Source organism: Heptranchias perlo, chromosome 13, assembly GCF_035084215.1.
Source record: "Heptranchias perlo isolate sHepPer1 chromosome 13, sHepPer1.hap1, whole genome shotgun sequence".
Lineage (NCBI taxonomy): Eukaryota > Metazoa > Chordata > Chondrichthyes > Hexanchiformes > Hexanchidae > Heptranchias > Heptranchias perlo.
Window position 1 is genome coordinate 29,190,452 of NC_090337.1, and position 144,179 is coordinate 29,334,630.

Consider the following 144,179-nt stretch of genomic DNA (forward strand, 5'->3'; position numbering starts at 1 on the left):
CATGGCTGATCTGATCCCAACCACAAATCTAAAGAACACAAGAAGTCGGAGCAGGACCCGGCCACATAGCCCCTGGGCCCTCTCCGCCACCCACAGGGCATTGACCGATCCGAACTCAGCTTCATGTCCAATTTCCTGCCCGCTCCCCATAACCCCTAATTCCCTTTACTTCGAGGAAACTGTCTATTTCTGTTTTAAATTTATCTAATGATGTAGCTTCCACAGCTTCCTGGGGCAGCATATTCCACAGACCTACCACCCTCTGAGTGAAGAAGTTTCTCCTCATCTCAGTTTTGAAAGAGCAGCCCCTTATTCTAAGATTATGCCCCCTAGTTCTAGTTTCACCCATCTTTGGGAACATCCTTACTGCATCCACCCGATCAAGACCCCTCACAATCTTATATGTTTCAATAAGATCGCCTCTCATTCTTCTGAACTCCAATGAGTAGAGTCCCAATCTACTCAACCTCTCCTCATATGTGCGCCCCCTCATCCCCGGGATTAACCGAGTGAACCTTCTTTGTACTGCCTCGAGAGCAAGTATGTCTTTTCTTAAGTATGGAGACCAAAACTGTATGCAGTATTCCAGGTGCGGTCTCACCAATACCTTATATAACTGCAGCAATACCTCCCTGTTTTTATATTCTATCCCCCTAGCAATAAAAGCCAACATTCCGTTGGCTTTCTTGATCACCTGCTGCACCTGCATACCAACTTTTTGATTTTCTTGCACTAGGACCCCCAGATCCCTTTGTACTGCAGTACTTTCCAGTCTCTCGCCATTAAGAAAATAACTTGCTCTCTGATTTTTCCTGCCAAAGTGCATAACCTCACATTTTCCAATATTATATTGCATCTGCCAAAACTCCGCCCACTCACCCAGCCTGTCTATATCCCCTTGCAGGTTTTTTATGTCCTCCTCACTCTCTACTTTCCCTCCCATCTTTGTATCATCTGCAAATTTTGATATGTTGCACTCGGTCCCCTCCTCCAAATCGTTAATATAGATTGTAAAGAGTTGGGGACCCAGCACCGACCCCTGTGGAACACCACTGGTTACTGGTTGCCAGTCCGAAAATGAACCATTTATCCCAACTCTCTGCTTCCTGTTCGATAACCAATCCTCCACCCATGCCAGAATATTACCCCCAATCCCGTGATTTTTTATCTTAAGTAATAATCTTTCATGTGGCACCTTGTCGAATGCCTTCTGGAAGTCTAAATACACTACGTCCACTGGTTCCCCTTTATCCACCCTATACGTTATATCCTCGAAGAACTCAAGCAAATTTGTCAGACATGACTTCCCCTTCATGAAGCCATGCTGACTTTGTCCTATTAAATTATGCTTATCTAAATGTTCCGTTACTGTCTCCTTAATAATAGACTCCAAAATTTTACCCACCACAGATGTTAAGCTAACTGGCCTATAATTTCCAGCCTTCTGCCTACTACCCTTTTTAAATAACGGTGTTACATTAGCAGTTTTCCAATCTGCCGGGACCTCTCCTGAGTCCAGGGAATTTTGGAAAACTATCACCAAAGCATCCACAATCCCTACTGCCACTTCCCTCAAGACCCTAGGATGGAAGCCATCAGGTCCAGGGGATTTATCCGCCTTGAGTCCCATTATTTTACTGAGTACCATCTCCTGAGTGATTTTAATCGTATTTAGCTCCTCCCCCCCGAGAGTCCCCTGTTTGTCCAGTGTTGGGATATTCTTAGTGTCCTCTACTGTAAAGACTGAAACAAAATATTTGTTCAGCATTTTTGCCATCTCCATGTTTCCCACCATTAATTTCCCGGTCTCATCCTCTAAGGGACCTATGTTTGCCTTAGCCACCCTTTTTCTTTTTATATAACTATAGAAACTCTTGCTATCTGTTTTTATATTTTTTGCTAATTTCTTTTCATAATCTAACTTCCCTTTCTTAATCAATCCTTTAGTTACTTTTTGCTGTCTTTTGAAGAATTCCCAATCTTCTATCCTCCCACTAAGTTTGGCTACCTTATATGTCCTTGTTTTTAGTCGGATACTATCCTTGATTTCTTTACTTAGCCACGGGTGGCTGTCATTTCTTTTACACCCTTTTTTCCTCAGTGGAATATATTTATTTTGAAAGTTGTAAAATAACTCCCTAAATGAACACCACTGCTCATGTACCGTCTTACCCTTTAATCTATTTTCCCAGTCCACTTTAATCAATTCCGCTCTCATACCATCATAGTCTCCTTTATTCAAGCTCAGTACGCTTGTTTGAGAATCAACCTTCTCACCCTCTAATTGGATATGGAATTCAACCATGTTGTGGTCGCTCGTTCCAAGGGGATCCTTAACTAGGACATTATTAATTAATCCTGACTCATTACACAGGACCAGGTCCAAGGTTGCCTGCCCCCTTGTAGGATCAGTTACATACTGCTCAAGAAATCCATCCCTGATGCACTCAATGAACTCGTCCTCAAGGCTGCTCTGCCCAATTTGATTTGTCCAGTTAATATGATAATTAAAATCCCCCATAATTATGGCTGTTCCCTTATTACATGCCCCGACTATCTCCTGATTAATACTTCTTCCAGCAGAGTTGCAACTATTAGGAGGCCTATATACTACGCCCACTAATGTTTTTTTTCCCTTATTATTCCTTATCTCCACCCAAACTGTTTCATTATCTTGATGCTTTGTCCCAATATCATTTCTCTGTATTACAGTGATTCCTTCCTTTATTAACATAGCCACCCCACCTCCCCTTCCTTCCTGCCTGTCCTTCCTGATTGTTAAATACCCTGGCATATTTAATTCCCAGTCGTTGTCACCCTGCAGCCATGTTTCTGTAATGGCCACAAGATCATACCCAAACGTAGTTATTTGTGCCGTTAACTCGTCCATTTTATTACGAATGCTACGTGCATTCAGATAAAGAACTTTCAAATCTGTTTTGTGACGCTTAGTTCCTGCTTTTTCCTTTTTTAACACTTTACCTATTACTCCATACCTTCTGTCCCTTCCTGTTACGCTTTCCTCTCTCTCCCTGCTCAGGTTCCCAACCCCCTGCCACTTTAGTTTAAACCCTCCCCAACAGCACTAGCAAACACTCCTCCTAGGACAGCAGTCCCGGCCCTGCCCAGGTGTAGACCATCCGGTTTGTACTGGTCCCACCTCCCCCAGAACCGTTTCCAGTGTCCCAGGAATTTGAATCCCTCCCCCTTGCACCATTCCTCTAGCCACGTATTCATTTGAAATATCCTCCTATTTCTACTCTGACTAGCACGTGGCACTGGCAGCAATCCTGAGATTACTACCTTTGAGGTCCTATTTTTTAATTTACCTCCTAACTCCCTATATTCTGCTTTTAGGACCTCATCCCCTTTTTTACCTATATCGTTGGTGCCTATGTGCACCACGACAGCTGGCTGTTCGCCCTCCCCCTCCAAAATGTTCTGTAGCCGCTCCGAGACATCCTTGATCCTTGCACCAGGGAGGCAACACACCATCCTGGAGTCTCGGTTGCGGCCGCAGAAACGCCTGTCTATTCCCCTTACAATTGAGTCCCCTATCACTATAGCTCTGCCACTCTTTTTCCTCCCAGCCTGTGCAGCAGAGCTACCCGTGGTGCCAGGAAGTTGGCTGCTGCTGCCTTCCCCTGATAAGTCATCCCCCCCAACAGCATCCAAAGTGGCATATCTGTTTGAGAGGGGGATGGCCACAGGGGACCCCTGCACTACCTGCCTGCATCTCTTACTCTTCCTGGTGGTCACCCATTCACTTCCTGCCTGTATACCCTTTACCTGCGGTGTGACCAACTCGCTAAACGTGCTATCCACGAGTTTCTCTGCATCGCGGATGCTCCACAGTGAGTCCACCCGCAGCTCCAGCTCCGAGATACGATCGGTCAGTAGCTGCAGGTGGACACACTTCCCGCACACATGGTCGGCAGGGACACTGGTAGTGTCCATGACTTCCCACATCTTGCAGGAGGAGCATATCACGGGTGCGAGGTCTGCTGCCATGACTTGCCTTAGCTGAGTTACCCCTTTTAAATTACGTTGAAATTAGAAAATGTTAACTATACTAGGGACCTAGGTTCACTAAAAAAAACACTATCTGCTATAAAACCTGCAGATCTTCCCTTTCTTATTACTTTACTTACAGTAAAATGGTAGAAATACTCACCTGAACCTACTCACCAATCAGCTGCCTCCCCTGTGCCGCGTCACTTTCTGACTGGTGACGTCACCCCGAACTGCCGCTGGTCTCAGAGTCTCGCTCTCAGAGTAAGCTCTGGTCTCGCTCTCTCCGCGCTGTTTATATCCCCGCTCTGGTCTCGCTCTCTCCCGCCGCTCACCGCTCTCAGGTCCACTACCGCTCTGCAAGAAAAGCAAGGCAAAGCAGCACCTCCTTCCCCCAACTCCCACACGTACCGAACTCTCAGCACACTGTGTAATATCCGCACACCGTGCAGTCCGCACTGACAGGCCCCTGTATTTCTACAGTTGAGACTCAGATGAGTCAGGCCTGCCCCACCTTCAGGGACCAATTGAATCTAGCTGACCAATTAACTTGCTACAGCAGCTCTCTGCTGAAGCCTGACAGAAACTTAGAAATTTAAACTTTTAAATTGACCTTAAACAGTTGAAGCAATATGCACTAGATTTAAAGAGATTAACCCTTCAACTCCCACACCTGACAGAAACTTAGAAATTTAAACTTTTAAATTGACCTTAAACAGTTGAAGCAATATGCACTAGATTTAAAGAGATTAACCCTTCAACTCCCACACCTGACAGAAACTTAGAAATTTAAACTTTTAAATTGACCTTAAACAGTTGAAGCAATATGCACTAGATTTAAAGAGATCAACCCTTCAACTCCCACACGTACCGAACTCTCAGCACACTGTGTAATATCCGCACACCGATTTTGAGCCCGATTTGGAATTAACGGCTGCTGTATGGGTTTACCAGGGTTCAGGAAACTTGGCAATTAAACCGAGGCAAGATTGACCAGCACTTTATTGGGGTGTTTATAAGTCAAGAGTCCGGATCTGAATAAAGGTTCAGTGCTCACAGCTGCTTTCTCAGTTCCCTTTGGGAAACAGTTTGGTGAGAGTACTTGTTGTGAGAGACTTATTTGTAGAGTTTGGAGGTGTTCACACAGAGAGCATCATGATGGGTGGTGCTTTCGCTGCTTTTGATTGGACTTCGGACGAGGATGACAATCAGCAGCAAGGGCGTGTTGTGGAGGGAGCTGCAAGTGGACAAGAGAGGGGTGCGAGAGAGGGGTCGAGGTCGCAGGAGGCACCACCCACTTAACAGGGTCTACAGACAGAGACTCAGCTTCCTTGATCTCTCAGAGGAGCAGTGCTTCAGGAGGCTGAGATTGTCATGTCGGGTGGTTGCAGACTTCTGCAGCCTCCTAAAAGAAGAGCTGCTCCCTACTGGACATGGTGACCACGCATTACTGGTGGCTGTGAAAGATACCACCGCCCTCAATTTCTTTGCCTCTGGTTTCTTCCAGCGCACAACCAGAGACATATCAAGGATCTCGCAGTCAGCTGCACATAAATGCATACGGCAGATAACGGGTGGATTGTTTGCCAGGGCTGGGAGATACGTAAACTTTCCCTGTGATTGTTAATTGTATATAAATAAATTACGTCGATTGATGAATGATTAAGCTCAGGTGCATGAGCAATTGGGAACTCTCTGGCTCCCATATATAAGGGAGTAGGCTTGGGGTTTGTGGGTTTTGGTGTGAGGGATATAGTGAGTATAATGTGAATCCCAACAAATAAAGTTTACAAGCAACTAAAATTATTCAGTCCTTCACTGTCTGGCTGTCCATTTAGAACATGGTAGCAGAGAACGGTTGCCTAAAAGTGGAGACTAGAAACTGGAAAAAAAATTTTGTTGGACATAGAACTTGAAAGCCAAGTGGCTGTTGAGAAGAATGGTGGAAAACAAGAGTAAGTTGGTGAGGTATGATTTCCCTCTGATGTTTTTGGAATTTGAACCATATGACCAATGGAAAAAAGAGGTTGATTCATGGATGCATGTTACTGCTCTGCTGAAGAGAAAGCAAGAGCTGGCCTTGGCATAATTGCTTCCTGAATGCAGTAAGATTAGGAGTAAAGTGTTTTTGGAGCTGGAGGTTGATTGTTTGGATGATGATGAAGGTTTTGGCTCCCTAATAAAATTCCTGGACAAAATATATAAAAAAGATGATCTGTTGAGTGCTTATGAGGACTGGTTGAATTTTGATTGATTTTGAAAAATGAATGGTCATTCCATGAAAGAATACATCATGGACTTCAACAAATTATACCAAAGGTTGATGAGATTCATGTTAGGAATCCATGAATTGGTCCTTGTGTTTAAATTATTGGACTATGCTAAAGTATCATATGGACAGGCAGCTTGTCTTAACTGCTTTCCAGTTCTTGGACAGAGAGACTCTTAGATCAGATGTCTGACTCTTTTATATATAAACAAATTCCTAGGGAACCATTCATTCCCTTTGGCCCTCATTGATTGTATGGGGCCTCCTGCTGTAACACACAGAATGGAAGATTCCATGGTGACCAGGTTTAGAGATGATGTGGACACTGAATGCAGGTGTGAAGCTGGATTTTGGAATTCTCAGGAGACTGGATGGAGATGTCAATGTGATGAATGAATTAGGGACAGGCAGATGTGGGATGAGTGCCAGCAAAGCAGATCTTGCTATATAGACAGATGGCAAATTGGGGACAGGAATTATAGATGACTGAATTCCAGGAATGGCGAAGGACAAATCAGGAGGTGCTTTTGTTGCAACTCTCTATCATTATGTGATGAATTGCCCAGAGTGCAAATGCAGGGTATTTGAGATGACTCATGTGGACAGTAGCTCTGATGCAAAGGATGAAGCTAATGATACATAAGAACAAATCATTCTGGTCATGAGGAGTTTTAATCTGGTGATGAAGGTGTTAGTTGAGGATTCTTTTAATTGTGTGGTACTAGATAGTGTGTGTAATTTGACAATTTGTGGGGTGGATTACCTTGACTGACTCAGCAGTGAAGATTGTTGTAAGGTTAAAGAGTATAAAAGTTTGGCCTGCTTTAGATTTGGCAATAACCACACCTTGCGGTCACTCAAGTGAATAGTCATACCATGTAAAATAGCTGGAGAAAGCCATTTTATAAGCACAGATGTAGTCTTGAGTGAGATACCCATGCTTTTGGGTAAACCTTCCATGCAAAGTGAAAATGAAACTGGACATGGAACATGATAAGGTGATTATGTTTGGAAAGTCAGTTTACCCAGTCAGGGCATTATTGTGTCACCTTAATGACTGTGATATTTTTCATCAGCATGTCAAACAGGCATTAAAGGCATTGGGTGTTCAGGATAGGTGAGAAAGACATTGTCCTGAAATTACATAGACAATTTGCCCATCCTACTGGCCAATGTTTAAAAATCCTGCTGAATCTACTCAGCTGACAGAAGAAATTAGTAACAATTGTATGACATTTGTAAAAAGTATAGATGGATGCCTCTGCGTCCTATTGTAAGCGTCCCTTTGGCACAGGACTTTAACATGGCCATGGATTTAAGAGTATGGGACAAAGCCAGAAATATTTTAATCCTACATTTTATTGACCTCTACAAGGTTTAATATTTCTTCCCTATAACATAGTAAGAAGAAGGTTATTCTCAATCAGATTTATGGAAAAATGGATATGGACTGGGCTTGAGACACCAGCCAAATTTTTGACTGATAAGAAGGGAATTTGCTATTAAGGAGTTCAGAGACATGTGTGAGAATGTGAATATACTTGTCATGACTACACTGGCTGAGAGCCCTTTTAGCAATAGCCTTTGTGAAATGTGTCATGCTGTGATTGGCTAGAATGTAAGTTATCGACTGCCCTAGCATGGCCTGTCCACGCAAAAAATTCTTTGCAGATGGTTGGAGGATATAGTCCTTACCAGCTAGTCTACGGGCGTAATCCCAAATTATCTTCTATTCTCAGTGATATTCCTCCTGCTCGAAAGTACTACAATTCGTGCTGTTTTTTTCTGAGATTTAAAATCTTTGCATGTGGGAAGACAGGCTTTTATCAAGGCTGAGGTATCAGAGAATGATAAGACAGTACTTGTCCAATACCTCAATCAAACTGTTAAAGTTCATTCCTCACATTTACTTGGAATGAATTATAGAGTTTTGGACTCTGAGCAGGTGATAGCAGTAAACGAGGCACCTTGTACCTCAAACGTTCATGATTTTTTTTGATGCGGGTCCTGAGTAACAGAATGAGGTAGATCCAGGGCTGGACAGCGATAATGTGGGTGGTCAAATACATGACAGCTGTCACATCCAAACTACAATTACACAAAGTGGGTACATGGGTGATGAATGGTGAGACGTGACAATTTTGGGACGTGCAGGAAAAGCTAGTAGGAAATTTAAATGTTCAGGATGATGGCCAAGAAGCGGTCTATGGACTGGCAGAATGTGGAGTGGAGAATCAGAAAGCACAGTACAAGTGGTAATAGGGGGTCTCACATCAGAAAATCATCACGTACTAAAAGAGCCTCAGATACTGCAAGAAGGAGGTCCAGCAGTAGTAGTCCCTACGGACATAGAAGTAGAGGCTAGAGCTTGATTAGATCAGACAATATAACGACAACCACTGAACCATCACATCATAGAAACATAGAAAATAGGAGCAAGAGTAGGCCATTCGGGCCTGCTCCACCATTCAAAATGATCATGGCTGATCGTCTAACTCAGTACCCTGTTCCCGCTTTTTCCCCATATCCCTTGATCCCTTTAGCATTAAGAAATATATCTATCTCCTTCTTGAATACATCTAATGACTTGCCTCCACTGCCTTCTGTGGTAGAGAATTCCACAGGTTCACCACCCTCTGAGTGAAGAAATTTCTCCTCATCTCGGTTCTAAATGGCATACCCTGCATCCTGAGACTGTGACCCCTGGTTCTGGACGCCCCAGCCATCGGGAACATCCTCCCTGTATCTAGTCTGTCTAGTCCTGTTAGAATTTTATATGTTTGGATGAGATCACCTCTCATTCTTCTAAACTCTAGTGAATATAGGCCTAGTCGACCCAATCTCTCCTCATACGTCAGTCCTGCCATCCCAGGAATCAGTCTGGTAAACCTTCGTTGCACTCCCTCCATGGCAAGGTCATCCTTCCTCAGATAAGGAGACCAAAACTGCACACAATACCCCAGATGTGGTTTCACCAATGCCCTGTATAACTGCAGTCATAAAACGAGAAGCAGAAGTCCTCGTGACCGTGAAGTTTTTGGTGGCTGCTAATAAACTTGAGGATAGAAGACTAAGGGAGGCGATGCAAAGGGAGTTAGAGAGAATTTGGTGTTTATTCTATGACCAGATAAGGGTCAACCAGCTTTTTTGCATAGATGGGTTTGTACTGAAAGTCCTTGCAGATGGGACTTATGGCTAAAGTGAGGTTGGTAACTAGGGGTTTTGAAGATCAATTGGGTGGTACAGATGTTAGAGTGGATTCTCCCACTGCTGGAAATGTAATCTTAACGAAAAATCTCTTCGGCTCTTTTGGCCACATTCTCGAGAGTGTAGATCAATTGACATAAAAGCCGCATTTCAGCAATAGTTTTTCTGAAACCATCTATAGAGGTAGCAGATGTGGAAGGAAAACTATGGAAGCTAAACAAAGGGCCTGAATGATGCTTCCAAGGTATGATATTTTTCAATTGTAAACAATTTTACAACACCAAGTTATAGTCCAGCAATTTTATTTTAAATTCACAAGCTTTCGGAGGCTACCTCCTTCCTCAGGTGAACGATGTGGAATCCACATCGTTCACCTGAGGAAGGAGGTAGCCTCCGAAAGCTTGTGAATTTAAAATAAAATTGCTGGACTATAACTTGGTGTTGTAAAATTGTTTACAATTGTCAACCCCAGTCCATCACCGGCATCTCCACATCATGATATTTTTCAGTGAGATCTGCTTTGCTAAAAATAGGTTGTGTTCAGTTAAAAGCAGATCCTGCCATGTTTTATTGGTATCATGAAGGCAAACATTCAAGCATCTTCATGGTGCATGTTGATTTCTTATGAGGAGGAATTTGAGAAATTTGTCATTGGTAAAATTAAAGTAGACTTTAAAATTGGGAGTCAGGCCTGGGGCTTTTAGATATCAAGCAAAGTAGGTCTAGCATAACTATAATTCAGCAGTCCTATTTAGAGAGTGTTACTCCCATCATGGTTAATTGTACTAGGTCATCAGAAAAAGATTATGTTTTATCGAAAGAGACAGAGAAATTACAAAGTTTGATTGGTCAGTTGAACTGGTTGTGCACTCAGACTTGACATGATGCTAGTTTTGATGTGTTGGAGTTAAGTACTTCAATGAAATATCCCATAGTAGAGAATGTTTTAAGAGTGAATAAAACATTACGGAAATTAAATTTTCATTTATGTATACTTAAGTTCCCATCCTTAGGTGACCTAAAGAAAATAAAGCTAGTTATCTTTAGCAATGCTTCACATGCTAATCTTCCTGATGGGTATTCTAGTGAAGCTGGTTTCATAGTGTTTCTTGTGGGTGAAAACGGGAAATGTTGTCCTTTAACTTGGGAAGCTAAGAAAATAAAAAGGGTGGCTAAAAGTACTCTAGCTGCTGAAACACTGGCTCTCGTAGACACAGTAGATATGGGGTTTTATTTAGCAAATACTTTGAGTGACGTCCTGTATAATGGGAGGACTGACAATTGTCTGCATAACATTCTATGGGTATACTATCAGTCATTAAGGGATAATGTACACTCTACTAAAAATGTAAGTGAAAAACATCTACGGATTGATCTTGCTGGTTTGAAACAGATGCTGGAGAGAAAGGAAATCTCCAAGATTAAATGATTAAATGGGTAGATTCAAGTCACCAACTATCGGATTGTTGTACAAAAAAGCTTATTGGGTTCCTGGAGAAGGGTTGGATCACAATGTAATGTTTTGAGTATAAAAATCACAATATAATGCTTTGTTGAGTGAAGAATTTTTTTTGCTTGTGTATATACATATTATTTTAAAAAGACAGAGAAATCTGTTAATTGTATATAAATGAATTACATCAATTGATGAATGATTGATTGATTAAGCTCAGGTGCATGAGCAATTGGGAACCCTCTGGCTCCCATATATAAGGCTTGGGGAGAGGTTGTGGGTTTTCATGTGAGGGATGCGTTGGGTGTAATGTGAATAAAGTTTACAAGCAACTAAAAGTATTCAGTCCTTCACTGTCCATTTAGAACAGTGATGAAAATAGCCAGAATGAGCGGGCACTCGGATTCGCGTTTCTGGCTGGTTTCCAACAGGTGCAGGGTGCTCAACTGCATACATGTGGTAATCCGAGCACCACCAGATCAACCAAGAGCATTCGTCAACCGCAAGGGATTTCATTCCTTCAATATGCAGCTGGTGTGCAAACACATGAAAAGGTTCACGCAGGTCTGCGCCCGATTCCCTGGGAGCTACCATGATGCTTTCATACTACGGCAATCCAACATCTCCGACCTGTTCAGACCTGGAATTAGCCTTAAAGGGTGGCTGCTAGGCGGCGAAGGATACCCCTTTCGAACCTGAGGAACCCCACCGATTAACATTAGGAGCGCAACAATGCCAGCCATATGACAACCAGATGTGTCATCGAGCAAGCCATCGGTATTAATAACTCGAAGATTCAGTTAGTCACTCACTGGACCAAAGTAACCATCACATCACTTTTTCCTTCCCCCCACCCCCCACCCCCCACCCCCCATTCTTACACAAGCAGTCCTGTAACCATCCATCCACTCATTGCACATGCACCAACTGGTCACAGTCAATTCCTGTCTTCACATTCAGCACCGAACAAATGAGAGCCTGAGATGGCACTCATCGTTCAAGAATGGGGAACACAAGAAAGTGGTGCAAAGTAATAAATTTAATGTGACTTAATAAATTAAAAATAGTAACACACTTTCATAAACACCCACGTGCATACCCTCGGTGAGCTTTTTCTTTAACACTCCAACGTGGTGCAACCCCTGTGACTTCAGCAGAGGTAGAGGCAGGCTGCTCTATTCCTTGCTCTGACTACATAGGAGGTCATCAGCCACGAGCACCAGTGTTGGAGCCTGTGAGGGCCCTGCCAAATACTGCTCCACCTGCACCTGTGCAAGGTCAAACTGGGCCAGTGGGAGAGGAGGCAGCATGTCTGGTGCTATTGGGGTGGGGGCAACGGGTGAAAAGTGCAAACGCTTTAAGAGGAGTTTCCACTTTCATCTCCCCTATCGCTATCGTCCCTCTCCTGGGCCAGCGGTATATCACTCCTGCCTTTCAAATAAAACTGTTGGACTATAACCTGGTGTTGTAAGATTCCTTACATTTGTCCACCCCAGTCCATCACCGGCATCTCCACATCATCTCTGCAGTAGAGCAGCTTGAAGCAGATCAGTGATGCCTTATAAGCCTATGGTTAATCTGTGTCGCATCCTATTTTTAAGGCGGTAGAAATGTTGGCATCCATAGTTTGCAGGGCCGCCGTCAGGGCCTGCGGGAACTCATTAGTGCTCCGCGATTTGAATTCCACAGAGGAAGCCGCTTTCTAAATGGAAGACATCTTCACAATGGCCTGCGACATCAATCCATAAATGTTTGAGCCGGACTGCTCCATCCTCTGTCATTGTGGAAAGTTTGTCTGGCAGGACTGCCAGTACCTCCCACATTTGCTGCTGACCTGCTATCATTCTCCTTTTCATTGATAGCCCCCCGGGTTCTTCATTTCTGCCCAGCTGAGTAGAGCTTGGAGAGGAGTGCACCCTCCGACGCGGACTCTCTGCTTGTGCTCACTTGTGCTGTGCGATTCACCAGGTAAGAACCAACCTAACTCTAACAGAGCCCACCAAAGTGCCTGTATCTGCACTGGTGCCTGGTAAGCATGTGTCCTGTGACGGTGCACCCTCAGCAGGAATGAACGCCTGAGGAATCCTTGTCATCTCTGGCAGGGGCTGCTGTTCTTTGTGTGATGGCCCTGGAGGAGAGAAGGGACAGATATGATTTAGTCATGGGAATGTAAAAATTTTGAAATGCACATGATTAAGGTGATCATATTTAATTAGGTTCTGAATTCAAGTCAAGATGATTTAGTCTTGTATGAGACGTGGGTCTGAGATTAATTCTGTCACCCTGCAGCAAAGAATTACCAGCCTCTCCATCTCCAATGTTCAGGGTGACTGATATAACGTTTTATGTCCAATCGGCATTGGTGAGCTCCACAATCTCCGGTCCTCTCCCTCTCCCTTCTATTACGTGCTCTCTTCTCCTGCAAGGGGGCACGATAGACCTGAATGGTTGTAAGGTGTGTGCGCATCTGATGGATGTGGTGCATTCGGTGAGGGTGACAATCAGGCAGATGCATCGTGAGTGACATTGGCATGCATTTGAAGAACATGTTGACAGTGCCATTTGAGGACATGTGCTGAGAATCAGGGGAGCTGACTGAGGTGGTATCATATTACATAAGGATTAGGGTAAGTGGCAGTGGTGGATGGAAGAATCATAGAAAGGCTGCAGCACAGAAGGAGGCCGGAAGGGGGAGGTGAGGAACTGCATTGAGATGGAACGATGGGTGCTGCTGAAACTTAAGTGGGTGTGAGGAGTGATGTGAATGGAGTATGCTTGATAAGACAGGGGGAGGACGACAGAGGTGCACGACAGGATATAGGTGAATCTGCAACTTTGCTCACCTTTCCTGACCTGGTTAGGTCATTAAAATGCTTCCTGCACTGGATCCAAGTCCTCATAATGACACTCTTGCTGCTCACCTCCAGCCACGCCTTCGTCACAGGTTTTTTTTGCCCCATTACTAGGAAACAGGACCCCCCCTTGCTGCATCCAGCTGTACATCCAGGAACAACTCATTGAAGCTGAGCGCAACCTTTGCCGTCCTTGATTCAATTTTTCACCTTTTACTTTACTGAGCACTAAGCACAGTCCACAGCACTACAAACCTCTTCCACCATTGCATCTTCGAAGTGGGCCTGTAAACAGTCAAGGTGAAATCGCACCATGCAGATCTGCGTCACGCCCGCTCACGCGCAGTGGAGTCGCGAAACCTGGAAGTAAAATGATAATGAGGCATAACTGTTGAAATCGGACATTTCCACACGTCCCTCGATCTTGCGCATTTGTCACCCGCTATTGCGCCCCCCCCCCCACACCCAGCTCTGATCCCGTCTCTGCTTTAATATCGATGCCGGAATCTCTCCAGTTAATTATCATTTAATGGCCTCTATTATATGATAAATTCTACAAAATATTTAGTGCATAAACCTGTAGAATAGCAAGTGTTGCACAAAGTGGCAATACAGATTTTTTTTTTCAATTGTATCATAAACTATCATAGCTTCACTTGGGCTACAATGCTAGTAATTTATAGGTCTTCCATTTAAAAAAAAAATCCTAGAATACACATTCAGTGGTGACAATATCCTGTATTTCTATTTGATTCATTAAAGAGGAAAGAAGAAATGGAAGCAGACACTAGTTTCACATTTATCTCCTACAGTTAATAAATACAATGACACCTCCATTATAAGGTAATAATTAGGAACTGCCACGTCCAAGCTTACTTTTATAAAATTAAGATTATTCACTCAATTACTGCATGGAAAGTTGGCAAAAGAATTCTCCAAGATCCTGAGTTTTGGCTTAACTCCTGAATTCTTTTTATTCCATGAAAGCATTGTTAGGCACAGTGGAGAGGAATTTCAACGGAAAGCAAATTTATTGTGGCTTAACATTAAAAAGATCCAGAACTAGAGCTAACATTAAAATGTATAAATTGTGACATTTATGTTCTTTTCTTCCTTTAGCAAATGAGGAAACATCCTAGGCTATATATCTTCTCCTGTTTGGCTGCTTCACAGACAGAATACAATATGATGTAATTCAATGTTTGCCAATTTTTCCTCTCCTGAGAACTCTTGTTGGGCTACAGTTTCACTGGTGCCTGCACTTCAGTACCTTGGAGTCACTAGGCCATTGGGGGAGCAATTTTCATGCAGGATAAATATTACTGCATTTCATGGAGACATCTGCAAATTAAAATTAATTGATTTCTGTATCCCAGGTTTCCTGCTTTTTCATTTTCTTTGATTCAAATATTAAGTAGGTCTATGTAAGATACTGTTAAAAAATTGTATTATGGACCAATATGGGAGGAAAGATTTCCTCAGCATAGTCATGTTTAGGCTTTCACTACAAATAGTTAAGAGGAAATTTTTTCTCCCACATTACTACCATAATACAATTTTAACAGTACCTTTAGAACAACACATCGTCTATAGAAAGAAATAACTCACTTTTATATATTGCCTTTCATGAACTCAGAACATTCCAAAGTGCTTCACGGCCAATTAAGTACTTTTAAAGTGTAGTCACTGTTGTAATGTAAGGTAAATGCAGCAGCCAATTTTCCCACAGCAAGGTTCCACAAACAACAATGAGATGAATAACCAGATAATTTTTTTTAAGAAGTGATCTTGGTTAAGGGTTATTTGTTAGCCAGGACACAAGGAGAATCCCCTTTTCTTCTTCAAAAAGTACTATAGGATCTTTCACATCCACCTGAATAGGTTAACAGGGCCTCGGTTTAACATCTCATCCCAAAGGCGATACCTCTGATCAGTGCTGCATTAAAGTATCAGCCCAGATTATGTGCTCAAGTCTCTGGATGAGGCTTAAACCCACACCATCTGACTAAGAGGTGAAAGTATTACCATTCAGCCAAATAGACATTTATTACTCCACAGCATGATTGTTATAAAATGCAGAGACATGAACTTTTTTTTATTCATTCATGGGATGTGGGCGTCGCTGGCAAGGCCAACATTTATTGCCCATCCCAAATTGCCCGCCTTCTTGAACCACTACAGTCCGTGTGATGAAGGTACTCCCACAGTGCTGTTAGGTAGGGAGTTCCAGGATTTTGACCCAGCGAGGATGAAGGAACGGCGATATATTTCCAAGTCAGGATGGTGTGTGACTTGGAGGGGAATGTGCAGGTGGTGGTGTTCCCATGCACCTGCTGCCCTTGTCCTTCTAGGGTAGAGGTCGCGGGTTTGGGAGGTGCTGTCGAAGAAGCCTTGGTGATTTGCTGCAGTACATCTTGTAGATGGTACACACTGCAGCCATGGTGCACCAATGGTGGATGAGGTGCCAATCAAGTGGGCTGCTTTGTCCTCCAAGGTTTTGAGCTTCTTGAGTGTTGTTGGAGCTGCACTCATCCAGGCAAGTGGAGAGTATTCCATCATACTCCTGACTTGTGCCTTGTAGATGGTGGAAAGGCTTTGGGGAGTCAGGAGGTGAGTCACTCACCGCAGAGCTGCTCTTGTAGCCACAATATTTATGTGACTCGCCCAGTTAAATTCCTGGCCAATGGTGATCCCCATGATGTTGATGGTGGGGGATTCAGCAATGGTAATACCATTGAATATCAAAGGAGGTAGTTAAACTCTCTTGTTGGAGATGGTCATTGCCTGGCATTTGTCAGGTGCAAATGTTACTTGCCACTTATCAGCCCAAGCCTGGATGTTGTCCAGGTCTTGCTGCATGCGGGCACGGACTGCTTCGTTATGAGGGGTTGCAAATGGAACTGAACACTGTAATCATCAGCGAACATCCCCATTTCTGACCTTATAATGGAGGGAAGGTCATTGATGAAGCAGCTGAAGATGGTTGGGCCTAGGACACTGCCCTGCAGGAACTCCTGCAGCGATGTCCTGGGGCTCTGGTGATTGGCCTCCAACAACCACTACCACCTTCCTTTGTGCTAGGTAAGACTCCAGCCACTGTAGAGTTTTCCCCCTGATTCCCATTGACTTCAATTTTACTAGGGCTCCTTGGTGCCACACTCGGTCAAATGTTGCCTTGACGTCAACGGCAGTCACTCTCACCTCACCTCTGGAATTCAGCTCTTTTGTCCATGTTTGGACCAAGGCTGTAATGAGATCTGGAGCCAAGTGGTCCAGGCGGAACCCAAACTGAGCATCGGTGAGCAAGTGTCGCTTGATAACACTGTCAACAACACCTTCCATCACTTTGCTGATGATTGAGAGAAGACTGATGGGGCCGTAATTGGCCAGATTGGATTTGTCCTGCTTTTTGTGGACAGGGCATACCTGGGCAATTTTCCACTTTGTCAGGTAAATGCCAGTTTGGGACGTTGGCTGAAAGGTATGATTCAGTGAGTATGGCCATGTCAGGCTGTTACTTGACTAGTCTATGGGACAGCTCCCAATTTTGACACAAGTCTCCAGATGTTAGTGAGGAGGGCTTTGCAGGGTCGACTGGGCTTCGTTTGCCTTTGTCGTGTCTGGTGCCTAGTAGTCCGTCCGGTTTTATTCTTGTGACTTTTTGTAGTGGGATTGTACAATTGAGTGGCTTGATAGACCAGTTAAGAATCAACCACATTGTTGTGGGTCTGGAGTCACATAGGCCAGACCAGGTAAGGACGGCAGGTTACCTTCCCTAAAGGGCATTAGTGAACCAAGATGGGTTTATACGACAATCCGATAGTTTTCATGGTCACCATTCTGATACTAGCTTTTTATTCCAGATTTTATTTTAAATAATTGAATTTAAATTCCCCAGCTGCTATGGCAGGATTTGGACTCATGTCTCCTGATTATTAGTCCAAGCCCCTGGATTACTAGTCCAGTAACGTAACCACTATGCTGCCATACCCTGTTTTGCCCAAAGTATTTTTTTAATGAGTGGGGGGGGAAAAAACTTTGATCTGTACATTTTACCCCCTTTACAGCTGATTCTGGTGGCTATACTCAGCTATCTTTAGTAAACAAATCTTAGATAATCTGTCACCATCATGGTTTCTCGGAAGTGGATCGGAAAAAAATCTAATGTTGTCTCAATGAGGACAGATGAAATAGTACTCATTAGACGTGGCCAAGCTTTACCAGAAATAATCAACTCAGTTTTATATCTTTTAAAAAAGATCAATCTATAAACTGTATGATAGGATGTAAAATTACATTGCAGAATCGCTTCAATCACTATGAGCATCACCTAACACCATGGATGGATTAAACAGTCCCCTGACTTCTGTCAAACACGATGGTGAATCACCATTATCAATGTGTGTCTCAACTGTCTGGAGTATTTTTACAACATAGAACAACATATTCTGATTACTCACATAAAATCGACATTATATTGAAAAAATAACTTGTGTTTATATAGCATTTTTCACATCCTCAGGCATCTCAAAGCACTCCAGAGCCATTACTTTAGAAGTATAGTTACTGTTGATTGGTGGGCAAACACAGCAAAGTTCCACAAATAGTAAATGAGATAAATGACCAATTACTTGATTTTGGTGATGGTGGTTGAGGGATCAACACTGGCCAGGACAGGAGAACTCTTTTTTTCAAATAGTAGCACGGGATCTTTTACATCCACTTGAACAGGCAGACTGGGGCCTGCTATTTAAAGTCTCATCCCTTAGTCTACAGTGAAAGTGTCAGCCTTGATTATATGCTTATGTTTTGGAGCAGGGCTCGAAACCGCAACTTTCTGACTCAAACGGTGAGAATGCTTCCATCGAGCCAAGCTGGCACAAGTATAGATGGAAATTACTGTCAGCGATGTTCGTATGACATTCCTCTGTTCACTGTTTGAAAATAAATGGGCAAACAATTGTTAAATCAGTTAGTCTGCTTTTTATCAGAGGTACTAAGAAATGTCATATAAGCACATTCAGCATCTGTCCACTTTGCCAAACAGCAATTTGTAGGCTCATTGGAGAAAGGAGTAAGTGAGATAAGCAACATGTCATGAACAGGGTAAAGTGAAGTTAATTGAAGTTTCTTAAAACAGCAACAAAACCATGACAAGCTACATAACCAGTGAAATTAAACACACTGCAAAATAAGGAATTTATATGGCTACCACCAGAGGAGAAACATCATGCCTCAGACAGTCAAAAGATCCAACGGACGAGTTCCACAGCTACTTGGCATTTCCAACAGAGCTTAAAGTTCACCATAAAGTGATGTCAGGAAAAAGGTCCTTAGCAACTACATATGTTATAATTAGGAAAAACAAAATACTTCAAAGTAGGATCAGGATAGTGTGTCTCTCCTATATTGAAGAGAACTATTGGAATTTGAATATGAAGTTAGAAATTGTTTGCCTGTGATAGCCTGAGAAACCAAAAGGATGTTTCCTTCCAAAACAGGAAACACTGCAACTTGTCAATAACAGAAGATATTATCATACTGAAAAAAAATGTACAAAGCAAATTTTAAGAAAAATATTTTAGCATATTAAATGTAGGTTAAATGACAACTATTTAATTAGTATATTTAATTTTTGAATTCATTTTCCATATTAAAAACTTTTTTAAAAATAGCTTCCTTCAGTAAACTTCAAAGTAGCTGAATCATACAGACCAGGTGGGTCCCAGTTCAATATCTGGTCTTTGCTGTTTCCTTGTCTCAGCTGGGGTAGTGGTTACCCTCTGCACCCCCAAGGCTGAGGAAGGGAAAATTGGCTATAGCTTTTGTCCCAGTCCCTATCTAGTGATCCCAGCTGGAGGTGCATGTTTGTGTACGTTGGTGAGGGCAGCATTAGGCTCAGCTGTGACCCCCGCCCCTCTACAAGTTGATTAACCTATCAACACTCACTGTCAAGAATCACACATGAACCATAGTCACTTAGGTGAGGGTGCTGGAATTGTATCGCAGCAAAGAGTCAATGGGCTTAGACTCAATTCCTCTTCAGTGCAATTTTGCCATTGGAGGTGTGTTGGGATGAGACTTCCATCCCTGGTCTGACCCCACTGTAACCCAACCCATTTCAGTGGGTCTGGGCTCATTTAAAATGCAGGCAGGTTCCACAAAGAGGGAGCCCACCGCAGCCATGGAGTGAAATAGGAGGGCACAGCATTAAACTGCGCAGAAGATTTTTAAAAGAAATTCAAGAAAAAGGTTTTGACCGAGCTATGGCCCCTTTCAGACCAGGATAGTGGCCAGAAGAGAGGGAAAGGTATCCATTATTGGGCCCACTCCCTCCAATAGGACCATCAGTGGACTATTGCCCAATCATGTACCGCCACCCCTGTTCAGCCAGTAATTGGGGTTGGTGGTACTTTATTCAGGAGGCAGGAAAGAAAATAAAACATGGCCAGTTTCCCAAGCCGGGTCCCCTCTCCCCATCGAGGCATGGCAGTCAAGTTCCCTGCTACCGGGGGTGGGGTTGGCAAGAAAAATTCACTAGCAGCCGTTTCAGGTGCAGGGTTCCAGCAGTAGTCCTCCCTATCCCATTTTCCCACCTTCTCCACTGCTATATTGCCCAATTTTGGGTAGTATAGCAGAGGAAAATCCAACAAAATGACTTCTGATGAGATGGCAAGGGGAGAAAATTAGCTAGAAAAGAAACTTAAGAACAGTAGATAGCGATTAAAGTAGAAAAATGAAAATTCAGAATACCAGTTTCAAAACACTGTTGGGAAAACAAACTGTTTATTATGTGTGGGAAAGGAACATGTCCATCAGCACTTCCAAGGGTACTTGTCCTGTGCTACTTAAACAAGGATATCCACTTAAAATGGATCCGGCGAGAATACCAATATGTTTCTAGAGATTCAGTGCTTATATATTATAAAAACAGATGGCAACAATAACTAAGGAAATGTTTCTTGTATAGACTAATTGTTTTCCCATGGTGATGCTTACAAAGAAAACCAAAAATATTTTCTCTGTTCCTGCAACTATCTCTCATTCTTTCATACCCTAGTTTTTTCTGTATTGTTTTTCTTTTGTCTTCCCCTCTCTCTCTCTCGCTTCAAATGCCTCCTACACAATTTTCTCATGGTGATGTCCTCTCTATTCCTCTCAAGTTTTTTTTTCACTCTTTTGGTCACTCCACGTTAGTCTCTCATTATTGTATCTCCTTTTTTTCTGTATGGAGCTCAAATCACATATGTTTCTGACCAATATACTCAATTTCTATTGCTTACCTTTTTTAAAAGCCCTGGGTATGCATCATGATAGCCAGCATGTACCAGCTCAGAGGTGTGTACTTGAATCAGGCAGAGACAGGCTGTCTGGGAGCTACTGGAACACAGACTTGGGTAAGAAAGAAAGTGGGGACTGGAGATTCAGGCTGGAAAGCAGTAAATATTGGCCAACAGGAGACTGAGTGCAACTGTGCTTGGAGTTAAAGGACAATCTGCAATGGGTTACCAAGAGAGCGAGAGTGATACCATGTAAAATAACATCTGAAAGGTTGCACATTTGCTAGGGTGGGGGGAAAGCAAGACTTTAAAGAGAAATAAGATTGCAGGCCCAGAAAACATGGGCCCAGATCCCAGAGCCAAAATCCCATATTATGGATACAAACTCCAGATGGCCTTCATGCTGTTACTCACTTTTCTCTGGAACACTGCTAGCTCTCCCTTCTATTTCTCTCCTTTCTCTTGCAACCCACCACTGTTCCTATGACTTACACCATTGCCCTCCTCCGCTCCTCCACTTTTCCCAGCCTTGCCCTGCTGCTCCCAAATAATAGTGTCTGTGATGTGTACCATATAATTTTCCTGTACTTTATCAAATATTCGAACTCAGCTGAGTCCGGGAGGGGAGCAGGGGGGAGTCAATCGGAAGGGGGGAAAGCGGTGGCCGGCAGTGGCCCACAGATTTAATGTGGAGCCAGCAACAGGACTCCAGCTCCTCCTGGTTCCACAATAAGGGAAGTAAAAAAGTTAAAACTTACCTTTTTGGTGGCAGCCACCAGTGGTCCCTTTAAGGGCTGTTGGTTTAGTTGCTGAGTGCCAATGGTCATTCATAATTAAATTTTGCAAAGAGGGCCTGAAACAGGCATTAAGCCCCTAATTTGCATATGCAACGGGCCTAACGTCTGTTTCAGGCATGTGCCCTGAACGCCAATGGAAAAGCCCTACCCAATATGGCAGGCACACTTCCCACGTGGAATGAGTATGTGCACGCCGTCGCCATATTAGACCCTTAGCCGCCCGTTTTATGCCTGTAAAACAGGTGCAGCACGATCCAATTTCTAGGACCCAGTGTCTCAGTTCAAAGTAATATGCAAGTAGCAACACACTACAAACTGGTCTATCTAGTTTTAATGCACATCTCTCTATCTTCTTGCTGCTGTGATAATTTTAAACCCCTGGTGATAGGATTTAATTTAAATGTAGTATTTTTAATATAAATCAAACAATTTTCCACTGAGAGGATATTGATCAAAAATCCTGAAATTTGAAGCTTTGTACTCTTTTACTATAACAGTACCTCATTAGCAAGGTAGACTTCATAATATTTCTAATGCTAAAACTGTGAACAGTTGTGATAAAATATACAGAAGAGTTTAGTTATAGATGATATTTACACTAAACTCTTCAAGGATTATGTGAATTGAGATTCATTTAAAATAAATTCTAAATTCACGGTATATTGCAGTGCAAAACTTACTACAGTGTAGGAGCAAAAAGGGGACATTTTAGCATGATATACAGTAGCCTGTTATAAATTTTCTTACCTTTCTGGCATTCCAAGCATCTTCTGAAGTAACCACATAGTCATCATTCAAAAACAAAGGTCTGCATGTCCTACACACAAAGTTGTCCGTTTTTTCACAAAAGAGTCTCCGGTTTTTGCTATGGTCCTTACACTGAGCCTGTGCTTTTTGTCGATCGACTTACTTCTGTAGAATCACGTTAACTGCAAGATAATCCAATAGACTCTTCCAGTCTGGGCTGGGAAGCTCCACATTGAATTTACAAATGGACCACTGGATTTCACAGACACCATTTGGCTTGGTAGATCTTACAGTGCAGCATTTTGTAATGTTTGATTCTGCTACTTCGACTGAGCAGCTTTGGCACATACTGTAAGAGCAAGGAAGAAAAATTGGAGTATCATAAATCTTCCTGCAAGAGGGACAGTGAATGTTTTCAATAAAGAAAATGTCCTTCTCTTCCTCATCTGTCATGACTAATTGATAAACTGCAAAATGAATAAAACAGAAGAGTACGGGAATTTTTAGTAAAAATTTCACAAGTTTTTGCTTCACCGTTGACGACAGAGCCTTCAGGTGCTCAGGTGCCTTTGTGATCATGTTTGGAAAGCCCTTTCTAAACCCCTCCACCTCTCTTCCACCTTTAAAAACCTTAAAATTAATTTCCTAATCTCTCCTGTTCCTTTTAATTAAATTATATTTTCTATGATTTGCATAATATATTATAATCTGTCCGTACACACTGATTGTGTACAAGCACATAGTAGTGAGTGTAATGACAATATCCAAAGCACTAAATATGCCTATGTACTTAAAATATTCTATCCACTCACTTTACAAAGGAAGGAGAACTCAATTCATCTGCAAAATTCACAGAAAGAACAGCACTCACCACACCACACCAGCCATCATCATCCATATTTGAAGCAAACACCAGTGTAGATTTAGACACAGCACAAATTAAATAGTGATGTGGCTGAAGAAGCACAGAGTGAAATACAGGACACAGATAATGAAGGGGTAGAAGCAGTGTGGATTGATGAGGTGCCGGCAGGTACAGGGAGGAGGTCCAATGTGAAGAGTGCCTTCTCCCCCAAGATATATGGCGATACAGATCTTAATGGGCCTCCTTCCTAATGGAGGTTGTTAGTGCATATTACCCATGTTGAACAGTTATTTGCATCTCTAAGGAATATTCTTACTGCTGCTGAGGAGACTTTGGAGTTGAAAATCCAAGATGCGGTCGTCGCTAGCTTCATCTCGTTTGGAGAACCCTTGCAATCAACCATGAGGGAGACATTCAGAGATTTCATGGATGCCAAGTGTTCTGTGCACACACATCAGTGGGTATCATGAAAGGACACCCTCCAACAGTGGCACGTGTAGAGTAGCCTGAAACCAGACATTGCCACTCAAATTAGTTGCCGTTCTGTGCCATCACATAGCAATACACAAGTAACAGTGGACTCCACTTCTGAAAACAGAGATCACAACAATTCCAGCAAAGATGCAGGAAATCAAGGATAGCCACAGCTACATGTAGTAGCATTCTGTATCCCCTGCAGCTGGCCAATTAACTATCCAGCTACCACCAGTGGTACTCCTTCAAAAATCAAGGAGCACAGAGTAACAGCGGACAGCAGCAACCAACAGGCAGAGGTCACGCTACATCAATGGAAAATACATCCACCAAACACATACACCACATGCACTGAAACACAAAGATAAATTTGTTCACTTTCATTATATCTTAGTCTGCCATTCTTCAATTGGGCAGAAAATAAAATGTCAGTTGCCCAAAAGTAAACCTAACAGAACATTTACAGTTCTCTGCAACCAACATATAGGTGAAGCAAATAGCCTTTCCATCATTGTAAATCTGCCTACGAGAAAATAATAGTGATCAATTGCAGTGCTCACTGGAATAACATGTTACATTTCCTGATGAAACAACCCCCATATCCCAGCAGAGAACAGCTGTAGCAAAACAAATGGGAGAATCATGTGTGCTAAATTTCCCTTTCACAACTCTGAACCTGTAGTCTCTCATTTTGCTGCCCTGGTATATCTGAAAGTATTTACCGTATGTGTGCCAAGCATTCCACCGTAGATTTAAATTTGGACACCCTTACAGATTGAAAAGAGGCTTGGAGTGAATTACAGGATTATTCTGCTTCCTGCTCTCCTCTATCATGGTCCAACTCTCAGCTGCTTTTTAAAGTTTATGGGACACTCCCTCACTTTCATAGCTTGCAGATACTCATCATCCGTAGTAAAACCTGCAGCCTGGTCCATAGCGATATAGTGCATTTTACCACTATAATTTTCTCTGGAACATATTGATATTTGGAATGCTAAAGTAACACATTCAAATGTCATCTTCATTGCACAAATATAATTGAGTATGTTACTTTAGCAATCCCAATATCTGCTCATTGATGGTCCTGATTGTCCCATGTGTCTCATTCTCCTCCAGGTGCAGGCCCAGTCTCACCCATTTTAGGGTCAGGTAAATTCCAGAGCAGTATTGTGAGGGCAGTGACCTGTTGCGATGGGTCTTCGTAGCCTCTATTTCCCCTTTGCTGCACCTGGGAACTGAAGAGCTATCCATGTTCCTTCTTCAAAGACATACAGCACACTCAATTGTCCTAATGGATATCATAGAATCATAGGTTACAGCACGGAAGGAGGCCATTCAGCCCATCGTGTCCGCACCGGATCTATGCACGAACAATCCAGCTAGTCCACTCTCCCGCCCTATTCCATAGCGCTACACATTTTTTCATTTCAAGTACTTATCCAGTTCCCTTTTGAAAGCCATGACTGAATCTGCCTCCCTCAGACAGTGCATTCCAGATCCCAACCACTCGCTGCGTAAAAAAGCTTTTCCTCATGTCACCTTTGGTTCTTTTGCCAATCACCTTAAATCTATGCCCTCTGGTTCTTGACCCTTCAACCAATGGGAATAGTTTCTCTCTATCTACTCTGTCTAGACCCTTCATGATTTTGAATACCCTCTATCAAATCTCCTTGCAACCATCTCTGTTCCAAGGAGAACAATCCCAGCTTCTCCAGTCTATCCACATAATTTAAGTCCCTCATCCCTGGAATCATTCTAGTAAATCTCCTCTGCAACCTCTCTCAGGCCTTCACATCCTTCCTAAAGTGCGGTGCCCTGAACTGGACACAATACTGCGGTTGTGGTCAAATCTGTGTTTTATAAAGGTTCATTATGACTTCTTTGTTTTTGTACTTTATACCTCTATTTCTAAAGCCTGGGACCCTGTATGCTTTTTTAACTGCTTTCTCAACCTGCCCTGCCACCTTCAATGATTTGTGTACATACACCCCCAAATTTCTCTATTCCTCTACCCCTTTTAGAATTGTGCCCTCTAGTTTATATTGGCTCTCCTCATTTTTCTTATCGAAATGCATCACCTCGCATTTTTCCACATTAAACTTCATCTGCCACTTGTCTGCCCATGCCACCAGCATGTCTATATCCTCTTGAAGTCTATCACTATTCTCCTCACTGTTCACTACACTTCCAAGTTTTGTATCATCTGCAAATTTTGAAATTGTGCCTGTACTCTCAAGTCCAAGTCATTAATGTATATCAAGAAAAGCAGTGCTCCCAGCACCAACCCCTGAGGAACACCACTGCACACCTCCCTCCAGTCCGAAAAACAACCATTCACCACTACTCTCTGTTTCCTGTCATTTAGCCAATTCTGTATCTATGTTGCTATTGCCGCCTTTATTCCATGGGCCGCAATCTTAATAGCAAGCCTACTATGTGGCACTTTATCAAACGCCTTTTGAAAATCCAGATACACCAGATCAACTGCATTGCCCTCATCTACCCTCTCTGTTACCTCATTAAGAAACTCTATCAAGTTGGTTGAACACAATTTGCCTTTAACAAATCCGTGCTGGCTTTCCCTAATCAATCCACACTCGTCTAAGTGACTGTTAATTCTGTCTCGGATTATCGTTTCTAAAAGTTTCCCCACCTTCGAGGTTATACTGACTGGCCTACAGTTGCTGGGTTTATCTTTACACCCTTTTTTGAACAAGTGTATAACATTTGCAATTCTCCTGTCCTCTGGCACCACCCCCGTATTTAAGGATGTCTGGAAGATTATGGCCAGTACCTCCACAATTTCCCCCCTTACTTCCCTCAGCATCCTAGGATGCATCTCATCCGGACCAGGTGACTTATCTATTTTAAGTACAGCTAACCTTTCTAGTGTGTGTATATATATATATATATATATATATATATATATATATATTTGCCATTCCCCTGAACTGCAAATTGAGATGCAGTATTTTTTGGAGAGGTCACATTATGTTTATGGAATCATAAGCCTTCCTATTTTGGTATGTGATTGATGGTAGGCACATGAATGACAATATGTATTCAGTCAATGATGCCCTGTGCCTTATGGTAATCAACTTTTGGTAAAACTTTAGCCATCTGTGCTGCTTCTCTTCCATGATGAAATTTTGGTAGCTGACTGCAAGGCAATACGTGATTCTGTTACCTCCTTAAATAGAGCGGTGCATTGGAAAGCAACTGACTCCTGAAATGGAAAAATTCTGCAGTATAAACGTTGAGGTCAATGGTACTAGAGAGTGGATAATGCTCTGCACCTGCATGTTCTCCTTAAATTAGACGGTACATCTTGATACTCAAAGGGGAATTGTAACCCCACTCAGTGGGAATGTTGTGGCTGGGGTGGGGGTTAAGATGCTGGTGGTTAATTCGCACCCCGTTCCCAAAGCATGCCCACCTCCAGCATCTTAACCAGCCTGAAATCAGGCACAGGAAGGCCTCCCACCCCAGGTGAGTGAGAGCTAAATTAAATTGCAAAGCAATGTTCTGAGGATGCCATTTTAACCACGGACCCAAGTAAGAGCTGCACGATCTCAAAACCACCCAGTGAAAGCTGGCGGCAGGCACCACCCAGGCCGGACAAGGCACAGGTAAGTGCTTTTTTTTTACTTTTCAAAGATTCCTTGTGGGCCAGGGAAAGCAGGAGTGTCGGGCCTCCCCTGCCCCAGGCTTGCCACCCTCCTCCGATCGCGGACATTCCCGATCCTCCCCATTCCTTACTTACTTTGCCGGACGTCATTTCCGTGTGTTCACGGCGGAGGCTTGACCCTCAGCAATTTCAACTCCCACCTGCCTTCGGTGATATCATTCCCGCTGACTTCAGGTGGGCATCAGTATTCAAATGAGGCCGGGGAGTTAAAATCTCAGGGGCTTCATGCTCCAGGGGTTCGGATGGTTCGCCGCCCGCTTCAACCCACAATTTCAATCCGACTTAAAATCAGGGCTTAAGTCACAACTCCTCCCTGCTGAGCCTGAGCATACTCATGCAATGTACCTCCATTATACCCAGGTAGCTAATTCTTCCAGTAATCCCACTGCTTAGTTTGATGAAAGCTGTAAGCCTATTGTCCTCTGCTGTCTTGTTAACCTCACTCTTTCTTCTTCTTCCGCACTGAATATGCTTATCGGTGGCTGCTATAACCACGTTCTGGGACAGAAAACACGTTTGTATTGCTCACTTTTGTCACTACTGTGATAGTATTTCAAAACCTTAATCTTCCTTATGCTCAGTGACACCGGGTCTCATCTGCAATGAAATAGTCTTTCTCTCACATTGTTAATTTTCCAAAATGTATTTTTAGACAGGATAAATCCTCAATGCAGCAGTAAACACAGATAAAAGTCCATCAGCACTTACAACTGGAAGTGCCCCATTATTTACATGCACCTATTACTTCCACTAACATTAATGAACAGAGAAAAAGGTGGCCCAATGTGTTTATAATACAAACTAAGTATTTCTATTATTTCAAAATTAAAGCTAGTCCACCATTGATAAATCATGCATCAATATATTTATTGAAATTATAGGTCATCTTCAAAACATTTTTGATTTTTCCTACAACTTGTAATAGAACAATAGCACAGACAAAACACATAGGAAAACAATTAATCTTAGAATAAGACAGACAAGCTTACTTCACATCTGGAATGTCTCCTGAAATATAGATAAGTCATGCCTAACTTCAACTATTCTGAATCTGCAGTAATATTGTAGAAAAGAATCATAAGTATCTTACCTTACTGGATATCTGTGCTTTTCCCATCAAAAAGGTACTGTTGTACAAAATAAATAAATAAATTATTCTAACAGACTTCAAAAAAGTAAATTCTTTAAAATCCACAAAGGTTTGTAAACCATGATCTATTACACTTTGTGCACCATTTTGAGCTAAAATAACAGTTAAAAACTTCTATTTTAGTTGTATGCTATTTGGTACCTTCTCTGTGGCAATTACCATCAACAGAACATCTGCACATGTATAACATGACAGAATGTTTATAACAATCTGAGAAGGTTTCCAAAGGAGAGAGGTTGCTGCAACTTACCTTAACCTAACCACCCCATTTACATTTCTAAAGTCCATTTTAATTGCAAACTACATTCAAGAAATACTCGGGTGAATCAGGAATAGTCACATTTTTACTGCTTGGATCTTAGCTATTTGGTTTCCATGAAGAAGCATTTTAATTTGGCGCATCACTAGTAAGATCATATAAACTTGTAATTTAAGTTGGACTCATAGATTTAAAGCCATGAAATAAACCTGTATATTCCAATGGATGTTGCATTTAATAACTGTATTTATGCCCATCAAAATAGGTGCGAATCCATGTGTAACGTTTATTAAAATCGTAAAAGAAACAAAGTCAAATAGATAAACTTAGTCTTTTCAGTAATTTTAGAGTCACAAAAGATGTAAGATTATTTTTACTGATTGTGCAATGCTACTGGGAGCAAAACTTGGCAACTGAAAAGCATATGCTCCAGACCCCAGGCTATTAAGTCCAACGCCACAGGAGATTAATTAATGTGTATGTAGAGAGAAAAATTAAGAGAAGCCTGCCCATGTAGAGCAAAAGACAGATAAGCACAGATCCACATTGTGAGAGCACAAAGACCCAAGATCCAAAATTGGCAATGTTTCATTTGTTTGGTTGTTAATATTTTGTATCATCCTGGCAGTGGTTCAGTTCCAGGGTTGCAAAGATGTTTGGTTGTAGCCAAAATAACTTAAAAAGCCTTCTTATTAAAACTAATCCATTTTAAGTTTATCTGAATGGGTCCACTAATTTTGGAGATCAGTTTTGCATTCAGCAGCTCGTTTCGTAGGTTTATTTAGTACATATGTTCTGTATTTTAACATTTTACCATAGTCTTTTATAAATCTGTATTTCCTAAACAATTATTTGTATAGCATAAGCTTCATCAAGTTAAATTGAAACTACAGCACAGAAACAGGCCATTCGGCCCAACTGGTCTATGCCGACGTTTATGCTCCACTCAAGCCTCCTCCATCCCTACTTTATCTAACCCTATCAGGATACCCTTCTATTCCTTTTTCCCTCATGTGCTTATCTAGTTTCCCCTTAAATGCATCAATGCTATTTGCCTCAACTACTGCTTGTGATAGACCGTTCCACATTCTTACCACTCTTTGGGTAAAGAAGTTTCTCCTGAATTCCCTATTGGATTCATTAGTGACTATCTTATATTTATGACCTCTAGTTTTGGACTCCCCCATAAGTGGAAACATTTTCTCTACCTCCATCCTATCAAACCCTTTCATTATCTTAAAGACCTCAATCAGGTTACCCCTCAGCCTTCTGTTTTCTAGAGAGAAGAGCCCCAGCCTGTTCAGCCTTTCTCGATAAGTACATCCTCTCAGTTCCGGTATCATCCTTATGAATCTTTTTTGCACCCTCTCCGATGCTCTATGGAGACCAGAACCATGCATAGTACTCCAAGTGTGGTCTAACCAAGACCTAGAGATAAGTGTGTAACTCTAAATTCAATTCTAGTTGAATGACTTTTGCCTGAAATTAAAGTTTTTGTTTATGAATAGGCCAGTATTTGGTTTGTGATAGGATAGATACAGAAACTTTTCCTCTGATGAGGGAATCTAGAACAAAGGGGCGTAATCTTAAAAATTAGAACTAGGCCATTTAGGAGTGAAATCAGGAAAAACGTTTTCACACAAAGGGTAATGGAAAACAGGACTTGCTTCCCCAAAAGGCTGTAGTGCAGGGTTAATTGAAATTTTCAAAACTAAGATCGATAGATTTTTGTTGGGTAAGGGTATTAAAGGATATGGGACAAAAGGCGGGTAAATAGAGTTGAGTAAACAGGTAAGCCATGAGCTAATTGAAAGGCAGAACAGTCTCGAGGGGCTGAATAGCCTGCTCCTGTTCTTACGTGAGAAATCATTTACATCAATTTAAACTGAATGTATTACTGCAGAAAATAAAATCCAATTATTCTTTCTCTATTAAAAACTAAGATCAATATCTTAGGGATCTATACTCTAACAGGTGTCACCAGTTCAGAAAAGCAGAAAATTGGAAGGAAAAGATAAAAGTTTTTTAAAAATTGAATCAAGCCACATGGTTGAAATCCAGGTACTGGGTTCAAACATCTTGGAAGAATTTTCACACAGCACAGAAGTTTGCCAAAAATAATGATGTCTATATTTTTAACATTCATTGTAACACGCATGCACATTAGTGTCTGTGAACTCCAAATTTCCTACCTGTACATTTGCTAGAAAAATCCTGGTATTGTCTTTTGATTATTCTTTTATAGGTAGAAAGAAAATACACTATTGTAACAGGGATGAAGTCATTTTCACTCCTTGTTCTAAAATCCTTTAAGTTTTTATAGGAGACCTATGTCTATCCAAGAAAATAATGCTTTAATCAAAATAGGGATGTTTGAAAGGAAGCCATTTTTGGTTAATTTTAAAATATATCTTATCTGTTTAGAAAACATTTGCCAGCCACATTTAAGCAAAACCACATCAATCGTACCGGGTTTATTCAGTTAAAATTAGAACCAAGTGCTCCGGATGAAAGACAGAAGGCCACACAAAAAAAAATACATTTTACACATGGTTAGTTTGAGATCACCAGTTGGGTCATTGATAAAGATTCTTCATAGTAAGAAGATTTTCCTTATATAGTACATTGAAACAAATGAGTATGTATTCCATCAGAGGATTAGTGCATTAACATACATATTTATTTATATATATATATATTTATTTATTTATTTATTCCCAGGAGCAATTTCTCCTCCATCACATCTCCTCCACTGTCTAGCTGCGATGGACTGCACGTATGGTTCCACTTCTACCTATTTGAATATAATGCTTTAATCAAAATAGGGATGTTTGAAAGGAAGCCATTTTTGGTTAATTTTAAAATATATCTTATCTGTTTAGAAAACATTTGCCAGCCACATTTAAGCAAAACCACATCAATCGTACCGGGCGACAACGGATGAACGAACACCGCGCAACAATCGCCAAACAGGAGGGTTCCCTCCCAGTCGGGGAACACTTCAGCAGTCAAGGACATTCAGCCACCGACCTTCGGGTAAGCGTACTCCAAGGCGGCCTTCGAGACACACGACAACGCAAAATCGTCGAGCAGAAATTGATAGCCAAGTTCCGCACCCATGAGGACGGCCTCAACCGGGATCTTGGGTTCATGTCACGCTACACGTTACCCCACCAGCGAACAAATGTTATCTGTTTTTAATATAACGGGTCAGTTGCTGTCTTTTCTATGTTTCTACCTCTCTATCTCTGTTTTTTTTTGTTTGTTGTTTTTTTTGGTGATTTGTATATTCTGAGACCTGGCAGGTAACACCTGTCTGTCTGCACACTGATTGCCTTGGCAACGGGCAGTTGAAAAAACTGTCTGTTATCACCAAGCATTGTTCTGTGAATTATAAATGCGACTTCATTTCGAGGATTTCATTTCCACATCGTTCACCTGAGGAAGGAGGTAGCCTCCGAAAGCTTGTGAATTTAAAATAAAATTGCTGGACTATAACTTGGTGTTGTAAAATTGTTTACAATTGTCAACCCCAGTCCATCACCGGCATCTCCACAACATATTTGAATATAGCCAGCACATCTCCAGAAATGGCTTCCCTTTCCACCCCTGCACCTTTAATTCTCAAGTCCCCCAAGATTACAACCTTAGCTCCCTCCTCTTCCTCATCTATATGCTGGCCCTCAATGTCATCATCCACAGACTCTAGGTCAACTTCGGGTCAGTATGTCGACAACATCCAGTTAATAAACTTAATTTTCAACATGTCTTATCACTACAGGCCTTCAATTCAAAAAGTAAACAGAATGCTGAATTATTTGGCCAAAACTGTCGAGTACAAGTTGAAGGATGTCATGCCCTAACTATATAGTAATGTGGTCAGATCATACCTTGAGTAGTATGTGTGCTTGTGGTCACTCAGGCACAAAGGAGACCGTCAAGTTGTAGAGATGGTTTTAAGAAGAGCCAAGAGACTGTCCCCAAGCAACAGATAACTGGAGAAACTTGAGTTTTTCAGTTGGAAAAGAGGCAACTGAGAGGCAGTTTTATGAAAAATAGTAAACAGATAGAAAAGGTAAACTCAGAATATTACTTCAAACTAAACCATGAAAATTCACAAGGAGACACAGGTTCAAACCAGCAAAAGACAAATTTAGGACTTATGTCAAAAGGTTCTACTACAAACACACACACACACACACAGAGTGGACTTCAGTAACCCTTGTCAGTACTTGTAAAACTTATCAGTAACCCTTGCTTGATGGACCCCACGCAGTACACTACTGCAGTGGCCACTGGGTGCAGATATTGCTGATGCCTCGCCAAAAGCAGACTCCATACTAAACAATTATTCATCCATCCTTCCCATTATCTGAGGAATGGATCAAGGGATTTCTCCACACCATTCATGTGCCTCTTTCGAAATTCAGGAAGAATAAGCACACTTATTTTTGAAACAAAAAATTATCATAATTCCTGGTATTATTCAAAAAAAGTGTATAAAGTATGAAAAATCTAACTAAAACTTCAACCCTATCAGCTTTCCTAAATTTATTCTGCTTTAAAATATAATCATAACAATATCTCAACAGAGACTTTTTAATTTTCTTACAATAATTACACGAAAATAAGACCGGCAAGTGCTTCTCAACAAAGCCTTAAGTGAAGCTGAATAATCCTTTTCCGGGAACATATTAGACTTGGTGTACAATAACATTGATTGTTGGAATAATGGGACACCTCCTCGTCCTTATTCCAGACATTCTTTAACAGCACAGGTCTAGCCGTTAGCTTGCTGCTACACTTCTTCAGTTAATAACGTGTCACTCAGCAACTTTAAGGACTTCGCCTCTGGAAATCTCCTCAACGCTCAAGGCTCCTGGCTGAGCTCACGTGAAGAGCTGCCAGAATTTAATCAATCCAATATTTTGAAACAGGACGACTGTAAAACAGAAATATTTAGCCTGAGCGCGCAGCCAGATGTGGACCTTTGCACAAATGAAGTCTGGCTATGCTTTCAAGCTGATTTCCTACGTACAGTCAGTTCTTGCTACACCGTGTAAATCTTTTACTCCGACTTCAGCACTTATTCTTTTATATCATTGGTAAGCTTGTAAACTATTTACCATATTACAATATAAAGTTTGCCACGTCGATTCCACGCTGTTGAGTCTGGAATGACAGCTAAGGTTTTTTTTTACTGTAGTTATCGTCAAAGGTTCGACCAAGGACAAAGGCTATTTTTTCTGCGTCTTGTGCCATCTGCTGGATTAGTCTTTAAATGGAAAAATCTGTACCGCCATCACGCAAAAAAAGAACCACACAAATGCATGCGGTGTACCGCGTTTATTTTCACAAACCACCAAAAATAGCAAGGCATTTATCAAGCCTGACGAGTTTAGCCGATTTGACACCAAACGCTTTCTGATGAATTGGGCATCGGCGGCCCTTGTAATGAGGGTGGTAAGGGGAAAGGAAATCTCCAGCCTTAAAGCCAAAGGTCATAGAGTGTGAATGATGTTGAGGAGTGGCAGTACAGATTTTGAACAGAGATGGACAGAACATACCATTTGCTTCCTAATTGCTTGCTGTACCCGCATGTTAACTTTGTTTTTTACATACTTGTTGAAGCTCTTATAATCTGTTTTTATATTTCTTGCTAGTTTACTCTCATATTCTATTTTCTCCCTCTTTATCAATTTTGGTCATCCTTTGCTGGTTTCTAAAACTCTCCCAATCCTCAGGCTTACCACTCTTCTTGGCAACATTATAAGCCTCTTTTAATTTAATTTAACTTAACTTCTTTAGTTAGCAACAGATGGATCACTTTTCCCATGGAGTTTTTATTCCTCAATGGAATGTATATTTGTTGAAAATTATGAAATATTTCTTTAAATGTTCGCCAGAACTGTTCACAGTACTCCAAGTGTGGTCTAACCAAGGTTCTATACAAGTTTAATATAATTTCTCTGCTTTTCAATTCTATTCCTCTAGAAATGAACCCCAGTGCTTTGTTTGCTTTTCTCATGGCCTTATTAACCTGTGTTGCTACTTTTAGTGATTTGTGTATCTGTACCCCAACATCCCTTTGCTCTTTTACTCCATTTAGGCTCTTATTATCCAAGCAATATATGGCCTCCTTATTCTTCCTACCAAAATGCACCATATCACACTTGTCTATACTGAAATTCATTTTCCATTTACACACCCATTCTGCAAGTTTATTAATGTCTTCTTGTATTTTAAGGATTTCTTTGTATTAACTACACCCCTCAATTTCATGTCATCCACAAATTTTTAAATTGTACTTCTGATTCCCGAGTCCAAATCGTTGATGTAAATTGTGAACAACAGTGGTCCAAGCACCAATCCCTGTGGAACACCACTTCCCACCTTTTGCCAGTTTGAGTAGCTACCCTTAACCCCTACTCTCTTTTCTGTTTTGTAGCCAACTTGCTTGGGTCGGGGTTGGGGTTGATCCAGTTCTGATCATTAATGCATCTCTTTTTCAATTGGCACTGTTCAAATTCTGCTTCAACACACACAATTTTAAATAAGAGTATGGCACACAGCACAAAAACGTCTTAGACATTTGGTAGACATTGTCAACATAATTCAATGAGGCCACAATGATGGCTAATTTGGAAAATGGGAAAAAGAAGGTATATGATGAAAACGTTGGTTAAACAAATCATACTGGTGCAGTATAGGTGGTTGTCTAGGTTTGGGGTTCAGAAACATTGCTGGGTCTGTATTGCACTGCCCTGAGAGTACTTGTTGCTGCCTCTAGGTGCCTAATATGAAAAAGTATTCCATTCTTCAGCAGTGCCATCCTGCAAGCTGAAGACATATTAACTAATTGCACAAAAATAAAGTTCAGGCAAAATAAATGATGTGTTTAATCATGCACCAGACTCCTTTATGGCTTGGTTCCAGTGCAGCTGGGTGGTAGTGTAAATACTAATTAGTGCGTTGTAAGTTAGAATGTTTATAATTTTAATATCCTCCATCTAGCCTTCAAAGGAAAAACAGGTTCATTAATAGGAATGTAATGCAATCCATGAAATATGAAATTGACATTATTAGACATGATATAAAGTCTGTTCAAAAGAAGAAGGAAAATTTGTGATTTGAGATCCACTTCCAACCAGGATATGTTCTGAGTAAGGCAAGTGATTTGGCACCTCACAACAATTTGCAACAAATCCCATGAATTTATATACTTACCATGTGTAGGGCAACTTGCTGCCCAAGAACTGTAATTTTATAGAAAAGTCCTTAGTAGATCTGAATGATAACAATATGCACAATAAATAAATTGGCTTAATTTTGACACACAAACTTTTTTAGGGTGTATTTATAAACCAAATTTAGCACTGCAGTTAAGCGGTTTCTTCAGTGCTAAAGATGGAGTATAAGCAAGGAGTCAGATAAGCAATCTGGCTCCTGGTTGCACTTGAAACTGGAAAGTGGAACTCCCAAAGGCTGGGGTTTCAAACCCAAATTGCAGATCCCTGATTTCTGTGTACAAGAGGTCATCAGCAGTGGAGGTTCCAAAATCTCTTTCCTAACATCATAATGCAGAACATCACATGCCGTGAAAACCAGCTTTTTATAATTACATAGAAATTACAACCAGTCCATGTTGATGTCCTCCACGTGAGCAGTAGTCCTAATCCCATGTGCCCACCCTGTTCCCATTTCCCTTTATCCCCTTTTCCTTCAATCAGCTACCTCACCTATTATTAAAAGTTGACATATTGTCTTCAATCACTAACTTCAGTGGTTAATTCCACAGCTTCACAATCCTCTGTGTAAAAAAAAGTTTCTCTTGCTCACCAGCGGATGTTTGCGGGATGCAGACTGTATCTTACACGTCTATTGTTTTACCAACTATCAAAAACTGGACATAACATTTGTCATTTGATTAGCAGTAAATAAAATATAAATACATGGTTTAGTGCCACGGTTTGGATGTTAACCTTCTCCTACCGAACGATCTATTATTGAAATCGTTTTATTCGATCTTAGGCTGAAGTATCATCTTGTAGGACGAAACCTGCAGCCAACTGAACCACTTTTAACTGCGACAATAAATCGGTTCCTTGGTAAATAATTAATTTTTACAAGGACTCAGCGAGGCAGGCAACACTAACTACAGCTGTAGGATTTTGGAGAACCCAATCACCACGCTATATCGCGCCCTGGATAACACATCCTCTTACCCATTCCAAGATTCCCCAGTATATTAAATCTGTGTGTTATTTGGAACAAATCTGTAATGTGCTTTACAGTGCTATTAAATTCCGAGGAGACTGGCGTGTGGCACACTGCAGTGCTGAAATCAACTGCAGTTTTCTGGAGAGAACTGCTCCAGTCTGTAAAATATTAAACTTCAACGTTTAGCTTCGGGATGTACTTGCTCTATATAAATGGGAACGTCTTTCATCTCTGCTCTTCTCCTGACGTTGCGGAAATTTAGTGAGCTCACGGAGTCTGTTGAGATGTCACTCTGTTTCAGATATGCAGAACAATTTAATAACCGGAAGCCTAACAACTTATTGTAAGTGATAAAATAAAAAAAAATCGCCTTTTTAATTTTCAACGCGAAAGTAAAACAAAATACTGTGAAATTTGGGACTCTTTCTATCTCTCACACTATATAAATGGAAAACAGATTCAGACATGTGGGATCAAGGCATGTAAGAGAAGAGGAGTGTAGAACCCGCTGGTTATGGATTTAAATAGTAAGTACCTGGTGAATGTTTTAACGATTAAAGTGGTGTTCCCCTGTTTGCTATCATTACTAGGTTGAACTGCTTCCAGAAAATGAGATTTTGCTAATTAATATTTTGAATAGTGCACATTCTCACCATAAAGTAGACGAAGCACGTGGATTTAATTTAGATCTTTAACATTGCCTTTGGCTCTTGCCGAAAGATTGTACAGTGCAAAGTGTGAATGTATTATAAAAACCAACAGCTGAAAGTGCGTGGTATGAAGGGCTACTAACTGTCTCTTGTAACTTAATATACTGATTTGCAGGACTTTTGCTCCTCGTAGTATGCCTTGTACAGACCAGACTTGCAAAGATGATACCGTTACGCCCTCTGTGTGACAGTCGCGTTATGGACAGATACATCAGAGAAGCTAAGGATCTGCTGAATACACCGGTAAGAGCACTCACAAGTTTCGATTCTAGTATTGAACAGAACGCTGTATTTAATGACATCGGCCAAGAATTTAATGACATCGCCTCTTGTTTTCGAGTTTCCCACGCGCATTTTATTAGAAACTGACCCCAAACCTGCTAACAATGATATTGGAGTCAAAAGGGAAGGATGCAAAATGAAGAGTAGCTGTCATGTGCCACATGTTGCATAGAAAGTGCTTATTAAGCTGTTTGCTGTGGGCAGAGTTCATGATTTGAATTAGTCTGTCAGACGTGTAAAGGTCGGCTACGTGAAGCAATCGGAGAGGGGGCGACGTGTGATTTTCCGAGGGGACCTGAAGAAACGATCGGGCACTCTGCGATCTGCAATATTTGTACTTGAACAAACGAAAGCCCAGATAAATAAACCGGAGCGGTGTGATTGTTGGAAATGTCCAGGGATTCGACATTCCTTTGCTCAAACGTAATTGCCAAAATAAATATGATTTTTTTTTAGTGCCTGTAAAATATATGAAATGTTAGAAAGGGCCAGCTGGTAAAATGCGAACCAGGTGAGGAAAGCATGAAATATGTGGGATCGGACACGTCCTCAAATCTAAGTGAATTCAAGATGTGCTTGAGGCAAACAAAGAGAATCACTTCTATTGAGGCCGGTCAAAGCATTTCAGACAGCCCTTTAAATGAGTTCTTTGAACACATCTTCCCAATTTGATCTTTCTATCTGTTCGTGCGTCGTTTACTTTCATAATAATATGATGTAATAAAATAAATGTAACAAAATACGTCGCGGAAGCATCAGTCAGAACTGAGTCAGGCAGATCTGCTCATTCAGCAATATTGGTTCAGTTAACTGTTTTATTGCCGGTTCGTGCGGTTTTCCCATTTCCACTTAAAATGTTTCCTTCGTTACACATTTTTAAAATATTTTGATCTGTAGAAATATTACTAGATTTGATTAATATTAATTTATTTTTTTCAAATGTTCCCTTGACGCTGATTCTTGCTAGGGTGAGGTGAGGCCGCAGTGGCCTTGCAGTACTTGGTCCAAGTGAGCATAGACTGTGAGTGTCTCTAGATCCCTATTCTGTTATCACTCATATTGATCCCTCAAACAACCATGCTGAAACAGATGATCTGGTCATTTATTTCATTGCTGTTTGTGGGAGCTTGCTGTGCGCAAATTGACTGCTGTGTTTCCTACATTACAACAGTGGCTACACTTCAAAAGTACTTAAACAAAAGCAAAATACTGCAAATGCTGGAAATCTGCAATAAGAAACAGAAAATGCTGGAAACACTCAGCAGGTCAGGCAGCATCTGTGGAAATAGAAACAGAGTTAACGTTTCAGGTCAATGACCTTTCATCAGAACTGGAAGATGTTAGAGATTTAACAGTTTACAAGCAAGTACAGAGCCAGGGAAAAGGGGGTGGAGGAAAGAACAAAGGGGGACATCTGTGATAGGGTGCAGAGCAGGAGTAATTAATTGCCAAAAGGTATGATGGTGCAAGGCAAAAGGGGGTGGTAATGGGGCAAGTAAAGAAACAAAAGATGGGTCCAGAAGAGGTGTAAATAATAACAGCAGAATCATTACCAGCACCTGCTGTCCGAGAGCAGTGGTTATGATCTAAAGATGAGGTGCTGTTCCTTGCGCTTGCTTGATCTCAACCAGGGCGGAGATGTGGACATTATAATCTACTTCAGTGTCCCCAAGCTAAGGAGAAGAAAATCTGCTAGGTTTCGCACTCCTGATTGCTATCGAGTGAAACCTGCTGCATATTGCATATATGTAGGCATTGGGTGAAGACAGGATTAGGCTTGGTTGAGGATCCCCCCACTGCTCATTCAGCAGAATAGCCTACTCGTTATCTGGACGAGTGATGATGAGCAAATTAGCAGAGTGGCACAGTAGAGCCATACCCCAGTATGGCCTTCAGGAAGGGAAAAAATTGATGGGAAATAATCCATATCTGAATAAGATTGCTTACCCAAAGATTGAGAAAGTAAGTGATAAATGTGGGTGGTAGCTATACATTACTGAGGGTGGAGACCAATATAGGCATGCCTGGGTACTCATATATAAGCATCCTATGGAAAATACGTTTTTCTTAACTACTGCATTACAGAGGGAGTGCTGCACTGTCGGAGGTACTGTCTTTTGGATGAGAAATTAAACAGAGGCCCTGTCTGCCCTCTCAGGTCGACGTAAAAGATCCCATGGCACTATTCAAAGAAGAGCAGGAGAGTTCTACCCTGTGTCCTGGCGGACATTTATCCCTCAATCAACATCACTAAAAATAGAATGGGTTAGAAATTGGGCTGTATAGCGCCCATTTTTCCAGTGCTACACGGCCCCTAAGGTCCCAAAATTGTGTCCGGAATGTGCGCACATGCTTCTAGCATGATGTGCACCGGACGCCATCTTGGTAAAGGCGGTTACGCATGTGCAGATAACGAATGCTGGTACCATGTAAAGTAAGAAGAATATGTGTTAGATCAGTGTGCAAAGCTGGTTTGAAGGGATAGATATCATTTTGGCACTCAACACTCCAGCCAACGCATTGTCTTAACCATAAAGATCTGAACATGTCTTAGATGGCTTGGAGGACCCCCCAACAACGCTATTTAAAGGGACCATGCAGGATTTACAGGTTAGTTGCTGGATTATTGCTTCTGGCTGCTGATGCATTTGTACCTGTTTTTGGAGGTCTTCTATACTTGAATACTAGGACTAGGGGATATAACCTAAAAATTAGACCTAGGACTTGCAGGAGTGAAGTTAGGAAATGCTTCTACAAGCAAAAGGTGGTGGAAGTTTGGAACACTCTTCTGCAAATGGCAGTTGATGCTAGCTCAATTGTTAATTTTAAATCTGAGATTGACAAATTTTTATTAACCAAAGGTATTAAGGGATATGAGGCTAAGGCGGGTATATGGAGTTAGGTCACAGATCAACCATGATCTCATTGAATGGTGGAACAGGCTCAAGGGGCTAAATGCCACTGCCACTTGCTGCCTCCTGTTATGCACCACTTTCTCCTGCAAGAAAATGGGACATGTGTTGGTGAGTGTCCTGCAGGATGTTTGGGTGGTGTGCCTGTTATGGTTGAATAGCTGCCGATGTGAGTGATCTGTGAGTTGTGGGTGTGTGGCTTGCAACAGTGGTAAAGTGTGAGGGTGAGAGGAAGCATCTGATTGGAAGAGTTGAGTACTGATTGAAAGAGTTTGTTGGTAGGTGGGTGATGGTGGGGTGTACTCCATGGAGCAGTGGATGTGGCTAGTGGTGCAGTTGGAAGGAGATGCCTCTTGACAGTTGACCTCACTCACCTTGACCACTCGTGTCAAAGCATTGAACTTCTCCCTGCACTGCATCCATGTTCATGGTGCTATGCACCTGGCATTGACTTCATCCTTTACTGCCTCCCACTGCCTCGGGAGCATATGTCTGGAGGGCCTCTTGCCCCCCTCTGGATAAAGGATGCCCCTCCTGCTGTCCACCTCTTGCACCAAGGCCTCTATTGCATCATCAGAGAACCTTGGTGCATACTCTCTCATGGGCTTGGTGCAAACTCAGATCGGTGAGGTCTGGCATGCAGATTGGAAGATGTGAGATTTAGTAGTGTGCAACCTTTATTCAATGTTATAACATAACTCAACAGTTTGTAAACATAGGGACGGGACCCGCATCTGTGTATAACGTGTGCGATGCCTGATCTCCGTTCAGACTCCGTGTGGACCCCTATCTTATTTTTTGCAAATAAGAGGTGCGGGCTGCCTTTAAGAGGTGCAGCCTGCCTTTAAGAGGTGTGAGCAACTCATGCGATATCTGGGTTCCCCTGCTTGTGAGAAGTCACTGAACATCGCAGCTAGGCCTGGCTGCTTGTGCTGGAATCAGGTAAATGAGGGGGCAGCATGAATCTCACATGCATCGGAACGACCGGGCGCGGGTTAATCGGGCACCGCGACCCCCAGATTCAGGGGTTATCGAATTTAACCCCCATTATCTGGTCATTATTTCATTGCTGTTTGAGGGTCCTTACTGTGGGTAAAATTGGCTGCCACATTTCCCTACATTACAGCAATGACTTTACTTCAAAAGTACTTCATTGGCTGTAAAGTGCTTTGTGACGTCCTGAGGAAGGCACTATATAAATGCAAGATCTTTCTTTTCTTTTCCATTTTCTCACCTTCTGCTTCTGTGTCTGATCTACTCACAATATGCAGCCAAGAGGCAGGTAGGTGACCTGCTCCCACTATTCTGCCAATCCCACCAGCAAGCAGGACAAATCCAATCCAGCCAATTACTGCCCCATCAGTCTACTCTCAATCATCAGCAAAGTGATGGAAGGTGTCGTTGACAGTGCTATCAAGCGCCACTTACTCACCAATAATCTGCTCACCGATGCTCAGTTTGGGTTCCGCCAGGATCACTCGGCTCCAAACTTCATTACAGCCTTGGTCCAAACATGGACAAAAGAGCTGAATTCCAGAGGTGAGGTGAGAGTGTCTGCCCTTGACATCAAGGCAGCATTTGACCGAGTGTGGCACCAAGGAGGCCTAGTAAAATTGAAGTCAATGGGAATCAGGGGGAATACTCTCCAGTGGCTGGAGTCATACCCAGCACAAAGGAAGATGGTAGTGGTTGTTGGAGGCCAATCATCTCAGCCCCAGGGCATTGCTGCAGGAGTTCCTCAGGGCAGTGTCCTAGGCCTAACCATCTTCAGCTGCTTCATCAATGACCTTCCCTCCATCATAAGGTCAGAAATGAGGATGTTCGCTGATGATTGCACAGTATTCAGCTCCATTCACAACCCCTCAAATAATGAAGCACTCCGAGCCCGCATGCAGCAAGACCTGAACAACATCCAGGCTTGGGCTGATAAGTGGCAAGTAATATTTGCGCCAGAGACAAGTGCCAGGCAATGACCATCTCCAACAAGAGTCTAACCACCTCCCCTTGACATTCAACGGCATTACCATCGCCAAATCCTCCACCATCAACATCCTGGGGGTCACCATTGACCAGAAACTTAACTGGACCAGCCATATAAATACTGTGGCTACAAGAGCAGGTCAGAGGCTGGGTATTCTGCGGCGAGTGACTCACCTTCTGACTCCCCAAAGCCTTTCCACCATCTACAAGGCACAAGTCAGGAGTGTGATGAAATACTCTCCACTTGCTTGGATGAGTGCAGCTCCAACAGCACTCAAGAAGCTCGACACCATCCAGGACAAAGCAGCCCGCTTGATTGGCACCCCATCCACCACCCTAAACATTCACTCCCTTCACCACCGGTGCATAATGGCTGCAGTGTGTACCATCCACAGGATGCACTGCAGCAACTCGCCAAGGCTTCTTCGACAGCACCTCCCAAACCTGCAACCTCTACCACCTAGAAGGACAAGAGCAGCAGGCACATTGGAACAACACCACCTGCATGTTCCCCTCCAAGTCACACACCATCCTGACTTGGAAATATATCGCCGTTCCTTCATCATCGCTGGGTCAAAATCCTGGAACTCCCTTCCTAACAGCACTGTGGGAGAACCTTCACCACACGGACTGTAGTGGTTCAAGAAGGCGGCTCACCACCACCTTCTCAAGGGCAATTAGGGATGGGCAATAAATGCCGGCCTTGCCAGCGACGCCCACATCCCATGAACGAATATTTAAAAAAAGCATGAGAGTAGCTAGGATGAGACTCCTTATGGTTTTCCTCTTTTGCTCACTGTGTGAAATTGCCATGGTTCCTATTAGTGCTCCAGAATGATGGTACATCTGAGATTAATTACTCAACTCATTAGGAATCATGGACATAAACTGTGCTCAATTATTTTATGGCACAGCTCCAACAAACTATTTCACCATTTCTTAATCATTATTTTAATATTCTATGGATGCATTCATACCTTCAACTGCATGTCAGGGGGAAGCAATTTCACTTTGCACCAACAATACAATTATACTGTAAATGCGGCCTGAATCCAAAATCAGGGCCTGATTTGAAAGTGGAGCAAAGTGGAGTGAGACTTCCTGCAGGAGCAAGTCTTACTCCAAATCACTTCAGAGTCAGTGAATGTGATCACAGCTGCAATGTGGTTCTGAGGGGTTAGCAAACGAAGGCTTGTTGCCATTTCTCACTGTTTGAAATTTTTAACTTTTGAATAGAGAACAGATGTTTTATCAGTTGATTTTCATCCCGTGTTGCCAGTAGAATGAGTCATATGCAGTATTTAGGTGGCAGTACCATGCCAAATTGTTCAACATACTGATATAATAGTGACTGGAAATTCAAGCAACTTAGTTGAAGCCAATTCCTGTAGGGCCGATATTCTCAGCATGCAAAGGCCAGGCACTCTGTTTGTTTGCCAACCATCTGAAAACATGATAGGCTTAACATCAAGGTGCTAGGTTGTGGATGGTGCATTAGAAAGCCTGCCAGAAAGCCTGCGCACAATGTCAAGGGGCATGTAGGAGTCCAGCTTCAACTTGACACAGAGCTTTGCGAAGAGTTTGGAGCCCATCCTTTCCCACATGGAACAGGTGATCACTTTCATCAGCACACCCGTGGAACCCACCATGATGCAGCGTCAGATGACCGATGTCTCAACTTCCATTGCAGCACAAACGGCTTCCATTACAGCACAAAGAGCTGCCATCAAAGATCTGCATGCTTCATTTGGAGATCAGACTGCTGCTCTGGAAGCTCCTCAGACTGCTGCTCTGGAAGCTCAGACTGCTGCTTTCCAGGCTCAGACTGCTGCTATCGTGGCTCTGGGTACCACTGTGGAACAGGGCTTCCAGGGCCTCACAGCACTCCAGCAATCTGTTCTCCAGCAGATCACCAGGATTGCTGAGGCACCGCCCCATGAGCATTGCAGTGGCGCCATGGCAATCGAACTTACTGCACTCTCTCAGGGTGACAGCATTCCTGCTCCCACCCTTGCCACTCCGTCAATGCACTTGGTGTTGCCTGTCAGCCAGCCAGGCCAGACTGCTGCAGCCATGCCGAGATGGTGCAGTCTGAAACCGGGCCCTCTCCGGCCAGAGCTGCTTGAGGTCGTCCTCCAATGCCATCTGCACCCTCCTTCAGTGATGGTCAGCAGCCTTCCACCACCCATGCTCCAGCCACTAGGGAGGCACTAGGAAAGGAAAAGTCATACGAATGACAGGCACTAAGGAATGCACAAGGGTGAATAGTGTAATGTTGTATACATGATTTCATGTGTAAGTTTATAAATTTATATTTGACATCGCAGTTGGTGGTGGTTTTTATTTATGCGATGCACTGCGGGAGGAAGCAATGTGTAATCATGGGGACAATTTGATGGTCATGTGGGAGAGGAAAGGTGAGGAGTGTAGGACAGTTGGTGACTTGGAACCAATTGAGGTTACTGATATCGCTCATGAATAAGTTGAGCGTGCAGAGCTCTGGCAGAAAGGGCCTATGCACCTTGTTGCCTCCTTGCCTCATCTCCTGCCTCTGGCTCAGGGTCTTGCTGGATAGGCAGTGGCAAGGGCTGTCCTCTCATAAGGGCGAGGTTGTGCAGCATGCAGCATACAACATTGAATCTTGACACCCGCTCCGCTGAGTACTGCAGAGCTCCTCCAGAGCGGTCCAGGCAGCGGAAGCATTGCTTTAGGATGCCTATGGTGTGCTCGATGACATTTCGTGTGGCTGCATGGCTCTCACTGTAGGCCTGCTCTGCACATGTGCGTGCATTCCTGAGCCACCTCATGAGGGGATAACCCTTGTCTCCCAATAGCCAGCCTTTGACTTGCTGTGCCAGTTGATAGATGGGACATTGGACTGCCGCATAATAAAGGTGTCATGACTGCTGCCAGGATAGCGGGCATTGACCTGCATTATGTGCTGCGTGTGGTTGCACACCAGCTGCTCACTGGGGGAGTGGAACCCCTTTCTGTTCATGAAGATGGCCAAGTTGAGATGTGGAGCATGCATGGAAATTGGCGTGCAGTCAATGGCACTCTGCACAATGGGAAAGTGCAATGCGAACAAACCCTTGTGCTCGCTCATTCTGCTTCTCTTTGTCAAACGGGAAGGTTATGATTCTGCTGTACAGCTCGTATAGTGCCTCAGTGACCTCCCTTATACAGCAGTGCACTGCAAACTGTGAGATGTTGCACATATCGCCAGCAGCAGCCTGAAAGGATCCAGAACTGTAAAAGTTCAGCGTCACGGTTACGTTCACAGCTACAGGCAATGCTGTCCTTGCTCTGCGCTGAGGCTGCAGTTGTGGCTGCAGCAGTTGACATATCTCCATCACGATCTCTTTTGTGACCCGCAGCCGTCGGATGCACTGATCTTCGCTCAGGTTGAGGTAAGAGAATTGGTCCCTGAAGGCCCTCATTTGATATGGCCTCCTGCTCAGTGCCCTGTGCCCCCTCCTCCTCCTACCTCTCCTCGCAGCTTGACCTGCTCTGTGTGACCTCTTTGCATGCTCCCAGTCGTGTTCAATGCCTAGCAGGAGCCCTAACAGGCCACCCATGGTTGCCAGAAATCTTGTTCAGAACACTGTTGTAATGCAGGATTTGCCAGACCACTCTCTATGTACTATTGCAACTTCCTCCAAGTATAGGAAACTTCAACAAACACATACAATTGTGTCAACAGCCAGAAACAATAATCCAGCCACTAATCTGCAACACCTGCATGATCCCTTTAAATAGCACTGGTGGGAGGTCCTCCAGGCCGTTTACGACCTGTTCAGTTGTGCATGGTTAAGACAGTGCGTTGGCTGGAGCTTTGAGTTCAGTTGCACACTGATTTAACGCATATTCTCACTTTATATGCTACTGCCGTTCGTTATCTGCGCATGCGCAAACACTTTTACCAAGAATGGCATCCGGCGCATGTCATGCAAAAACGTCCTCATCTATTCCGGATGCCATTTTGAACCCTTAGGAGGCCGCGTAGCGCCTACAAAACGGGCGCTGTGCGGCCCAATTTATAGCCCCTTATGTTTGATCATTACATTCATGGATGAGAAATTAGGCTAGAAATTACCAGAGATGTTATTAAGGAATAAACCCATAACACGTTGGAAGGACATTCCTCTAACTGCTATTTTAATGGTTGTAAACAATTTTACAACACCAAGTTATAGTCCAGCAATTTTATTTTAAATTCACAAGCTTTCGGAGGCTACCTCCTTCCTCAGGTGAACGATGTGGAAATGAATGGTGACATTGAGCTATTTATTTTAAATAGGTAAAAGGGTTAATGCCTTTGTTAAAGTACCAGCAGTACACTCCACTTAACCTGACCTGAATCAACCCATATTTCCGAGGTTAAATCATTTTAATCACCCCAACGTACAACCTTGTGCAGTCCAACCCTTTGGCAGAGGCTCGCAGCTGGAAACAGGGCGCAAATCCAACCACTGTTGCAGGTCTATGAGGCCTTTAGCCGCAGTAAAAGCCACCATTTGCAAGGCATTCTGGCTGCTGTGCACAATCCACATCCAAAAAGCCTGCAGCCTCGAGTCTTCCTGCTGGAAAAAAAGGTGGCACTTCCCTTTTACAGCCTCCTTGTCATTGCTGACTGCCCCTCTCAGCAACTCTAATCTGAGGGGGACTGAGCACAAGAATTAAGACCCACTGATTGCAGTGTGCTCCGCTTGGCACTTTGCCAAGCAAAGGCTTGGGAAAATGATTGAGGAGGCATGGAGATGTCATTCCTTTGAATGCTTGCATCTTCTCCACTTGACCTGCCCTTGGGTAAACCCTGGAAGTATGAGGGTAACACTTAAGGGGTGGAGATATTTTTATGGCTCGGATATGAATAAAGGTCACTTGGGCCAAGTATCAAAGGGAGACCATAGAACCATACCCCAGTAAGGGACCCAATGCCTTCGGGGGTGAAGAGAATGGGAGAAAATTTAAGATGAGAAATGTTCACATCTAAAGACCAATTTTACAAATTTGCGCTCCCTCCTGGGAGCCTGCATTTGTAAAATTGCCCCTCTATTACCCTATCATTGCTTCCAGAATGTTTCCAATAGTCTTTTCTGTTTTGTCTCTTCATCCAGTGTAACCGGATATTTCAATTTCCTAATGCAATTCCTCTTCCAAATACCGGTCTTAACCTGCGAGCATGGAGGGCCAAAAGTGTAAGTACCCAAATTTTTTTTTTATTCGTTCATGGGATGTGGGCATCGCTGGCGAGGCCGGCATTTATTGCCCATCCCTAATTGCCCTTGAGAAGGTGGTGGTGAGCCGCCTTCTTGAACCGCTGCAGTCTGTGTGGTGACGGTTCTTAAAGTGTATGTCCAGTAATTATATGTGTAATTAGTACAGGGCTTTAAAAAAATAAAACTCATTATTAATAGTCCTGGCAGGACATGATTGGAGATCAAGTTCTAAAAATGTAAGTTTTAACATTGTAGATTTACTGATTTATAGTTTCTAAGAATGGCATAAACGATTTCTCTCAACATTAAAAATGCAATTTCTTAAATCCCCCAAAAAAAGTTGAATTGAATTTTCATTCAGTTCCCCAAAACAACGCAAGCTTTCAGTTCTCCAATTACTGTATAAACAGAGATAAGTTTGAAGTGTAGAATGTCACACCTGACTTGACTGTTAAGGGGAAAATAGGTAACAAATTCTATCATAATATTATTCTGTATTCAAACTGCTCACTTGGAACTTTTCTAGGTCATTATAGGATCCTAACAACCCTACTGACAAATACATGATTTCTTTCAATAGGGAATTAATTTTGGGTGGATTAAATACGAATAACACTCCACCAAAGGGAAGCAAATAGCTGGCACCATTGTGTAGCTCACATTTGTATATGATGCCATATTTGTATTTTAAGACGTCATCGTATAATTTCACATCATAACACTCACCATTTCATAGGAACACCAATCTGGAATCAACGGTGCAATGAACCCATAACTATACACTTCCAGTGCCATTAGTGGCAGCCCGATCACTGCCAAACCAACTCAAAAGTAACTCGCAAGTAGAACTGCATGGTATTTATGGGCCAAGCTAACTACACTGTGTACATAGAAACGATAATTTGAAATTGAGACCTGGCGTCATTTAAACACTGATTTTTAAATTATTATTTTGTTTTGCAGAAACATATGAAAATTGAAGAAATTAAGGCAGGCCTAATCATGCTTTCTAATGCAACGCAGACAGCAAAACATTTTATCACTAATGATTCCACAGTACCTCTCTTAGATAAGATTTACAGGAATACTAGAACTTTTATTCACATACTACAACTGATGAATGTGCCGGTAAGTACTTAAGCAAGAAATTATCGATTTCCTATGTAATGTTCAGCCTATTGGCAACTTGTAAACTATTTTCTCTGGTCTTATGATATTTATTTGGATTAAAATTCAGACAATGAAGGCTTCTCTGATGTCTCTGTTGGATAAGACAATGTGTAACTGAGGCATACAGACCAGATCAGAAGATCCCAGGTTTGATTCCCTTGTGCTAAGTTAGCTTACCTCAGCCAGGGTGGCATTAGAGGCTCAATAACTGACCCTAGCACCTATGGGTTAGGAGGAGGAAAAATGACCCAGGGTTCCTGCTCTTGATAACTATTCAATGACTCATGCTGGAAAGTGCTCATGAGGACATTGGGTGAGCACAGAATAATCCTCAGCTGCCCAAGTACTTTGCATGAGGACATGATCAACTATCTTCTCCACATTCACAGATACATAAAGAATATCTGCCTGGGTGAGGTACTGGAGAGTAATTAACCCCATGGAACTGTATCCCAGTGTGACTCAGGAAAGCAAGGAAGAAAATTGGAGGGTTAAAAAAAAATCCGATTATTTCTGGTAATATAAATATGCCACATTAATGCTGATGGAGTGAAAGTGACCATTTTAGTTTCTGCCCTGTTTTTCCAGTATTTCCCAGTTCTAATATTGCTGAAACTTTTTAAACTCTGAAGTTTGAATGCCTTTTCTGCAGAACCATTCAGAGCTAAAATTGAACTTCAATGTGGTGCAATACAGGTGTTAGCAGATCGGCCACCCATTATACAGTTAGCCTGATGAGCCTTTCCATTGACTTCCACCGAAGTTCGATTTTACTCCCATTATGTTTCTAAATTTACCTTGCCTTTTTTAAAATGTCATAACTATTTCTTTGTACTCTTGTTCTAGAGTTATTTGCATTTTATCAATTCTGCCTTCCACTTTTTGAGTTCCTCAAAATTAACCCAGTCAAACAAAAGTAACTGATTAGTTGATTTGAGTGATCTCACAGATTTCAAATTTAAATTTCTAATTTTGATTTACTTTTGATCATGATTGGAGATTCAACAACAACTTGCATTTATATAGCGCATTTAACATAGTAAAACATCCCAAGGAGTTTCGAGGAACGTCATCAGACAAAATTTGACTCCCAGACACATAAGGAGATATTAGGACAGGTGACCAACAGCTTGGTCAAAGAGGTAGGTTTTAAGGAGTGTCTTAAAGGAGGAGAGAGAAGTAGTGAGGCGGAGAGGCTTAGGGAGGGAATTCCAGAGCTTAGGACCTACCTGAAGGCACGGCCGCCACTGGTGGGGAGAAGGAAGTCAGGGATGCACAAGAAGCCAGAATTGAAGGAATGCAGAGTTCTCGGAGGGTTGTAGGGATCGAGGAGGTTACAGAGATAGGGAGGGGGGAGGCCACAGAGGGATGTGAATACAAGGATGAGAATTTTAAATTCGGGACATTCCTGGACTGGAAGCCAATGTAGATCAGCGAGCACAGGTTCTGTTTCTTCCACTGTTAATAAACTGTAGAGACAAAAACATTCAGCAACATTTCCCACTTTGCATATTGTGCATCCACAGTTTGCTTCTGTGTAAAAATATTAGAGTGTGGAATAATAGAAGATCATTCAGCCCATTAGGTCTGCTCCTTCCCACAACAGACATGTACAGTTTGTGTAATCATGGACTCCATCCAATTTTTCCAATATAGTTGCTGTGACATGCCCATCATTAGATTTACTTCACCAGTCCCTGCACTCCCTGCAGGGAGCTGAGCTTGAAGCTGTGTGGGTTGAAAAATCAGCACGACAGGGCTGTAGTTCAATGTTCAATGTTCAAATTAGCCTTGAGGAAGAGTTTATTGAGTGTATTAGGGATGGATTTCTTGAGCAGTATGTAACTGAACCAACAAGGGGGCAAGCAACCTTGGACCTGGTCCTGTGTAATGAGCCAGGATTAATTAATAATGTCCTAGTTAAGGATCCCCTTGGAATGAGTGACCATAACATGGTTACATTCCATATCCAATTAGAGGGTGAGAAGGTTGGTTCTCAAACAAGCGTACTGAGCTTGAATAAAGGAGACTATGATGGTATGAGAGCGGAATTGATTAAAGTGGACTGGGAAAATAGATTAAAGGGTAAGACGGTACATGAGCAGTGGTGTTCATTTAAGGAGTTATTTCACAAACTTTCAAAAAATATATATTCCACTGAGGAAAAAAGGGTGTAAAAGAAATGACAGCCATCCGTGGCTAAGTAAAGAAATTAAGGACAGTATCCAACTAAAAACAAGGACATATAAGGTAGCCAAACTTAGTGGAAGGATAGAAGATTGGGAAGTCTTCAAAAGACAGCAAAAAGTAACGAAAGGATTGATTAAGAAAGGGAAGATAGATTATGAAAATGAATTAGCAAAAAATATAAAAACAGATAGCAAGAGTTTCTACAGTTATATAAAAAGAAAAAGGGTGGCTAAGGCAAACGTAGGTCCTTTAGAGGATGAGACCGGGAAATTAATGGTGGGAAACATGGAGATGGCAAAAATGCTGAACAAATATTTTGTTTCAGTCTTTACGGTAGAGGACACTAAGAATATCCCAACACTGGACAAACAGGGGGCTCTAGGGGGGGTGGGCGGAGGAGCTAAATACAATTAAAATCACTAAGGAACTGGTACTCAGTAAATTAATGGGACTCAAGGCGGATAAATCCCCTGGACCTGATGGCTTACATCCTAGGGTCTTGAGGGAAGTGGCAGTAGGGATTGTGGATGCTTTGGTAATAATTTTCCAAAATTCTCTGGACTCGGCAAAGGCCCCGGCAGATTGGAAAACTGCCAATGTAACACCCTTATAGTAGGCAGAAGGCTGGAAATTATAGACAAGTTAGCTTAACATCTGTGGTGGGTAAAATTTTGGAGTCTATTATTAAGGAGACAGTAGCAGAACATTTGGATAAACATAATTTAATAGGACAAAGTCAGCATGGCTTTACAAAGGGGAAGTCATGTCTGATAAATTTGCTTGAGTTCTTTGAGGATATAACATACAGGGTGGATAAAGGGGAACCAGTGGACGTAGTGTATTTGGACTTCCAGAAGGCATTTGACAAGGTGCCACATAAAAGATTATTGCTCAAGATAAAGAATCACTGGATTGGGGGTAATATTCTGGCATGGGTGGAGGATTGGTTATCTAACAGGAAGCAGAGAGTTGGGATAAATGGTACATTCTCGGACTGGTAACCTGTAGCCAGTGGTGTTCCGCAGGGGTCGGTGCTGGGTCCCCAACTCTTTACAATCTATATTAACGATTTGGAGGAGGGGACCGAGTGTAACATATCAAAGTTTGCAGATGATACAAAGATGGGAGGGAAAGTAGTGAGTGAGGAGGACATAAAAAACCTACAAGGGGATATAGACAGGCTGGGTGAGTGGGCGGAGATTTGGCAGATGCAATACAATATTGGAAAATGTGAGGTTATGCACTATGGCAGGAAAAATCAGAGAGCAAGTTATTATCTTAATGGCGAGCAACTGGAAAGTACTGCAGTACAAAGGGATCTGGGGGTCCTAGTGCAAGAAAATCAAAAAGTTAGTTTGCAGGTGCAGCAGGTGATCAAGAAGGCCAACGGAATGTTGGCTTTTATTGCTAGGGGGATAGAATATAAAAACAGGGAGGTATTGCTGCAGTTATATAAGGTATTGGTGAGACCGCACCTGGAATACTGCATACAGTTTTGGTCTCCATACTTAAGAAAAGACATACTTGCTCTCGAGGCAGTACAAAGAAGGTTCACTCAGTTAATCCCGGGGATGAGGGGGTGGACATATGAGGAGAGGTTGAGTAGATTGGGACTCTACTCATTGGAGTTCAGAAGAATGAGAGGCGATCTTATTGAAACATATAAGATTGTGAAGGGGCTTGATCGGGTGGATGCGGTAAGGATGTTCCCAAGGATGGGTGAAACTAGAACTAGGGGGCATAATCTTAGAATAAGAGGCTGCTCTTTCAAAACTGAGATGAGGAGAAACTTCTTCACTCAGAGGGTGGTAGGTCTGTGGAATTTGCTGCCCCAGGAAGCTGTGGAAGCTACATCGTTAAATAAATTTAAAACAGAAATAGACAGTTTCCTAGAAGTAAAGGGAATTAGGGGTTATGGGGAGCGGACAGGAAATTGGACATGAATTTAGATTTGAGGTTAGGATCAGATCAGCCATGATCTTATTGAATGGCGGAGCAGGCTCGAGGGGCCGATTGGCCTACTCCTGCTCCTATTTCTTATGTTCTTATGTTCAACCCAAGCTCCCTTTGAGCACAGTTCCCCATCGGCAGCACAGGATCAGTGAATTTGCCCTACAGTCTACGCTTAGTTTTCAGACTCACATTACACACATAACAATAGACTGTGTAAATGACAAGCAAAAATATGCAATGGAGCAGGCTTCTCCCCACGCTGAGCTTCTCCCTGATGAACGTGGACATTAAGATTAAGTATGAACAGTTTAAATTGGAGGAATCTGGACTAAGTTTACACCCAGGAGATAGGGCCTAATTTTCAAAATAATTTGTGGTGCAACAAATTCATTCCCATGTATATCAAGACAGGAGCTTATATTGGTTAGGAAAGTAAACCCCTTTTTAAAATAATCTATCGAGGATGGGGGCATTCATTGACTACTGTACACATAACATTGATGACCACAACTGCAACCAGACTGCAAACGGGATTGATTAGAATACTTAAATCAACTTGTGAATACTATCCAATACATGTAGGATCAACATTAGATTGGTGTAAACATTGAGGGTTATGTACATGTTTACAACCTCTGACTATGTGCTTGCAAGTGTAGAATGGAAAATCATGTCCTATATAAACGTCTTTCAAAAGTGTGCAACAACACCATTGCAAGGTTCATAGAACCTCATGGTAACCAAAACTGCAGTAGAACTTCAAATTTCAAATAGCCCGTTTCTCTTTTTTTAAAACTTACTTGAGGCATTTTTGTTTTTGCTTTCCTCAGAAATCTGAGGGAATTTTGGACTGAAAATTTACTGAATGTTGCCAGGAATCTTTTTAAATGTTACTATTTGCAATGCAAACATTTACTTTACTACCAAAAGCCTGTATCTAATTTAGAGACGAAGAGCAACCAACAATCTGTCTCCATTCAATACCCCAGAGGTTCTGTTATCCACCACAGGATGTAAAACAGTTTTTAAATATTTACATGCAAAGTATATCTTGACTTTTGAGCTCTAACATATTCTCCAATGATAGATACGTTGAAAATTTTCAAAGCTGATGAAGGACAAAGAATTGTAAATGCAGTAATAGGGAAAAAAATACTGATGTCCCAAACATTGTGATTTACATTTCTTTTAACAACATGAATATTTTCATTTGGAAAATGGGTGTATTGGTTTAAAATCTATGTAAATGTTGGTAGTGAGTGTATTGTCTGGTATTGAGTTCAAAGTATAAAACTATTAACATCTTTATGTATTGCTGCTATCTTAATAACATTTCAAAATGAGAAATATTTTGAAATAACACTATAGGATAGTAGCAAATGAATGCTTACCACATTCTTCTGAAATTCCTATTTTATGATGCCAGATTTCAATTTTTTCCTGTGTAACCTTAAACAAAAGCTCTGAAATTGCGCTCCAATAAACAAACATCGAGGGGTAGAGTTTCCGCTTTGGGCACAATCGAGAAATTGTGCCCAAAATAGTTTTGAAATTGCGCTGATTAGGTTACAGTTCAAGTATCCGCTAAAATTCATTTGCATAATGAACCAGCGCAATCGGGCAATGTAATGGAACGTAATCATTTCTTTTTTTTTCTTTCCATTGAAAAATATTCCTTGATATATTTAAGAGTGGTTACCTGTATTTATTAATACAGCTGAAAATGGGTTTGTCAGCAAGAATAAGCATTTTTAATAAGGGTATCCAGTCCTCCACCTGTGAGTAACCTTTTTTAAAATCATTGAAAATAACTTATAAAAACTATACTGAACCATTAAATAGTTTCATTAGTGTTCACTAGCCAGTTTCTTAGTAAATTAAATATTTTTTGATATGAAAAAACTTTTAAAACGTACCTACTAGTGCCTGTGCGCCTAAGAAAATGAGTGCAATTTGAAGAGCCTTCCTGAACCAGCGCAATCGGCGGAAACTCGCAATTTTGACCTGGGGGCTTGGCCAATTTTGTGGGCGGGGCCTGATTCGGGCAAAGTGAACCTTGAACCAGTGTAAAAGATCACGGAGAACACAAGCGTAAGTAGGTTTGGGCGTAACTCACTTATGCTTAAAATTCCCCAATCTTTTGCGCTGGTTCGACCAATTCCGCCGATTGTGCTGCTATAACTAGCAGGAACAAGGTCAGAAATGGGGATGTTCTCTGATGATTGCACAGTGTTCAGTTCCATTCGCAACCCCTCAGATAATGAAGCAGTCTGTGCCCGCATGCAGCAAGACCTGGACAACATCCAGGATTGGGCTGATAAGTGGCAAGTAACATTCGCGCCAGACAAGTGCCAGGCAATGACCATCTCCAACAAGAGAGAGTCTAACCACCTCCCCTTGACATTCAACGGCATTACCATCGCCGAATCCCCCACCATCAACATCTTGGGGGGTCACCATTGACCAGAAACTTAACTGGATCAGCCATATAAATACTGTGGTTACAAGAGCAGGTCAGAGGCTGGGTATTCGGCGGCGAGTGACTCACCTCCTGACTCCCCAAAGCCTTTCCACCATCTACAAGGCACAAGTCAGGAGTGTGATGGAACTCCCTTCCTAACAGCACTGTGGGAGAACCTTCACCACACGGACTGCAGCGGTTCAAGAAGGCAGCTCACCACCACCTTCTCAAGGGCAATTAGGGATGGGCAATAAATGCCGGCCTCGCCAGTGACGCCCATATCCCATGCAGCTCCAACAACACTCAAGAAGCTCGACACCATCCAGGACAAAGCAGCCCGCCTGATTGGCACCCCATCCACCACCCTAAACATTCACTCCCGTCACCACCAGTGCACTGTGGCTGCAGTGTGTACCATCCACAGGATGCAGTGCAACAACTCACCAAGGCTTCTTCGATAGCACCTCCTAGAAGGACAAGAGCAGCAGGCACATGGAAACAACACCACCTGCATGTTTCCCTCCAAGTCACACACCATCCCGACTTGGAAATATATCGCCATTCCTTCATCATCGCTGGATCAAAATCCTGGAACTCCCTTCCTAACAGCACTGTGGGAGAACCTTCACCACACGGACTGCAGCGGTTCAAGAAGGTGGCTCACCACCACCTTCTCAAGGGTAATTAGGGATGGGCAATAAATGCCGGCCTCGCCAGCGACGCCCACATCCCATGAATGAATTTAAAAAAACAAGCAGAAACTCGACCCCTCAATGTATTCATCTGCAATTTCTATCTCCACTATTTTCATGGAGGCACCAACCTTTTTAAAAGTAATGGGTTAATATCTCCACTATAACAGCAAAAAAGAATTTCAGACAAATGTATTAAGCGTTTAAATGCTAGTATTCCACAGAGTGATTTCAGGGCCAAATTATTTCACAGTCATTTTAAAGTGTTACTAGAGGAAACAACGATACGTCTGGATTTCTATGAATTCATCATTTGCTGTCAAAACTTTCAGCTGTGAAATAATTTTCTTCTTTTAATATTAGAACTCTCATGATATACATTGTTGCCTTTAGGAATACTAAACCTTTATAAACCTTATAATATTAAGTAAAAGGACAAAAAACTAGATTGCAGTGTTCTACATTCTGTTAATACTTTTAAGGCTGCATTTAGTGACACCAACGTGTGTAATTAACAAGATTTGTAGTTGCATCACCAGAAAGTGGGAGGACAATAATCACCCAATTCTTTGCCTGGAATGTGTAATTTGATGCAGTCAACACTATCAAGTGGGACTGTACAAGGGGCCCAATTCTGGGGCTCTTCCATCATTATTCTGTGGGATGTTAACCATAATCCCGACCTTCAGGAAAGATGGTGGGAAACCTGCTGTGTGCAGATGACTGCGTTTAGTTACTCCACAATACAATTAATGAAGAAGTGCAATGTGTAATTTGATGCAGTCAGGTTGTAGATTGATAGTACTTCATTGACGTTCTCTACTGAAGTTCTCAGCATGGCTAAGTGCAGAACTCAACAATGTATAGCGCTTCAACACAGCACAGCACTAACACTCGGACTGGGTTTGAGCGACTGATCAATGTCATCGGCCTGGCGGTGGTGTCAATATTCCCTCCGTAATTTTAGTTATACTTCATACTATTTATCGTCAGAAATTTATGAACAAACTTTCCAGTGCCTCAATGATTAAATGTACTGTTAGTTGTATACTGAACCATGCAGACCAGAAAGATCCCAGATTTGATTTCAGCTAGCTAATCTCAGCGAGGGGATCAGAAGGAGCCTTACAATTTGCTGCATTGTCCCTTGGCTAGGGAGGGGGAGAAGCCAGGGTTCCCATTTATGATCCATGTCCAGTGATTCCTGCTGGATGTTAATGTGTGTGAACATTGAGTGAAGGCAGGAACAGACACTTGGCCCAGGGTATCCCTGTCTAGGATCACTGAAGAATGTCTACTCGGTTGAGGAAAGGGAAGGCTGCTGGCATTCATAGAATTGTGCTTCACAATGAATCATTGCTTTCTGGAAAGGAAAAAAAGAGAAATGTACAAACATTTTAACAGATGTGATCTGAAAGAATAGATTTTGCTTATTCTTGAAAGCCAGAAATGGTCTTTCAGTGATCAAAGGTCTTTTATATTGGAAAATATGTTCTTGTTTTTAGCATATGAACTCTTGGTCTAGTAAAAAAGAAATTAAATTGTAACATAAACAGAATAAAAGTACAGTAGAATCTAATGTTACTCTTAATTCAGATCTATATAACTTACTTTACTATTATTGCAGTTCCATGTAACTAGCTTTACTCTTAATGTGATTCTATATAGCTTGCTTATGTTTGTGCTGTTTGTAATTTATTTAATTCTAGTATAACAAAACAAAGCATTTTTGACAATCCAAACATCAATTATGCTTTATGTGTTTGCTTCATGAAATTTGGTCTTAATATTTCCCATACATTTTGTTTTAGCTATATGGAGGAACAGATGTTATGTGTTAAAATCGTATTAAGTTGTGAGTGGCCTTGTTTATCCAAAGAAAGTGCCTAAAATGCTGGTACTTTAAATTGTTTTAGTTGGAATTGTTCTCTTCTTTTTTCAATGGAAACAGTTCAATTTCAGTCTGGAGATTTAATTCTGCAGAGGCAGAGCAGTACTCAGCACATTCCACTTGAACCATTGCCAGTCCTATAGCATGATGCAGAGTTTCAAAGAGTCTGATGGGAAATACTGATGATATTTTATCAAACCACTTACATGTCATAAACTTCTGTTGTACTTTACAGGACACATCAAATCACCTGTATGAACGTACAAAGCCATTTATGGGAAGAACTGTACAAAATGTATTGCACACATACACTCGTTTGATGCACGGAAAAATCAATATTTTTTACCGGGAAATGGCAGAAGAATATTGTAAACAAAGAAAAAGGTGACAATGACCGGATTCCTGCATGTGGGTGCACTTTGTGGAGTACAGCACTGAAATTTTGAACTATCATGTGCAATGCAAGAAAAAGAAAATGCAAGTTCTATGTTTAGGACAAGTTACCAAATACAATTTCTGTTTGTTGCAGTGCCAACAAATTCCAAGGTATCACTCGGATGCAAGAGGATATGGCTACAATTCAAGTTATGGAGAATATGTTACCCATGACTGGCTACAAATCAACTTACTCTGACAGATTTCCATTCATTTTTATAATTTTAGCCCCAGTGATTTTGTTACAGTATTTTTTTTTACAGTTTTAATGCTTTGTATAACCTGAACAACATAAGTGAACTTGCTTCAATCTCAACCAAAATAAGACTATTTTGTATTTGCAATTTATCATTCAGAGTAACCTTTGTTTGCTGTGTCAGGTCTAGCAATATATAAAGTATTATTGATGATTGGTAGGAAGAACTGTTTGGGTTATTAATGATGAACATACAATTTATTAGCATTATGATGTTTGTCAAGTGCTGAAGTGGAATCACATGCTCATCTTATAAACTGAGAACACAAAAAGATAGATTTTCAAACAGGCAGAAAGTGGGCATAGCTGATTAGAAAATTGATGGAAATCCATCACACCTGATTTCTGGATATTTGGCCTCCATCCAATTTTTTAGTCAGATTTTGTATCGGTACCGGATGTACCTGCCAGTTAATTATGTAAAATTAATCCCCTATTATGTAATTTAGATGCCCACACAATTTCCAGTTGTGATGCTCAATCATTTACCCCCTCATATAAAATAGCTGTCCAGGACTTCTAGGCTGTGCTGTTTACAGAAGTACATCTAAAGAGTCCTAGAGTAAGATTTCTAGCAATATTTTGAGGCTATTTCTGAACTTTTTTTTTCTTGTTTCTTTTCTGTTTCCACTAAGGTTGGTAAAAAGGCCTCATGTTAGGTGTTCTGGCACAGACATTTTTTTGGTACATCCACAATAGTGAGATAGTGGTCTTGCCTTTGCTTATGTTTTTGGAGAAAGAAGAGCAGTGGAGGGGTCCAGGCAGGTCAAGCTGCACCAGAGCAGACCGCACCCACCTGTCAGATTCCCTCCAACTTACCTTGATGGGCAGAGGCGCACCTATCTGGCATTGATCATTTAGAGATTTCAGATCAAGATGCAGGTGCCATCTGCTACAAGGACACCTGCAACTGAAATGCAGCATAGGGCTGGCACTGCCAGTGGCAGTAACAGTCAGCTGCAAGTTCTTTTCCTCTGCCTTCTTCCAGACATTCTGCAATGCCGTCCTATGGGGAGGATGCCCTGGAGCGGAAAGTAAGGGCATCCTTCTTTCTACCAACTCATTCTGCGCCACCTCCACTTAACCAGTCACCAAACAGGGTGTTGGAGTGTAGCACCACTCCACCACTTGACAGATTTGGTTTCCTGCTTCTACATTTATTGTGCTAGCCACTACATTTGCCAATCATTTTTGTAACCCAAACAGACTGTACAAAGGCTCAAAACTTCATCAAAATATTAGCAGTCTTTGTAAAGGCTACCAATGTTCCTATTCTTATATGTGGACTCATCTTTAAGCAGCCACATCCCATTAAATTTGTCCATCACCTCTGGTAGACAGCCTTTTAATGTCGATTTCGTGTCCCCCTCATCGCTCAGTATGCTTCCAGTACCAGACCCAAAATAGGCTGGGAGATCACCCACACTGTGCGATGAAGCAGATGCCACAAAATTAAACGCACCATCAACTAATGACCAATCTGAAGCTAGACCAGTTAAAATTGTCAGGGAGACTCACCTGCAGACATCCCGTTCCTTCCCGCAGTCTTCAATTTTAACCTGCAGATCAGGCTCTGATGACATCTTTAGGGCCCAACTGCTATTTTGACCAGTGGCCTGAGCAGGGAAGCCGTTGTGGCTTTCCAACAAGGTGAAGCTAGCAGAAAGAGGAGTCGGTCCAAAGAGGTCATTTTTAAAGCATTTTTTTTTTACTTTCCTTGTGAGGCCAGGAGGAGCAGTGCTCCTTCAGAGGAAAGCTTAGTCTTCCCCGTCTCAGGCTTCTTGCACCTCACGACTTACCCGAGTGCCAGGGACTGTTCCTTAAGTCCCCGCCAGTGGCCTTCTACCACCTGACATTACACTCCAGCCCACTGGCCAGCTACTGCTTCCCGCCGGTTTCAGGCAGGCAGCTGATACAAATGAGCCCTGGGAGTTAAAATCGCCTGAACCTCACATTGCCGAGGTCAGAACAGTTTTCCACTCACCTCGACCCCCGTTCGCCCGCTTCCCATCCCAAGTTAACATCAGGGCTAAAGTGGTTCCTCTCAGCCTCCTGTCACGAAGAGAGAAAATGACTCCCAACAAAAGTCTCTAAAAATGCAAACATGTTATGCTCAACCTTTTACTAAAATGTTTCTTTTTTATAATTTTTTTAAAAATACTGTTCAATTTAGGGAATGAGATTGTGGTTTTAAATATAAATGTTTCTGAATAAGCCAGGTTTGTTATATAATATGCACCATTAATTTGGAAGAAACAGAAAGCTGAGCCCAATTGTTCATCCAGAATTCTGGCATTAACAAGACTGATGAGGTGTTGCAGTACTTGCCTCATTCAGGTATGTTATTCTTATGGAACCAAAGCAGTGAATTTAACGACCCTAATATTAACTGGGATACAATCACTGCAAAAGGTAGAGAGGGCGCAGAATTCTTAAACTGCATTCAGGCAAACTTTTTTAGCCAGTACGTAGCAAGCCCAACAAGAGGGGGTGCAGTTCTGGATTTAGTTTTAGGGAATGAAGCTGGGCAGGTGGAAGGAGTATCAGTGGGAGAGCATTTTGGTGGCAGTGATCATAACTCAGTTAGATTTAGCATAAATATGGAAAAGGACAAAGATAGAACAGGAGTTAAAGTTCTCAATTGGGGAAAGGCCAATTTTACCAAGCTGAGAACTGATTTAGCAAAAATGGACTGGAAACAGCTACTTGAAGGTAAATCAATGGCAGAGAAGTGGGAGGCATTCAAGGGGGAGATTCAAGGGGTTCAGAGTAAACATGTTCTCACAAAGAAAAAGGGTGGGACTGCTAAATTTAAAGCCCCCTGGATGACAAGGAGCATACAGGGTAAGATAAGTCAAAAAAGGGAAGCTTATGTCAGACACCAAGAGCTCAATACTGCAGAAAGCCTAGAGGAGTATAGAAAGTGCAGGGGTGAAATTAAAAAGGAAATTAGGAAAACAAAGTGAGGTCATGAAAAAATACTGGCAAGTAAAATTAAAGAAAACCCAAAAATGTTTTATAAAATACATAAAGAACAAGAGGGTGACTAAGGAAAGAGTAGGGCCTATTAGAGACCAAAAAGGTAACCTATGTGTGGAGGCGGAAGATGTGCGAATGGTTCTTAATGAATACTTTGCGTCTGTCTTCACAAAAGGGGGACGATGCAGAGATTGTAGTTAAGGAGGAGAAGGAGTGTGAAATATTGGATGGGATAAACATAGTGAGAGAGGAAGTATTAAGGGGATTAGCATTTTTGAAAGTAGATAAATCACAAGGCAAGGAAGTACATAATAAATGGGAGGAAACTGAGAGGTGTAGAGGAACAAAGGGAGTGCATGTCCACAGATCCCTGAAGGTAGCAGGACAGGTAGATAAGGTGGTTAAAAAGACATACGGGATACTTTCCTTTATTAGCTGAGGCACAGAATATAAGAGCAGAGAGGTTATGCTAGAACAGTATAAAACATTGGTTAGGCCACAGCTTGAGTACTGCGTACAGTTCTGGTCACCACATTACAGGAAAGATGTGATTGCACTAGAGAGAGTACAGAGGAGATTTACAAGGATGTTGCCAGGGCTGGAGAATTTTAGCTATGAGAAAAGATTGGATAGGCTAGTGTTATTTTCTTTGGAACAAAGGAGGCTGAGGGGAGATTTAATTGAGGTATATAAAATTATGACAGGACTAGATAGAGTGGATAGGGAGGACCTATTTCCCTTACCAGAGGGATCAGTGACCAGGGGGCAGAGATTTAAAGTGATTGGTAGAAGGATTAGAGGGGAGCTGAGGAGAATTTTTTTCACCCAGAGGGTGGTGGGGTCTGGAACTCACTGCATGAAAGGGTGGTAGAAGCAGAAACCCTCAACTCATTCAAAAAGTACTTGGATGTGCGCTTGAAGTGCCGTAACCTGCACGGCTATGGACCAAGTGCTGGAAAGTGAGATTAAGATGGATAGCACTTTTTCGGCCGGCACGGACAAGATGGGCCGAATGGCCTCCTTCTGTGCTGTAACTTTCTATGATTCTATTATGTTGTTTACGGAAAACTAATATTGAGGCATTCCCGCCACTACAGCTATATCACACAGCAAAGCACAAAGAGACACTCTGGAAAGAGATCTCCTGTCTGCGTGGAATTTCTGTGATGCTATGCCTTCTGGTATAATAAATTTGAACCTCTTTCACCTTTCTTCCATTCCATATCTTACCTGAACAATCTGCAAACTGAACCTGATTTTCTGCTGTTGTGCTGCATGAGGTCAGAAATGCAGTCCTTCAGCAATTATTTTTGCTGTTGCTTAAATAATGAATCAAAATATTGCCAAGCAAAATTAATGTTGTAGGTAGGAACTGGCAGAATCGGGCTTGCCCATAATATTCTTCACTGATATTTCCCAGCAATTGTTCTTTGATACATGTTGACATACATTACATTCCTAATATATACAGTATATACATGGTATAGCAATATTGGTACATTGTGGTATGCTACCAGAATTAATTAAAATGTTACGCTGGAAAAATATGTCAATAATCATAGGTTGCCACTTACTATATCTAATCATCAAAATTTCCAGGATCTTTACACTTTATAAAAACAGTTTGTCAATTTTTTTCTCACATCCTCTCCTGTAGACATTGACTCTTGCAATGGTCTGGTTCCACAGCCCAAACAGCCATTCTTCATGTGTGAGCCTAGATAATGAATGTCAGTAGGCTATTCAATTGTGGAGACCATCAAAACCAAATTGAACTTCTACACATGCAGACTATCCAGCACAGAGCATCAAACCTGAAACCTCTCGTCGGGTAGAGAACCACACAAAGTGGGGCCTTTACCCACCATTGCATCAGGTGGCCTTAGAAGCTTACACTTCATGAAACTGATCTAATAACAATACCATCAATATCTATACATCTTATTAAAAATGTTATATATGGCATGTTCTTCCTGTCCATAAACCTTATTTTCTGTGGCCATGATTTTTGGTCACACTTTTGCATCAATATTTCCCGATCAATATTTAACATTGAATGTTCAACTGTTATGATTGCACCCTTTAGCCACTAGGTGGCCCTGCATCAAATTTCTCAAATCTTTCCCCAGCTACCTCCCCATCTTTATTTCTGTGAAGATAATTTTAGAAATAAAAAATTACATTTTATCTATTTTTAATTTTTATTGAACTTTAGTTATTTAGTTAGAGGCGGGTCAGTAATTTTAATATTTAAATGAGGCTGCATTCCTCAGATTTTGGCAGCCATTTGAATTTAACGGCTGCAGTCCGGTTTTCCCAGGGTTGAGGAAACCTGCCAGCTGAAGAGAGGTGAGAACTGCTGGATCCAGCAGGTAAGTGCTTTTCCAGCACTGCTTATGGGCCAGGAGGAGCAGGAGTGCTTCCCCGGTCCCTCATTAGGGTTGCCAACTCTGGTTGGAGACATTCCTGGAGTTTTGATCACGTGACATTCTGACCTCATGACATCTGACCATGTGGTGCCTGATCATATGATCAAAGATTTATCACATTCCCTTTGAAATGAAGGTTTAGTCTCTATTTCAATAGCCACATGTGGTGAAGGATCCCAGAGTCTAATAGCCCTCAGTTCAAGAACTTTCCTCCTCCCTTGGTTTTTTCCAGTGAGAATCCTTGGTTTCCATTCCCTTGTTCCCCATTCACCCACCAGTGGAAATAATCTTTCACTCTTTACCCACAGTGAGGTACCCAAGTTTCACTCATCCCTTTACTGGTTGCTCCTCACTTAGTGCCGTTCCCACTCACCACCTTGCTACTGCTACTCCCGGCTCTGTGGGAAATGCTGGGCCCCATGCCCACCCCATTCTCCAGTCCCCCTCTCTCCCCGAGCCCACAGTCTCCCTCTCCTCCATGCACCCATTCTCCACCTCTCCCCCTGAGCTCCCATTACCCAGTCTCCATCGCTTCCCCGAGCCCCCATTCCCCAGTCTCAAAATCTCCCCCAGGCCCCATCTCTCCCGAGCCCCCATTCTCCAGTCTCCATCTCTCCCGAGCCCCCATTCCCCAGTCTCCATCTCTCCCGAGCCCCCATTCCCCAGTCTCCATCTCTCCCGAGCCCCCATTCCCCAGTCTCCATCTCTCCCGAGCCCCCATTCCCCAGTCTCCATCCCCCCTATTCCCCAGTCTCCCTCTCTTCCCTCTGATCCACCATTCCCCAGTCTTCATCGCTCCCCCGAGCCCCCATTCCCCAGTCTCAAACTCTTCCGCCCCACCCTCATTTCTCCCGAGCCCCCATTCCCCATCTCTCCCCTGAGCCCCCATTCCCCAGTCTCGCTCTCTTGCCCGAGCACCCATTTCTCATATTCCCTCTCTTCCCCCTGAGCCCACATTTCCAAATCTCCCTCTCTTTCCCCCGATTTCAGAGCCCCCCCCCCCCCAATTTCCGACTCCCCCCGGATTTCAGAGCCCCCCATCGATTCCCGATCCCCCCGCCCGATTTCAGAGCCTCCCCTGGTCGATCGCTGCTCTCTGCAGGTGCCGGCTCTGAGCAGCAGCCGGTGACAAGCTCTGTGGAAAAACCTGGAAAATGATACTGTTCAAAATGAATGCAGTTTAACCTGACTCCCTACACCAGGCTAACGGTCAATAATTATATACAGTCCCTCACTTAAGTGCCTGTTGTTCATGTGGGTGCACTGTGGTGGGAAATTTAAATCGCTGGTCTCCCGGGCTGCTGGAGGCATCATTCGGCATCGGAACCCCCGATTCCGAGAAACGACTGGTCGTTCCCGAGAGTTGGGAATCCTACCCCTCAAGCACATCTTCTGCCACGATCTCTCCCTCCCCGCGATTGGCAAACACCCCACGATCTCTCCTTCCCTCCCTCCTCGCTGCCACGTTCCGAGCCTCCCTCCCATCCCCTGATCTTCTCAATTGTCGGGGACCGTTCCCAGCAGTCATCCGAGTGCTGTCTTCGACAACAGGATTTCCCGCCCGGCAGCCGGCCAGCCTCCCAATCTGGCCGATTGCCAGGTGGGAAACGGAGCAAAAATATTCGAATGAGGACTTGTCATTAAATTTGGCAGGACCTCCGCCTTCCCAGCCGCTAACACACACCTCTGCTCCCTCCCCGCCTCCCTGCAAATATCGGGCCAACCTTTCAGGTCGACGACCTTTCATTAGAACTGGAAGAAGTTAGAGATTTAAGTTTATAAGCAGGTACAGAACCAGGGGCAAGGAGTGGGGGACAAAAGAACAAAGGGGAATGTCTGTGATAGGGTGGAGAGCAGGAGCGATTAAATGGCAAATGGATTGGTGTTGCAAGGCCAAAGGGTGTGGCAATGGGACAAATAAAGAAACAAAAGAGGGGTCCAGAGGAGCTGTAAATGGTAACAGCAGAACCATTACCTGTACCTGCGGTCCAAGAAATTGGGAGCGGTGGTTATGATCTGAAGTTATTGAAATCAATGTTTAGGCCGTAAAGTTGTAAGTAGTCTAATCGAAAGATGGAACAATGTAGGAGGCCGAGGACAGAGAGGTCGGGGTGGGAGAGGGATGAAGAATTATAGTGGCAAGCGACCGGAAGCTCAGGGTCATGCTTGCGGACTGAATGGAAGTGTCAGCAAAGTGATCACCTAATCTGCGTTTGGTCTCCCGAGTGCAGAGGAGACCACATCATGAGCAGCGAATACAGGACACTAAGCTGGGGGTGGGGGGGACTCTGAAATCGGGAGGGGGGGGGGACTCTGAAATCGGGAGGGGGGGGGGACTCTGAAATCGGGAGGGGGGGGGGACTCTGAAATCGGGAGGGGGGGGGGACTCTGAAATCGGGAGGGGGGGGACTCTGAAATCGGGAGGGGGGGGACTCTGAAATCGGGAGGGGGGGGACTCTGAAATCGGGAGGGGGGGGACTCTGAAATCGGGAGGGGGGGGACTCTGAAATCGGGAGGGGGGGGACTCTGAAATCGGGAGGGGGGGGACTCTGAAATCGGGAGGGGGGGGACTCTGAAATCGGGAGGGGGGGGACTCTGAAATCGGGAGGGGGGGGACTCTGAAATCGGGAGGGGGGGGACTCTGAAATCGGGAGGGGGGGGACTCTGAAATCGGGAGGGGGGGGACTCTGAAATCGGGAGGGGGGGGACTCTGAAATCGGGAGGGGGGGGACTCTGAAATCGGGAGGGGGGGGACTCTGAAATCGGGAGGGGGGGGACTCTGAAATCGGGAGGGGGGGGACTCTGAAATCGGGAGGGGGGGGACTCTGAAATCGGGAGGGGGGGGACTCTGAAATCGGGAGGGGGGGGACTCTGAAATCGGGAGGGGGGGGACTCTGAAATCGGGAGGGGGGGGACTCTGAAATCGGGAGGGGGGGGACTCTGAAATCGGGAGGGGGGGGACTCTGAAATCGGGAGGGGGGGGACTCTGAAATCGGGAGGGGGGGGACTCTGAAATCGGGAGGGGGGGGACTCTGAAATCGGGAGGGGGGGGACTCTGAAATCGGGAGGGGGGGGACTCTGAAATCGGGAGGGGGGGGACTCTGAAATCGGGAGGGGGGGGACTCTGAAATCGGGAGGGGGGGGACTCTGAAATCGGGAGGGGGGGGACTCTGAAATCGGGAGGGGGGGGACTCTGAAATCAAGGGGCTCTGAAATCAGGAGGCGGCGGCTCAGAAATTTAGGGGGCTCTGAAACTTGGGGGGGAGGGGGCTCTGAAATTGAGGAGGGCTCTGAAATCGAGGTGCTCTGAAATTGAGGGGGCTCCAGAGTTGGGAGGAGAGAGGGAGGCTGGGGAATGGGGGCTCAGGGAGAGATAAAGACTAAGGAATGGGGCTCTGGGAGAGATGGAGACTGGGGAATGGGAGCTCAGGGATGAGAGGTCAGTGGAGAGAAGCAGGCTGGGAAATGGGAGAGAGAAGGAGAGTGTGGTTTGAGGGATTGGTGCTCAAACGGGGTTGGGGGGGGGGTAGGTGGTGAAATTAGGTTGGGGCGGCATGTAGACCAGCATCTCCCACAGAGTCGGGAGCAGCAGCAGCAAGGTGGTGAGTGGGAATGGCACTGAGAGAGGAGCAGCCAGTAAAGGAGTGAGTGAAACATGGGGACCTTACTGTAGGTAAACAGTGAAAAATTGTTTCCATTGGTGGGCGAATAAGACCATAAGACCGTAAGAGATAGGAGAAGAAGTAGGCCATTTGGCCCCTCGAGCCTGCTCTCCACCATTTAATGAGATTATGGCTGATCTGATTTTTACCTCAACTCCACTTTCCCGCCCTTTCCCCATATCCTTTGACTCCCTTGCTGATCAAAAATTTGTCTAACTCAGCCTTGAATGTATTCAATGACTCAGCCTCCACAGCTTTTTAGGGCAAAGAATTCCAAAGATTCACTACCCTCTGGGAGAAGAAATTCCTCCTCATTTCCGTCTTAAACAGGCGACCCCTTAGTCTGAGACTATGCCCCCCCTAGTTTTAGATTCCCCCATGAGGGCTACCCTCTCAGCATCTACCCTATCGAGTCCCCTCAGAATCTTGTATGTTTCAATTAGATCTCCTCTTATTCTTCTAAACTCCAATGAGTATAGACCCAACCTGTTCAATCTTTCCTCGTAACACAACTCTTCCATACTCGGAATCAACCTAGTGAACCTTCTCTGAACTGCCTTCAATGCAAGTGTGTCCTTCCTTAAATAAGGGCACCAGAACTGTACGCAGTACTCCAGGTGTGGTCTCACCAGCACCCTGTACAGTTGTGGCATGACCTCCCTCCTTTTATACTCCATCCCCCTAGAAATAAAGGCCAATATTCCGTTTGCCTTCCGGATTACCTGTATGTTGACTTTTTGTGTTTCATGTATGAGGACACCCAGATCCCTCTGTACCGTAGCATTTCTCCATTCAAATAATATTTTGCTTTTTTATTTTTCCTCCCAAAGTGGATGATTTCACATTTTCCCACATTATATTCCATCTGCCAAATTTTTGCCCATTCGCTTAACCTGTCAATATCCCTTTGCAGACACTTTGTGTCCTCATCGAATGGGGAACTAGGGCACGGAAACCAAGGAATCTCATTGGAAGAAACAAGGGGGAAGGTTCTTGAATCGAGGGCTATTAGACCGTGGGATTTCACCACATGTATCTATTGAGGTAGAGACTAAAACTTAATTTAAAAGGGAAGGGGATGAATAATTCAAAAAGGAGGAATATAAAAGAATCTGAGGGGAATGAGATTACAGGAGAGAATGCCAGCACTGGGGGCCGAATGGCCTCCTCCTGTCCTGTAATTGCTATAATAAAAACAGAAAATGCTGGAAACACTCAGCAAGTCATACAGCATCTGTGGAGAAAGAAACAGAGTTAGCGTTTCAAGTCAATGACCTTTTGTCAGAACTGGAGAAATTGAAGATTAAACAGTTTTTAAGCAAGTACAGAGCCAGGGAAAGGGGCCCCCTACAGGAATGGGAGGGGAGGAAAGAACAAATGGAATGTCTCTGATAGAATGGAGGGTAAGAATGATTAAATGACAAAGGGGATGATGGTGCAAGGAGGGTGGTAATGGGACAAGTAAAGAAACAAAAGATGAGTCTAGAGGAGCTGTAAATGGCAACATCAGAACCATTAGCAGCACATGCTGTCCAAAAAAATGGGAGCAGTGGTTATGATCTGAAGTTATTGAAATCAATGTTGAGTCCAGAAGGTTGTAAAGTACCTAATTGAAAGATGAAGTGCTGTTCCTCGAGCTTCCATTAAGCTTCATTGGAACAGCATAAGAGGCCGAGGTTAGAGAGGTAAGAGTGGGAGTGGGACGGGGAATTAAGATAGCGAGTGACCAGCAGGTCAGGGTCCTCCTTGCAGACTGAGCGGAGGTGTTCAGCAAAGCGATCACCCAGTCTTCGTTTGTTCTCCCCAGTGTAGAGGAGACTGCATTGTGAGCAGCGAATACAGTATACTAAATTGAAATAAGTACAAGTAAATCGCTGTTTCACCTGGAAGGAGTTGTTTGGGACCCTGGACGGTGGGAAGGGATGAGGTGAAAGGGCAGGTGGGAAGGGATGAGGTGCAACTCCTGCGCTCGCACGGGAAGATGCTGTGGGAAGGAGAGTAGGTGTTGGAGGTGATCGAAGAGTGGAGCAGGGTGTTGCGGAGGGAACGGTCCCTTCAGAATGCTAAAAGGGGAGGGGAGAGGAAGATGTTTTTGGTGGTGGCATCGTGCTGGAGGTGGTGGAAATGGCAGAGGATGATACATTGAATATGGAGGCTGGTGGGGTGGAAGGTGAGGACAAGGGGGGCCCCATCATGGTTCTGGGAGGGAGGGGAAGGCGTGAGGGCAGAAGTGCGGGAAATAGGTAGTTCACGGTGAACAACAGTGGAGGGGAATCCTCAGTTGAGGTAAAAGGAAGACATATGGGGAAACACTGGTGTGGAAGGTGGCATCATCAGAACAGATGCGACGGAGACGAAGAAACTCGGAGAAGGGAATAGAGTCCTTACAGGAAGCGGGATGGGAGGAAGTGTAATCAAGGTAGCTGTGGGAGTCGGTGGGATTATAGTAGATATTGATTGACAGCCTATCCCCAGAAATGGAGATAGAGAAGTTGAGAAAGGGAAGGGAAGAGTCGGAGATGGGCCATGTGAAGGCGAGGGAAGGGTGGAAATTGGAAGCAAAGTTGATGAAATTTTCCAGTTCGGTGCAAGAGCAGGAAACCGCACCGATACAGTCATCAATGTACCGGAAAAAGAGGTGAGGGAGGGGACCTGTGAAGTGGAACAAAGAATGGTCCACGTATCCCACAAAATGGCAGACATAGCTTGGGCCCATACGGGTTCCCATGGCGACACCTTTTATTTGGAGAAAGTGAGTGGAGTCAAAGGAGAAGTTGTTCAACGTAAGAACAAGTTCAGCCAGGCAGAGGAGGGTGGTGGTGGATTGGGACTGGTTGGGCCTCCATTTAAGTAAGAAGCAGAGGGCCTGCAGGCCATCCTGGTGGGGAATGGAGGTGTAGAGGGACTGGACGTCCACGGTGAAAAGGAGACGGATAGGGCCGGGAAACTGGAACTGTTAAAGTGGCGGAGGGGGTTGGAAGAGTCGTGGATGTAGGTCAGAAAAGACCAGACAAGGGGAGAAAAAAATCGAGTCGATAGGAAGAAATAAGTTACGTGGGGCAAGAACATGCTAAAATTATGGGTCTACCAGGGCAGTCCTATTTGTGGATCTTGGGAAGGAGGTAGAAGCGGGCTGTGTGAGGTTGGGAAACTATGTGGTTGGAGGCCGTGGGGGAAGATCTCCAGAGGAGATAAGGTCAGTGACAGTCTGGGAAACTATGGCTTGATATTTGGCAGTGGGGTTATGGTCCAGGGGGAGGTGTCGGAGAGTTGGCGTTCAGCCTCTGCAAGGTAGAAGTCTGTTTGCCACACAACAACGCTGCCTTTGTCAGCAGGGTTTAATGACAATGTCAGGTTTGGACCTGAGAAAATGGGGTGCTGCAGGTTCAGAGGGAGGTAGGTTAGAGTGAGTGAGGGGAGTGGAGAAATTGAGATGTCACGCCAGCAGTTTCCAATGAAAAGATCATGAGAGGGTAAGAAGCTAGAGGGAGGGTTCCAGGTGGATGAAGAATTCTGAAGGCGGGAGAAAGGGTCTGCTGTGCGGGGGGAAGATTCCTGGCCAAAGAAGTGGGCACGGAGGCGACGGAAGAAGAGCTCAGCATCATGTCGCGCTCGAAATTCATTGAGGTGGGGGCATAAGGGGATGAAGCTGAGGCCTTTGCTGAAGACTGGGGTCAGAGAGGGGAAGGTCAGACGGGATAGTGAAAACATGACAAAGGGTGAGATTGGAGGGAGGGAAGGAGCCAGAGGAAAGTGAAGGGGATGAAGGTTCAGGAGGGGTGTTGGTATCTAAGAGTTGTTGAAGCTTGCGATCATTGACACCTGAAAGGAAGAAAGAAAGTTTTTTGTTAAAGCACCACTTGAGGTGAAGGGTGAAATGGAACTGCAGACCAGGACAATTCTGAAGTAGAGTGAGTCAGTGCTGCTGGAGAGAGAGGTCGAGTGTGCACGTGGCAGCGCATGGCGTTGAGTGTGGATCTCAGGAAGCGGTGAGAGCAGTGGTTTGAGGAACGCTGAATATCATGGAAATTTCTGTAATCATGGGTGGATCCGAAACACGAAGGGTGGAACTTAAGTTAGAATCCATGTGGAAAATTCAGAGCCGGAGACAGTTGCTGAGGATAGAGATGTGGCTGTGAAAGCGAGTTTTAGTAGAAACCTGATTAAACATGAGACGGGAAACAGAAAGCAATGAAGGTGAACAAGGTAAAAGAGACAAACGGAAATCCTGTCGGAGAGAAGAGCAGAACTTGTTCAAGGTGGGCATTCCTGGAAGAGAAGAGACCGTGAATTAAACACCGAATCAAAAGCAAAATACTGCGGATGCTGGAAATCTGAAATAAAAACAGAAAATGCTGGAAATACTCAGCAAGTCAGGCAGCATCTGTGGAGAGAGAAACAGAGTTAATGTTTCAGGTTGATAACTGTTCATCAGAACTGGAAAAAGCTGAAGATCAAACAGTTTTTAACCAAGTACAGAGCCAGGGAAGGAGGGGAGGAAAGAGCAAAAGGGAAGATCTCCGATAGCGTGGAGGACAGGAGTGATTAAACGACAAAAGGGATGATGGTGCAAGGCAAGGAGGGTGGTAACAAAAGATGGGTCTAGAGGAGCTGTAAATGGCAACATCCGAATTTCTTTAATTCTATGAAATTCTGTAATTTCTATAATTCTATGAAAACTTTTCTTTATTGAGATTGAGCTCAGGGAGTGGTTTAGAAATGTTGGCGCCGAGCTGAGTTTAGAACAATGTGCCCTATGAGAAGTGCCTCAAACACTGAGCCCGCTGCCCTATGTGCGATCTTTCAGTTTGGTTCAGGTCAGTTTTGACATGTGAAATCTAAGTACAGATCAGCTCTGACTGAAGTTCCCAGTTCAGAGTTGTCACCTTCACTTGGACCCGGAGACCAAGAAGATAGGGGGAGGGATGGAGCCTATTAAAAGTATCATCAACTGGGGAGCCTGACCCACCTTGTGCAGTGCAGAGGATTTCTGGCAATGGTTTCAGGGTAAATATTAGCGGGTTATAGGATTACTACTAGTTACAGGTAGGATATCAGGTCATTAAATCTAATGCTACCAGTTACATATAGACTATTAGTGAGTTATTGTATTACTGTTGGTTATGAGGGAAATCTGAGTGTTACCAGTATTACTATTAGTTATCAGTGTAATTTCAGTGAGTTACCATTAGTTGCTGGTGGAATCAAACTTCCTTCCGCCTCTGATTTCCCCTCTGTAAATCGCTCCCCGCCCTCGGTTTCCCCTTTTCCTCACCCTCGGCTTCCCCCTCCCCCATCCCCCCTTCCCCGCCTCGATTTCCCCTCTTCCCCTGGGCCTCCTGGTTCTTGGAACTTCTCACACAACAGCTGCTGGCACAAAACCACGAGCAAAGATAGTCAACTAGAGAGGACAAATGTCACAGGACCAGAATAACATGTGATCAAACCTCCAGGAATGCCTCCAACCAGAGATGGCAACCCTAAGCTGAAGGGAGGTGAGAATTGCCGGATCCAGCAGGTAAGTGCTTTTTCAGCAATACCTGTGTACCAGAAGGAACAGGTGTACTTCCCCCGGCCCCTCAAGCACATCTTCTGCTGCGATCTCTCCCTCCCTGCGATCAGCCAACCCCTCTCTCCCCCCGATGTCTATTCTATGTCTCCCCCCGGCAATCTCTCTCTCACCCCGCGATCTCTATCTCTCCCCCTCCCCGTGATCTTTATCTCTCCCCTCCCCCGCGATCTTTATCTCTCCCCTCCCCTGCGATCTCTATTTCTTCTCCTCTCCCTCCCTCCCTGCTGCCGAGCTCTGAGCCCCCCCAACCAACCTCTGATCTTCTCGATTGCCAGGGACCATCCCCAGCGGTCACTGGAATGCTGCCTTCTACAGTAAGCTTTCCCGCCCGGCAGCCAGCCAGTCACTCAATCTGGAGGTTGCCGGGCGGGAAACAAAGTAAAAAAAATTCTAATGAGGTCCTGTTGTTAAATTCGGCAGGACCTCGGCCTTCCTGGTATTTCCAGGTTTCCCGGTCACTGACATCTGCCCCCGCTCCCTCCCTGCCTCCCCGTAAATATCGGGGCCAACATTTCATCAGAACTGGAAGACGTTAGAGATTTAAGTACAGAGCCAAGGAAAAGTGGGGGGGGGGGGTGGTGGGGAGGGAGGAGACGAAAGAACAAAGGTGAATGTTTGTGATGGGTGGAGAGCAAACGCGATGATGGTGCACGGCAAAAGGGGGTGGTAATGAGACAAGTAAAGAAACAAGAGATGGGTCTAGAGGAGATGTAAATGGTAACAGTAGAACTATTACCAATACCTGCTGTCCGAGAAAATGGGAGCAGTGGTTATAATCTGAAGTTATTGAATTCAATGTTTAGGCCGTAAGGCTGTAAGGAGCCTAATCGAAAGATGAGGTGCTGCTGTCCATCGAGCTTGCATTGAGCTTCATTGGAACAGTGTAGGAGGCTGAGGACAGAGAGGTGAGTGTGGGAGTGGGGTGGAGAATTATAGTTCTTTTAATTTCAAAATATATTTATTTCATAAAATTTAAGGGTACACACAGATCAATGTGAGTACACAATTACAATTCAAACAATTGGGGAATTGCCCGATCGTACACACTCCGATCCCATCATTACAATTCAAAACACAGTTCATATCTTCTAATACATTGTGCACAATACACCTGACACGGTGGCCTTTCCCCATTGGGCCTTTGCGTTGGCTGCACCTCGCTTCAGTGCGTCCCGCAGCAAGTGCTCCTGGACCTTGGAGTGTGCTAGTCAGCAACACTCGATCATGGACAGCTCCTTCAGCTGGAAGACCAGCAGGTTTCGAGTAGACCAAAGGGCCTCCTTCACCAAGTTGATGGTCTTCCAGCAACAGTTGATATCTGTCTCGGTGTGCATCCCGGGGAACTGCCCGTAGAGCACAGCGTCCTGTGTCACTCTGCTGTTGGGGATGAACTGGGACAGATACCAATGCATCTCTCTCCACATCTTCTGCAAGAAGGGGTAGTCCATCAGGAGGTGGACGACGGTCTCATCCCCGCTGCAGCCATGAGGGCATCTTGTGGTGGCGCTGAGATTCCGTGCATGGAGAAAAGGCCCTTCTCATCACCATCCAAGCTACATCCTGGTGCCTGTTGGTCAGTGCCAGCGACGAGACGTTCTGCCAAATGGCTTCGACCGTCTGGTCGGGGAATTGCCCGATCGGATTCACCCTCTCCTTTCCCTGCAGGACCCCCAGAACGTTTTGCGCCAAACACTGTCTGATGGCCTTGTAGTCGAAGGGGTTCCTCCTCAGGAACTTCTCCACCTCGGACAGGTGGTGAGGTACGGTCCAGCTGGACGGACATCCTGCATCTGCTTAGCCAGTGTGGCGAGACCCAGTCTTCTCAGTGTGGTGGACAGGGTGAAACTCAGCACGGAGTGACATTTGGTGTTTGCATACTGGGGCTCTACACACATCCTGAGGCAGCTGCACACAAAGGTGGCCATCAGGATCAGGGCGCATTCGGGACGCCTTTCCTCCCTTTGTCTGGGAGCTTGTACATGGCGTCCCTGCGAATGCAGTCTACCTTGGACCTCCAGACAAAGTGAAAGATGGCTCGGGTAACTGTTACAGTGGAGTGGTGCGGAATAGGCCAGACCTGGGCTATGTAGAGCAACACAGCGAGCACCTCACACCTTATCACCAGGTTCCTGCTGGCCATACAAAGGGAGCACCCCCACCGCCACATACCAAGCTTATGTATGGCCTAGGCGACCCGTTCCTCCTAGTTCTTGGTGCAGGCCTGGGGCCCCCCGAAACAGAACCCCAGCACCTTCAGGTAGTCCGACCTGCTGATAAAGTGGACAAAGGATCGGGTCTCCCACCCGTCAAAGAACATGACCTCACTTTTACTGTGGTTCACTCTGGCTCCTGAGGCCAGCTGAAATGGTCACAGATGCCCATCAGTCTGTGGACCGACTGTTGAGCGGAGCAAAAGACGGTGACGTCGTCCATGTACAGGGAGGGCCTTAACCTGAGAGCCTCCACTGCCTGCGATTGTCATCCCCCCGATACCTGCATCCTTCCTGATGGACGCAGCAAACGGCTCGATGAGAGTGGACAGCCCTGCCTAACTCCAGATCTGATTGGAAAGCTTCAACTCCCACCCATTGATTAGGACTGCGCTATGGATATCTGTGTAGAGCAGTTGGATCCAATTGCGGATTCCCTCCCCAAACCCCATTTTGGAGAGCATGTCCATCACGTGCGTGTGGGATATTCTGTCAAAGGCCTTCTCCTGGTCCAAGCTGATGAGGCAGGTGTTCACCCCCTTAGCCTGCACGTAGGCGATCGTATCCCTGAGTAGCGCAAGGCTATCAGAGATCTTCCTGCCAGGCACAGTCCAGGTCTGATCGGGGAGGATTACCAGCTCTAGAGCAGACATGAGCCTGTTAGACAGGATCTTGTAGTCGACATTTAGCAAGGAAATGGGTTGCCAATTTCTGATTTCTTCCCTCTCCCCCTGCCACTTGTAGATGAAGGTGATGATGCGTTTCCTCATGGACTCTGACATGCTGCCTGCCAGAAGCATAACCCCGCACACTTACAGTAGGTCTGGGCCTATCCATTCCCACACAACCGAGTACAACTCAACCAGTAAGCCATCGCTTCTGGGAGTTCTACTCTTCTCGCAGTGGCCGATCCATGCTTTCCCACTCGCTGTCCTCTAATACCTCCGTGATAGAGGACAGGAAGGACTGGGAGGCCATGCTGTCTGCGGGCCTTGCGTCATATAGCCCAGCATAAAAGGACCTGCTGATCCCCAGTATGTCGGCCTGCAAAGACATCACCGAGCCGTCTTCCTCCTTCAGGCTGCTGATCACAGAGGTCTATCTGTGCACCTTCTAGAAGAAGAAGCGTGAGCACTTCTTGTCCTGCTCCACAGAGCGAACTCTGGACCAGAGGCGGAGCGGGGCTTGCTGGCCCTTCACCTCCCAGTTCCTCCCTGACATCAACCCCCATCAACTGCAGCTGGAGCAGATCCTGCATGCTTTTCTAGAGCTGGGACATTTCCCTGTGTCTCTCTCTTGCCTTCTGAACACCCTTAAGGATGAAAAACCTCTTGATGTTGGCCTTGATCGCTTCCCACCAGTGCACTGTGAAATCAAAAAGGAGTTTCACGGTCCTCCAACCTGTGTAATTCCTATCTATTTCCTCAATGTTCTCCGGGGTCAACAGTCTTACATTCAGCTTCCATATCCCCCTGCCTGCCTTCTGGTCCTCCTGCGATTGACAGTCGGCCAGTAGGAGGCAGTGGCCAGAGAAGAACACCAGCTGCACATCGATGCATCTGACCTTGATCATTGGGGACACATGTAGGAAGTCTATCCTGGAACGGACGGACCCATCTGGCCTGGACCAGCTGTATCTCTGCAGTGCTCTTTCTGCAGGGTTGCTGAAGATGTCACAAAGCTTTGCGTCCTTCACTGCTTCCATCAGGAGTTTGGACGTGGTGGCCAATATTCCATCAGCCCTGCTGGATCGTCCAGCCACATTGATGATGCAGTTGAAGTCTCCGGCGAGAACAACCGGCCTGGAAGTCGCCAGCAGTATCGGGAGATGCTGGAAAACCTCCAGCCACTTGTCCTTGAGGATCGGGGAGTACGTATTGATCAGTTGGAGTGGAGCGTTCTTATACAGAACGTCTGCTACGAGCTGGCAGCCCCCCACCACCTCCTTAGTCTCGGCGATGGTGAATTCAGCTGCCTCGCAGCAGAATCCCCAGGCCCGAGGAATGACTACTGTTGCCTCCCGACCAGATCGACTGCTCCTGGGTCCACATGCATGGCCATTGCTCGTAGATGCTGAGGTGCGGGATCGCGCACTCCTGCAAGAACAGCAGGTCCCTCTTGACCCTGGACAGGTAGTTCAGGGTCGCAGCACATCACGTAGTTGATTTAATACAAGGCACATTCATTGATGCAATTTTTCAAGCCATTTTAAAAATACAAGAAGGTCAAACATTAAGGTCCTACAAATGCATTAGTCCGGGTTCTACGTTACTCTTCATTTCTAACCCTTGGTCCAGATTCTGCATTTGCGTGGTGTGCACGAACTGCTGGATGGTCCTTGGGCTGAGGAACAAGGCCTGTCTTCTTTTAGGGGAGTGTCCGCGCTCGGGGATCGTCGGCGGGGTCTCGTGTGGTGATGTGCCCGTGAATTCATGGAGAATTATAGTGGCAAACGACAGAAGTTCAGGGTCACACTTGCAGACTGAATGGAGGTGTTCAGCAAAGCGATCACCCAATCTGCATTTGGTCTACCCAATGTAGAGGAGACCGTATCATGAACAGTGAATACAGTATGCTAAGTTGGAAGAAGTACAAGAAAATCACCAAATAATCTGTTTCTGTGGTGTTGGTTGAGGGATAAATGTTGGTCAGGGCACTGGGAGAACTACCCTGCTCTTATTCAAAGACTGCCATAAGGCCTCAATTTAACATCTCGACTAAGAGACTACACCTCCAATAGTGCAGCACTCCTTCAGTACTGCATTGTAGAGCCAGCCTATATTATGTCCTCAAGTGTGGAGTGGGGCTTAAACCAATGACCTTCTGACTCAGAAGCACGAGGATTATCACTTAGCTAAAGGTGACACATTGACAGCTTTTCCTGTTTCCAATTAAGATCTGCCTTAATTCCATTACCTCAACTACTCGCACATTCTCTGTATCTTTTAAATGTTTGGAATTTGTTTTATTATTATTCTTCCTATCATCTCATCTTAGTATTACTTCTGACGAAAGGTCTTCAACCTGAAACATTAACTCCGTTTCCTTCTCCACAGATGCTGCCTCACTTGCTGAGCTTTTCCAGCATTTCCTGTTTTTATTTAATATTACTTCAGCCATTTAATCTGCTTTCCATGTAAGCCCTTTACAGGTCATTCTATTTTCTCTCTTGTATGTGTGTGATGTTGTTTTTCCTTCTTTCTGTCCCTTTGTTCTGTTCCTTTTTAAATGCTGTTCATCTTTAATTGTTTTCCACTTCTCATGAAGGATAATACCTGTAACTTTAACTTGCCTGTTCGTCCACAGATGCTTACTCTTTTTAAGATGTCTCTGCCCCTGACTCCCTAATATTTCCCTAACAAAATTGGCAAAGAAAATAGAATTATTGTAATCAAGTCTTTCACATTTAATATTACTAAATTTAGTGAATATAAAAATTCATCTACTGGGTGGGGGGGGGGAGGATATTTTGATCTTTCACCCAAAACAGTGATGCGTCTGCTGTGCCCGCCCGATAGATTCAACAAGCGGCCCAAGCCATTTTCAGATTTGGGCCTAATTAGAATACAGTCAGTGAGCTGGCCAGTGCTTAATGAGCACTAGTGGGCAGCTATCCGAACAAGGGAGGAGGGGGGGTGAAATCCAGCAGCTTCATGGGAGAACCACGCCGGAAGTTGGTAGTAAAAAGAAGAGAGGATTAAACCCAGTGGCCAACAGCAGGCCGCAGTACCTTTGTGGAGCATTCATGTTCCTGTTCCTCGTGGCCCCACAAAAATTCGCCCCAAAAATGTTCCAGGCTGTTTTCATAGCAGCCTCCAGTGATCCCTTGAAGGACTGCTGGTTAGGCTGCTCACTGCCTAGTACAAATAGCTGAGTGTGCTTGGCATATGCTCCACCCATTTGTATTTGAAAGTTGCAAACGACGTAGGACTCCGATTTGCATATGCATTTGCACCTGCCTCGCCTGTTTCAAGCGGGAGTGCTGAGTGCCCTTTTACAGGCCCACCTAAAATTCGCATTAGGTGTGCCTGAGGCACCCAACGGCAGTTGCTGTTTCCCTGCTGTGAAATCCTGGATGCTCCATAAATGGGGCAGTTGAAAATCGTCCCCCATGGTAACACCAGTGCTGTGCTTTAGTCCATCTACTATAGAAAAATAGACTTACAATGCACAGAGTTTCTACACCCTCTTTAACATCGGCCTTCTTACCTTATGGTAATCAGCATTGAGTTGAATGACCAAAGAAGTGGGAGAGAGTTTAAACTGCAGTGGTTGGAAGGCAAAGGTATGAAAGGTAGCGAGCAGAATGGAGGAATCTGCTGATACATTTGAAATTGAGCATGGGAGCAACGCTGGACACAGGCCAGATAAACTGGCAGCTGGCCATTTAGGCCAGTCGAGTCAGCACTTCTGCACACATTTTTCACATAAGTCCCACTCCTGACCTTGTCCTTCAGCATTTGTAGTGCAGGAGTGTGCAAGATTTTGTTTTAGTGTGACTCATAGGTGCGTACCCCAGCTTCAAAGACCACATATAAAGTTTAAATCTATGTTGTAGAGTATCTGAACTACTAAAAGCCTTTTCTATGAAAGATTGCTATACAAGCTCATGGCAATGAATATTCTTGATAAAACTTGGATGTGAATAATGACTTGGCTGAATGAAAGGAAGCAGTGGGTTCTAGTTAGGGGAGTTTTGTTAGGTTGGGGAGGTGCACTGATCAGAGTTCCCCAGGGATTGATATTGAGGTCTAAACTGTTTCCAAGCTACACAAAACACAATGCAAGTTGGTCAAATTCACAGATGATACTAAACTACTAAACTGGAGGGGGAGGCAGGCAGTCAGTCAAGTCTGATGCTGCAACAAAGGAACTACAGAAGGAATGTGACATAAATTTTCAATGGGCACAACTTGGCAAACGCAATTTATTTGCATGGTAAGTGCAAGGTGGAAGAAAATAGGGGGCATACTGAATAAATGGTGTTGAACTGGCTGCGGAGAGGTTGAGATCTAGGAATAATAGTAGACTCATGTGCAGCCCTTACTCGGCAGCAAGCAACAAACCAAACAGAATGCAGAGCTATATGCCATATCAGTAGAGTATAAGTCTGAGACTGTTATGCTGGAGCAGTATAGTGCTCTGGTCAGATTGCACCTTTGGATCACTGAGCACAAGGGCAACATCCAAGCCCTGGAAGCAGTGCAGGGAAGCACCATAAGGAAATTGAGTGTACCATATTGGAATCCTAAGCTGTCCCCTTTCTATGCTGGTAAACCCCAGAAACTGCCGCAACACCGCCCCCCCCCCCCCACCCCGTTCAGGAGTCCATCCCCATTCTGAAAACCCCAAAAGTCCCCCTGAAAATGGTCAAAGCCCAGTGCTGCTAAACCTCATGGCTGTTCTCCTTTCTAGTGCTGCTAAATGTCAGGTACCTGTCTCCAAAATGTGCATGTTGTCTACCATCTTGTTTATTTATTCTTTGCTTTCCCAGCTCAGAGGTTCTTAGTTCAAATGTAGCATTCCTATTCGTCCTGGCTGAGATCAGGTGAATTCAAAGCAGATTGGACCAAACATCAGTTTGTCTTCATTCTATCACAAAGAAAGTATTGCCATATTAATTGCACATGTTCCTTACCCAGGATACTGAATATGGAGAATAAAATATAATACTCCCCGAAGGTAACTCTACCAGAACCCTAAAAAAAAGTCTTTGCAAATCATCCCTCACCTTTTCATATCTACCATCATTAACTCCATCCAACTTAATACACCAGAATTATCTCAAGATTCAGTGTTTTATTTTTCAGCAACCTTATATTTGAGTAAGATTTTGTACAGTTTAGTAATAAGAGAGCACCACCTAGTGGCACTTCTGGTGCATAAATACATTGGACTGAATTTTTCAAAAGAAATTTTTACAATGTACAGTATATAAAATAGATTTTTTTTAAAAATGAAATGAACTCTTATTCATGATGAGTTCTTTAAATGCTTTATCTTCTCGTTTGTGTTATTATGACTTGTGTGGTGGCAAATGAAGTCAGGAAAAAAACGCACACTAAAGGAAAAATCATAAGCTTAACCAACACCATGCCCGCCAAGGCAATGAATTCATACTCTCCCTCCTCCCCTTGCTGAGGTGAACTGCCCTTGCCTCTTCTCCCCTCCCCATCTCAATTCCCTTCTCCACTTCCTTTCCCCCACCACTCCCCTTCCCCCGTCTCTCCCGCTCCCCTCCCCACCCCAAGAACTCCCGCCCAAAGCCAGTGGGATCCTTCTTTACATATGCATGTCGGTCCCAATGACGTCATCAGGACCCGACTGCAATTTTAACTGCTGCCCTGAGCGGGGGAGCTGCTGAAGCTTTCCCGCCAGGTGAAGTCAGCGCGGAGGGAAGCCGGGGCCAGAAGAGGCCCAAACAAGTACGTTTTTATACCTTCCTTGTGAGGCCAGGAGGTCTCCGGGCCCCACAAGAAATGCTTAGGTCTTCCCTGCCATGGAAGCTCCCCCCACCCCCTCCGCCCCCTTCCTATCTACGAGGCACTCGAGAAAAGGTTTTGATGGGCAGACCCCATGGTACACAATTTTCCACTGCATCCCATCCCGGGCCTCATTTGCACACTGCCAGCACCAAACTGGCGCTCCAAGACAGCTGGCCAGTTGGGGAGGGATGGAGGCATTCCGTGAAGGGGGCCTCACATAAGCCAGCAGGAAGTTGGCCGGCAAGATTTAAATGGGACCTAGAGTTAAAATAGCCTGGGCATCATTTCTCAAGTACCAGGTGAGTTTTCAACATACCTCGCTACCCACCCATCCACTCAAAACCCACCCAGTGTTAAAATCGGAGCCAATGTTTTATTTCTCAAATGCATCACTTTTCTTCTAAAGGTTTTGATAATCCATTGAAAAGTCCCTTCTTGTTTGCCAAATGTGACAATGAGACTGGTGATCTTTCTTTCTGTGTACCACTGCTATGTGGTCTTGGCCAGCACAAAAATGCAACAGGAGTATTTACATCAATACAACAATGTCAGATATGTTGTAGACTGGATTGGATTTAATTGACTAATATAAAAGAACTTCAGTTTTGATTCGGTCTCTGGGGCATGATTTTAATTTTAGGCGTAATCAGTGGGTGGAGCATGCTAGCTGCCTGCCCGTTGTTACCACCTAGAGGTCTGAACCATTTTGAGGCCCGGGCCTCATTTGCACACTGCCAGCACCAAACTGGCGCTCCAAGACAGCTGGTCAGTTGGGGAGGGATGGAGGCATTCCATGAACGGGACCTCACACAAGCCAGCAGCAGGCCAGAGTTTACTTATGGCCACTCCTGACCCAACAAAAATAAAAGCTAAAAATATCATTTGTAAGCAGCCTCCACCGGTCCCTTTAAGGTTGGGCCGCTCAACACTGGTGCAAATGGGCAAAGTGTCAGTGGCGCATGCTGCACCCATTTGTACCTCCAAATTGCAATCGGGGCTCTATGTACATCATAGGTCTCCATTTAAATATTACAACTGGTCTCCTGCCTGAAATAGATGGGCGCTCCAGCTGCTCCCCTCAGGACTGTACCCAAGATGGCAGCAACCGATGCGCCAGCATAACAAGAGCAGTAAATTACGCATCACCATTTTCAGGTGTCTACCACCCCATTTATGTTATGTGGAGGCACTTATAATCAGGAGATGTCCCCTGCAGTAGCCTGGAAATATCTTGTAACATAAAAGTTTTGACAGCAACAGGAAGATCTGTGCAGTCTTTGATGTGGCCATAGGTCAGCCTGCAGCAGATGGCATAGCTGTGTCACTGCATCTGCAGGGAAGTGGTGGCACTGAAAACAGACATCGTTCGACATACTCAGGTAGGAGTGGCATGGTCTGTACCCCCAGGTCCTAGGAGAGTGTCAGGTGTCCACACAGCACCTGAGGTGCCTTTAGACCTGCCTTCCACGGTTTGGAAGACAATGAGAAGACTGTAAAAGACTTCAGGAAGACATAGATAGATTAGTAGAATGTTACATTGGTGGTAGTAATTTAATTTGGATAAGTGTGCGGTAGTACATTTTAGGGGGAAAAAACATGGAATGTTACACTTAATGGAAAAACAGCGAAGGGTAGGAGTGCTAAAATGCATAATTCCCTGAAACAGCAATATCCATCTCCAAAAGGCGTCCTCTGGAATTTCTCTGGAAGTTTTTAATCTTTAAAACCAGGAAATACATTGAAACTTAGTGGAGATATCAAGTTCATCTGTAACTTGTTAATGTGCTTTTAAACATACATTGTTAATGGGTTCTTCAAAAACAAATGTGTAAATTGTTAATGGCCTCTTTAAACATACACCTATAAAGATTAAAACCATATTGTATTTAATGAATCCTTTGGGATTATTACAGTGTTATATAAAGCACTTCATCCAGAGAAAATCAATGTTTCCTACTTAGTAGGGGGCTATTCATATTATTAAATCTATTTTTCCCCTTCCATTGAGGCCTTCATTTTGAGGCTTCGACTTCACACATAACTGAAAGCTGCTGCCCCCTCCTCCTTGAATCAGCAACAAGGTCCATCAGCTCCACAGCATACATTAAGATTCAAGGTGGACTGGGTTTATATTGAAAGCACCCCTCCATCATCACAATCATGTATCTTTCCAAGCATGCACCTGTTAATGGGTTCTATAAATACATAAACTATGTGACAATAAAGGAATTATTTATAAAAATTAATTCTTGGCTTCCCTAGTGGCTCAGCTATTGTATGCATTGTCTAGGGTGGAACTCATCCATACAAGCCAGGAAGGTGTCATGGTTTGTGCTGAGTCAACTGATTACAGTCAGCAGATGAAGGACTTGCATCTTATCACATCTCTCAGAAAAGTACCACATTGTTTCACATAGAGAATTACATTGTGCAGTTCTGTTGTTATGGGTAAGCGCAGCAGCCATTTTGCAAACAGCAAGGGCTCACAAACACCATTAATACGGTGTTGGTTGAGGGCCAGCTGTTGGTTAGGGCACAGGGAGAATTCTTTGCTCTTCTTCAAATGGTATCTTAATTTTCTGTTTTTATTCCATGTTTCCATTTTATTCTTTTTATTTCAACCAGTTAATTTTTTTGATGGTATTCGTTGAGGGAGGAATGTTGGACAGGACAGTGGAAGAACTGCCTGCTGTTCTTTGAATAGTGCCATGAGATCTTTAACATCCATCTGAACAGGGACTTCAGTTTAACATCTCATCGAAACCATAGCACAATGACAATCCAGCTTTTTCTCTGACTGCACTGAACTGCTACCTCAGCTTATGCAATCAAGTAAGGGTGTGGACGCAAAACCACAACCTCTCACCCAGAGACAAGAATGCTACCAACTGAACCAACTTGTCCATTTGTGAGGACAGAATTGAGTTTGGTTTTAAAGGCCTTCCATCCCCCCGCACCCTCAATGGTCAAAAAGAACTATAAATGTTTACAACACAGAAGGAAGCCATTCAGTCCATCGTGTCCTTGCTGGCTCTTTGTTAGAGTACTGTGAGATGCTTTTCTGCATCAAAGGCATTATATAAATGTGTATTATTGTTGAGTAAATATTTTCAGCAGAGGGGGAACAAATGCAATGGCTCCGATATTTACGGGGAGACGGGGTGGGAGCAGGGGGTGGTCATAGTGGCTGGGAAACCCGAAAGTGCTCACTTAAAATTTTTTTCTCCGTTTCCCGGCCAGCAGCCAGATTGAGAGGCTGGTTGGCTGCTATGCGAAAAGGCCTGCACTGGTAGGTTGCAGCCGTGGAGCGGAGAGGGGGGAGGGAGAGAGGGAGAAATTGTGGAGGCCAGGGGGGAGATCGGAGGAGAAATCGGAAAGGCCGGGGGGCAGATTGGAACAGTCAGGGGGAATATCATTTCATGGGGGCGGGGGTCAGCGGATCACGGGGAGGGAAGCCAATTGGTGCAGGTTAGCTTGGGGGGCCAAGGGAAAACATTCCAGCTCCCCCTGGCCCACAAACAGTCCTGGAAAGGCACTTACCTGCTGGATCCAGCAGTTCTTGCCTACCTCCAGTTGTCAGTTGGGAAACTAGGCCTGCAGGCATTAAATCTAAAAGCCTGCTAAAATTTGAGGCATGCAGTCTCATTAGAATATTTAAATTATGGACCTGCGTCTGGAGAGCAGGTTAGTCACCCACCCCCCAACCCGCCTCTGTTAAAACCAGAAGTGTTGGAGTCGGGTTGGGGTTGGGTTTCCGATTTTTGACATTTTAAACCCCCCCCCCACCCCCCACCGCCTCTCTCCTGCCCGTCTTGGAGGTGTTAAAATTCCCACCAGTGAGTCATCACATTGCTTGTTGATAAATATTGCAAAATATATACCACATGAATGTTCTATAGTTCTTCTTCCCCAGGTGCAAAGGCAGTGTTTATTGTTTTTATTTAAGCAGCAGTGAAAGAATGATTCAATTAAATGTATGATCCAAGCATAGTGGGGTACAGTTTCCACTCGTTTCAGCTAATATCAGCACAATCTGAGCTAAGTAGGTTGCACCAGTGCAAAAGTTGTGGGAATTTTAAACGTGAGTTACACCCAAAAACATTGACGTTCATGCTTTCCGCGATCTTTTACACTGGTTTAAGATTCAATTCGTCAGGATTAGGCCCCGCCCACAAAACTGGTCACGCCTCCAGGTTGACATTGCGAGTTTCCAGTGATTGCGCTGAAGGTTCGGGAAGGCTCTTCAAATTGCGCTCATTTTCTTAGGCTCACAGGCACTACTAGGCACCTTTTAAAAGCTTTTTCATATCAAAAAATATTAATTTACTAAGAAACTGACTAGTGTACACCAATGAAACTAGTAAATGGTTCAGTATAGTTTTTTATGTCATTTTCAGTGATTTAAAATCAGGTTACTCACAGGTGGAGGACTAGACACTCTTATTAAAAAATGCTTATTTTTTCAGATAAATTCATTTTCAGCTGTATTAATAAAACTGCACTAGGTTACCACTCTTAAATACATCAAGGAATACTTTTAATGGAAAGAAAAAAGTAAACAATTACGTTCTATTATGCTGTCCAATTGCTCTGGTTCATGGAAGATTTTCTGTTTGCGATTATAGGAATGAATTTTATCAGAAACTTGAACTGTAACCTAACCAGCACAATTTCAAGCAGATTTTGGGCGCAATTTTCCAATTGTGACCAAAGCAGAAACTCTACCCCACTATTTCTTAACAAACCGGATGCACAATTTATTAAGATTCAACTACACGTGTTTCAACACAGAGAAAATGCCCAGGGTCATATCTGTTGGAAGCAATAAAGTGAACAGTGGCAGCAATGTAACTGGACAGGATTTTCCAGTGTACCCACTACAAATAGAACCCTGCAGACTGTGTAGCCAAATTCACAGGAAAACTGAGCCAAGTCCATAGAAAACATTCACAAAAGCAGTGCACAGGTAAAATGCAGGTAAATCACTAATTAATCCTTTTCTGTTTCAACTTAATGAATCATGTTGTTATTACAATACATAAAAGGAAACTACCAAGAAAAGCAGTGTCGTAGTGACCAAATAAAACTCAGCTATTCATTGAATTATCTATAGTTCTTCATAAATAAAAATGCATGAATTAAAATATGTCAATGTCAATTCAATCACTTTTTAATCATTGTGTTTTATTCAAAGTAAATGTTGATGGATTTGGACGAGTTTTACTATAAACAAACGTTGGTCAAGTTCGAGTACTTCATTGGGGTATCCACTAAAACATGAGTGAACATTTATTTTATTATATAGTCCACTAATCTATGAGAAAGGTCATCTGAGATTCACAACCATTTCATGTTACAATATTGTGACATATGTATTCTAGTAAATGTTCCTTAAAAACAATACAATCCTCAATCCTGTGATGGAAGAATGTTTGTAAAACAGTGAAATATTCCAGTGCTGGGGTGATTATGCGATGGAATAGAAGATACAAGTACAGCGAAGGTGCAAAATGAAGTAATTCAAGAATTATGCATAGGAATTTTTAAAAATAAGCCTGTCCTCTTTTCATGGCACAATCCCATCTACCCATTTTCTTGCCATATCCCTCCTTGCCTTCTCTTTCCAGATATACATCTAATTGTCTTTTGAATCCACTGAAACTCTTTGCTTCAATGGCCTTCCCTGGTACTTATCTCACAACTGTTTTACCCTTTAGGTAACAAAGTTTCACCTGAATTATTTTCTGACTCCTGACTTCCTAATTTTGTAAACTGGTCATTTGTAAACATCACAGTAGTGAACAATATGCACAATCAATTCTAACAATTCCTTTATAATCTTAAAAACTCAAATTAGATCACCTCAAAGTTTCCTTTTTTCACACCTTAAAAACCATAACTTATCCTCATACCTTAAATTACCAATATCTAGAATCATCTTTGTTGCTCAACTCTACATTTACACCTACTGATGATTAGATGATCAGAAACTACATCATGTAGCCCAGGTAAGGTCTGTAAAACACTTTATATAGCAGCAATAAAACAACAACAACAACTTGCATTTATATAGCACCTTTAACATAGTAAAACATCCCAAGGCACTTCACAGAAGCAATTTTCAAACAAAATTTGACACCCAGCCACATAAGGAGATATTAGGACAGGCTTGGTCAAAGTGGTAGGTTTTCAGGAGTGTCTTAAAGGAGGAGATAGAGGTATAGAGGCAGAGAGGTTTATGTTAATTGTATCCATATGATTTATATCAATTAGTGTTAATTGTATTCAGGTGGTGGATATCAATTGGGGACTCTCTTGTATCCATTTATATGAGAGCTTATCTGGGGGGGGGGGGGGGGTGGAGGGAGTAATGTGGATCTCTGTGAATAAAGGCTTGGAAGCAACAGAAGACCAGGTTGTAGTATTCTATCCTTTACCACCTGGCTATCCAATTTTATAACAGTTTAGGGAGGGAATTCCAGAGCATAGGGTCTAGACAGCTGAAGGCATAGGTGCCAATGGTGGAGCAATTAAAATTGGGGATGCGCAAGAGGCAAGAATTAGAGGAGCACAGAGATCCTGTAGGACGTTACAGAGATAGAGAGGGGCAAAGCCATGGAGGGATGTGAAAACAAGAATGAGAGTTTTAAAATCGAGGAACTGAGGTGTTCCCAGACCGGAAGCCAATGTAGGTCAGTGAGCACAGCGGTGATGGGTGAAAGGGACTTGGTGTGAATTAGGATACAGGCAGCAGAATTTTGGATGAGCTCAAGTTTATGGAGGGTGGAAGATGGGAGGCCGGCCAGAAAACCATTGGAATAGTCAAGTCTAGAGGTAACAAAAGCATGGATGAAGGTTTCAGCAACAGATGAGCTGAGGCAGTGACGGAGATGGGCGATGTTATGGAGGTGGAAGTCGGCAGCCTTGGTGATGGAGCGGGTATGTGGTCGGAAGCTCATCTCAGGGTCAAATAGGATGCCAAGGTTGCAAACGGTGTGGTTCAGCCTCAGACAGTGGCCAGGGAGAGGGATGGAGTCGGTGGCTAGGGAACGGAGTTTGTGGAAGGGACCGAAGACAATGACTTCAGTCTTCCCAATATTTAGGAAAACCTCTTGATTTGTACCTTAACTCACTTCCAATGCAACCCAGTATATTTTTTTTATTTTATTCATCCATGGGATATGGGCATCGCTGGCAGGGCCAGCATTTATTGCCCATCCCTAACTGCTCTTGAGAAGGTGGTGGTGAGCTGCCTTCTTGAACCGCTGCAGTCCGTGTGGTGAAAGTTCTCCCACAGTGCTGTTAGATAGGGAGTTCCAGGATTTTGACCCAGTGACGATGAACGAACGGTGATATATTTCCAAGTCAGGGTGGTGTGTGACTTGGAGGGGAACGTGCAGGTGGTGGTGTTCCCATGTGCCTGCTGCCCAGGTCCTTCTAGGTCGTAGAGGTCTTGGGTTGGAAGGTGCTGTCGAAGAAGCCGTGGCGAGTTGCTGCAGTGCATCTTGTAGATAATGCACACTGCAGCCAAGGTGCACCGGTGTTGGAGGGAATGAATGTTTAGGATTGGTGGATGGGGTTCCAATCAAGCGTGCTGCTTTGTCTTGGATGGTGTCGAGCTTCTTGAGCGTTGTTGAAGCTGCACACATCCAGGCAAGTGGAGAGTATTCCATCACACTCCTGACCTGTGCCTTGTAGATGGTGGAAAGGCTCTTTGGAGTCAGACGTTGAGTCACTCGCTGCAGAATATCTAGCCTCACACCTATCCTTGTAGCCACAGTATTTATGTTCCCGGCCCAGTTAAGTTTCTGGTCAATGGTGACCCCCAGGACATTGATGATGGGGGATTCGGCGATGATAATGCCATTGAATATCCAGGGGAGGTGGTTAGACTCTCTCTTGTTGGAAATCTTATTTGCCTATTTTAATTCAGCTGAGCACTGTGTTGATAATTCTGTAGATTTATCCACATCAGGAAATTTCTGTCAGTGTTTCATTACTGTCAGTAAAAAAAAATTAAAAAGGTGGCCCATAATGTTCTTCACGTAAATAGTGAACTTAAAAGTTACTGATATTTATTTACATATTAAGGGGCCTAATGCCTGTTCAGAGGGGTACCTTGAGGATCTGGGCAGCTGCCTATGCCAATATGGCACTGCCCGTACCCCTGGCACTGATCAGGTGCAAGAAGTTGCTCCCCAAAATTAAAATTGGCCCTCATTGCACCCATTTTACACCGTATAGCGGGTGCAACAAGGTCCAATTTCTACCCCATACTATCTCCCCATCACAACATCTGATTATTTCTTGAATGGTTCTAGAGTTTTGCTTCCACTACCCTAACCAGAAGACCATCCCAGGTATTGCGCACTCTGCATACAGTGCTTCCCGATGTCATTCCTGATATTGCTCTTGCATTGACAGTAATTGTTTCGATCCTGTTTTGGTTGTTTAATTTCATAATCTAAATAGGACACTAATTAATCCCAATTTATAATGTTAAATAACCAAAGTCTGTCCAAAAACCCCTTTGGTTGAATAGTCAAAAGGACAGCAACATTACTTCTGACAGTGCGTTGATAAATTAAGAACACCAGGTACAGAAGGAAATGCCGCAACAGTCTCGGCTACTATTGGCAAAGAGAAGCATTCTCACCCAACCAAATAGCAACATTGTTACACAAGAACACAATTTATACCAAATTGTGATCTTACAATAGCGAGAGTACATTGTTATGTATCTGTATAGGAACAATACAGCCATTTTAAGTTTCTCTATTATCTACTATTATTACAGCCAAACACGTTTTTTGCTGTGGTTTTTGGCACAGGTGTACAGAATTCGATTTTCACATGTTTAATCCTCCACCGACAAAAAAATTGTATTTATTCTTTAGGGGTTTTTTTGCTTCAATGAATTTGTTGCATTGTTTTTGGTGTTAATTTTGCTTTGCGACAGAAAAGGCAAAAATCGGCAGGTTATTTTACCGATCTCTATTACAGGCTATCACGAACTTCAGCACAATTACTAAGGAGCCAGTACACGTGTAAGCAGACGAGCGAGTCTCCAAGGAGACAGAGCACGTGTAGGCAGGCGAGCGAGTCTCCAAGGAGACAGTGCACGTGTAGGCAGGCGAGAGTCTCTACAAAAACTGGTATTTGAATATCAGCTTTAAAATATTGTCATTTGGGGAGGTTTTATCGACATTTAATAGTTCAGGCCAAAAACCATATGCAATATATTTAGAGTTCTGTATGAGAGTCAGTTACAATCTGGTGTACTTATTTGCTGTCCAGCTATCAATTTCGGCGTTTGTACAATGGCTGGTCTTTTGGTTCGTAAGCTACATGGGGGGAGAATAGGAAGGGAAGATCGACAGAAATAACACACCAGATTAGGGATCTTTTGCAAGTTTGAGTTTGCATCCATTAAAGCATGCAAATTCACCAATAGGAAAGGGGGGCGGCAGTCATGGGAAAGCACCAGCTGGAAGAAATAAGGTGGGTGTGAAACCATAGATTGGCGTGGGTCACTGTTGGTAGGGTTAATCAAAAATTCAGTAAGTCTTCAACTAGGATGATTTAGGACTGTAAAACCAATGAAATACCATTTTTTTGTAAAACAAGAGTCAGTTTTTGTTTCAGAATGTAGAGCAATCAAGAAGTAACTTCATTATTCCCCAATTTGTCTATTAATAGGTGAAATCCAATTTACACAGTTCAGCTAAATTTATGCAGCAATGGGAATCAGATTTAAATTAATATTATCCCCATTACATTGCACCTTTGGACCTGGAGTGTTCTACAATTTACACATCAGTCCAAAAGCACAGTATAATTCTGTCAGTTCCAACCTTGACTTACTCAACCCAGCAAGATCACCTCATAGAGTTGGGCCACATTGTATCTATTGTGCCAGCTGAATGCCTGCCTTTTTAAAAAAAAGTCTAGGCTGCTTTGACTGCTACTCAATTCCCTTCTGATTTAAAAAAAACTGTTAAAATATGTTATCACCACTCTCACGTAGGTAGGATTTTTATTAGACAACACTTGCTAAGGTCTCTACTTAAATATCTGAGACCACTTCAAGGTAATTTAATTTTTTTTATGAGAAAATAAAAATTTCAAGACAGGAATTATCTGAAAAAAAATCAGAGGCAAGATATTAAGCGGTTTACATCCAAACATTCAGCATAAATAAAATTTGATAGAAAACCTTAGTGATAAGGAATGCATAGAAGCTCTATTAATCAGACATCTTTCAAACTCGCTGCAAATCTCACAGAGTTTATATGCTGCTTTTATAATCCATAACTGCCTTGTTTAAAACAGATACCTGGACTCTTCACCTACTGAACAAATGCCAGAACTCAGAAAATATTGTAGAGATTGTTAGTGGAATAACAGTGAACTAGTACACCTTCAGAGCTCATGGGATTGGGGGCAATATATTAGCATGGACAGAAAGCAGAGAGTAGGAATAAACGGGTCCTTTTCGGGTTAACACGTTGTTAGTAGTGGGGTGCTGCAGCTGCTTGGGCCTCAGCTATTTACAATCTATATTAATGACATAGATGAAGGGACTGAGTGTAATGTATCCAAGTTTGCTAATGATACAAAGCTAGGTGGGAAAGTGAGCTGTGAGGATGCAAAGGGATATCAACAGGTTAGGTGAGTGGGTAAGAAGGTGGCAGATGGAGTATAATGTGGGGAAATGTGAAATTATCCACTTTGGTAGGAAGAATAGAAAAATTGATTATTTTTTAAATGGTGAGAAACTATTAAATGTTGGTGTTCAGAGGGATTTGCATGTTCCAGTACAGCTACAACACTGGCATCTACCCGACAATGTGGAAAATTGCCCAGGTATGTCCTGTCCACAAAAAGCAGGACAAATCCAATCCGGCCAATTACCGCCCCATCAGTCTACTCTCAATCATCAGCAAAGTGATGGAAGGTGTCGTTGACAGTGCTATCAAGCGGCACTTACCAATAACCTGCTCACCGATGCTCAGTTTGGGTTCCGCCAGGACCACTTGGCTCCAGACCTCATTACAGCCTTGGTCCAAACATGGACAAAAGAGCTGAATTCCAGAGGTGAGGTGAGAGTGACTGCCCTTGACATCAAGGCAACATTTGACCGAGTGTGGCACCAAGGAGCCCTAGTAAAATTGAAGTCAATGGGAATCAGGGGGAAAACTCTCCAGTGGCTGGAGTCATACCTAGCACAAAGGAAGATGGTAGTGGTTGTTGGAGGCCAATCATCTCAGCCCCAGGGCATTGCTGCAGGAGTTCCTCAGGGCAGTGTCCTAGGCCCAACCATCTTCAGCTGCTTCATCAATGACCTTCCCTCCATCATAAGGTCAGAAATGGGGATGTTCGCTGATGACTGCACAGTGTTCAGTTCCATTCGCAACCCCTCAGATAATGAAGCAGTCCGAGCCTGCATGCAGCAAGACCTGGACAACATCCAGGCTTGGGCTCATAAGTGGCAAGTAACATTCGCGCCAGATAAGTGCCAGGCAATGACCATCTCCAACAAGAGAGAGTCTAACCACCTCCCCTTGACATTCAACGGCATTACCATCGCCGAATCCCCCACTATCAACATCCTGGGGGTCACCATTGACCAGAAACTTAACTGGACCAGCCATATAAATACTGTGGCTACGAGAGCAGGTCAGAGGCTGGGTATTCTGCGGCGAGTGACTCACCTCCTGACTCCCCAAAGCCTTTCCACCATCTACAAGGCACAAGTCAGGAGTGTGATGGAATACTCTCCACTTGCCTGGATGAGTGCAGCTCCAACAACACTCAAGAAGCTCGACACCATCCAAGATAAAGCAGCCCGCTTGATTGGCACCCCATCCACCACCCTAAACATTCACTCCCTTCACCACCGGCGCACTGTGGCTGCAGTGTGCACCATCCACAGGATGCACTGCAGCAATTCGCCAAGGCTTCTTCGACAGCACCTCCCAAACCCGCGACCTCTACCACCTAGAAGGACAAGAGCAGCAGGCGCATGGGAACAACACCACCTGCACGTTCCCCTCCAAGTCACACACCATCCCGACTTGGAAATATATCGCCGTTCCTTCATTGTCGCTGGGTCAAAATCCTGGAACTCCCTTCCTAACAGCACTGTGGGAGAACCGTCACCACACGGACTGCAGCGGTTCAAGAAGGCGGCTCACCACCACCTTCTCGAGGGCAATTAGGGATGGGCAATAAATGCCGGCCTTGCCAGCGACGCCCACATCCCGTGAACGAATAAAAAAAAAAGGTACAGCAAGCAATTAGGAAGGCAAATGGTATGTTGGCCTTTATTGCAAGGAGGTTGGAGTACAAGAGTAAGGAAGTCTTGCTGCAACTAGAGTCATAGAGTTATACAGCACGGATAGAGGCCCTTCGGCCCATCGTGTCCGCGCCGGCCATCAAGCCCTGTCTAATCTAATCCCATATTCCAGCATTTGGTCCGTAGCCTTGTATGCTATGGCATTTCAAGTGCTCATCCAAATGCTTCTTGAACGTTGTGAGGGTTCCTGCCTCCACAACCCTTTCAGGCAGTGAGTTCCAGACTCCAACCACCCTCTGGGTGAAAAAGTTCTTTCTCAAATCCCCTCTAAACCTCCCGCCTTTTACCTTGAATCTATGTCCCCTTGTTATAGAACCCTCAACGAAGGGAAAAAGCTCCTTAGTATCCATCCTATCTGTGCCCCTCATAATTTTGTACACCTCAATCATGTCCCCCCCTCAGCCTCCTCTGCTCCAAGGAAAACAAACCCAATCTTCCCAGGACTTTGGTGAGACCACACCTGGAGTACTGTGTACAGTTTTGGTCTCCTTACCTAAGGAAGGATATACTTGCCTTAGAGGCAGTGCAACGAAGGTTCACTAGATTGATTCCTGGGATGAGAGGGTTGTCCTATGAGGAAAGATTGAGTAGAATGGGCCTATACTTTTTGGAGTTTAGAAGAATGAGAAGTGATCTCATGGAAATATAAGATTCTAAGAGGACTTGACATGGTAGATGCTGAGAGGATGTTCCCCCTGGCTGGAGAGTCTAGAACTAGGGGACATAGTCTCAGGATAAGGGGTCGGATATTTAGAACTGATGAGGAGGAATTTCTTCACTCAGAGTCGTGAATAGTTGGAATTCTCTACCCAGTATATTCAAGACTGAGAGCGATAGATTTTTGGACTGTAAGGGAATCAAGGGATATGGGGATTGGGTGGGAAAGTGAAGTTGAGGTCGAAGATCAGCCATGATCTTAATGAATGGCAGAGCAGGCTTAAGGGGCTTCATGGCCTACTCCTGCTCCTATTTCTTATATTTCCAACCAATGCAGTATCCACACTGGGAGGATGTGGCTTCATATCCATGATTTTCAAGTTATGATCTGTTGTGCTGCTAGAAGAAAGCAGAGAGGTAACTGTGTACTTCACCACATGAAGATATAAAACAAAATCAAAGGAAAAATCACAGCAAGCTCCCTTGATATAAGAGCACTTTCTACTATATATTTGAGGTGGTGTGCTTGCCTCTGGAGACAGGAAATAAACCGCAATGCCAGTTGCAAAGATAAATTGCTGCCATTGTGCAGGTTGCCATCAGGTCTGACATTTTATTCTCAGCCCACCTGTACAGATATTCAATGCAACTTTAACTGTGCTGGCAAGTAGGGATCTTCCCCTGACATTGGTCCATCACCAGAATGCGAGGGTCACATTTGCTAGGTTTTAGCAACTGCACATGCACAGATCTTATGCATGTAGTTACTCTTATCTTATCTGGTTTCTAAATCTGCCCTGAAGTATAAATGGCTGAAACCAGATCAAAACTGCAGAACTGTTTATACCACAACAGATTCTGTGAGAAAAGTTCAGAATTCAGACCATATCTGACATTTTAAGAACATACCCTCTTAGCCATGAAGCTGTGTATGGCACAAAGAGACCTAAAGGAAGGCCAAATAAAAGAGAGACATAAAAAAAATTATTGAAGTGTTTAGACATTTATTTAAAAATAGGCTCATCTATGGTCTGGATAATTTAGCTGGTTAGCACATTATCACTTCATTTCTGGGATCTGAGTTTCAATACAGCACTAACTGATGGACTGAAAGTCTCTTCTTTCCAGGCTGTAATGCCTGTGTTATATTCAGGGACCAGTACACTACTAGCCACTCCATTCACCCTACATCTGCCAAAATATGAAAAAGTACTGCACGAACTACCTTGGGGTTAGAAGACTAATGGGTGGCATTAGTGTTTTGGGTGAGGATGAGTTTTTAAAAAATTCATTCATGGGATGTGGGCGACGCTGGCAAGGCCAGCATTTATTGCCCATCCCCAATTGTCCTTGAGAAGGTGGTGGTGAGATCCCTTCTTGAACCACTGCAGTCTGTGTGGTGAAGGTTATCCCACAGTGCTGTTAGGTAGGGAGTTCCAGGATTTTGACCCAGCAACAATGAAGGAACAGCAATATATTTCCAAGTCAAGATGGTGTGTGACTTGGAGGAGAATGTGCAGGTGGTGGTGTTCCCATGCACCTGCTGCCCTTGCCCTTCTAGGTGGTAGAGGTCGCGGGTTTGGGAGGTACTGTTGAAGACGCCTTGGCGAGTTGCTGCAGTGCATCTTGTAGATGGTACACACTTAAGCCACGGTGCACCAGTGGTGGAGGGATTGAATGTTTAAGGTGGTGGATAGGGTGCCAACCAAGAGGGCTGCTTTATCCTGAATGGTGTCGAGCTTCTTGAGTGTTGTTGGAGCTGCACTCATCCAGACAAGTGAAGAGTATTCCATCACACTCCTGACTTGTGCCTTATAGATGGTCGAAAGGCTTTGGGGAGTCAGGAGGTGAGTCACTTGCCACAGAATACCCAGCCTCTGACCTGCTCTTGTAGCCACAGTATTCATGTGGCTGGTTCAGTTTAGTTTCTGGTCAATGGTGACCCCCAGGATGTTGATGGTGGGGGATTAGACGATGGTAATGCCATTGAATGTCAAGGCAAGGTGGTTAGACTCTCTCTTGTTGGAGATATGATGTGGAGATGCCGGTGATGGACTGGGGTTGACAATTGTAAACAATTTTACAACACCAAGTTATAGTCCAGCAATTTTATTTTAAATTCACAAGCTTTCGGAGGCTACCTCCTTCCTCAGGTGAACAATGTGGATTTAAAATAAAATTGCTGGACTATAACTTGGTGTTGTAAAATTGTTTACAATTGTTGGAGATAGTCATTGCCTAGCAATTGTTTGGCGCAAATGTTACTTGCCATTTATCAGCCCAAGCCTGGATGTTGTCCAGTTCTTGCTGCATGCGGGCATGGACTGCTTCATTATTTGAGGGGTTGTGAATGGAACTGAACACTGTGCAATCATCAGCGAACATCCCCACTTCTGGCCTTGTGATGAAGCAGCTGAAGATGGTTGAGATTAGGACACTGCCCTGAGGAACTCCTGCAGTGACGTCCTGGGGCTGAGATGATAAGCCTCCAACAACCACTACCATCTTCCTTTCTGCTAGGTGTGACTCCATCCACTGGAGAGTTTTCCCCCTGATTCCCGTTGACTTCAATTTTACTAGGGCTCCTTGATGCCACACTCGGTCAAATGCTTCCTTGGATGTCAAGGACAGTTAATCTCACCTCTGGAATTCAGCTCTTTTGTCCATGTCTGGACGAAGGCTGTAATGAGGTCTGGAGCCGAATGGTCCTGGCATAACCCAAACTGAGCATCAGTGAGCAGGTTATTAATGAGTAAGTGCCACTTGATAGCACCGTTGACGACACCTTCCATCACTTTGCTGATGATTGAGAGCAGACTGATAGGGCGGTAATTGGCCAGATTGGATTTGTCCTGCTTTCTGTGGACAGGACATGCCTGGGCAATTTTCCACATTGTTGGGTAGATGCCAGTGTTGTAGCTGTACTGGAGCAGCTTGGCTAGAGGCGTGGCTAGTTCCGGAGCACAAGTCTTCAGCACTACAGCCGGGATGTTGTTGGGGCCCACAGCCTTTGCTGTATCGAGTGCACTCAGCCGTTTCTTGATGTCACGTGGAGTGAATCGAATTGGCGGAAGACTGGCTTCTGTGATAGTGGGGATCTCGGGATGAGGCCAAGATGGATCATCCAATCAGCACTTCTGGCTGAAGATGGTTTCAAATGCTTCAGCCTTGTCTTTTGCACTCACGTGCTGGGCTCTGCCACCATTGAGGATTGGGATGTTCACGGAGCCTCCTCCTCCCGTTAGTTGTTTAATCGTCCATCACCATTCACGAATGGATGTGGCAGGACTGCAGAGATCTGATCCATTGGTTGTGAGACTGCTTAACTCTGTCTATAGGATGCTGCTTCCACTGTTAGCATGCATGTAGTCCTGTGTTGTAGCTTCACCAGGTTGGCACCTCATTTTTAGGTATGCCTGGTGTTGATCCTGGCATGCTTTTCTACACTCATTGAATCAGGGTTGATCCCCTGGCTTCTTAGTAATGGTAGAGTAAGGGGTATGCCAGGCCATGAGGTTACAGATTATGGTGGAATACAATTCTGCTGCTGCTGATGGCCCACAGCGCCTCATGGATGCCCAGTTTTGAGCTGCTAGATCTGTTCTGAATCGATCCCATTCAGCACAGTGATATTGCCACACAACACATTGGATGGTGTCCTCTGTGTGAAGACAGGACTTCATCTCCACAAGGACTATACGGTGGTCACTCCTACCAATACTGTCATGGACAGGTGCATCTGCGACAGGTAGACTGGTGAGGACGAGGTCAAGTAGGTTTTTCCCTCGTGTTCGTTCTCTCACCACCTGCCGCAGGCCCAGTCTGGCAGCTATGTCCTTCAGAAATCGGTCAGCAGTGGTGCTACCGAGCCACACTTAATGATGGACATTGAAGTCCCCCACCCAGAGTACATTCTGTGCCCTTGCTACCCTCAGTGCTTCCTCCAAGTGGTGCTCAACATAGAGGAGTACTGATTCATCAGCTGAGGGAGGGCGGTAGGTGGGAACCAGCAGGAGGTTTCCTTGTCCATCCTAGCTTATATGTTACAATGTTTAAAAAAAATACTGGGAAAAATCAGAATAGTTGAGGTACAGAGATCATTTAAAGATGCTCAAGAGGCAATGGGAAGAGAACCAGGAGAGTTAGGGCAGACCAAGAAACATATGAAAGACTCCATAAATATGGACAGCGGATGGAGGACATTAAGGAAGATACAGAATCGGGACAGCTAGTGTGGGAAGGAGTTTGTTTTTTAAACATATATTCTATTCTCATCATTCCTCCAGAAACTTTAACTATGGATTCAAAGGTATTTGGTATGTTTTTGGTTTGAGACATTCAGTGCAACAATCCACATACTTTTTTTAAATGTAGATTCCACAGTAATATAATTGATATGCTAAAACATTTACTATGAGATTCTATAAAATTTATATAATGAGACAATATGTTTAGTAAAATTCTTCATCCAACAAGCTGTGTCTGCTAACTGAACAGATGGATAGTTAACAAAACCGGGAGATACTAGATGATGTTCCACCTTGACTGTAGCTGTCAGCTTTCTTGTCCCAGGGATGCTCCAACTAAGCATCTAACTACCCCTCTATTTATGGCCTGAAACTACAGACTACATAACTCTTTGACACATCTGCCAATCACATCACTACACAGCTGTACCATGAGAATGTTACAAAACAAACAATCTTACAATGCATTCCTTTCACAGATGTGGCCATGTAGATTTGTTTTTGCAGCTAACAATTCTGCAGTATATCCTTTTCTCACGACTAAATGGTAGGCTTCAGGAACTAATTGAAACTATAAACTCCTAAATTAATAGCTAAATCATGAGGTTTGCACAAAACATTTCCTCTTGTGAAGAGCTGTCATAAAGATGTCACTCATCTCCTGTTGATGCTGCAAGAATTGATAGACTGAGAGCAGCCGTACAGTCTCACAGCACTTACGGTCTAGATGTTTCCAACGCCATGTATATCAGTGGATTGTTAACACAAAAAGGATCATTAAACTGCTGGCACTATAAGGTTAGCCATAATTCAAAAGTTTCTGTGGTTTACATGATATTTTTAATTCAGAATCTAATAGCCTCTATTGTAGACAGGCATGTATATACTACAAAAGCAACATACTTCAGATGTTGGAAATCTGAAGTGAAAATACATAATGCTGCAAACACTCAGCAGATCAGGCAGCATCTGTGAAGAAAGAAATAGAGTTAACGTTTCCAGTTGATGACTTTATCAGAACCGGCAGATGTTAGAGATCAATAGCAAGTGCAGAGCCAGGGAAAAGGGAGCAGGGAGAGAACAAAAGGGAAAGGTCTGTGATAGGGTGGAGGGCAGGAGTGATTAAATGACAAAAGTGATGATGGTGCAAGGCAAAATAAGGTGATAATCCAACAAGTATAGAGACAAAAGATGGGTCCAGAGGAGGTGTAAATGCTTACAGCAGAATAGCAGAGGGGGAGGGAAGCACAGAAAATCTGGCAAAACGAAGGCTCCCATGGCGCAGGAATGTGGCAGAAGAAAGGCAGATAGACCCCAGGGGTGCAGACCACCCCATCAGCCATTTACCCAACCCCAAATACCAGCCCACACCTCCTCCACTTCCACTGGCTCTGGTGCAGCCATCCTCCATTACCAGCAACAGAGAGAAAATGGGAGCAGTAGTAAAAGTCTAAAGTTGTTAAACTCAATGTTAAGGCCGGATGGCCGTTAAGTGCCTAGTAGAAAAATTAGGTGCTGTTCTTCGAGTTTGCGATGGTCTTCACTGGAACAGTGTAGGAGGCAAAGGACAGAGTGGGAGTGGGAAGGAGAATTAAAGAGGTAAGCGACCGGAAACTCAGGGTCACGCTTGCGGACTGAATGGAGCTGTTCAGCAAAGCGATCACCCAATCTGCATTTGATCTCCCCAATGTAGAGGAGACTGCATCGTCAGCAGCGAATACTAGGTTGGAAGAAGTACAAGTAAATCACTGTTTCACCCAGAAGGAGTGTTTGGGATCCTGGATGTTGGGAAGGGAGGAGGAGAAAGGGCAGGTGTATTAACAATTTTCTGATTCATAGAAACATAAAATGGTTACAGCACAGGAGGAGGCCATTGGGCCCATCGAACCCGTGCCAGCTCTTTGTAAGTCCAATCCAGTTAGTCCCATTCTCCCGCTCTTTCCCTGTAGCCCTGCAAATTTTTTCCCTTCAAGTATTTATCCAATTCCTTTTTGAAAGCCACGATTGAATCTGCTTCCACCACCCTTTCAGGCAGCATATTCCAGATCATAACTACTTGCGGTGTAAAAAACTTTTTCCTCATGTCACCTTTGATTCTTTTGCCAATCACCTTAAATCTGTGTCTTCTGGTTCTCAACCCTTCTGCCAATGGGAACAGTTTCTCTTTATTTACTTTATCTAAGCCCTTCATGATTTTGAACACTTCTATCAAATCTCCTCTCAAACTTCTCTACTCTAAGGGGAACAACCTCAGCTTCTCCAGTCTATCCACGTAACTGAAGTCCCTCATCCCTGGAACCATTCTAGTAAATCTTTTCTGCATCCTCTCCAAGGCCTTCACATCGTTCCTAAAGTGTGGTGCCCAGAATTGGACACAATACTCCATTTGTAGCCGAACCAGTGTTTTATAAAGGTTCAACATAACTTCCTTGCTTTTGTACTCTATGCCTCTATTTATAAAGCCCAGGATCCCATATGCTTTTTTAACCGCTTTCTCAACCTGTCCCAGCACCTTCAAAGATTTGTGCGCACATACCCCCGGTCTCTCTGTTCCTGCACCCCCTTTAGAATTGTACTATTTAGTTCATATTGCATCTCCTCGTTCTTCCTGCCAAAATGCATCACTTTGCACTTCTCTGCATTAAATTTCATCTGCCATATGTCCACCCATTCCACCAGCTGGTCTATGTCCTCTTGAAGTCTATTACTATCCTCCTCACTGTTTACTACACTTCCAAGTTTTGTGTCATCTGCAAATTTTGAAATTGTGCCCCGTACACCCAAGTCCAAGTCATTAATGTATATCAAAAAAAAGCAGTGGTCCTAGTACCGACCCCAGGAGAATACCACTTTATAGTTCTAATGAAAGGTCTTCGACCTGAAATATTAACTCTGTTTCTTTCTCCCCAGATGCTGACTGACTTGCTGAGCTTCTCCAGCATTTTCTGTTTTTATACCACTGTGTACCTTCTGCCGGACCAAAAAAACATCCGTTCACCACTACTCTCTGTTTCCTGTCACTTAGCCAATTTTGTATCCATGCTGCCACTGCCCCTTTTATTCCATGGGCTTCAATTTTGCTGACAAGCCTATTATGTGGCACTTTATCAAATGCCCCTTTTGAAAGTCCACATACACATCAACCACATTGCCCTCATCAACCCTTTCTGTTACCTCATCAAAAAACTCAAATCAAGTTAGTTAAACATGATTTGCCTTTAACAAATTTGTGTTGGCTTTCCTTTATTAATCCATACTTGTTCAAGTGACTATTAATTTTGTCCCGGGCTATCGTTTCTGAAAGCTTCCCCACCACCGAGGTTAAACTGACTGGCCTGTAGTTGCCGGGATTCACGTCTTCAAAGTCAGCATTGCAATATGAATAGGCAGCCTTACAAGATCACGCCAATCCCTTCTACAGAGGAAAAGCACTGGGAGAAAAAACAGCTTTTGCTACTAGCAGTTCCCATCTGCACCTATATTTTATTCTCGTGGAGGGCAGGCTTATTTTTAATACCAAGTTAGCTTATTTTTAATACTGATTGCTTGTAGGCTTCCTCTCCACCTGAACTGCATGCAGTTGACCCACTGTTGCCAAATCCACCCCACAGTAACCATGCAGTCAACCATATGTGAGCTTGTCAACGTTTCTAGGACTGAGGTTGTCAAAACGAACTCAGAACCAATCAAATGGATGCCAAGATTAGAATTTGTCAGAATCAATCAGATGTTATTTTTTCCAACTGTTGGTTGCACATGAACCGACTGTGTTTGTCCCCAAATGATGTGGAGATGCCAGTGATGGACTGGGGTTAACAATTGTAAACAATTTTACAACACCAAGTTATAGTCCAACGATTTTATTTTTAATCCCACAAGCCCCCGAAAGCTTGTGGGATTAAAAATAAAATCGTTGGACTATAACTTGGTGTTGTAAAATTGTTTACAATTTGTCCCCAAAGTTAGATATTGCAAATAAGCTGCTAATAATGCAGCTTTAAAAACTTTTCATTTTCTGCAAAAGAACTTTCTAGGGCATACTAATCCATCGTCTAATGTGAAGGTTATCTTTTTCAGGATAAGTTGCAGCCAAGTTTTTTGAGCTAAGAAAGATGCTTTCAGATGTGAATGCTTTATCTGAGCATTCCTGTCTCTACACTTGTGGAATTGCCAATATTTGGAAGTAAAATAGGGAGTGGTGTTCATTTTTAATTAATTTTTTAAAAATCCATTGTGATTCACATATTCAGGATTTTCCATTGGTTTGTTGATCACAGCACCCAGTTATGTTCTATAACTTTGAAATATGTTTTCAGTTTGTTTACATGCACACCATGGAAGTCCCTTTGTTACAGTGGCAAACCTGAGAGTGGCTCCACTATCTATGTTTGAGCTGTCAAATCCACAGGGAAATGTGGGGACTCTCTCATTTCTCCCCCTACAAGATTGCAAGTCAAGTGGACCAGAGAGAACCAACAGGTGCCTGTTTCTGCAAACCACATCTTAGTTTTATTTTAATGACTGTAGATTATGAGAAAATAAAATATTCCCACAAGTTGGAGGACTGTAAACTAGACATTACTGTTAGCAATAGTAAATGAATGTTTAACACATTGTTTCACATTCCTGTGTCCATTATTTTAGTGGAGGGCTTCAATTCATTTATTTTACCATGTAGTTGTATTCAAGTAGTATCAACTTTTATTTTCATACTTCCAGGAGAATTTATTTTTGGCTTGAAAGGCACAATTACAATGAGCTCCACAGTGCACCAAATAAAATGTCAGAAATTATTTTCTTGGTGAGGGGGTGGTAATTGTCCTGGAAAATAAATCTTATGCCTTCAACACTCATTACGTTCCTTCAGTAACTTCTAAATTTATTATTGTGCATTGTTGTGTACTTTAAGCTTCTCCCACAATGGAAGGAATGGAATGTTTGCCAAATCTGCAGTTTGACTTATATCAAACCCATATTGCACTGCACATTGTATTTTTTGACTTAAAAGGCATATGTCTTAAAAGCCTTAAAAGGCTTTTTGAATTGGGGTTCTAGGTGATGGCTTGCTAAGTTGGTATTTTATGAATAACTGGTTGAATTCAACACAACAGGAAGCTGTCTACATCAGTTCTACTGGACCAGATGCTCATATTCATTATTACCTATGGTCTCCATTTCAGGTCTGCTTGGGATATGTACCAACCATCCAGCATTCACTAGGGCATTGTTGAAGCTACAGGTATTTACAACATATCACGATACAACTAGGGATGGGGAGGAGACGGAAGTGTATTACAACTACCAATGAAGCCTGAGAAATAATTTCAACCATCCTAGCGTAAATAAGTTGCTATTTGGCAAAAAGAAGTGGTTCTAAAAAAAAAATCACTAACATTATCAAAGTAGTCAAGAGTCACTCAATCACAGCTTCAGTAAGCACAACCTCCTGCTCCTCCCCCAGCTGAGAGCCATTTTACTTTAGCAATTCAAGGACGCTTCAGATGAACGGGATACTCATATTACAGTAATATCAATATTCACTGTCGCATAACACCTCAACTGTGCACAAATCGGTAAAATATACACACAACAGTGGATTTTTATGTTTCCTCCTTCAGCAAGAACAGTCAGTAGCTATTTTGAACAGCTCACCGTTTATTTCAAACTCACGTCAGCCATTTTAAAAAAGCGCCTACATCAGTCAGCCTTTAACAGCCGTTTGAGTTAACACAGAGCTGCTGATTTGCCGGTTAGAATCTGTTATCAACTCTGATTGGCTAATCCTTCTTACAAAAGCTCTAATTGGATTGGTTCGTAGCTGAAGGCAGCGATTGGTCACAGGAAACGGTCGAACGATACACTGGCGCGTGATTGGGCAATCGGCTTTGGGGAAATTCTAAGAGGGCTCTGAATGGGGGAAGTGTGTCACGTGAGGAGGTGATGTAAGTCAAAACTGTGACGTTTGCAGTGGCTTTCTCTTTGCTGCGCAGCTTGCTGGGGAAGGAGCACGTGGGTTGCTGTTCGTGAGAATTGTCCACTCTGTTTGATAAAGAAACAGCGATTATTTAATAAAAATGGTGAAATTAGGAAAGGTAAGTGGAGCCACTTTTCGGACTGGATTGCACGATTTTTCAATCTGCACGAGCCCTCTAAAGAGCCGCCGGAATTTCGCGGTTGTTTGTCGGCCCGTGCACGGGTTTTGCGCTGCGCGCCGAGCGAGGCCTTCGTTCGATTTGTGTTCATGGAGCCCGCGAGACGAAAGGCTTTGACCGCGTGGTGGCCGAACGCGGTGCTCGTAGTTTTTTGCACTCCCACCCCCCCCCCCAAAACTTGTGCTAACTATTCAGGTTGATTCTGCATTCCCCTTTTTCTCTCCTACCTTACCCCTGTCCGTTGTAGCCGACGCTCGGGTCCTAATGGCAGGCCTCGTGTATATTTTAAACCGTTTTGTTCGCTCCATCCGGGCTTTTGAGTGATCTGCTCCACATCTCGCGAGTGGATGTGAAAGGAAGCCGTGACCTGGGCTCGCGCGCGGGGCTCCCTTCCACCCTGGGCGCGAGGCCCTACTCAGCGTGGCGCGAGAAGCGATCCACGGCTCTCTCGGCGTTCCCTCCCCCCCCCCCCCCCCCCCTTCGTTCCACTTCCCTCTGCCGTGTCACTAAGCTTTTTAATATGTTCAATTTACTGTGTGTTTTGCCACATAAAGGTTTTTTTTAAAAAAAAGTGAACATGGGAATGCAATCGCTTTGTGGAGGCAGCCCACGTTTTAGAAAGCACGTGTGGCTTGATTACGTTTTGACGGTTTGGAGTCACAAATTGATGTTTGATTTTGATCGCTTGGGAATACAAGGGATTATTTGGATTGCCACTGAAACATTATTGAACATAATTCAAATGATTTATACTTTTTGATGCTATTAATGAACGAAAAACTGCTGATTTTTTTTAACATCAGTAACTGGTGGATTGTTGATTAGAAATGTTGTACATACCCAAGTTTAAAAAAAAGACTTGAATTTATATAGTGCCGTACATGACTTTGGGTTGCCCCAAGCCACTTTACAGTCAATGAAGTACTCTTAAAGTGTAGGCACTGTTATAGTGTAGAAAACTATTACCTATGAACAATGAAAAAGAAAAGGACAACTTTAAGCAATGCTTTGAGGATCAGCTAGTTGATTAAAATAAATGTTAAAACTCATGTTTCAAGGTAATGGCTTTTGCAGTTTTCTGTTGCAGTACATAATTATGCACAAATGTATGAGTTCAGCAAACTCCACAAGTGTAATGAAATATTTTACTTTAATATTGTGGAATGTTTGATTTCTCAGGAGGATAGGATTTGTAGTCTAAATATAGTGCAATGGTGTAATCTAATTTGTTTTATTCTTCAGACAGATAAAAAGCAAGGAAAACCCAAAAAGGCTGCCCCTCCACCACCCCCTGAGGATTTTGAAGAGTCTACTTCCGAGGAGGAAAGTGAAGAGGTGATTATAACACTTCAGTCACAACATGTCAAGTTCTTTGTAATTAACCTGGACGCCCGGGATCTAAATCTATTTGTAGAGGAAAGGATGGATCAGCGTAGAGCTGGGTAACCGCTGAGATGTTTTCAGGCTAAATTTAAAGATTTTAGTTGATCCAGGGGGGATGTTCATCTCTGTTATAGGTGGATCATTATTGCACTTTTTTCATAATATGATACAACAGTCTGCCAAATGAGTAGTCCACCAATCTGGTGCTCTTTGGGAACATGATTAACTTGTATACGATTATGATGGCTAATATGAGTTCTCCTGTTTGCCCAGGTGATTGAGATTTGTTGCTAAAAGTAATCCTAATAGAATGTGTTAGTAAATTTAATAAGAATAGTCCCATTCCAATTAAATGTTGTATTGATTTAGGAACTGCCAGCAGCTCCTGTTAAAAAGGCTGCAACTCCAGCTGCTAAGACCCCACAGTCTGCCAACAAAAAAAATGGTAAGGCTGTAAAAAAAGAGAGCAGTGAGGAAGAGGATGAAGAGGAAGACGATGAAGAGGATGATGAGTCTGGTAAGTACTCTAGTTTGTGAACAGCTTACATTCAGATATCACCTTTAAGGCAGTAAATCACCCCAGAGTGCTTCACAGGAGCGTTGTCAAACAAAAATTTTCCGCTGATCCACATAGAGATATTGGGGCGGGTGAGAGGAAGGTTTGAAGGAGCATCTAAAGAGAGAGAGAGAGAGAATGCAGAGAGGTTTAGGGAGGGAACTCCAGAATTTAGGGCCTAGGAACCTGAAGGCACGGCCGCCAATGGTGGGGTAATGGAAATCGGGGATGTGCAAGAGGTGCAGAGATCTCGGATGGTTGCAGGGCTGAAAGAGAATAGAGATAGGGAGGGATGAGGCTCTGGGGGGATTTGAATACAAGGTTGAGAATTTTAAGTTTGAAGGCGTTATGAGACTAGCAGCCACTGTAGGTCAGCGAGCACAGGGATGATGTTGAACAGTACAAGTTAGGGTACGGACAGCAGAGTTTTGGATGAGCTGAAGTTTATGGAAGGTGGGAGGCCAGCCAAGAGAGCATTGGAATGGTCGAGTCCGGTGGTAACAACGGCATCAAGGGAGGTTCAAATGGTGGGTAAATGCACCATGTGGTGCAGTACTGAGCCATGGTCCAAGAGTATCTTGCGGTTTGATTCCTTGTCTGTGCTACTCATCTTAACTGAGGCAGCGCTTCAACCCAACGGTGGGCAGGTGATGTGTTTGGGTAACAGGGCATGCTCTGGTGCCCTTCATGGCTCAATAGCCTGCCAGTGTTTACTGTTGGCTCATTCATTTGAGAAAGAATGACTACGTAGACAATGTATTGGAAAAACCTGTCCCCCATAAGCATCTCTTCCCACCCACCATCATTACAATGTGATTAAAATTTGGGAGAGGATAGAGGAAGGAAAAGAGTTGAAAGTTACTGCCAACTTTCATTTAATGCAATTTGTCAAACCGTATCTCTATAAAATGCACGTAAGTAGCTCTCTTGGAGTAGAAGGAATATGTAAGTAGAAGACTCCTGTAGTAAATCAAGGTCAATACCCAGGGGGCAAAGATTTTAAATAATTGATAGACTGATTAAAGGGGAGTTGAGGAGAAATGTTATCACCCAGAGGGTGGTGGGGGTCTGGAAAGGGTGGTAGAGGCAGAAACCTTCATTGCATTTAAAACATACTTGGAAATGCACTTGAAGTGCCATAACCTACAAGGCTACGGACCAAGAGCTCGAAAGTTGGATTAGGCTGGATAGCTCTTCTGCACGGCATAGACAGAATGGGCCATATGGCCTCCTTCTGTGCTGTAAATTTCTATGATTCTAAGTTATGCATGAAAATCATTTTTATTTCAGAGGAGGAAGAATCTGAAGAAGAGAAATCTGTACCCAAGAATGCAGCTGCTGTGACTAAAAAAGCAAAGGAAGAATCTGAGGATGAGGATGAAGATGAGGATGGTAAACAAAATCTTATTTCATGAAAATAGTGCTATCTGGACTCCTTTGGCTTAGTGAATTTACAAGAGACTGCCTGAGCCATACTGAGCAGGAGGGGCCTGGGATTAAACCCGAATTTGTGCAGAGTTGGCTGATCCCACCAGAAACAGCAACATGGGCATGCTAAAATTGGCCTCCAGATCCCTGGTTTGAGAAGTTCAGCCAGGAACACATGTTTGCTGTTCAGTCACTTCCATAACCGTGTGCATGTTGGCTGAGAACCACATGGGGGTTGCCTCTTTTCCCTTCGGCCCTCTGGTGGTTGGATAACCTACCAACACCACACGAATAACAACCATTTTAGTTAAAGGTTCCTAGCTTTGGTGAGCGTTCATGTTCACACTTGAATGCTTCAGACATCCTCATGTCATAATTTATTGAACTTTTAACTTTTTTCCCATATCTATTAGAATCAGAAGAGGAAGAGGCTATGGATACAGCACCACCACCCAAGGCAAAAAAAGCTGGCATGGTAAAAGTTCACGAAGAAGATGACGACGAGGAAGATGATGAGGATGATGAGGAAGAAGATAGTGAAGATGAGGAAGAAAATGGTAAGTTTAACTGTCTAAGGTGATAACCTATATAATGTAAGTGTTTAAGTATTCCACACATGAGAATCTAAAATGTCAGTTATATAAGTCTTTGAATGTGATATAATTACTAAAGTAAAGACTTAGTATAAATCTTACATGCCCCAGTTTTGAAGGAAGCTTGTTCTGCATTTTAGTAATGAGGTATTTTGCCACCATGTTTGAAATTACTGGAACTTGTTTCGGTTGGTGAAAGTATTATGGTAAATGTAACTATCTTGTGTTGTAAATGATATACCCATAAAATTCCTCCCTTCTGGTTAATGCTGTTAAACAGCTGTTTGAGCTCCTCAGTCTGGGTAAATCTGAGGAGCCATACAGATCAAAAGATCTGATGTTCAATATCTAGTCTGTCCTCACTGTGCCTAAATAGGCAAAGTGGCTGCTGTAACTAGCTGTAATTTTCACAGGAGTCGTGTCTGCCATATTTGAAGTATGCCCCCTGCTGTTGCATGTGGAGTGCACTATGATTTGGATTTGAAGTGAATTGCTTGAGATGCATTTATAATTTAGATTGCATTTAATCCTTGTATACATTAATCTGGCACATTCAACACTCATTGTCTTATTTGTTGGCTAAGAATGTCCTTCCATTTGTATTCAGCAAAGGTATATAATTCATATACAATGTATATGGATTGATTATAGAAATATTCAGTGTCTTCAAATTGCACCCCCCCAGGAATTCAGTTGCAGCTCTAGGGCCAATAGGAAGATTCTATTTTTGTTCTCCATGCAACAAGCATTTTGAGGAAGGTACTCTGATGGTGAACATGTAATGACCCCTTCCAATTCTGCAGTCACTGAAGTTCAGTTTACCGTTGGCAGTTTGTCTCGGGTTCATTTTGTAGCTGCCATTTCCTGAACTACCAACTGGAAAACTTGAACCAGAGTTGTGGTATGAATAGGCTGCAGTTCATCTACCATGTGTTGGCTTGCTGGCTGAACAGCTGCTCAAAATATGCACCAGAAATCCTTCAGTATTGGAGGGTTCAGTTGAAAAGAACACTTTTGCCCCTCATTATTGGGAGAGCTTAGAACTCCAATGTCATTAGTGTGAAATGCTAGCTGGTTTTCCCTCAAATGAATTATCTTGTGTTGACTGAACTTTTGCAGAGATAGTTGTGCCAAAGAAAGCTGGAAAGAGGAAGAAAGAGGAGCAAAAGGCAGTGACTCCAGCCAAAAAGCAGAAGACTGACAGTGACGGTGAGTGCATGGCCACTGCATTATAACTTAGGAAAAAAGAATGCTCTGGGTTGAAGTTAGTTTTTTAAAAAATCTATTTTAACCTGTTGTGTTGCCAAAGTTCCCAGGTACAAACAGTTAGAAAGGCAAGTGGTATGTTGGCTTTTATTGCAAAGAGGGGTTGGAGTACAAGAGTAAGGAAGTCTTACTGCAGTTGTACAGGGCTTTGGTGAGACCACACTTGGAGTACTGTGTACAGTTTTGGTCTCCTTACCTAAGGAAGGATGTACTTGCCTTCGAAGCAGTACAACGAAGGTTCACTACATTGATTCCTGGGATGAGAGGGATGTCCTATGAGGAAAGATTGAGTAAAATAGGCCTATACACTCGAGCTTAGAAGAATTAGAGGTGACTTCATTGGGACGTTTAAGACTTTGAGGGCTTGACGGGGTAGATGCTGAGAGGCTGTTTCCTCTGGTTAGAGTGTCTAGAACTAGGGGGGGCATAGTCTTAGGATAAGGGGTCGGCCACTTAGGACTGATGAGAAATGTCTTCATTCAGAGGGCTATGAATGTTTGGAATTCTCCACCCCAGAGGGCAGTGGATGCTCAGTCGTTCAGTATATTCAAGACTGAGATCAATAGAGTTTTGGACTCAAGGGATTGGGGGAATCAGGTGGGAAAGTGGAGTTGAGTTCGAAGATCAGCCATTATATTAAATGGTGGAGCAGGCTCGAGGGGCCATTGCTTCTATTTGTTTCTTCTTTATGTGGTACCTTTAACAGAAAAATGTTCAAAGGTGATTCAAAATGGGTATGGTAAAATGGACATCAAGCCAAATGAGATATTAAGTAGGAGGATCAAGGAGGTGGATTTTAATAAGGAGTCAGATAGTTGAAGGGCTGGGGAGGTTAGAGGTGGGAAGTGGGGTAAAGCCATGGGTGGGGGGGAGGGGACGTCTCTAATGGTGACAGTGTGGGGATGGTAAAAAGCCATTGCTAGAAATGCCTTGGATGGGTAACACTTTGATTCATGCCCTGAAATGTTACTACTTGTTAATTCACAAAACCGTTGTTCCTGGATGAAATCTGATGAGTTACTAGTAGAATGATTGTATTTAAGCTGTAGTTTAACCTACAGCTTTGGAAAGTTCTGCAGTAATTCTTTGTGGAGATTGGATTCTTGCTTTGATTTGAAAGCTGAATCAACTGATAGCTTTATAACTTGTGTCTATATACACAACAAAAATACAAAGAAATAAAAACCACATTGGTTGCTGTTCGGGAAAACTTGAATGCTTCACGTTTTGAATAACTTATTTCAAATTAATGGATTTTTATACTACTGGCGCAGATGATGATCATCAAAAGGGACTTAATACTGAAGTGTGTGATGTTTTTTTGATCCTGATGTGTCAGCAGTATGCCTTATGGAATATTGAATCCTCAAAATGATGCACATTATAAGCTTGCCTTTTCTGCTTGATTTTAAACCAGCCTTTTCACTATTTGTTGGAAATTTGAACTCTGAAAAGAACTTTGAAGAACTAAAAAAGGCACTGAATGACTTCTTCACCAAAAAGAAACTTTCAGTCACAGATGTCCGAATTGGATCGAGCAGGTATTTATCTGTTGTGGTTTTTTTCCCCCCCCCCCCAATGGAAGTGGAATGGTTCAGATGTGGGCAGTGTTCCCTGAGCCAGTTCACTTGCCTGTTTGCTCCTCTAGGAGTGGTTGTCAATGCACTTTCAGGTCTTGGCATTCCCTTTCTGTTTGGATCTTTGCTTTTGGTCGGCTGCACAATTCGCCATAGAGCAGAATTTTAGCCAATCAATTGCCAATGTTTTTCAACGACCAGTTTCTTGAATTAGAGTAATAGGTATGGCGGTATGGACATGCCCTATTCTGATTCTTGTATCCAGCAGAATTATAGAAAAGTTACTGCACGGAAGGACGCCATTTGGCCCTTCGAGTCTGTGCAGGCTCGATGCAAGAGCAATCCAACTAGTCCCACTCCCCTGCCCTATCCCTGTAGCACTACACACTTTTTTTCCTTTCAAGTACTTATCCAGTTTCCTTTTGAAGGCCATGATTGATTCTGCCTCCACCAACCCCTCTGGCAGTGCATTCCAGATCCTAACCACTCGCTGTGTAAAGTTTTTCCTCATGTCACCTTTGGTTCTTTTGCCAATCACCTATGTCCTCTGGTTCTTGACCCTTCCTCCAATGGGAACAGTTTCTCTCTATCTACTCTGTCTAGACCCTTATGATTTTGAATATCTATGCTAACTTATCGGCTATCAGCTGGAGCAATTACAGTAGGTTCTAAGCCCCTCATTTAGGGAAGAGGGTAAAACCCCTTCTGATAACCTCTGCTGGATGTGCGTGTATATGGATAGATACAGGGTAAAGATGGAATCTGACACTGTTTTCGGACACTTGGATTTCATGCAGATTATGCCAGCCAAGACTAGAGTTTGCAATAGGAGGAACATTTTTTTTAAAAACCTTGTCTTTTTGGGGATGCCAAATGTACAATCAATTTTAGTTTATTTTTGAGTGGCTATATTTAATTTTTTTGAGCTTGATATTTGTTTTCATGTTTCTATGCAATGAGCCCTAATAAGAACAAATTATGATTTAATAGTGTGTGTGAATTTTAGACATTCTTTTGTAATTTTGTGTGTTCCTTTTTTTGGTATAGGAAATTTGGTTACGTAGACTTTGAAACTGAAGAGCAACTGGAAAAGGCATTGGAATTCAATGGAAACAAAGTGCTGGGACATGCAGTCAAACTTGACAAAGCTCGCAGCAAGGAAAGCAATGCAGATAGCAAAAGAGGTATGTGCTGGCTCCCATTTTGTAATACATTTCCAACCACTGAGTTATCCTTTTAACCAATCTCACCTTGGTTCCAGTGGACAGTGGCATAAAACACAAACTTTCTCTTGATTTGGCACCACATGGCTGATCATTTGTCACAGAGATGGTTGATGTACAAAATGGAAAATGTTATGATGGTGCAGTACGAATGCTCTTGTGTTGGGTGACATTAATGCCACCAGAGCAGTCGAGGGAACTTTACTCCACTTGGCTGTTATATCTGACCTAGCACTAACATTCCTCCTGTTGGGTGTAAGGGATATATCTTTTTATCTTACTCGCTGCCCGCCTCTAAAGAAAAAAACTAATGCACACTTTCTGGCGAGAAATTAATGTTTGTGTAATACATCAGTCAACATTGACTTGGTCCCCATAGTAAATAATATATAATCTTTGTATTTCCTTTAATAGGAACTGACTGTAAACTAATGAGATGCTTTTCTTGCAGAAAGGGACTGCAGAACATTGTTTGTCAAGAATCTTCCATTCAAGATAACTCAGGATGGCCTCAAAGACATTTTTGAGGATGCTATTGACATTAGAATTCCTGCTTCTCGTGATGGATCAGGAACTCGGGGGTACGTTTTAATGTTGCTGACTGAACTGTTTGTTTCTTCCCATCTCTTCAAAATGTGTTGCATTGGAAAGAAGATTTCCAAGCAGTAGATTGACGATCTCTCTTTTCTTGAATTCAGCATTGCATATATTGAATTTGAAAATGAAGCAGCTGCAGATAAAGCATTGGAACAGAAACAAGGCACAGAAGTTGAGGGCCGGGCCATCGTTGTTGACTTCACTGGCGATAAGAGTATGTTAAATGTAAAGGGTGGACAAACGCAACCAGGTAAGAATTTTTGTGGAATGTTAACCTAGAGTTGGTATTTAACACTAATTTTGAATGCTAAATATGCAGATCACTTAAAACATTTGAACAGGAAAGGTTATTTTGAATGATTTATCATGACAAGTCACGAATCTTGTGCCTACACATGTTTTTGATAGCTGGATATGATGACTTTCTGTCTGATAAACATGATGAACCTTTTTGAAAAATTCCTCTAGATAGTCAAGAACTGATCCAGCTGTAATAAAACAAAACTGCTTTAAGAGCTGATGAGTTAAAAATGACATGCTAATTTTCATTTTAGATTCCGATACACTCATTGTAAATAACTTGGCATATTCTGCAACAGAAGAAACTCTTCAGAGTATATTTGAAAAAGCAACATTGATCAGAATACCAGAAAAGAATGGCAGACCAAAAGGGTAAGGTGAATGTGTTTAAAGTGTCTGAGCCATCTAGTGTGGGAATCTCTGAATCCCCACAGCAACCTGCCTACCTTGATACTGTAACATGCATATAAGACTAATGATTTTATGTATTTGTAAGTAGATGCCACAAAAAGAAAACTAGGGGCACCCAAGAAAGGCTTGGGCTCAAGATTTTTTTCCCATATTAATTTTGATTAAATTGTTGGGATAATCCAAACACTAAAGAAAAAATATAAGTAACATTCCCAGCTGTGGGAAAAAATAAGTTGGACTGGCATCATTTCACTAATTTGAATATTCCTGTGACTTTTTTTTCTATCCTAGGTTTGCATTTGTTAAATTTGAATCTATTGAGGATGCTAAAGAAGCTCTTGAGAATCACAGCAACACAGAAATTGAAGGGAGAACTGTGAGGTTGGATTTCAGCAACCAAGGACAGAGAAGTGGTGATGGTAAGTAGAGATGCACATTTAATGTTTGCACACCTTTTTTACAATTTTGCAAATTTTCAAATGATGAGAATTAAGTGTCCATTACTATGTTGCACAATGCTTGCTAACCATATCAACTTGTAGGTCCCAGCAAGACCTTGTTTATTCGTGGCCTTTCTGATGACACGACTGAAGAAACTTTAAAAGAAGCCTTTGAAGGAGCTGAGAGTGCTAGAATTGCAACAGACAGAGAATCTGGAAGATCAAAAGGGTATCTAAATTTTAAATTACAATTTTGTCCCTTCTCATTGAGCTCCTCACTGTCTCCAATCAGTGACAGTGGATGGATTCGCAAGAGAAGAATAGTAAAACACGGTCTGGCCTGGTTTAAAAGAACGATGACCAGTCTGTGTCACACTTGTAATTTAATAAATTAACCAGATTTTGCATTGTAATGTGATCTTAGTTTGCAAATTTTTAATGCAATTTAATTTTGCACCATTAGGATTTATTGTTTCTTCAATAATAGAAAATAATGCTTGTTACCTCACTTTCTTGTTTTAGTTTTGGCTTTGTGGACTTCCCATCTGAAGAAGATGCAAAAGCAGCTAAGGAAACAATGGAAGATGGAGAAATTGATGGATGCAAAATTACACTTGACTTCGCTCGACCCAAGGGTGAAAGCCAGCGAGGTGGTAGAGGTTTTGGAAGAGCTAGAAGAGGCCGAGGTGGCTTTGGTGGCCGAGGTCGGGGTGGCCGAGGTGGTGGTCGGGGTGGATTTGGAGGTATGGGGCTATAAATGAGTTTATTTGATTAATTAGGACAAGTTCTTCATTATAATAAAAGGTCACAATTTTTTTAAGAAACTCTGTTCCCCGGAGAGGCAAGCAAGTTATGCTTTTGGGCAAAAAATATGATGTGTGCCACTGTACAGTGTAATTTAACATTAAAAGAGATGATTGTACGTATATTCAATTAAAATTGGTAACATCGCTGTATTTTTCATTAATTCAAATGCCCAAATGTGTGGGTAGATTTTCATATTTACGTATTTGAGCATCACCTGTGCAGAGGGGAAAATCTGGTGGGACGGAAAATGGGGCAAGTTCTTAGGTATGTGATCCTCCCTGACTGATTTTCTTCTGTGCTCTGCTAATAACTAGGCAGTAAATGGTGTGGATGTGTGTAAATTCACAGATCATGAGTTTGTGACGTTGTCAATATTTCTGCCCCATTCTGTTCTGGATTATTTCTTGCATTGTATTTTTTCTATCTGTCCAACAGTAATGAGCCTGTTATCCCCAAATGATCTCCACACAAGATCACTTTTCAGGAGAGATCATTGAATATCAATGCATAGCAGGAGCCCTGGTGACCCTGACCTGCGTCAACCCAATCCAGGGATACTGAGTACAACTAGCCACAAGCCCGAAGAATCCATACCAGGGCTTGAAGCTGGGCTTTTCTGGCCTGTGTAGTTCAGTATCCTATTTAGCCACCAAACATATCCCATTTAGCCACTAAACAATGTTTTCTGGCCTGTTTTTCTAGGAGCTCCTTTTAATTAGCTTGAATTCTCTGCTGCTGTCTTGCCCATTTTCAGATTTGAACCTAAATCTAAATATTCTTTTGTAGGATTCAGAGGTGGAAAGAAGGCTCCTCAAGGAAAGAAAATCAAATTTGATTAAAGAGGCTAATAAGACTGCTTTACCTCTTTGTGTTCAGACAGAGCCTCTGTTGATTGCCTCACAGTCGGACATTCCAGAGTTCTGCATGGCCTGGCTGGCTATGCAGTTTGTGGAGTGTGGTGGGAGCTCCATAAGTTTCTGAACGGACTTACAATTAAGTAAAGACAGAAATTGTTGGTACACCTTTGTGGATTTTGTCAAATTTATTAAGTATTCTTGTTTTACCAATGTGTAAATGTACTGTTCCCTATGATTTTTTTTTTAGTTACAATGTAAATGCAAAATGATGTTTTAGAATGTTGTGCTTGGCATACTGTCTCTGACGGATTAAAAGGACCTTATTTCATGTTTTGGGTATTCAATAGTGCGCATTAAACTGGTTACTTAACTTGTTTACAATATTGCAGCACTTCCTAAAATACCTCACCTGAAGCACCACCAAAGGTTTGGAGCTGGGCTGTTCCTTTCCATTTTCATATTACAAATAGCAATATTTTGTGACATCAATAACTTGGCTTTGCTTTGCAAGTTCAATTTTAGACATCACTCACATCGCGGTTACTAAACAATAATTGAGGTGGAAATACCAGCTGGCCTATTTCCCCTTCTCTAACCCCAGGGTTCTGAGTCCAGTATCACAGCCCAGCTGATGTGCACGGACCAAGGATTAATGCTGGTACCTTCCTGGTCTGTGTTTCAGTTGCTTACTCATTTGCTTTTCTAGGAAAGATACTTAGTCCAAACCCAGATTCTTAATTATTTTGACCAGCGAAATTTAGCATATAAGAACTATGGCAACACTTAAATTGGAATCAGGCTATTGGGATTTGTCAAATTCCTACACTACAAAAATTAGTTTTGAGTTGGAAGTTGGCTATATTTGTGTTTATAGCTAAGCAAATGCCTCGATTCAATTAAATCAATCATTAAGATGTTAAAAATTGTACAACAGTTAAATATGAATTCCTTGTTTACAGTAACAGTACACTGAACGTCAGCTCATTGCTGCATATATCCTTTGGGTAATAAGTTCAAGGTTTACTGTTGTGTTCAGCACCAAGATGCTGTAGGTCAGAATTGAAATAACTTCTCCAAATATGTACTTAATTATATCATGTTTTTATGGGCTGGGTGATGGCAGACTTTGATTATCAGCAAAAGAACCTGACCAACCTATCCCCTAACCTGTTTTTGTAATGTGTATGTTCTGATCAGTTATGTTTTTTTAAGCACTTGCAGTTTTCCCCTTGAGATGCTGCATTCCACAGGTGAGCACAGCACCCACTCAACCATAGTGACGCCCAAAATTCTGTACTAAGCAAGCTGCTGCCCTGTACTGAGTGGGTTGTTTGGACTGTATTAAACATCTTCCAAAATAAGTGACTGCTGTATGAAGGTTCACTGTGGAATATGTAAAAATAAAAAGCATGAATTTAAAATTTGCAGATCAAAAAAGATCCTATGATACATCACCAGCTTATAGTAATGGAGGGTAGTTTTTGCTGGCTGACTAGTTCCTGTATAATCATGTTATAGTGAGCTTTTATGCTCCCTAGTTTAAAGGGATGACTAAATTGGGCCCTAATATTACTACAATTGTTGCTTGAATTGTCCAATGCTACACTAGTACTTGTCTCATGTCTACATTTTAGGATTGTAGATTGGGATTGCTGTAGTAAGGGTCACCTATGTGTGTGTGTATATATATATATAGATGCGTTTTTTTAGTTGTCTTAATTTTTACAAAATGAAGGTATCCAAGGTGCAACATTGTAGAAAATATTTTTCTGAAAAGTGGAATAAATGGACATACAAACCTGCTTCCCGTTCAATGTGCATTAGTCTTTTGTAAGCTGTGAAAGAAGCCCTCAAAGGGTTTACCAGTTTCAGACTAATGTTTATAAGTTAAAATAAAAACATAAATGCTGGAGAAGCTCAGCAAGTCAGGCAGCATCTGGAGAAAGAAACAGTTAACATTTCAGGTCAAAGACCTTTTGTCAAAACTTGATGTTAAGAGTTAAAGTTTTTGAGCAAGTACTGAGCCAGGGAGGGGAGGAAAGAACAAAAGGGAAGGTCTGTGATAGGGTAGAGAGCACGAGTGATTAAATGACAAAAGCGATGATGGTGCCCTGTTTCTTTCTCCATAGATGCTGTCTGACTTGCTGAGCTTTGCCAGCATTTTCTGTTTTTATTTCAAATTTTTAGCATCAGCAGTATTTTGCTTTTGATAAGTTAAAATGCTGCTCGTCTAACCTTGGGTACAATTTCAAAGAAATGTCTAACTACGTGCTATTTTACTCTTACTCTTCCTCCTCCCCAAAAAATCTTGCTGGTGATTTATGAGGAATGAAAAAAGCCTGGGACAGTTGTGGAATCACACAGATTAGTTTAAATTTACAGGCACTTCATTCAAATCAAGTTGCAGTGCACAAACTGAATCAGTGTGTGCTTTACTGAGGAATTGGCCATTTGCTACTTGCATTGATTTAGAGAAATGGTTGTGCAATGCTGCATCTGCCCATTAAGTGGATTACAGTTTTGTTACTGCTAAAGTCTATATGGGAATTAACTAAATTCTGCCTGAGTTTAAACACTAAATCTATTTTAACTCCAGCCATTTAGTTAGCTAGTTGAAGGTATGCTGGTAAAATCTATCTTGGTGGATGACACGGGGCATTCAGATGTGTGGGATGTGCGTAGCAGAGTTTGTACCATTGTTGATGGTTGCCTGATCCAGCTTAATTATGGATAACAACTGAAGGAAAATTGGGCCATAATAAGTGCCCTGCTGGAGTATATTTGGAGTATCACAGACCAGGAGTATTGCAGGTATGTTTCCTGATTTAACTAGTCTCAACCAGAACTGTAGTATGATGCTTCAATCAGCACCCCATGTTGGGGAGGGAAAACCAACCTGATTGCTGTACATTTGCCCAACTGGAAGTTGCTTGTGTAGACAACTGGTGAGGCAATGATCAGAGTGTGGATATGATTTCCAAAGACAACCTGCTCACAGTGGCTATTCGGAGGTTGGGTACAGCCTGTGTTACAGTACTCATATATGATGGGGTTCATGATGTGGAGATGCCGGTGATGGACTGGGGTTGACAATTGTAAACAATTTTACAACACCAAGTTATAGTCCAGCAATTTTATTTTAAATTCACAAGCTTTCGGAGGCTTCCTCCTTCCTCAGGTGAACGATGTGAAGACAAGGACATTAGTTAGCTAGTTGAAGGTATGCTGGTAAAATCTATCTTCACATCGTTCACCTGAGGAAGGAGGAAGCCTCCGAAAGCTTGTGAATTTAAAATAAAATTGCTGGACTATAACTTGGTGTTGTAAAATTGTTTACAATATGATGGGGTTGACATTCTAGGAGAGAAAATGGGAGAAGGAAGAGATGAAAGATAAAATAAGTGAAGTAAAAAGGCAGATGAGACTTGGAAATGAACATTTGCCTGTTGACCAGTGTGACTCAAGTACAATAAGGGTAAGTCCAGCTGCCTGTATTCTGTTCAGACTGAGTCTGCCCCCCCGCCCTCACTTCTGACCTACATAATCTTATTCCCAACACATTTACTTAATGTCCTTGTCTTCAAATTTGTTCCCTGCCTAGCCGTCCTCCAGTCTTTTATTTTCTGCATCTTTCTGGCCCCTACACTTTGCCACCAATGGTGGGGAAAAAAGGGTAGAGATTTCAGCTACTTTAGCCCAACTCCTTGGATAAACCCCATTACCTCCACTTCTCCCCATCTTTAAAAGCTATGATTGTTTAGTAATTATAGTAGTAGACTAGCAAACCACTAAGTTAAATTGAATTTACTAAAACTGATCATTTCTGAGCTGGTGCCAGACAAAATGATAGCTGCCAGATTGTATAAAAATAGTTCACTAGAGAAGGGAACTTGCCACCTCTTCTTAGTCTGACTTATGTGACTCCAATCCGACACTGGTTTGATCCTTGATACACTGACGTAGCCTAGTAAGCAACAGTTGTAATTGCTAATGAAGTCTGATTTTATTAGAGAAATAAACTTAATGTTCAAGTTTGAGAATAGCTCAAATAAGATGGGGATAAGGGGACTTAGGAGTATTTTCAGGAGCTGGATAGAAATTGGCAGGTTCATTTTAATGTAGCTAGGTAGAAATTGTGCACATAGATACAAAGTAAACACAGGATTAATGGGGGAAATCAGGAAAGGGCTCTCAGAATTGTAGGTAGATCCTTTTAGACATCAGACTAATGTCTGGCTCCTGTCAAGGAGTGTTAAGATTTTCTAAAAAGAGCAGTAGTTTAGATTGAAGAATGTTAGTGACAAGATATATTGTTTGTTACCCTGCTTCTGGAGTATTCTGTATATTTCTGGAATCCTCACTGCAGGAAGAATGTAGATGAGCTTGAATGTGTAGGAGATTAGAGAATAAATGCAAGAACTCTTCCCTTTTAGAAGACTGGGGATGTTAATGGAGGTATTCAAATGAATAAGACTCAGGGATGCAGATCAGTACTGGGTAGTATAACGGGGACGCAGTTTGAAAAGGAATCGACTCGAGTGCGATTTAAGTAAACATTAATGAATTTAGGTCTTGGCTTCTGAAATAAGTTGTAGGACCAAGTAGCTTGGATCTCGAGCTTAAATTAGACCAGTAAATGCTAGGAAATCAGGAAGTCTGACTAGATGTACCTATAGGCCAGACTGAAAATTGTATCTGGTGAGCACAAACCCTGATCCCTTTTCCAACAGTCAGATTTTCTGTTTCATTCCTTTTGTATGCTTGCCTATACACTACTCCCAACACATTTTGCTTATCTCCTATTAGTCTTTATCACAACATCTGGTATTTATCTAGTGCCTTTGACATAAAAACTAGTTCCAAGGTGCAGAGTGAGGAAAGAAAAGATTTGGAGGGGCAACTAGTAGCTTTGTCAAAGAAATGAGTTTTGAGGCTGTTTCCAATGGAGAAGCAGAATGCGACCTAGGCACCTGAAGATTGCTGCCACTGGTGAGCTGAAGATTGAGAGATAGGGCAGGGTGAGGTCATGGGTGGATTTATTGACAAGGTTGAGGATTTTAAATTTGAGGCTTGCTTAGCAGTGACTCAGCAAGGATTTGAGGTACTGTAATGGGTGTGTGGTATAGGATACTTAGCAGAATTTTGGACAATTTGTGGACAGTGAAGCAGGGGAGCATTGGACTAATTGAGTGTGGAGGTATCTTGTGCGTGTATAAATGTTTCAGCTGTGGAAGTGAGCTATCTGATACAGGGGCCATGAGGTCTGAAGGTGAGTTCAGGGTTAAACAGGATGCTATGGTTGTGAACAGTGATTCAAATTAACTTAATGGTCAGGGACAAGGGAGTGGAGTTTGTGCTGGGAGCAGAACATGATGGCTGTGGTCTACCCAATGTTGAGCTGGAGGAAGTTCAGACTCATCTAAGATTGGATGTCTGACAGTACAGTGGCCATTGAGTCAAGAGAGGTGCAGCTGGGTGTCACTTGCATATATATGGAGGTTGTGTCTGGCTGATGTCGTCAAGGGACAAGGATAGATCTTGGGGAGGAGGGAAGTACTGGTAGTGAAGGTGAGGGTAGGAGGAGAAGTGATTCCTGGAGTTGCTCTGGCCACAATTGGATAACAATTGAACCACACAAGGGCAGGCTTCTGAGCTGGGCAGTGGAGGAGAGATACCAGGAGTATGTGGCAGACAAGGAGTGATAAACAACCACAATCATGGTCATAGAGTAGTAAATTTCAATAGTCCAGATCGTTTATGTAAATGGTAAGTAAGGATGGCCCCAACATAGATCTCTGGAACATTATTCACCATAATTTTGCATTCTGAGAAGTATACTTTTACCACCTATCCTTTGAAAATTTGCATTTATATAGCACCTTTCACACTTTGAGGATGTCCTAAACTACTTTTCAAACATTACCACTGTTATGTTGGTAAACTCAATGGCCAATCTGTTTTGGTGATGTTGGCAGAGGGATAATTGTTGGCCAAGACACCACGAAGATTCCTCTGCTGTTTAAATGATGTCATTTTTTTATCTGAACAGGCAGTTTGGGTCTACGTTTAATGTCATCAAAAAGACTACCCATGATAATACAGCACTCTACTGCATTGAAGTTTAAGTCCAGGAGTCCTATCACCTTCTGGCTCAGAAACAAGGGTGCTACTGCAGAGCCACATTCCTTTTAATTTCATGTGTCAGAGTGTCTGTAAATCTTGTGATACCTTATCAAATGTTTTCTGAAAATTCATATAAATCACATCAAAGAATTTTATAAGGTTGGTCAAGCTTTTTACAAATTGCTGACTAGCACTGATTAATGTTTCTGTATGTAATTTCATCTTTTATTATTTGAGTCCTCTTCCTCATTTATCTATCCAATGCATTAACCTCAAACCCATCCATGCAATACATGAAGAGGAAGAAACATGGCCAGTGAAACAGGAAATAACAGCTGGATAAGGTGCGTGCCTGGGCTTCGAATCCACTAATGAAGGCTCTGATTTAGGCGTGCATCTGGCCACAATGGCAACCTGATCTTTTTTTAAATAGCCCCTGAATCCCAGAATGGAAATCTATAAGGCATATTTGTAGTCATCTATTTAGGCAAGCAATTCAAAGGCATCTGCATTGTTGTAATTCACATTATTTGTAAGAATCTGACATTGGATGATCTTACATTTACTATAATTTTATTAGATTCAAAAGTTTCAAGTTTTTAATAAAGGACTGTCTTACTGGCCAGTACACATTGCTCAGAGAGCAGTATATCTAAAGAAAGGTTATCGATATCATTGGTGCCACGAGGAAAACTTCTGTTTTTAAAGTATTTGTTGAGAAACTGATTAAATAAAAACATTTTTGAACTAAATCACTAATGCCCTTCATGGAAGGGAACCTGCCACCCACACCTGATCTGGCCTAAATGTGACTGTATGGTTTACTCTTAATGTCTTCTGAAGTAGTTAGCATGCCACCCAGTTGTAAACAATTGCTGCAACGTTCAATAAGAAGAACATTGGATGGACCTATCAGCAATGACACAGGCAATGTATCAGAATAAAACAAAGGTAATCTCAGCCCTGTCAATCCTGTAAAGGCCTCCTCATTAACATCTGGTGCCTGATGCTCAAGTTGGAACAGCTGTCCTGCAGACTAATCAAGCAACAGCCTGATTTTGTCATGCTCATATTAGCCAACCCCCAGACTTACCCATCACCATACTTGGGTATGTTCTGTCCCAGCAACAGAATAGACCCTCCAGAGGTGAGGACACTGATGTAAAGTCAGGTGGGAGTGGCCATTGACTCCGGACTCCATGAAGTTTCAGGTCAAACAAGGTCACGGAAACCTGCTGATTACTGCCCCCAACTAACGAATCAGTGCTCTTCTATGTCGACCATCACTTGGAGGAAGCTCTGAGGAAAGCAAATCCACAAGAAAAGTACACAACATACATACTGCATGAATGATGTTGAAATAGCTACGGCTAGAAGAGACCTAAAAATCTTAGTAGGTTGAATACCAAACATGTCCAACCAATTCAGAACATTGAATGACATAGTCAAAACAGTAGAGTGCAAGTCAGAGGAAGTCCTGATCAAACTATACAGTGCTCTAGCCAGACCACACCTTGAGTGCTGTGCTCCAACTGCCTAGAAACAAGGAAGAAATTCAAACACTGGAAGCAGTGCAAAGAAGAGACACGTGGCTGGTCACTAATGTCATGAGTCTGAGTTATGAGGAAAGACTGGAGAGACTTTTCAATCTGGAAAAGAGGTGTCTGAGATGTGATATTATAAGAGTAATATAAGATAACAAATGATCTGGTAAAAGTACATTTGGAATGTCACTTTAAACAGGATAGGACAAGGGTTCCAAGTTCCAACTACTAAAACATAACTTTAGGACTGATATCGGGAGGTTCTTCACACAGAGAGTGATCAACACTTGGAATGGACTTCAAGGCAGAGTGGTGGAGGAAAAAATGCTGCAATCTTATAAGAAACCATTAGATGCAGCAAAGGGGGATCTGTAAAATCATTCTAGATGGATCAATTATAATTGGCTGACCAGCCTTATCTTTAATTATCTTGTGAGAGCTTGTGCAAAGCTTGTACCATTACTATTCCACTAATTCTGAGACTGCATCACAGTATACAGGGAAAAGCGCCAAAAAGTGTAAAAAATCAAATATTCCTGAAGGGAACATACCCATTGCTCTCTCTACCCTGGAAATAAATTTTGCATCTTCAGTGCTCACATAGCCCTTCCACAAACTCCTAGATACATTACTTTGGGAAATACACTTCTGTCTATTTTAGTTTTTCTCTGCAATGCAAGCAATGGATACATCTAGTTTATACCTGATGTTAAAAAAGCATACGGGATCCTGGGTTTTATTCATAGAGGCATAGAGTACAAAAGCAAGGAACGTTATGCTAAACCTTTATAAAACACTGGTTAGGGCTCAGCTGGAGTAGTGTTCAATTCTGGGCACCACACTTTAGGAAGGACGTCGAGGCCTTAGAGAGGGTGCAGAAGAGATTTACTAGAATGGTGCCAAGGATGAGAAACTTCAGTTACGTGGAGAGACTGGAGAAGCTGGAGTTGTTCTCCTTAGAACAGAGAAGATCAAGGGAAGATTTGATAGAGGTTCAAAACCAAACGGTTTTGATAGAGTAAATAAGGAGAAACTGTTTCCAGTGGCAGAAGGGTTGGTAACCAGAAGACACAGATTTAAGGTGATTGGTAAAAGAGCCAGAGGCGACATGAGGAAACATTTTTTTACACAGTGAGTTGATCTGGAATGCACTGCCTGAAAGGGTGGTGGAGACAGATTCAATAGTAACTTCCAAAAGATAATTGGATAAATACTTGAAGGGAAAACATTTACAGGGCTATTGGGAAAGGCCAGGGGAATGGGACTAATTGGATAGCTCATTCAAAGAGCTGGCACAGGCATGATGGGCCAAATGGCCTCCTCCTGTGCTGTACCTACTATGATACCTGTAGCTTAATATAACAGGCAGTCTGAGCATAACTACTTGTTTTCACTTTGACTAAACCTTTAGATTTCAGTTTTCATAGAAAAGGGGGCCAAATTGTGAAATATGATCCTAAAGCACTGGTGAAAATCCTGGAATCCCATTTAATAAAACAAAATTTAACTTATTCAGTCATTGTAAAGGAGTGGTGTTAGGCATAGACCTGTTTTTAGGGGTGTTTCTTGAGTCGTTGTTTGTTATTTGACTTGTTTTGGGGGCTTTGCCAGCTTTTTTGAAGCTTCTGTGAGTCTTCTGGCTTGGCATGTGTGTAGCCCATGTTTTGGGAGTCAGTATCCCACACAGTCTCAGATTTTAGGGGTGACCCCTATTGTAGAACTAGGATGTTGAGAAGTATTTCAGAAATTGCTGTTCAGCCATTTTGAGAAGTGATGTTTAGCAAAAAGCTATAAAATGGTAGAAATACATCTATGTCATACTGGCTCTGCACTACAGATGGCAGTCTTCATATTAAACACTGGTGATTCAAAATTGTTTCATTTTTGTACAGAACTGCAAGAGCTGATACTGGGGAAGTGAAATTTAGAATTTAAGGTAGCATATTGCCTCTCTAAAACCGAGTATACACATGACATTAAATATTCTTGACCAAAACATTTTGATAAACTTCCATCCTACTCTGCGAAATTTAAGGTTTGTAAATGCATAGACATGGAAAATTGAATAAAAATTCAAGTAGCTTATCGACACTTGCTATCTAGGGTCACATGAAGAATGATTACTTGGGTTAGAAACTGAGGGTTGTCACTGCCTGCCGAACTATACCTCAGCATGAGTCAGCCTCTTCATTTTTTTTTCAAAAAATATACTTTATTCATAAAATTTATTCATAAAGTCTGCAACACTCGGTCAAGGACAGCTCCTTGTACTGGAAGACCAGCAAGTTTCGGGCAGACCAAAGGGCGTCTTTCACCGAGTTGATGGTCTTCCAGTAGCAGCTGATGTCCGTCTCAGTGTGCGTCCCCGGGAACAGCCTGTAGAGCACAGAATCCTGTGTTACGGAACTGCTCGGGACGAACCTGGACAGATACCACTGCATCTCTCTCCAGACCTTCTTTGCAAAGGCACATTCCAGAAGGAGGTGGGTGACGGTCTCGTCTCCACCGCAGCCTCCTCTGGGACAGCGCGCGGTGGCGCTGAGAGTCCGGGAGTACATGAAGGATCTGACGGGAAGGGCCCTTCTCACCACCAGCCAAGCTAGGTCTTGGTACTTGTTTGAAAGCTCTGGCGATGAGGCGTTCTGCCAAATGACATTGACAGTCTGCTCAGGGAACCAACCGACAGGATCCACTATCTCCTTTTCCCGCAGGGTTTCGAGGACGTTATGTGCGGACCACTTGCTGATCGCCTTGTGGTCAAAGGTGTTTTTCTGCACAAACTTTTCCACGAAGGACAGGTGGGGCGGAACGGTCCAGCTGGACGAAGCGTTCCGTGGCAGCGTGGCCAGGCCCATCCTTCTCAACACCGGGGACAGGTAGAACCTCAGCACGTAGTGACACTTTGTGTTTGCGTACCGAGGGTCTATGCAGAGCTTGATGCAGCCGCACACAAAGGTGGCCATCAGGCTGAGGGCCACGTTGGGCACGCCTTTCCCCCCTTTCTCTTGAGATTTGTACATCGTGACCCTGCAGACACGGTCCATTTTTGATCTCCAGACAAAGCGGAAGATGGCTCGGGTGACTGCCGCGGCGCAGGAGCGAGGTATGGGCCAGACCTGCGCCACGTACAGCAACACCGAGAGCACCTCGCACCTGATGACCAGGCTCTAGCCCACGATCGAGAGGGATCGTCGATCCCACAGTCCCAGTTTCTGCTTAACCTTGGAAATATGCTCCTCCCAGTTTTTGGTGCACGCCCCGGCCCCCCCGAACCAGATCCCCAGCACCTTCAGGTAATCCGACCTGACGGTGAAGGGGACAAAGGATCGGTCACTCCAGTTCCCAAAGAACATGGCCTCGCTCTTGCTACGATTTACCCTGGCCCCCGAGGCAAGTTCGAACTGGTCGCAGATGCTCATCAATCTGCGGACCGAGAGCTGATCCGAGCAAAAGACGGCGACGTCATCCATGCATAGGGAGGCCTTGACCTGAGTACCTCCGCTGCCTGGGATCGTCACCCCTCTTATGCCCGCATCCCTCCTGATGGACTCGGCAAAGGGCTCGATGCAACACACGAACAAGACGGAGGAGAGAGGACAGCCCTGCCTGACTCCAGATTTCATCAGAAAGCTTTCTGATTCCCACCCGTTGATTGAAACTGCGCTACTGATGTTTGTGTAGAGCAGTTGGATCCAATTGCGGATTCCCTCCCCAAATCCCATTTTGGAGAGCACGTCCATCATGTACGTGTGGGATATTCTGTCAAAGGCCTTCTCCTGGTCCAGGCTGATCAGGCAGGTGTTCACCCCCCTGTCCTGTACGTAGGCAATCGTATCCCTGAGTAGCGCCAGGCTATCAGAGATCTTCCTGCCGGGTACGGCGCAGGTCTGATCAGGGTAGATCACCACCTCCAGGGCTGACTTGACCCGATTGGCGATGACCTCGGACAGAATTTTGTAGTCCACGTTAAGTAGTGAGATGGGTCGCCAATTTTTGATTTCTTCCCTCTCCCCCTTCCGCTTGTAGATGAGGGTGATGATGCCTTTCCTCATGGAGTCAGCCCCTTCATGCTGAGGTATAGTTGAATCTTTATAAAACACTGGTTCAGCCACAACTGGAGTATTGTGTCCAATTCTGGGCACCGCACTTTAGGAAGGATGTGAAGGGTGCAGAAAAGATTTACTAGAATGGTTCCAGGGATGAGGGACTTCAGTTACGTGGATAGCTTGGAGAAGCTGGGGTTGTTCCCCTTCGAGTATAGAAGGTTGAGAGGAGAGTTGATAGAAGTGTTCAAAATCATGAAGGGTTTAGATAAAGTAAATAAAGAGAAACTGTTCCCATTGGTGGAAGGGTCGAGAACCAGAGGACACAGGATTAAGGTGATTGGCAAAAATCCAAAGGCGACATGAGGAAAAACTTTTTTATGCAGCGAGTAGTTATGATCTGGAATGCGCTGCCTGAAAGGATGGTGATGATGTGGAGATGCCGGTGATGGACTGGGGTTGACAATTGTAAACAATTTTACAACACCAAGTTATAGTCCAGCAATTTTATTTTAAATTCACAAGCTTTCGGAGACTTCCTCCTTCCTCAGGTAAATGTTCAGGAGCTCATCGAAGCCTACGCATTTATACATATAGAACAATACATGGTGTTTACAGAATGCCCCTGCAACTGCCCGTTGCCAAGGCATTCACCGTGTTCAGACAGAGGTGTCACCTGCAGAACCCCCGAATACACATTCAACAAAAAAACAAACAGGAAAAAAAACCTGTTTTCCTGTTTGTTTTTTTGTTGAATGTGTATTCGGGGGTTCTGCAGGTGACACCTCTCTGTCTGAACACGGTGATTGCCTTGGCAACGGGCAGTTGCAGGGGCATTCTGTAAACACCATGTATTGTTCTATATGTATAAATGCGTAGGCTTCGAGGAGCTCCTGAACATTTACCTGAGGAAGGAGGAAGTCTCCGAAAGCTTGTGAATTTAAAATAAAATTGCTGGACTATAACTTGGTGTTGTAAAATTGTTTACAATTGAAAGGATGGTGGAAGCAGATTCAATCGTGGCTTTCAAAAAGGAATTGGATAAATATTGGCAGGGCTACGGGAAAAGAGCGGGGGAATGGGACTAACTGGATTGCTCTTACAAAGAGCTGGCACAGGCTCATTGGGCCAAATGGCCTTCTCCCGTGCTGTAACCATTCTATGATTCTATGATTCAGGAGGGTGGTGGAAAGGGAGAAAAAAGTATTAATTTAAAAAAAATTTGGATGCAGAAAGCCTAGCTAGTCTCGTTGTCTGCAGAGTTAACCTGGATTTGTATAAGAGCATTTATCCGCATGTCTGTATAGGTATACTTTGAAAATGCAGTAAAATGTACTATTAAATAAAACTGAAGTGCAATATACAAACCTGCAGGATAATAGTTACCAATTCTTCAAAGCCTATAACAGTTGAGAAAGGAAATTATAATGGTTTTAAAGTCTATATTGTTAATTGTATTCAGGTGGTATGTATCAATTGGGGCTCTCGTATCCATATATGAGAGCTTATCTAGGGTGTGGTGTGTGTAATGCACAGCTCTGGATGTAAAGGTTTTGAAGCAACTGAAGACCAGGCTCTAGTATTCTATCCTTCGCCACCGGCAATCCAGCTTATAACATATATAACTATAATTCCTATTTCAGGATAGTTTTACAGCCAAGCCCGATATCCACATACACACACTTTCCAGCAAGACCACCCCAATAAAATACCAATTCTGGGCCTACATCAACAACATGTGCAGGGCCAGTTTTGCTTTGTAGGAAAGTATTGTATAGATCTCCAACACTCACAAAATGGTCACCTGGGGGAGCTCTTGTATAGTGCAACACTTAAAAGAATTTGTGATTAAAATTTAAACGTCTCTTAAAAGTACAGCTGTTCCTGTGATTCTCTTTCTTCTCTTCCCAAGTTGGACAGCAACTTACCAATATTATATCACAGCTTCATCCAAAGAATAATGAATGGGAATCCAAGATTAAATTCCCAGTCTGTGCTGAGTTGGCTGATCTCAGGCGGGGCAGCAACTGGGCCACTGTAATTAACCTCTGTGTCTCTGGGCTAGGGAGGAGAAAGATCAGATACCTGGGATCCCGTTCCTGACCGCTGTTCAGTGATCTCTGGACAGTGCCCATATATGGACAATGGATCAGTACAGGATCAGGCTCAGTTATAATGTCCTCCTTGGTTGTATAGTCGGTTAGATTATTAAAAGTGCAAGTTATTTTCCTGTGACATAATGAGGTGATGGTTTTCACACAACCACCTGATACGTAACAAATAGAGAATGCCTCATTGTTCACTGATGATAAACATTTTCAATTATAGAAAAAAATTATACAACTTTATAACACAAGAGTACAAATCTGCAGAAGAAAGCTACTGATTAGTAACTGTCATATAATAAGCAATTTTATTTTTGTTGCTCCAGTTTTCTTGCCTTACACCTCCTCTCTTTAAGGTGACGTCACATGTTCAGGCACAGTAGAACATTAAGTGCCAGCAGGCTATTTAGCTGCCATAGAGTTTTTAATTTTATTTTCCCAATATTTTTTTTCACCTTGTGAATACGCTGATTCATGCCGGGGTGTGGTTCCAGGAATGCCAGGAGCCCTTTGGTACAGTGCTCAAATGGCCAGTCTTTCTATGTGAGTATAGACAATGTTGGCAGACTATTCAGTCATGGAGGGCATCACAGTTTAGCTTTATCCAGTCTTTATCCAAGTATCCATACATCTACAAATTCCAGCATCAGATAGTAATACAGAGTGGGAATCCTGATTGATCTTTACCTACCCCCCACCCCCCCCCTTCACCTAGCCTAGAGGTGCTAAGGCAAATGCAGCACCCTAATTGCTATTCTGATTAAGATAGCTGACTCAACAGAGACCAGGAATTGAAACTGAGACAAATTGGTCTGTGCAGTTTAGTGTTACATACTTTAGGCACTGGGCCATCAGGAGACCAGACCTCCATAAGTGAGCTTGATCCTACCTTTCCCCAAACTCCACACACAAGCCCTACTACAATGGTCAATGGACAGTGATCAGAAGGGGAAACAATGTCTGATTTTCCTCCCCTTAGCACAGGGAAACTAGGACCAATTGTGCACTCCCACTCTCGACCCATTCTGAGCTCAGCCAGTTCAATAAAACCAAAAAATGATCTGGGACTTTGCTGGACCATATGGCTTAGTACCATACCATGTGGTGCATTTACCCACTGGGAAATGGTGGAGTTATACTATGATAATTCCCTACTACATAAAATACCAATTGTAGAGTAGAATATATTAAGTTGTTGTGAAAAAATAGCTTCAGAAGGTTAAATATGTGGATCAAATGCACAAACTACAGCTTCAAAGAGCACTAGTGCACTTCTAACATGTGCAGCCTCATTTGGTGATAAATACACAACAGAACTTCAATTTCAACATCCTATGCCTACTTCGATGAATGAACAGATGGTGGGTAAATAGCTGTAAATATAACACATAGGCGCAAGAAACCAGTAAACTACCTAAAACAGCAAAAAGTTATTTGTCCTTCCCATGCAGATGGACCAGTCTGTCAGGCAATAGGGGAAATTAAAGAATATTGTCCCTTTAGGAGTCTTCTTCACATGTAATTTTTGAAAGAATCATGTGATCTGCCTCATTCCCGTGATATATAAGGCTTCAAGCATTAATCTCATTTTGCTCTTTTTCTCCCCAAATCATCATTCAGTTCTCATTGTAGCTCTCCACCCATAAAAGCTTTTTCCTATTTTTTCAGTAATTTCAAATAAAGCTTTTCCAGTCGTATAATTTGCAAATCAGTTCATAACCATATTTTTCTTCAAAGATAAAAAAAGGCATCCTTTTAGCAATTAGTAACATATTCAGCTTATGTTGGACAAAATATAATGACACAATTCAAGAAAAAAAATGCTAACATAGAAACATAGAAAATAGGAGCAGGAGTAGGCCATTCGGCCCTTCGAGCCTGCTCCGCCATTCAATATGATCATGGCTGATCCTCTATCTCAATACCATATTCCTGCTCTCTCCCCATAACGCTTGATGCCTTTTGTTTCAGGCAATATTACCTCTTGAAAAAACTGTAATGCACTACCCATTTTCCTGCCTAAATATTTGAAATGAAATTGATACATATAAGTAGGAATGATTTACAACAGCTGGTTTTGTTGCTCCTGACAGTTAATGACAAATGTGGTGAAGAGCAGGTGAAAGGTAATATCTGCTCAAAACTAATGCCATATTGTCCTAACGGCCAGGAACCTGCAGGGACCCTAAAGATAGGCTACAAATTACAAGTTAGCTAACTTTGCAAAAACCTATTTTTAAAAAAAAGTTATATCAACCTAATGGATTTCTGGAAGAAGGGGGATGATAGAGTAAAAGCTAAACATTCATTGCCGTCATTAGTTCAAATACATCATTTTTTAAACACAACCATTTCAGACTGGCAGATCTTTACAGTGCTTCTCTGTCCATTTGAAGGTATCACAGTAGAAACAACATGAGTATTTTAGACCTTTGGTTGGAAAGTGCGGCTCCTCCAATTGCTATCCAGCAAACCCGGCTGAAAGCACCCACCTGTGGATATTGGATGAGGACTGGGTCAGACTCGGCTGTGATTCCCTTCACAAATGAATAACCCGCAGACACTCACAGTCTAGCTCACGTATGAAGAATGGACACACATGAAGATCTTACATGCAGGAGATCCAGGACGTGTTTCAGCTGCAGCTGCTTGTGGGCTGGAAAAATACCCCAACAAGAGTCAAGGCCTTCAGTAAAGCAGAAAATTAGCAGAAAAAAGGAGGAACTCCCAATGGCAGAACCACTGTCAAAATGATGCTGAGGACTCTGGACATCCCACCCACATTTGTAGCTGCCACCAGCACAGTGACTGTGCTCAATTTAACCTGAATTGGGTTTATGCTTTTTCTGCTCCTTAAGTGATTTGCTCGAGGCCATTTTCTCTTTGTATCAACGTTATCACAGCATTTCCACCTGTTTTATCCCAAGCTGCTAATATATTTCGCAGTGGATATTTATTTGTACACAAACTATTTTGTTTTAACAACTTATATAATTTGTCAGATTTGATGCTAGGATAATGATTATTGTAATTGATTCTTTAGCCCATTTAGTTTTCACAAACATTTGATCTTTTTGATGTTATTTTATCTAACCTGGAATGACTTTTTGTCATTCGCTTCTTAATTTTAATATCTAGAAATAGTGACCACTGCACAACTTCCATGTCTGGTTCTCTGGTTCATGCTCCATCAACAAAAACAACAGCTTTCATTTATATAGCGCCTTTAACTTAGTAAAACACGCCAAGGCACTTCGCAGGAGCGATTATCGAACAAAATATGACACCAAGCCACATAAGGAGGTATTAGAACAGGTGACCAAAAGGTTAGTCAAAGAGGTAGGTTTTAAGGAGTGTCTTAAAGGAGGAGAGAGAGGATGAGAGGCAGAGAGGTTTAGGGTAGGAATTCCAGAGTTTAGGGCCTAGGCACCTGAAAGCACAGCCATCAATGGTGGGGGGACTAAAATTGGGGATGTGCAAGCGGCAAGAATTGGAGGAGCACAGAGATCTTGGAGGGTTGTAGGGCTGGATTCTAAGGGAATCAATGAATATGGGGATCAGATGGGTAAGTGAAGTTGAGGTCGAAGATCAGCTATGATCTTATTGAATGGTGGAGCAGGCTCGAGGGGCCGTATGGCCTACTCTTGCTACTATTTCTTATGTTCTTATGTTCTGGAGGACGTTACAGAGATAGGGAGGGGCGAGGCCATGGAGAGATTTGAAAACAAGCGAGACTCTTCAATGGGAGCGGAGCCTCCAATAATTTACCCTTAAATGAGATATCATAATAATCCAGCTAATATGCATGTAGGAAAAATAACATGGAAAGCCTGTTACTATAGTAAGAACTACTGTGTTGTTAAAATAATAAAGATGATCTCTCTCCCCTCGGATGGCCGTGCTGACTCAGACTGCAACGGCCGAAGCTGATTGAAACCCTGCAGTTTTAAAACCCCCACAGCAAGAACTTCTCTTTTCCCTGAATGGGTGGGATCCGAACTCGGCAAAGAAGTGACATAGCAAAGGTAATTGAAGCGTGGCTTGGACAGGAAGAGACACAACAAGCACACACCTGAGTGGTTAAGGGGTGCCAGACTGCAGATTAATCTAATCATGGCCTAGCACCAGCTAAACGAGGTACTTAACAAAAGGGACATTATAGGCCAAGGCCTGTACATGAACAAAGGAATCAATTGAAAGATGGCATTGCAGCTGATGCCCAATCGCCAAGCCCAGAGAGATTGTGCATGAGGTGGCCATGCACCCAAAAAGGTATAAAAGTATATGCCAAGTTCAGACGACAAGGTGGAGAAGGACAATGAGCCAGGAAGGATGTGAGGAGGTTCCCTAAAGGCCAGAACCGGAACAAGAAAAGTTAAGGACCCCGGGTCAGCGCGCTCGTTGTCCAAAGGAAAAATGGGAAGTAAAGCCTTTATAATACCTGTACATTACTGTCTTGTTTGTTAAACTATATTGATGCAAATGGATGTTTAATAAATCTTTCTAAGTTGTTTTGAACGAATTGGTCTTACTGTCTATTTGTGCCAGTCACAACCTTAAAAGTAAAGTAAGTAAAATTGTTACAGCAATACGTACTAAATACAAGCTTGTCTAAATCCTAATTGTTAGTTTCTACAAAAATATTTTAACCGCCTCCCATTAAAACGTATTTTCCTTTCCTTCATTCTTAGGTATTCCCATGCAACACACCACTCCATGACAAGAAAGTGGGCCAGCTGCCTGCTCCCAGGCTTCTGCTAATGCGAGAGAAACAGCTACTATTGCCACAAAAGTGGCACATGCTTTCCCACCAGTTTCCACTAGGGAAGCACCTTGCTTGCATCTGCTTGGTGCTCTCTATTCATCCCAATCAAGATTGAGATCTGTGCATATGAGGGACAAAACCTGATGCTCAACGATGCAACGACCGGACTTATTTAAGTGTACATATCACTATTCCAATGGAAACATTTTTCCTGTGTTACCCATAACATTTTAATGCCAATCATCATGTGATCACTATTTTTCTGATACTGGTTACAGTGTTTTATCAAGCACTGCTGTTCCAGTCTACTACAAAGGATATCTCTTTGAAAAGTCAGATATCAATATCCCACAATAAGTTTACTCATTGTAGTACATTTATCCATTAACACTAGCAAGGTGATGCCAAGGTACTGTTGATAGATTTTTGTAGGTCACCAAAAATGTGGATAACTGTCTGCAGCACAAATCAGTGCTTTATATGTGATGTTCTTGGTTTTACTTGCTGAGCCCATTAGTAATAAGTGTTTCATATTAGCCGGATACACTTAATGAGGGAAAATTAAATAATTGTATCAATAATTTTATGATCAACCCCTTCACTGCACAATCTCCACTGAGGATAAAAAAATACAGTAATTTTTTTTTTCAATAGTGCACAACACCATCACACACTTCCTCGTGTCTCTGCAATCAAAGTACCCTCTCCTATCTACTCATATGACCTAGGACCCACGCTCTCGAAGTCCCTCTCTAAATCCCTCTGCCTTTCTACCTCCCTCTTCTTTAAGATCCTCCTCAAAACTGACCTCTTTCATCAAGCTATTTGTCATCCCTCCTATTATTTCCATTGGCTCAGTATTCATTTTCTTTCCTTACACCTCTGTGAAGCATCCCGGAATGCTTTTATGCATGAAAGGTACTATTAAAATTCAAACAATAGTAATAGTAGTTGCAATAGTAACAGTAGTAGTGGTGGGCCACCCTATGAGTACAGAGAGAAATAAACCATCACTTGTATGTGTGCAGGGTGCTATCTATAGTATCACCCATATATAGGGTTGTCAACCTTCCAGGATTGTCCTGGTGTGTTCAGGAATTAAAGATTCATCTCCAGAAGACTGCTGCAAGCAACCTGGTAAAAATTTAGGGGCATTAAAAAATGGTGTATATTTTTCATTTTCTTTGAACGCTTTCATTTATTAGTTATAAAAATATTGGAGCTTGGCAAAAAGTCACAAGTCATCCAATCTGGTAGCAAAGAGACTGTTCACTTTGCAATTGTCTTGGGAAAGCAGTGTGCCCCAATGATGGACATGTCTGGTGACCAATGGTGGGAGCATGGCGGGGTGATTGGCAGTGGGAGGTCATGTGATGAAACCTCTTTGAATATGTCCAACTCGAGTTGGCAACCCTACCCACATAACATGACACTGATATCACCCTGAAGCCCTAGAGGGGAGAGAGGTATTGAAGGGCATACAATAAGGGCACTGAAAGGTCCAGCCCCTTACTAAGGAGCCAGCAAAGCCTTCAGTATCCTTTAAGACAAATTCCAGTCCATCACAGCGACACCTTCAGGTACCTGAAAATGAAACACTTCCTAACTGACAAAAATAACTAGGCCAGAATCATATAGCCACTCACAGCTCTAGAAGCGTTCTTCCCAAACAACAAAAATACAGCAAAACCAATTTCAAGGGTATATAGAATCTTTTCTGGAAAATACAAAACTGCATAAATAGGCTGGGAGAGTCATAGAACCATAAAATGTTACAGCACACAAACAGTTAATATGGCCCACCACATCTGCGTCATTGTTTCTCTCTACATGAGCCATCTAATCTAACCCCACTCTCCTGCTCACTCTGCAGATCCTTTAATATTCTTTTTATCCAAGTGACTATGTAATTCCCTTTTAAAAGAATGAAATACACTGCAGATAATTACAAATTCTAGCTGCCCTCTGTGTAAAGAAATTTTTTCTAACATTCCTTTAATTCTTTTGTTGATTATCTTAAATTTGTGCCCCTTTGTTACCATCTTGTTGACCAGTGGAAACAATCAATCATCATTTACCTTATCATAAACCTTTATAAGCCTGAAAACCTCTATCAGGTCACTCCTTAATCTTCTCAGCTTTAACAAAAAAAGCCCTAACTTTCTCAAATCTCCTTTCATAACTATAATCCTTCAATCCTGGTAACATCCTATTGAATCTACACTGCACCCTTTCCATAGCCTTACAATAATGGGGTGTCCATAACTGCACACAATAGTCCAACTCAGGCCTAACTGAGGTCTTATACAAGTTCAAATTTATCTCCCTGCTTTTGTATCCATGCCTCCAGATACAAAACCAACAATTCCATTGCATTTTCATGGCCTTATTTACTTGTGCTGCCACCTTAAATGATCTAAATGACCCGCATGAGTGTCAAACCAGGAAGTGATTGACTTCACAGGCTTTGAATGTCCACAAACTTTGTCTGAAACATCATCTTTGACTGAAACGATTAGAAAAGGACCTTGGCCGCACAAGTGAGGTTGTTAAACTTCTTCCTGCATTGTCACAAACACCTTCCTTCACAAAGTGTGCACAACATTCTTGGCAGGTCTTTGGCCCCTGAACTCTCCTTCTCCGTAAATCTGTTAGGACATACACATCCAGCTTCCTGATCTTTGTCGCTCATTTCCTCTATCTGGTTGTCATCCTTCTCACCCAGGTTGCCTGCTTCATCCAGTGCTGCCATTGCCCATTTCAGCAGCAGCAGATATTATATCCTATTGCTGCCCCAGGTCTCTTCCTCTCCTCCAGGGATTAAATATTTGTTTTGGGTAGCTGTATCTTTAAAGAAGTTCCTTTTTCTGTGTCAGGGGAGGGGGCAATACATGAAATTGACAAGATTCCTCCACATTTTCATTGAGAGTCAGCGAGCCTTCTTGGTTGTGCTATGGCCTATATATAGTAACTAACGAGATAAAAGATTGCTTGGTGGCTGCACAGTACGTCTTTAAGACTGATGTTTTCTGCTTCCTCACTTGCGTGTCTATGATTTCCTATCCATTAGAGTCAATGGGTGAAATATCGTGGGCTGGCAAATGCAGAAGCTTAAGGAGTCCCTGCCCCCAGCCGCTATTTGCCCTGTAAGGGGTTGACAGCAGTTCCGCCCTTTGCAAGGCATTGTAGAAACTGGTAGAAGCGGCATAGACCCAACGTAATTGGTGTCCCCATTTCCTTGGAGTTATGGTTGGAGACCAGTAAAACCACAGTTGAACTTTGGGGCTAATGTCAATGTAATATGCAACATGAAAGACATATTTTGGCATAAAAGTACAGCCTCAGCTATTCAACTTTAGTTCAGTTATTCAACATAGGAATAGCATTGGTCACATATGACATTGCATCGGGAAGTCCATGAAAGATTGCTTATCCAAAAATCTTGCAGATTATTGGACTATGTAAGAAATATTTCTAAAGGGGATAGGCTAGCCTCTTCTCGACTGATTCTATTGTTTCTGTACTGCAGCTATTGCAATGGAGCAGCTCTACATGTAGATGGATATTTGAAATGAGGGGTTTTGTTGGGGCAGAAAATTAACTAAAACAAAAGCTATTCTAATGGGGAGTCCAAACTACAGCCCTTGGGTCAGCTCCGGTATCTGACACTGCATGTAAACATTCCTTCGACCTAAGGTAGCCAACTTTAGAAAATAACTGGGGGGAGATGGTTTGTATACATACTGGAGAATCTATAGGAGCAGCTTTGACAAGAGTTAAATTAGGGATAAAATGTCCCTCCATCCAGCTAATCAAGAATAATACGTCCATTTTGGGGAGGGGGATTTCTGGAATATGAAGTTATTTAAACAACTTTCTTTCCCATTGAGTTTTGGAATTCTGATCAGCTCAGAATAAGTGGTGGCCCAACTGAACGTTTGCTTTCGGTTCTGTCGGTAAAGTGTAATCTGTAATTTCATTAGCAGAGTTAATAATGCATAACAGCACAGAACATCCATCTTATAACAGCAAACAGCAAGAATAAATATAAGGCTGGCCTTTAAAATCAAAGATGGGCTGTAAGCTGGCATCAAAGACCAGAGGTAGAATGCTTATAAGGCCAGTTTGTGTTTGTAAAAGGCACTTCATACTCGTGCTCTGTGCCTGATTTTTTTGCATTGGAAACTAGCAAAACTACTGCGGTGTTGCTCACAGTGAGTCGGATTAATGGTTTAATAACAATAGGAGAGTTTATGCCATGTAACTGATTATATCAGAGCCACTGACTTACAGATGGAAATAAGTCAAATTCCATATTTAATCAATGGTATTCCAGGATTTTTACTACTGCTTTGGGAATTGAATTCTACAACTTGTTCCATTATTCTTTGAAAAATGTAAATGAGTGTCTCTTTTAATATATATATGTTCGTTTACCTTTTGGTACACACTGGATAATGTAACGGCAGGGGCTCAAAGCATTAGTAGAGAAAGTAGAGCAAAATCAAGTCTTAAAAAGTAAATGATAAATATTGGGATATAATACATAAAAAACCTGTAAAAATGATAAAAGCACAGCCAAAAAAGGAAATTAGTTAGGCTAAGCAGGAGAATGAAAAAAGATTTGTAATCAGCATAGGAAGAAGCAGGGAGTCCCTCTATAAGCATATAAGAAGTAAAAGAAGGGTGGGATGACTTAAACATGAAGGAGACAATCTTGTCATGACAGTGATACTTAATAACGGCTGAGTGCACTGGATACAGCAAAGGCTACGGGCCTTGACAACATCCCGGCTGTAGTGCTGAAGACTTGTGCTCCGGAACTAGCTGCGCCTCTAGCCAAGCTGTTCCAGTACAGCTACAACACTGGCATCTACCCAACAATGTGGAAAATTGCCCAGGTATGTCCTGTCCACAAAAAGCAGGACAAATCCAATCCGGCCAATTACCGCTCCATCAGTCTGCTCTCGATCATCAGCAAAGTGATGGAAGGTGTCGTCGACAGTGCTATCAAGTGGCACTTACTCACCAATAACCTGCTCACCGATGCTCAGTTTGGGTTCCACCAGGACCACTCGGCTCCAGACCTCATCACAGCCTTGGTCCAAACATGACAAAAGAGCTGAATTCCAGAGGTGAGGTGAGAGTGACTGCCCTTGACATCAAGGCAGCATTTGACCGAGTGTGGCACCAAGGAGCCCTAGTAAAATTGAAGTCAATGGGAATCAGTGGCTGGAGTCTTACCTAGCACAAAGGAAGATGGTAGTGGTTGTTGGAGGCCAATCATCTCAGCCCCAGGGCATTGCTGCAGGAGTTCCTCAGGGCAGTGTCCTAGGCCCAACCATCTTCAGCTGCTTCATCAATGACCTTCCCTCCATCATAAGGTCAGAAATGGGGATGTTCGCTGATGATTGCACAGTGTTCAGTTCCATTCGCAACCCATCAAATAATGAAGCAGTCCGAGCCCGCATGCAGCAAGACCTGGACAACATCCAGGCTTGGGCTCATAAGTGGCAAGTAACATTCGCGCCGGACAAGTGCCAGGCAATGACCATCTCCAACAAGAGAGAGTCTAACCACCTGCCCTTGACATTCAACGGCATTACCATCGCCAAATCCCCCACCATCAACATCCTGGGGATCACCATTGACCAGAAACTTAACTGGACCAGCCATATAAATACTGTGGCTACAAGAGCAGGTCAGAGGCTGGGTATTCTGCGGCGAGTGACTCACCTCCTGACTCCCCAAAGCCTTTCGACCATCTACAAGGCACAAGTCAGGAGTGTGATGGAATACTCTCCACTTGCCTGGATGAGTGCAGCTCCAACAACACTCAAGAAGCTCGACACCATCCAGGACAAATCAGCCCGCTTGATTGGCACCCCATCCACCACCCTAAACATTCACTCCCTTCACCACCGGTGCACAGTGGCTGCCGTGTGTACCATACACAGGATGCACTGCAGCAACTCGCCAAGGCTTCTTCGATAGCACCTCCCAAACCTACGACCTCTACCACTTGAAAAGGACAAGAGCCGCAGGTACATGGGAACAACACCGCCTGCACATTTCCCTCCAAGTCACACACCATCCCGACTTGGAAATATATCGCCGTTCCTTAATCGTCACTGGGTCAAAATCCTGGAACTCCCTTCCTAACAGCACTGTGGGGGAACCTTCACCACATGGACTGCAGCGGTTCAGGAAGGCGGCTCAACCCCTTCTCGAGGGCAATTAGGGATGGGCAATAAATGCCGGCCTTGCCAGTAACGCCCACATCCCATGAACGAATAAAAAAAAATAAGCATTTTGCCTTAGTTTTTACAGAGGGAGATGAAAATGGGAATGAAGAAGTACCTGAGGAAGATGTAGAACAGCCATTATTGGAAATAAATATTCAAAAAGAAACTATTCAAAAAATTAATAGGATTAGAAGTAGAAAAGTCATCAGGTCCAGATGATATGTATCCCAGAATAGTGCAGGAGGTTAGGGAGGTAAAGGTGACGATATTAGCCATAATTTTACAAAAATTGTTTGGAACTGAAATTGTGCCAAGGAACTTGAGGAAGGCGAATATAAAATTCTATTTAAAAGAAAAAGAGATAAACCAGGAAATTATAGTCCAGTTAGCCTGATCACAATTGTAGATTAACTTCTAGACTATCTAACGTGGAACAAAATTATTGAGCATTTAGAAAGACATGGGCTAATCAGGGAAAGCCAGCATGGAGTTGAAAAAGGCAATTGTAAACAATTTTACAACACCAAGTTATAGTCCAACAATTTTATTTGAAACTCACAAGCTATCGGAGGCTTCCTCCTTCCTCAGGTGAATGTGGAAAACCTGAGGAAGGAGGAAGCCTCCGAAAGCTTGTGAATTTCAAATAAAATTGTTGGACTATAACTTGGTGTTGTAAAATTGTTTACAATTGTCAACCCCAGTCCATCACCGGCATCTCCACATCTTGAAAAAGGCAGGTTGTGCTTGCCTAATTGAATTGAATCTTTGAGGGTTATAGTATAGATAAAAATATACAAAGAACGTCAGTAGATGTTGTATACATGGATTTTCAGAAGGCATTTAATAAAGTGCCACATAAAGGAACTGTTGCAAAAAATAAGACACATGGTATTGAAGGGAATGAGTAGAGTAATGACTAGAGACCTAACAGCAGAGAGTACAGGTAAACAGATGTTTTTCTGAATGATAATGTTTATGTTGTGGTAAGCTGGGACTTCTTGTTTTCTATTTATGATTTAGCAATAGGTAGAAGATGAATTAAATCAAAATTTGCTGGTGATACCAAATTACGTTTATGGCAAACTGTGAGGAAAATGCAGACGTTTCTGAAGAAGTTTAGTGGAACAGGTAGATAATGGCAAATGCAATTCAGTACAGAGAACTGTATAGTACATTTTTAGGGAAAAAGAAATTGAAGTATCTAAATGATAAGTTCCTTAATTGAATGGAGGAACAGAGAGATGTAGAGGTACAGGTACATAGATTTGTAAAGTGAGTATGTGCTCTGCAGTATACCAGAAATAGTTAGTAATCTGAATCTTATTAGTCTTTTTATGGCTTTTTTACCTGCACTCCCACCTTTAAACAGCTAGTCTTGGCACAGATATTAGGGGTTGAGTCACCTTCTATGCTGTAAGTTCTATGATTCTGTGATTCAGGCACACTCCAGATATTTTTTCTTATGTCAAGTGCCAGGACTGATTCCACAGTTAAGACTACATGCCCTATGAACTAAATGTGATCTTATGTGAGATGTAATTGAGGATAGCACGCCAATGGTGGATTTTGGAGCACTGGTGACAATGGAGGAACAATTGAGCACAATCCTGCCATTCATTTTCTGGCCATGAACTTTCCGTGATGTCATGAAAAGGCTTTTACAGACCATTACAGGTTTAAACAAATGTCAGCCATTTTACATTCACCACCAGCAGTACTGTGCTTCCAGTACTTTGCAA

At 43.0% G+C, this 144,179-nt stretch overlaps 2 protein-coding genes, 1 long non-coding RNA gene and 2 other non-coding genes across 5 annotated transcripts; 4 read left to right on the forward strand and 1 right to left on the reverse strand.

The window, feature by feature from the left end:
- Nucleotides 1–37,698: 37,698 nt before the first annotated feature.
- On the forward strand, nt 37,699–59,398 carry LOC137331449 (erythropoietin-like). Its single transcript, XM_067995245.1, has 6 exons — nt 37,699–37,799; nt 38,098–38,225; nt 48,277–48,357; nt 49,342–49,506; nt 58,971–59,143; nt 59,265–59,398. The coding sequence occupies exons 1-5, from the start codon at nt 37,787–37,789 to the stop codon at nt 59,121–59,123; spliced, it is 540 nt and encodes a 179-aa protein (XP_067851346.1). The 5' UTR covers nt 37,699–37,786; the 3' UTR covers nt 59,124–59,143; nt 59,265–59,398.
- LOC137331450 (uncharacterized) lies at nt 57,215–105,805 on the reverse strand. The gene is made up of 3 exons (XR_010965479.1): nt 105,678–105,805; nt 81,714–81,870; nt 57,215–58,207 (listed from the first exon to the last, which is right to left on the reverse strand). It is a non-coding gene; the product is annotated as an uncharacterized lncRNA (long non-coding RNA).
- A 188-nt stretch (nt 105,806–105,993) lies between these two features.
- ncl (nucleolin) lies at nt 105,994–118,976 on the forward strand. Its single transcript, XM_067995244.1, has 15 exons — nt 105,994–106,117; nt 107,420–107,512; nt 107,930–108,077; nt 109,407–109,508; nt 109,958–110,101; nt 111,257–111,346; nt 112,821–112,944; nt 114,028–114,164; nt 114,655–114,784; nt 114,902–115,050; nt 115,355–115,472; nt 115,803–115,930; nt 116,054–116,180; nt 116,474–116,694; nt 117,545–118,976. Exons 1-15 carry the CDS (start codon nt 106,100–106,102, stop codon nt 117,595–117,597), a joined length of 1,782 nt encoding a protein of 593 aa, XP_067851345.1. The 5' UTR covers nt 105,994–106,099; the 3' UTR covers nt 117,598–118,976.
- LOC137331769 (small nucleolar RNA SNORD82) lies at nt 112,671–112,739 on the forward strand. Its single transcript, XR_010965540.1, has one exon. It is a non-coding gene; the product is annotated as a small nucleolar RNA SNORD82 (small nucleolar RNA).
- On the forward strand, nt 115,210–115,288 carry LOC137331770 (small nucleolar RNA SNORD20). The gene has a single exon (XR_010965541.1). It is a non-coding gene; the product is annotated as a small nucleolar RNA SNORD20 (small nucleolar RNA).
- Nucleotides 118,977–144,179: the final 25,203 nt, after the last annotated feature.

Excerpts from the sequence above, each read along its gene's own strand:
- ncl (XM_067995244.1), top strand. Across the intron at positions 108,078-109,406 it reads TGAAGAGGATGATGAGTCTG|AGGAGGAAGAATCTGAAGAA; the intron begins GTAAGTACTCTA and ends TTTTTATTTCAG. Across the intron at positions 110,102-111,256 it reads TGAAGATGAGGAAGAAAATG|AGATAGTTGTGCCAAAGAAA; the intron begins GTAAGTTTAACT and ends GAACTTTTGCAG.
- LOC137331449 (XM_067995245.1), top strand. Across the intron at positions 38,226-48,276 it reads AGGATCTGCTGAATACACCG|TGTAACCGGATATTTCAATT; the intron begins GTAAGAGCACTC and ends CTCTTCATCCAG. Across the intron at positions 48,358-49,341 it reads GAGCATGGAGGGCCAAAAGT|AAACATATGAAAATTGAAGA; the intron begins GTAAGTACCCAA and ends TTTGTTTTGCAG.